Raw genomic sequence first — 144,179 nt, 5'->3', positions numbered from 1 at the left:
CCAGATTGTAGTCTAGTATCCTAATTCATTGATAAAGTCGCAATGAAGTGTTTTGGCTTCTCCTCATTGAAAATATTAGAGAAATTGATTTGTTCCTATAAAACATAGTTTCAATTAAACAGCATTTTTCATTGCAATAATTTTCAGGCAGCTCTATCTGTGACAAAAAATGTATGGATTACAGATGCTGCTGCTGGTCTGAATTTGCCTCCTATATAAACACATTTCTTGTGCGATGCTGCATTTGCAAATAAATCTTTTTTCCTAATATAAAATAAGGGAGAAAAAAATTCAGATTACGAGAGATGATTTTAATGTTAGAACTGTTAGAAAATAGATTGATGTGTTGTCAGAGTGAAAAAGAGACCCAGGGAGTGAAAGCTAGGGCTGAAAATGTCAGACTTAAAATAAATCTAGCCAGGCAAGTTGAATTTCAAACTGTTCCATAATGCTACAGTGACACTCTGAGCAATAATTAAGTTCTCTATTGTTTGCATTCAGTGAAGAATCTTTTAATATCCTGCAATTTATCATTCTAAAACTGAGTAGCAATATAATTCTCTCCATTCTAAATAGAGCTGTAATTGTTAAAGAAATGGTAAAATGCATTAGTAATTCACTCCGAACTGCTGGCATCATTATTCTTGGGACATAGTTTAGTAATTTGTTGATGAGATATTGAGATTACTTCATTAAGAGGCAAAATCTGAAGGATTACTAAACAGTGAGCAGAATGGAGACTCTCGGGCCTCCCAGTGAGGAGGTTTGGGGTCTCTGCCCCATCTCCTTTGGACATAGGGTGTTTCAGGATCAAGGTCTGCTCTCGGCCACGCCGGCAGATGACTGTGTTTATTTTAGTGGGGTTATCTCAAGTGCTCACTGGTGTAGATAGAGCAGAACTGGGCCTTTGCAGCAGCACACTGACTGGGTGCACGCCGCTCGCCGCTCGTGCTCTGTGCTGTTTGGATCCTGCTACCCAGACTGCGCAGGTGAGATCACTGACTCTCCATCATGCTGAGGCAGCTGGTGGGATGGAGTTGCCCCTACCCAACTTTAGACACCTAAAGTTTTAAGTTTTAAATTTTAAGTTTGCCCCACAGCTTACAACTTTCTCAGGTTTTAGGACTCCAACATAAAGCCACAGCACTTCTTCAAAGTAGATGCTCAGGTTGTTGACAATTCCTAATTCAGTTGTTTTGGACCAAGAGAGAAGGTCATCATCTCCAAGGCAAACCATTCTTTCACTGCTAAAATTGATTCTCTCTTAATGCATACAGATGAGGCATGTCATTTTAAGCTTCCTCAGAGGAGCAAGTCTCCTTTATCTCTCCTCTTACTGAGCTTCATCAGTTTCTGCTGCAGAGACCTCCTGGCAGATTTTGTGATTGATCACCATTGCATCAGGAGGCCCCTTTTAAGCTGTTCCTCTAGGATGCAGGTAGTCTAGATATGAAAACCTTTAAGCTGAGAACTAAACATGTCGTCTGTAGGACTGGCTGGTGGACAACCACATGATGACAAGTATCCCAGAACAAGGCAGGAAAAAAATGTGAGGATGTCAAAATCAAGGAGGAGCTGCTGCCTCCCAGATGTAAAAGATGCAGGCAATCCACTGATGCACGAGGCAGGGGCTCCTCCTGAGTTCCCACAGTGTTATTTCTCCCTCAGAAAGTTGTCCACCATCCCATTTCACACCCTGGAGAGATGAGCCAGAGGCTCTTCAAACACAGCCAAAAGCTGCAGGATCACTGTCCTCAGGAGGGCCCCCATTGTGACAGCTGCTGTCTGAACAGGCAGTGCATCAGTAAAGGGGGAGCCACAGTGCTGCCATCCCACAGCACATATGCACTGATCCTCTCCTGGCCGTGAAATGGTCTATAAGCAAACTTCTAATGAGCATCGCAAGAGACATGGCCTTCAGAAAGCACCTGAGTGTGGAGAGGTGGTGGAAGAGAAAAATCATGGAGCAATGAGTGGTGCAGGCAGCTGCCAAAACCTGGGATATGTAAACATGGACTCTGGAGACATTGTTAAGAAAAAACATAATCTTGTTTAGAACAGGGTTCATTGCATTGGAGACAAGGATCTCTTTGCTTTCCTCACTTGGGAAGGAGAACATAAAAGAACAAAACTTCTCACAACGAAGCAGCAAATAATTACTTTGCCTTATTACCCTGTCACCTTCCTCTCCCCCTCAGCCCTCATGAGTCATCACTCATCCAGTGTCAGTGATCTGACAGTGAAAATCATGTTCTGCTGTTGGAGCAAGCCCAGGGTGGTGGTCCTCAATGGACAAGACCTCTGAGCCAGGTAGGAAGAGCAGGGAATGAGCAAGCAGCTTCAGGCACCCCTGGCTCTCCTTTTCGCCCTGGTTTGGCATGAGGAAAGAAGCGAGCAATGTGCAGGCAGAGAAACCGAAGGCAGCACCTCTCCAGGGCGGCTGCAATGCCGGGGTGCAGGAACACCAAGGAAAGGCAGTTAACACTAAAGAAGCTGTATGAAGATGCAGTTTGTCTTTCCTCTAAATTCCCTGATATCCAGTCTCTTTGGACACTGCTTCCAAACTCAACCTCCTGTTTCTAAGCCATCTTACTTGTTTCTATGATTATTTTTTTTTTTTTTGGAAGGGAATCTGATATTGTAGGGGAAAAAAATGGACCTAGGATTTTGGGTTCTTTCTCTTTAATTCCACACAAGTTACCAGAGACATTAATTAATGAGACCAGGGACTCTAACCGTTACTATTCTTCTTTCTCATTATTGTGTCTTAAAATATGAAGTGCACTCATATTTATTATAAATCTTCAGCTGCTCCTGACTAACCATACAGTTTAAGGACACAAGCAGCACAGGTGGATAAGAAGCATTTCCCCTCGTATATTTGCAGTACCTCGGGTTTCTGAATCTCAGCGGTGTCGGAAAGCTAGCTATTCTACCAGTTTCAAAAGCTGATTTATTACTGTCGCAGAAAGAGACGCAGCATAGTTAAAAATGCACAGTAATTTGCTGCTCTTACGATCAATCAACCACAGCCAGCTCTGGCTGTTATAGCGACAGGATAAAAACAGGAGCCTGCCCGCTGCACCAGCTCCGGGATTGCTTGCTGCGATCTCATCAGCCTGGAGACAAGCGTGAACATTGCCAGCCCGCGTCCCCGTGGAGTTTGCAAAGATCCAGCTAAGGGTATCTGGTAACTCGGAGGCAAGCAGAGACATATTTAACACTTTCTTAATAACCTTCAGAGGTGCTCAGATGAACTGGAGGTTGAAACCTTGCAAAAAAGGGCAGCTGGGAACTGCTAAGATGAGAAGAAACTGACTTCAGAGGGACCAAGGGAAATGCCTTTGTTGAGAGTGATTTACAGAAGGTGCTGGGGAAAGGAGACGGCTTTTCTGCTGTTCTTGTTTATCCCAGGGGATGTGCGTTTAGACAGCACTGTGCAGCATTGCCCAGCCACCACCACTGGGAATCCATGATCCTCAGGGTCCAGAGACCATATTTCCCAATGCTTCTTCATTCCAATGGGATATCTGAATTAAGGGACAACCCTCATCATGGCTTTCTGAACACGAAGAAACTGAGTTGTGTTAGTGTGAAAAGTCACTCGGTGTCTAACGTAGGTCCCAAATGTTGTTAACCCTCTAGCCCAAACCATAGACTCAGATCACCTGAGATGCCCTCAGACATTAGGCTGAAACCATAAAGATACTTTTCATAGAATCATAGAATCGTCCAGGTTGGAAGAGACCCTTGGGATCATCGAGTCCAACCATCTACCCTACACTACAAAGTTCTCCCCTATATCATATCCCCCAACACCACATCTAAACACCTCTTAAACACATCCAGGGAAGGTGACTCAACCACCTCCCTGGGCAGCCTATTCCAATGCCCGACCACTCTTTCTGTGAAAAATTCTTTCCTAATGTTCAGTCTAAACCTACCCTGTTGGAGCTTGAAGCCATTCCCTCTTGTTCTGTCATTAGTTACCTGTGCGAAGAGACCAGCACCAACCTCTCTACAGTGTCCTTTCAAGTAGTTGAAGAGAGTGATGAGGTCTCCCCTCAGCCTCCTCTTCCTCATACTAAACAGTCCCAGCTCCTTCAACCGCTCTTTATAAGATTTATTTTCCAGGCCCTTCACCAGCTTCGTTGCCCTCCTCTGCACTCGCTCCAGCACCTTGATATCTCTCTTGTATTGAGGTGCCCAAAACTGGACACAATACTCGAGGTGTGGCCTCACCAGTGCTGAGTACAGGGGCACAATCACCTCCCTACTTCTGCTGGTCACGCTATTTCTAATACAAGCCAGGATGCCGTTGGCTTTCTTGGCCACCTGGGCACACTGCCGGCTCATATTCAGCCACTTGTCAATTAGAACCCCCAGGTCTCTTTCTTCCAGGCAGCTTTCTAGCCACACTTCCCCAAGCCTGTAGCGCTGCTTGGGGTTATTGTGGCCCAAGTGCAGAACCTGGCACTTGCCCTTGTTGAAACTCATACCATTGATTTTGGCCCAATGATCCAATCTATCTAGGTCTCTCTGTAGAGCTTCCCTATCCTCCTGGGAATCAACACTCCTGCTTAACTTGGTGTCATCTGCAAGCCATCTTTTAACCAAGACAGTCTGCCAACTGTCATATATGTGAAACAGCGCCAAGCTGTTTCATGGCTTTCTTCTCTAAACCTGCCTTCCCAACAAAGATGTAAAATCCCTTGCAAAATGGAGTCTGATTTCTTTGGCTTCATCTACATTGATGAACTAAATGCTAGAGCTCCTCTCTACCCCTAAGGTCAACAGACACAGTTGGCTGGCATCCTTATTATTAAATAAATGTTCTGTGACCCCATCCCAGTTGCCTACTGGGAGAAGTCCCTGGTTTAAGCTACTGTTCAGATCATCCCCAGGAATCCTTTGGGAAAGTTATAGTTGGCCCGGGATTAAATCATACCACGTTTTTCAGTGTAAACCCATAAACTATTAAGCTTAAGCGTCTGCACCTACTTAATTTAATAGTCCAGAGGTAGTCTGCTGTAAGCCAAAAGACAGTAACTTCATGCTCAGTGGGAGTTTTGGTACAAAAGTACTATGAACTACTCTGGTAAGAGATCATTTAGTGCTTTAGAAAGTTGCAATAAATCCAAAATATAGAATGTAAACTCCTCCTTTATACCTCATGTTTTCAGTGTGGGCCTCATCAAATCTGTAGCAGTTACCCTACCCTTTACTCTGAAATGAGTTTACTGTGAAACAATGGCCATGGAGTCATCTTTCTGTACAACGAGAAACAACTGAACACAAGGACCACTACTCACAAATGCTTAAAATTGTCTAATGAGTTGTCCCTACGCAGTCTAGGGACAATAGTCTCATATGGCAGCTTGGCTTCTCTTCCTCTCACCTTTGGGTCTTCCCAAAGGTCAGGAAAGAGAAAAAGGAACAGGAAAATTCAAATATTATTGTACATTCTCAAGGAAATTTTTAAATATAGAAAATTCAAGGGAGGCATACTGTTGATTTTTCATGGTTTAGTCTTTTGCTGGATTTATAATAGTTATTGGTTAATGCATAATATTCTCTGCAAAAGTACCAAAGTGCCACGGTGATGGCTGTGGCATAGGAGCTGAGATAAGGAAAATGAATTTGAGGCTGTGGCACACTGAAAGGTCTGTTAATCTGCAGGAAAATGATATCCTTGCTAAAATAAGTATTGTAACCATGACATCCTTGCTACAGAGAAAACATTATCCATCCTTCCATGAACCTGTAGGATAGTGAAAAACCTTCGGGGCAGACATACTTCTCTGTCCAGCTCCAGCTTTTAGAGTGTTTGTGAATAATAACTGAGTAGTTATAGGTGAAGTCTCAACAAAATACCTAATCAGTGTCACAACTGCATTTGTATTATCTCAGAACGATCTCCCCAAAAGCAGACATCCTCATTTACAAGTACAGGAGAAATTTCTCTAAACTGCAGTGACTTGAATGCATCATCTCATTCATCTCTGTATTCCTGATGAATTAAGTCTAGACTACCAGTCACGGGGTAGAGGAGAATCTGCCTCATGCAATTATCTGCATTTAAAAAGTGAGTGTAGACATTGGGACTAAACAGCAGGAAAAGGCTCTTAATCAGAATATGCAATAAAGGGCAATCATATTTATGATTTGAGTTTCTTGTCTCTAACTTCATGAGTCAGCTTTGCCATTACTATTACCACACAAACCAATGGAAATTTTTTGTTTAGAGCAGCTCACTTCTCCTTCACTTTATGCTGAACTGGACTCCCCCAAAAGATGTATGCTTAATTTGATTAGATACCAAATGAGGTTTCAGGGTTTGCCCATGCAAGTGGTATTAAAGCCAGCTGATTTTAACAAGTTTATAAGGGGCTTGACTCTTAACTCTGTTACGTTAGTATTAGCTAATGATGGATGTAGTTTTGTTGGCAGTGTTTAGATTTGCCACATGATCATTGCTTCAGATCCAGCCAGGCTCAATTTACAGACTCTGTTGTCCTTGGGAAAGCCATGCTTATTGTGCTGAGCAAGAGGTCTCAATATTCACAAGAGTTTCCCTGGGGTGTGAGTGAGGGGCTATTCGGCAGGTATGAAAGTGGCAGCCTGGGAGCCAAGGTCTGTAAAAGTTTTGAATCTAAATCTTCTCTCAAGCCTCTGATTTCCAGAGCTTTCACACACAGACACAAGTGAAAAATATTTTGCAAAGGAGTACAGGGGAAAAAAAAATCCTACCACAATGTTCAGGCTACTTTTATTAAGCAGAAGTGTTACCCTGCAAGGATTGGATTCTGCTGTCATCCTTTCCTGCTCTACCCCCACCCCCACCATGAAATACTGTGACTTCTGTGATGCTCTTCTTGACTTCTTTGATGATCTCCATGACTTATGTCCTAACCCAAGTCCCTCTGATTTCATAGGAATGTTTCCACTAACTTCAACGGAGCCATAGAGAGCATTGTAATCAGCAAAACTGAGGCTTCAAAGTCTGTATTTAATTTAGTGTCTTAATAACTTTACTTCGCTGTGGAAACTGAGGACAAAGATCTGTCTATTAAATAAAATCTTCCCCTAGCATTTCTATGCCAAATCAAAGCAAACAGGCCAGTTTAATCAATGAAAAGCAGACTGATGGGAATGGTTAAAACAAAGAACTTACAGTCATTCATCTCCCACAACTCAGAGAAACAGGAAAATGTATGGTAAGCATACAGGGAATGCTTTGGCAGATATTCTGGGAGGAGTGGAGACAGGAAAATGTGATACAAAACAAAGAAAATACCACATACAAATGTTTGATGTTGCACTTCATTTAGATTGGACCACCTCTTAAAACACAGCTCCTTGACATCAATTTTATTTGAAATTCTTTAGCACTTCCCATAACAGGTCTTTTTTTTTAATGCAGCTAAGTAACTATATTTCGTAAATCCCTAGGAGAGCTGAAAAATAGCAATGTCTCGGTCATTAAAATCATTTTATTGTCTGTGGCTGGTAATGCCTTTCTGCTGGCCTGAAACCCAAGGTATCTCAGCAGCTCAATCCCATCAGCTTTAAAGAACTTGTGTAAGCTGCTGCAAGCATCTTGGCTGTCCAGCAAAGAGCTACCATCAAAGGAATTTGTTCCTGAGGTACTTCAAGAGCTCACTGCACATGAGCTTAACTAAGGGTGCTAAAACCTGCTAGGATGTAAAACAAAATTCTTGTAGGCTCAGAGTAAATTGCACTGTCTGTGCACATGTCTATGTCTATACCAGGCAGATTGTACAATGTGTGTGATCCTCACAGCCAGATTGCTGCTGAAAACAGCACACAAGTGCTGGCAGCTGTGTAATGCCAGCACAAGGAATTAAGGAGGGAGAAGGCAGCTGGGCTTGTTTTTCCCTTCTCCCATGTTCTTGACGGTGCAGAAGGTGTCCCATGGCCAGAATGCCACGTTGCCTCACAAGATGGGAAAGCCACTTTTCTATGTGCCTTGGGAAAGAGGTGTTTGATCCAAGTGACTAGAGGGACATGTGTTCCTAAATCACTTCGGACACATCTAAGGTTCTCACATGCATGTTGGAGACATCTCATTCATGGGACAATCTGATAGAACTCAGCAATATGCTGCAAAACCCTTCAAAGAAACCATCACTACCAGCTCTCAAAAGAGTGTTTGTTTTCAGTCCCACCTCCGCCATCTCAGCTCCTGCAGGAGCCTGGTGTAATGGAAAAGGTGGCCAGGAGAAGTCCTGGCAGCCTACAAGTACTACTGGAGGGACCTCAGCTTAGGATGGAGAAGAAGCATTTTCACCATTTCTCTGCTTGCACAGCTGTGCAGGGATTGGTACATCTGGTCTAATGTCTTGGAGCAAACTTCTTGCTGTCTCATACGTCTTGCGTGGAAATCATTTGCTCAAATCCAAAGAAAAATATTTGGTCTTCTGTTTCTACGTATGTGCGAATAACAGAGGAGACCTATACACTGTTTGGTTTGCCCACTTCATATGTCATCCTACCACGCGGCTGGCTCAAAGACCTGGTCAGAAATAGAAGCGGAAAAAACCAGACAGGTATAAGACATCTCTAAATAAGTCACTCTGAGGCAGGGAACAGCAAGCGGACCATTGGTTAGAAAGATACTATTTTCAGCTGCCAGCTATAATTAAACAGCTCATTTTCCTAGGGCAGGAGATCACAAGCTTCCTGTACAGGAAAAGGTTTTGGTTTTTAATTAAGTTGCCAAGGAGCTGCTCTCACAGCCAAGCCTGAGAGATCTTGAGCTTGTGAGGTCAGTCTGAGGTGGTTAGATACGTCCACTTTTATGAGAAAAACTATAAACCTTAATGAAGACTTAAATGGGCAGCCTTTTAAATGTATAACCTCTTTTCTCTTCTTGCTTTTTATCTTTACACAAAAAAACCCCAGCATAGTTATCTGAGTTGCAATGCTTTGAATTACTGCGGTCTGCCGTGGTCACTCTCTCCCAGAGGGCATTCTCCCAGCAGTGAGGAGCTCACCAGGAGCACAGGCAAGGGGCAGGACCCCAAGGTGACCAAAAGGTACCTGGGAGGAAAGAGACAGCAGTCAAGAAGGAGCACAAGTCGAGGTCCATCCATGGGAAGGGCCTCTCAGCATCGCTCATCCTGCTGGGACCAGCTCTCCTCTGCAGCATCTCCCATCACTTGGGGAAGCAACCCTGCATCTCCCTGCCACCTCCTCTCTCCAAGGATCAGGAGCCCACGGACACCCCTGGACAAGCTATAACATAAAGCAGGGCCATACCCCCCACATCCTTTGGGCAGGATACCACAGGTGAACAGGGAGGGCAGAGGAAGAGACAGAGACAAAAGCAGCCGCACAAACCCAGTGTCACGGGTGTCTGCTGGTATTTTCTCTCCCTCTCCCTGCTCCTACCCTTCATTATTTACTCTGATTTTATTGTTCAGATCTCTAATTGTACTATTCTCCAAAGCATTTGTCTAATAGTCAGTGAGCTAAACAAAGCCGTGTTATTGCAGCGTAGTACTGCTGCCTCAAGCAGAGCTCCGCAGCAAGTTCAGAAAAGATAGGCTCTCTCATGCCCCAGCAATTCTTCCTTTTCCGGTAATGTTTAAAGTATATAATTATGTGCCAGATAACGAGTTACCTTACTTGACATTTGAGAAATGCCAGTGTTATGCTTCCTTGTGTGCTCTTGCAAGAAAGGCAGCATTTCTATGAAAGCAATATGCTGAAATGCAACTCGGTGCTTCTCCAGCCAAGGGGTGTTGTCGGGATCACCTCCAAACGCTGCTCCCCCATGGCATGGGGGGCTGAGTGAAAACTAGAAGCATGTTTTAGAGTTGTTGTGTAGGCTCTGGTTGGTGAGGGTCAGAGAGGAGAGTCTTTCCTACCTAGAGACTAGGTTTGTACAAGGTATGGAGAACATAACTAAATGAAACTGGAACATTTCTGTCTGGAATTACCAAAATTTCTTTGTTTTTCTAAATGCAGTGAACATACTGCAGTTCCTGTAAAGACAAAAATCTCTCCCCTAATTATTTCAAGAACACCCTCATTTTTCCAAGAAAGAAAACAACATTCCCTTAAGAAGTATACTGCCTTCCAAACCTGAAATAAACCTTTACCCTTTACTCGTAATCCAGTCAGTCCCCTTGCTTCACTTGGTATCCTTGTTTCCTCCTGTCTCCTGCCATGTGCCATGTCCCTTCCAGTACTACCATCTTACAGCTATTTTTTCCTGATAGCAATGGCAAGGCAATGAAAGTCACTAAAAGTGATGACAGCGGTCAATGCATCCAACAATCTATACGTGATAGAGGGAAAGGAGGGCTTTTTGGGTTCTTCTTACTTTAGGGACCCTAAGTATTTCATTGGGTCTGCCCATGGGGAGCTTTCTGATTCAAAACTTGGACCTTGCAGGAGAGACAAAATTATCAGGCTTTGTGCAATTTTGCTCATATTAGAAACTTAAAACTCCAGAGAGAACAGCACTTGTATCTCTTAATTTGTCTCCTCTTATGTCTTATCCCTGTATATATAGGTTTCCTTCTACGGCAGCAACATTAATCACCAGGAAAAAAATGCTGCAGAAAGAAAAGGCATTTATTTTCCTGTAAACCTTTTACACACAACTCTCTCCCCCTCAGCACTCTATTGGGAAGTGGGACAGCTTGAGTTATCTAACAACCCCTGTGTAGTTTGTGCGTTCCTTTGAGGTTGTGTCTTTCTAATACTTTCTATCTCTAAATAAAACACCAACGAAACTCAGCATATAAAGTGCATCCAGTCACCACCTTATTTTTAATGGTCCATTTCTGAAGACTCTTTTCTGCCACACAGATTTTTTTTAATAGTTGGTGTTGTGTGCCTGGAAAAAGAGATGGCTCAGTGACAGCTAAAACCTCTTAGGCAGTCATTTGCCTCCAGACACAGAAAGCTTGTGCAAAGCTTGCAAAGCATTGCCCTGCACCTATCAACTGTAAAAAGCCAGGGAATTAAGTGGGATTTCCCAACCAGGAGCTTACTTAGAAAGGAGGAAAACCAACTGCATTTAAATCCTTAAAAATGAGAGGACTACCTGGGTCAGATGTCCCTGTCATCCAGCAACTTGTCTCCAGACAGACGACGGGTGGACAGGATTGAGGGGTGTATTCATTTGATAATTCTCACAGAATCTGTCAGATAGATGCTTATGGACTTCCTGAGCCAGAGACTACATTCAGATGACCATGTTTAATAGTTCCTGATGGAGCCATCCTCCCCTAGTATGTATAATCCCTTTCTGAACCCATTTCCACTTGCTGTGCCCATGATGTGCTGCAGCAATGAGTTCCACAACTCTAACTGTGCTGCAGGAAGACACCTCTGCACAAGCCACCTGGAAACGTCACAGGAGTGTCCACTAATTCTTGTAGCATACCTCTCACCTCCCTTCACTTACATCTTTCCATTCTCTACTTCTGCTACATCTTGTGAGACTCGGGGAACATTCTACTCAGCTGGGTAACACCGGGTGCAGCCAGTGTTTGAGGTGTAGGAATACCACTGACTCCTACAGCACCAAAATGATCACCTCTGTTTAGTTCTCCGGGCTTTTTTTTTTTTAAGTAATTCCAAATGTTCCCTTTGCCTTTGAACCTGAATATTAGCTCTTTCCAAGCACTAATAGCTAAGTCAGGGTCCATCACTGTGTATCTCTTTAGTGAGGGCTATTTCCTCCCCTGTGCAGGCACTGACACAGAACTTCACCTCCCATTTTCCTACCAGGTCAGTCAGTATCATGAAGTCCTCAGTGCAAGAAGAACTCTAGACATCAAATCAAAAATTAAAGTTGAAAACAGACTCAATTTTTCAGCTGAAGTGGTGAAAATGAGAGAAATGGTAGGATGATTGCACACTGCTTTACAGTACCTCGTCTCTGAAGAAGCTGCTGTTCAGCTGCCTGCCTGGTAGCGTAATTTTCAAACCCCTTTTTCATACCAGAGATGAAATTTTCCACCCTGCAAAGGATCAATGTTTATACAGTTCTCAGGTTCTTAACACAGGCCTTAAGAGGGGCTTAAGTAGTGCTTAAATTTTATAGTGATCTCAAGAGAGGGAGCATTCAGTAAATCCATATTTGCTCAAGAAGATAGAGACTTCTGGAAGAAACGCCTTTGCTGTTCAAGACAGAGAGCACCAGCTCCGTGCAGGCTCTGGCTGACACCACAGAGGGTGCCCCATTGCTGTAAGCGATCTCCATACCTGCGACCTGGCAAATGGCTCGTGGAGGTGACATCCTGCCAAGGCTGTCACCGCAGGAGCTCTAGGAGCTTGGCATAACCCTCTGCTTCCAAAAAAGAGAAATAAATACAAAAGCAGATGCATTTCTGAGCCACCTTAGAAGGAATAATAGCCAGATGAATATATTTATGAAACCTAGTTAAATTATTTTTTAAAATGATACTGGAAGATATAACGCTATACATAGCAGAACCAGAAAGAAGAAAAAGAAAATGTTTCTGTGAGCAAGTATAAATCTCAGGAACTACAGACTCTGGCAGCTGTAATGGCAATAAATTTATAAGATGGCTTTAGAAGGTAGAGTCTCCACGTGTGGAAGTCAGGTTCTATTTAATTATTAAGGTCTCAGTAGAGTAATAAGAAAATGGAGAGATCAACCAGATATTTAGCAGTGTGCAGGCCCTGGGACATAAAACATATGCAATAAAATAAATTCAACCCTCTGTGTGTGTGTGCACGCACTTATAAGTACGCTCACATGCATTAGCAAGCCTATAAGCAGTGTACATTCACATCCTATAAAGACAGCATTTGCCTTTATAGCTTGTGCTGGCAACGTACTTCCCTATCGTTAGTGTTCAGCACTCAGGCACTTCTGGGCAAGGAAATTAATAGTGAAGAGATCACAGACCATTCCCAGGCATGTAAATAAGCCTTATGCTTTCCATATATAAGGAAACATTCGTTAGAGAAAAATGTACTTAGTCTGTGCCACAGGAATTTAACTACATTTGTATCTTGATGAGCACTGGTAAATGTTTTTTTTTTTTCTATATAGTTTGTAAAAGTATTAGGAATATTGATTAGATCTCAGAATAATATTTGGTAATTGATCTATGTTACAGCTTTAGAAGGCAATTTTGTGCACATAGTTAAAAATAAAAAGACGAAAACTATACTTTACTTAAAATATAGGATTCCATTTGCAGAGCTATTTATCTGTACTGTATGACTTTGTGTTTTACTTTTTAAGGTTGACAATGAAGGTTTCATTCTGGTCAGAGGTGAAGTGCTGTAATGCACTTCTTTCTGCTTTTCCACTGCTTTTTTTTCTATTCCTCTGAACTCAAACATTCTAAAATTTTTAATTTCATTATGATTAATTATATTACTGTAATTCTAAATAACATATAAATATATATACAGAAAATTTCAAAATGAGAATAAGCAAAAAGACTGCTTTTGTTTGGAATTTATTTGGTTTCTTTCTAGCAAAATAAATTGAAATTTTTTATTTTTCCTTTCTGTTTAGCTATTACTCATTTCAGACTTTGAAATTAAAAAACTGTAAGTTTAGCCCATTCTAGCTATTTTTTATTAAATTCTTTAACATACGCACTCATTTGACTAGATCTAAGTAACATGAATTAACTAAAAGACCAGAGATCTAAGGAGTTTGTTTCCCTGAATTTAATTAGACAGACAGGCTTCCTCTGGAGGTCTTCAGAGACATCCTCCTCTCTACTATGTATTTTCTGGAGTGACTTCACTACAATTCTATGTTGTAGGTGCAATTTAAATGACCAGATTATACAGGTCAAATATACAAAATATTTGTATTTTTACAATACACAATACTAAAGAAGAGGCCCAGCCTTAATAATGGGAAAGTAATTGGGCAGTAGTTATGTCTATAAAGAAATGTATTAAAAAATTTAGATAAACAATATTCACCTTTATTTCCGTTCATTTATATCCAGAAGTTGTTGCATCAGCTCAGCAGCAATAAGCTTTCGCTAATTACCTATGTCTCCTCCCTATTGCTATGAGAAGAAGATCACTGCACTTTCTGAATAAATGGGTTTCAGCCAGACCTTAAACTCTGGGCTTTACATCCAGGGTATGGTTCAATTTTCCTGTAGCATGATAGTCAGTTTCCATATTTTAAGAGTGTGGATTGTGTATATGCAAAGGTATTTAGATGTTTATTGGGACTTCCAAAAGCATCTAAGTGCTTGAATTGTCAGGAGTTTGTTCCTGGTACCCAACAACTCCTACACAACTTTCATGGCACCCAACTGCCTTGTTAAGCACTTAAATACTTGTTAAAAACTAGGCCCACAACTTTACTAAGAACAGGTTTGGCCCAGAACTTGTTTTTCAGCCATTCAGTTTAACATGTTTATTTCCCTAGTATTGGAAAAAACAGCTGATCCACCTTCCAAAGTACTGCTAGAGGTCAGAACCCATTCTTGTGGTTCCAGCCCGAACACTCGAAGTGATGGTGCAGCATTAACATATCTTCAAATGCCAGCCAGAAATAGCCCAAACCCATTTGTGTTGGGCTGACCCTAAAATTTCTCACTACTATTAAAATAGACTCTTGCCTCTTAAAGTGCACTGAGAGACAGAATTTACCAAGGACGTTTTGGTTTTTTTTTCCATTGCATGGGAGTTTTGCCCCACTGAGAGCACTGAGAGCTCTCTCAGCAGTGAGGCAGGAGCAAAGCATGAGGCTCTGACTCATATCTGCAGGTGGATTAGCCAGGATGGCTGAAAGAGTCACTGCCCTGCTGCTGTGAACACAGGCAGTTTAACGCAGCTGGAGCACGGGCAGGCAGGGATGCAACAGCTACCAGAATCCAGAGATATGGCTAAGAGGAAGTTTTTCAAAGCAGAATTCCTCAGAACAAGCAAAAAGTCCAGAACAGGAATGAGTCTTGCAAGTGGCGTGGACCAGTTCCCTCTCCCGCTGTCCGCTGTGATGGAAAGCTGGTGAGAAACAGCTGCCATCTGCACGCTGAATGGAGGATGGGGGACTCCGTGGCTGTGGCTGCATTAATAAGTTAAATAATGCCGGACACCAGTCTCTGGCCCCGAAACCATCTGGAACGGCATTGCAGTGTTCCCAGTGTTAAACTGGATCGGGGTCATGCTAACAATTTAACTGCATAGATGACTGGGTTGCAGTTGTCTGTGTTGCTGTCACTTGGATTTGTGCCACAGTGTTTTTTGATGTACTAGCAGGAACACGGTCCGTACATAATCCCATACTGATATTGCTCAACAGGCACTGGTTTGTGGGACATTTGCAGCTCCAAAATCCATTTTCCTCTTAGTTTGGGAACTGTCTCTATTGTTTGCTATTCTCATACCTTCCTGGATTTCCATGAATTTCTGCAGAAATTCAAACTCTAGGTGCTGGCACCCTATTGCTTCTGCTGCTGGTTAAAAAAAACCCCACAACAAACTACAACCCCCTCCACGCAGCAGGGCCTGTCATTATCTTGCTAATCAAAGCAAGCACTGTCAAAGGACCTGCTGAAAGGAGACTTACGTATATACGTCAAGCTTGCTCCAATTAAAAAATTGCTCATTGCCTAATCCATTAAACAGTAGGAAGCAGAAACGAAGCTTTAAATTTAGCAGAGATGCTACTGCTAATTATTAACCACAGTCTCTCGTTAAGCCATTGCCTGTCATTCTAATGAACAATATGAACAAAAGAGGATAAAATATAATCTACTAATCAAATTGTAATCTAATGATACCCAATCAAACAAGTATGTGGTCATTTTCTCAAAAGATCAACTGGTGGCTTTATCTTGCTATTGCTAATTAACTGGGGCCTGAAAATAACGTGGATTATTTCCATATTACATTCCTTACTGTCACAAATAAGGACAGAAGAGTACTCAGCACTTGAACAAGAAGCCCTGCTGCACGGCGTAACTCCGTTTGCTACCTTTGCACTCCTTTACGTGACAAGGGACAACTATCTTCACAGGACAAAGTCTCCCCACGTGACTCAGGTTTGACTCTTCTCACGGCCAAAGGAGTTGCTTTGTGTAGATGTTACACGATTTACTGCTCTACCTGACGGGTTCAAAAGCAAATTTGAACAACTGTTATCTGCCATATTCATCAAATACAAAAGGCAGATCGATACCCAATTGCTCTGTCCAGGTAGCGAGCTAGTCCTTTCAAAATCACCCTTCACAGTTTTGCTGAGGCCACTGTTTTCTCCCTGTGGATGATGAAATTGTTAAGGTAAATGCTGCCTTTATGAGCCTCAGGACAATAGCTGAAGGCTGTGTTTGCAGCTGGCATCCTTCCCAAGAAAATGTAGATCATAATGGCCCTTCTTTTTCTGTAAGACTCGGAACAACTTGAATCCAATGGACCAAAATTTTTTTTTCTGTGGCTTTTTCAGTTTTTCTACCTATATTTGCAAATATGAAGTGGCTACTAGAAAAAAGTTATGCTTTGTGATCTCTGTGAAATCCTGCCATTAACTCGGTTTAACTCACGGGATTCCTAGAAAAGGATATTCAAATTTGAGCTTGCATCTAAAAATACACTAATGACAAGCGTCTTCCTCTCAAACCCATTCCCCTGTCTCCTACCATTAAGGAAATCAATTATAGAGGATCCCAGTGTGACAAACCCAGCAAGGGTAAAAATTGTAGGATTTAACTGATGTAACTGTAGATGTTGGAAAGTTAGTTGTCTATGTGTCACCTGCTCAGCCACGGTCGCTTCAGAGTCAAGAGGCAATTGCAGAGGGCAATTCATTTGACCCATGTTGCAGCTATCTCAGCCTGAGAGAAACTGCCTCCTGGAAAAGCCTGGTTGTGTCCACTGACTACAAAGTGTCTCAGTTAATTAGCGTTGACTTAGCCACCTTTTCAACAGATAGTTAAGCGGAGATGAATGCCACCTTACATCTATCGTTCATGACATAAAGATAGTATTATGCATTGATATAATTCGCAGTATGTAAGAAATCACAGGTTTGGGTTTCAAGCCTTTATAAATATTTTCCAGGCTCTCTCTTTGATCAAGACCTCAGCACTTGACAGGAATGAACTTCACTCAATTCTCCTTTACTTTTCAGCACCACTGAAATGCACCAATATTTGAAACTGAGTTTCACAATATTTGGGGTTTTTAACAGGTAGCTTTAAAAAAACCCTATCCTGTACTGCTTTGTTTTGCAGTTCTGAGCACACCACAATTCAACACTTCCTGGAGCTAATTAAGGGTTATCATTTTTCTTTGCTCCAGAGGTTCATTTCAAGACAGATCTAAAAATGGCTAAAAGAGCACTTGAAGAGGCTCTTTTCTGAAACAGATTGTTAATTAACCTTCTTCTTTTCTGTGCTTGCTAAAACCTGCATTGCTCTTTTTGCTAATTCCTCATCTCTTAACCTGTCATTTAAGCCTGTGCCCTTGGCCTTCAGATCCAAACCTTCATCTTCCTTTGGCTTGCAGATGGGTCAAAGGGCTGGTCCTTTAGTCCTTTATATCCCACTCCCAGACTTGGCTACAAGGAAGATTGTGAAAGCTTCTGTAAACTGTCAGCGTTCTCCCTTGTTACTGCCCTTCTCCTTTATTATCAGTGAACTTCAAGGGTTTATTATTAGTGCAACAGGTAATTTGTATTAGATTTTGTGACTGTAATTAGCATTAGCAATTTAGTACAAAGCTATCCAAAAGGTTTACATTCATCTTGCCAGGACAGTTCCATGCAGTTAAAGGACTAAAAATTAAAGCATTTGTCTATAATTACCTATTATGGAAAGATTAGCTGATGTGGTGGATGCTGCATTCCCAAATCAAAATATTCCTACTTCTTTGCTCTAAGCGCTCGGGCAGTACGAAAGGCCGTCCTAGTCTTCACAGTTTGTTTTAATGTTTTCCTGGAATATGCTGGAAACAATGCAACCCAGCACCCACCAGAGCCTTTCCTGCAGCCTTCATCCTCCATATCCCTCTGCCGAGCACTCCTGTTTGCTCCCATTGCTGCCTGCAGTCTTCGTTTGGCACAGTTTAAGCTGCAACCAGTCTTGTTGCTGCTGATCTCACCACAGCCTGGTCTCATTAGCTTGTGATTGACTTCACCATGCTGCCTACGGCCTTGGGAAGTAGCTTATTGTTTCCGATGTCCCATACATAATGGGATATTTGATTGTGTTTTCCACTTAGCGTGAAAAGCCTACCACACTTTTTCAGCTCTTAATAACTTTGGAATGACACCCGATTCGGTTCTAGCCTGACCACATTTGCGAATAGCAGCATTCATATATTAGGACTGGAAAAAACATTAGTAAAAGACGTCAGTGGTAAGAAGACTGGACAGGTGGATTACAGAAACAAATGTGGGTATCAAAAAGTAGGACCTTTACCTTTTGAAGCGAGCAGGAGTCTCTTCATGGCTGTCAGCGCCTCCCTCTGCAGCAGGGACAAGATTCCAGCTTCACTTACACTCACACCGTGGTCCTGTCTTTCTCCTTGGCCTCGGTGGCCCTACTTAGAGTTTAACACTACAGCCGCCGGGCTTCTGCTCATCAAGGGAGGAATTTGTCTGGACCAATGCCGGTGGCCCTCCATCTGAATCGGTCGCCTGTGCTGCCTTTGTCAAAGGAGAGGCATGTAGAAGTTTTAGGCTGTGATTCATCTGATTTATTTTAGATGTCTACATTAAGATGACATGAATCACATCTTAAAACTGCCTGTTTCTCACCACAGAGCTGAGAGTGACAGTGATTTAAATGTACATTGTCGGCATCTACACTTGCTCAAACAGAACCCCCGCAGAGGTAACACCTATATTAATGCTGTAAGCAGCATCAGGGCCCCTTTTCTGGGCCTGAGGCCAGCTGGCAGGAGCAGGCCAGATAAATCATCTCCCAGCCTTCAAGGAGGGGTGGCGATGTGTGACCTGCCCACAGGGAAAAGTCCCTAGCCTGGGATCGCTCCTCAGTTCTTCGCAGAACCAGTTTGGGGGAGTGCTACTTGAATGAAACCAAAACCATGTCAACGACTTTTCTAGCGAGTTAACAGTGTGGACAATCAAGTTCCCAGTGCTTGATCCATGTCTTGGCACTCTTTATTTTACTTAATGTCTGTACCCAGGGTGTCATAGCTACTCTTTAACAGAATCCTACTATTACGGTTCTCCTTCAGCTTTAAGTGCTACAACCGGCGTACAATCAGGAAATTTTGGTAGATGTATTATTTCTCTCTTTTCTCAGGACATCTAGGAATTTCCAGAATCAACACCTTCTCACAGACTGTATTGCTTCATTGATCTGCTCTACTGTGAGACAAATGACAGTTTAACATCACATGCCATCACCCGGTAACTTAAAGGACTGCACATATCTCCATCTGTTATTAAATGTTTATTTATGCCTGGAGGGAATGAGCCACAGGCATTATTCTGTGATGCTGTTCCCATGCAAGACCAAATCATGGACAGAGCTCCCATCCACACCAGATACTAACTGTTCTCCAGGACTGGAACCAGACCTTCCCTACGTGCACTGACTTGCTGCCTGCTTATCCTGCCCACTTACCAATGAATCCTTCCAGCCTGCTGTAAAAAAAAAGGAACAGCTTTGACAGAAGGGGTTCAACACCCTTTCTTTTTCATCCAAAACCACATAGCTCAAAGTTTAGTTTCCCAACACGAGATGTAGATTTGAAGCTCCTCAAGCAAAGAAGATAACAGAATAAATAATCTCTCCATACCCTGTTTTATTGCATTTTGGTTGGACTGAGCTCTGCAGGGCATCCGTCAAACTGCAGAATTGCTGGGTCTTGGCAGGTCATGGGTATGAGAGAAACAACTCTGCACAGCCCTGTAGAAATGAAGGTTATTCTGGCATGTGCAGAAGGAGAAGTCCCAGCACCTGGTTATACTGTCATAGAGAACTGAGCTGCCTGTGAAGTTCAAGCATCTCTGGTAGCAACCACATGGGAGTTTTGAAGATTTAGGCCTTTGGCTCCCAAGATATAGTTTAAGTTGTTTTCATGCTCAAAGGTCTAGAAAGTGTCATTTCCTCATGGTGGTGTGTAAGGCCCACAGGGACACCCTGAACCTTAAAAATATATTTGTAACTGTGGGGTCTCTGCCTGCCAGCAACTTACTTGGCTGTGCCTTGAGAGTGGAGGTGATCTTGGGCCACTGGTTAGAAAGCCCCATGCTGGGGGGATGATTGTCTTTAAAGAAAAAGCATTGTCTTTACAATGATTTTTCAATTTGTATAGTTTGATGTTTGCAAACAAGGTAATTTGAACATACCAGATACCTTGGTGCAATGAAATATTTTATTTAAGGTTGAAAAAGAAATCAATGATCTTAATTCAAAACCATTCAACTTTCAAACCTTCCTACCCACACTGATACCTCTGGTTCTTGGCTCGGTTGCAAAGTATCAGTCACCAATACGTGTCCTGGCACTCTCTGAGCTCTGTATGCATAAAGTCATTGTGATGTTTTTTACTGGTGGCCTCTTCTTGGCTAAGGGTCTTTTTTTCCTTCTTCTGTATGCTTTGTACTTACCTTGTTGGTCAGTGCAAGTAGGATGTTATATGCTACAAAGAGGCTTTCCTATTCTCCTTTACACAAAGAAATTTCTACTTATGATGTATATTTGCCATGTGCAGTGCAGACATACTTTCCCCTCAATTGATGCTAAATCCTGAGTTCAGAGACAGTCAGTAAAGCTAATTCACTGCTGTAAGCCCTGGGCTCCAGGGGCTCAAGGAAAAGTCACTGTTGCATATGTGTTCCAGAGCAACACTGATGCAACCAAAATATTCATTGAAACCAGTCATGTAACCATGTACCATAATCTGGTTGCAGCTGAAAAAAAGAAGAGATATCTCTTATGCTTCAAAAAAATTTCTAGACTCTTTTGACATGAATCCAGATGCATTCTTCTCCTAATCGGGATGCTCAGTCAGTGCAGTGAAATATGGGAAAGCTGCCAGAGACATCAAATTCACCATCACCTTTGCACACAGTTTCTGCGGCTTCATTGTGTGTTTAAGAACAGAATCAACCAACCTGAAAGACATATTCTCCAGATCACAGTCAGGATGTGAAGCAGGGCTGGAAAAAGCTGTATTTCTCTCTGGTTTTACTGCTTTGCTTTGCCAACAAATGATGAACTCATATTAAATATCTTAAAATATGTTTCATTCTTGCTCAGAGTGGGTAAATCCTACCTGTGTTCAAATGGGCAGGGTACTCAATTTTTTACTCTGGTATGGTTGGGATTGTATTATAGCTATGTCATCTTCCAGATAACACAGTAATGTGTTACGAAGCAGCAGACAGCTGCCAAAGCCATCAGGTCTGGAACAGGAACTGACATGGTGATACCAGGATGCTCAATCCATTTATCCATGTGTTTGCTTGATGGCCAGGAGAGTATTCCTCCTCTCTCCCATCTTGGTCTCCCATAGAGACCAGCATGTTCCGGTCTGGTGTGACGTGGTCAGAGCAACATACCTAGTTTATTGTCCTGCTCCAGCTGTGGTGATAACACACTGGGCTGCCCATTGGGCAATCCCAGACAGCTCCGCTCACAAGATTTGTGTACCCTGTTATTCCTTTCCCCACTTCTGGGCACTCCTTTTCACCACCCTTGTACGTTCCTTTCTCCACCTCAGTCTTCTCTCAACAAAGCCATCCCTCAATGCTGTCTTCTCATTGTCCCCACTTTGCTGCATCTGCACCCAAAATTGGTATTTTGATACTATTGCTTAGGTCACCTTGGACTTACATAGTGCTGCTGACAGGCTTCTCTAGGCACTGCTGGACTTGCAAGTTTCTGCTCCCCAAGAGGTCCTAAATACTCCCCAAAACATCCCTCCAATTATCTGTGAAGCTCAGCCGTTTCTCACGCAGCAACCCATAACGACCTGTGAAATCCAGCCTTCCCTCACAGTGGGAGTGTAACTTTTGGCAGTCTCTCACACGGCCAGCGGCCATACGCAGCAATTTCTCATGTCACATCCCATAGGTTTCCACATCTCAGTCAGGCAGCCTCACCTCAGCTCAGCGTTCAGACGGTGACTGGCAGTCTTAACAAATTACATTACTCATAGAAAGGTAAGATCATCTTGGGCCAAGAGTAGCTGATAATTATTTATCACATTGTTTGGTATTTATTGCTGTTACTGTGACAAACCAAGGCTATCTCTTCTAGGAAATAGTAATTTTCCTCTCCAAATTATGTGAAGTCCTCTGTTAAATTAATAGATGTGCTTTGGCACTGGAAGAATGAACAGTGTCATGGCTGAGGATAAAGGAGCTGGTAGCAATGTCATAGCAGAGGTTTCACCGAAATTTGTAATTAAAGCAGAGATAAAATCCCTTTATTTCATATTTTTAAATTTTGTCTCTGCAACTCCTGCAGTAACTCTTCAGGGGACTATGAAATTATCTGTATCATATTTTTAGAAAAAACATTCCTCCAACTATTGCTAGGGAACAATTCAAATTTCTCCATCCTGGATTTTAGTCTCAGCTTCAAGGATTTCTTCTCATCATCTGCAGCACAGCCTACATGCATCCTTAGACCACTTCTTCAAAGACAGATCAGCTTTAAACTCACACAGAAGAATGACCTCTGTATGTTTACCTGACATGAATCCCAGACAAATTTTTCTCTACCAGGAAAAGCTCAGATTGGGGAATCATTCCCTTTTTAACAGAGCAGAGCCTGTCACAGCCTTTGCTATTCCAAGACCTCTCCTTTCACAGGAGCTGCCTTCCTGCTTGGCCTCAGGGGATTAAGGAGGGAAGAGTCAGGATTTATCCTCTGCCTCATTGGAAACAACTCCTTCTCCCACTTCTGTGGCTCATTCTGGGTGCAGCCGCAGCCTGTACCTGCACATGAGACTTGCACCGACCTGTTTTAGGAGGTACGAGCAAGGAACGGAAAACATAACTAGGGCAGGGGGATGGAGACAGCAGTTGCCGTGCTGACTCCCATGCCCAGCTCCTTTTGCCCACCTGTCCCGGCTGGAGAGCTCTCCTCCCCGGCTCCTCACAGCACGAACGGGATGAATTGGTTTTGAATAACAGCTCCTTATTTCCTTGTCTTTAGAGTCTGCATTAATGAGATATGCAGATTAGCAAACCAAAGTTAATTATTTTTTGACACAAACTAGGGGAGATGAATCACTGATGATTAAAGCAAGTTTAAGGTCTCTTTTTGCACGGCTTATGTAAAACACAGGAAAACAGCAGTCTCACATGGCTCTGGTGGTGCCTGTAACACCCCTGAGGAAGCAGGGGTAGTTGCTTCCACAAGCATGTTTCACAGCCACCCAAACCCTTTGGGTTTTGTTCAACAGGTTTCCAAAACAACTCAGGACTTTGTTATATATGAGGAAAGTGTCTGAAGGAGCTAATATTAGCCATAGTGGGCAGGAATCCACTTGCTCAGGTTTCATCTACCTGAAGGTTAGATATTGCATTCACCCATGTTCTTGGTACAATCCCTGGATAGAAATATGCAACTCACGTGACCTATCTAGATACCCATTTTTGTATGAAATTAGTAATTATCTCTCTTTACTACGAAGGCAGCCTAATATCCCTTCATCATCTCTGTAACTCTTTGACATGGAAGTCAAGTACGCGACTCCCATGCTAGATGCCTCTTTTTCTGCATTTGTCCCCTGGGCTTTTCTAATCAGAAAGAAACTCACTTTAACAAATGGCTTTAAAAATTACTTTAAAAATACGGATTATGTGTTTTTAGTAAAAAAGTTACTGGGTTTTGTGGAAGGAAATTTGCATCTTGTCTCTTCATGTAGAAACTATGCCTACTGTGAAAAAACAAGCTATGCTGAAACCTGTAAGACTATATTTGTACTAATAAACTAAGGCTAGAGGTGTAGGCTTGGACATCTGATTTTCTAGAGTGACTACATCATTAGACTAATCCATGGTATAATTTTGTCCCAGGCCAACCAGCACTTTCCTACAAAATCCTTGGGTACAGTTTTGGAGTTAATGCAAGCCAGGAATCAATCCAGATGCACACAGTATTTTTCAGAAGCTGAAGAGCTCCATGGCGTGGTACTGGCCAGACCAGGCCAATGGGCCTCAAGCCCAAAAACGGAAACAGATTTTGCTTAGTTTACCAGTGGCAGTATAACTGCAGTGTATCAACAATCCAAAGCAATAAAGCTAAAAGTTGTATTCTCCCCTCAGCAGATCTGCTGTAATTACATTGAACTTGATCAATTTGGTGGTAATAAACTTGCTTTATGTGTTTAAGGCTAAAAATATAACATAAAACTAATCATAAATTACTTCGTGAAATCTAGGCTCTGGATTTCACATTCACTGTTGATGTTACCGTTTTCATATACAGCAGTATAAGGAAAACACCTGGGGTTTTTGGAGGGGTTTAAATGAAATATCCTGAGCAGGTTACTGCAAGAGCAAAGAGCCAGGGTGCAACACCAGAGCTGCACGGGCTCAGAGGTTCAAACAATAGTGATACTTGCACAAATTATACTTCGCTTTCTAATAATGCGTACCTGCTTATTGACCTTTCCCTAGTCACACGGCCATGTGTGGCCAGCTGGTATGATCATACTGTTTATTTCTTACAAGGCACCTCCAGAGGCTAAGGACATAAATTTGAAACTCAGATGATACAAGGCAGACCTTTAAATCCATCATCTGTCTCCTGTATTGCTGCCCTGTCAGTGAGATTTCAGAAGAAGCTTTAGCTCTGCAAAACCAGGCCCCTCCTTCACGTTCTGAAGCCTTGGCACCTGAGCCACCCTGATCTGAGCACAGCAGATCTGGTGGCACCAAAAATCACAGTCAGCCTTTTATCCTCTGCCCTGTTGAAGGGCATCATATTGTTGGCTGCTCACCTGAGAGCCCAATGTAGTAGCTGCAAAGCTCTGTGAAGCCTGAGGGGGAATACATGCCAATATACACAAAATCAGCATTTTGTGAACAACTGTGGCACTTAGCTCTCAAATATTGAAACATCCTGCAAGTTTCCTTCAAGACCCATGCTTTAATCAGTATTGGGAAAAATCAGCTAAGTACATAAATACTGTCTTCGCATCTCACCCAAGTAACTCGTTAAGCGATGAAGAATGCTGTGTTCCTAAAATTTCACATTTCACAATGGGAAAACAGATCACAATGGACATGAACTTTGCCAAATGGGTAGTATTCCCTTTGAATAAAGCGAAAACGTTCTGAAGCAGGTGCTGACAAATACAATCCTCAGTTTCACAAGTCCTCCTTTTGAATCTCTTAGCATCGATACAAGACCATGCTTGTTAAATAAATGTCCTTCAGCATTCAAGAAACCACTTCCTCCACCTTTTAGCAATGTTGCAAGGACATGTTCTTGCATTCCCCTTCATTATCACATTGTCAGCCTCCTAAATTAACATTCAAGATTTTATTTCATTGTCATTGACTGAGCTGACAGGACAACTCACGGTTTTTAACTTGAAACATTGCCCTGTTCTCTACAATTAAGTTTATTTCTCTAAGTTGAGTGAGAAGGAAAATGCTTTACTCTGCTACGTCCATTTCCGTTATACCTGATGACTCTGCACCAACATTTGCCTGATATAAATGGAGTGCTCCTGTATGACAGTGGTGATATTAAGATTTGTAACAGAAACTTTAGGATGGTTCCCAGTGGAGAAAGAAGGGAAATGTCCAGATGTGGATGCAGCAGAACACATGGAAGAAGTGGAGGTTTAAGAACAGCATGTGTTCCTGGCACCTAGGTTAGCACGTCATCAAGAACACAGCATTATCTACCAACAGCTTCTGCATGCTTCACATCCAGGTTGGGGGAAAAAGAACCTAAATCAAAGGACAGCCTACATCAAGACTAAAACAAAGATTCAAGACATTACAAGATGATGGTCAGAAGATGAGGAACAGGAAATTCCATTTAAACATAAGAAAAAAAAAATTAATGGAAGGGGTGGTTAAAAATGGTAGTTGTGGAGTCTCCACTACTGGAAATATTCAAAACCCAACTTGACAAGGTCTTAAGCAACCTGCTTTGGTTAACCTTGCTTTGAGCAGGGGAACTGGACTGGACAATCTTCAGAGGTCCCTTCCAACCTTAACCATTCTGTGATTCTAACAGGGCTGGATCCTTAAAATCCCCTCATAAGGAGACAAAGACCATGAGTAAATTATAATGAGTGACACGCAATGGGATGGTGAAGCAAAAGATCAAAATCAGCATCAGCTTCTATAGGTGCAAAAGAGCTTATCCAAAACTATCAAATGGTCATCAGCCCAAGGAGAACTCAGGACACATGAGGTACTCAATAATCAGTATTCTTTGTATATTTTTTCACCATGTTTTCAGACCACCTTGTCCATCTGATCCACCAGATGCCTTCTAGATGCCTGAATGCTGGGCAGGCTACTTGGATACACATCTCTTGGTGTCTGAGATCATGCAGGTATGAGGATGGGAGAAACTGGCTTTTTTTGTAAATAAGATAACCTTTTTCTACATGTAACATCTGGCTTTGAGCTTTATAATATTGTTTCTACAGCAGTGCAGCATTATTTCCTACAATGATGTGAAACAATATGAGGCAATGTGAGCTTTTTCTTCTACAGAAACACTGTAAAATTCAGCGCACAAAATGTAATGCATCATTTCCTCAGCTGGGATAAATTAATACTGATTTAACTCTTGACCTTTGTTCATTTTTAAACTGCAGGTGTCTGCTTGTCTAAAAGATAGGGACTAGTTCACACCGGAATTAATCTGGGGAAGCCCAAGGACCTTTGTTTTAACCGAAGTCAGCCTAGACTAGTGGAATGAACCCTTCTTGAACCCTTCTAAAGTTGATGTCTATACCAACTTAAGAGTACTCAGTTAAAAAATATGAGTCAGTATGTTTAATTTTGCACATATGAGTTTCAATTTTGATGTTAGCAAACAATACAACATGTCACATTAATGCAGTAGCTCCAACTACTGTTATGTTTTCTTCAATCAATATCTTAAGGATTGTAAAACTCACCGCTGTTCACCACTTTTTACTCTTCTCCTTTTCCCTTGATCTCCATTCTGCAGCACACAGCACCTGTATGAATAAATGCTGTTTTGACAGAAAAACAGCACAATGATACAATATGCTGTATATCAAAGGTAAGCAGCACCATCTGCCAGCTCTTTAAGAGCACTGCAAGGAGCAGCAGGCTCAGACTGAACTTGAGCAATCTTGTGGTAGCAGTGGGTGAGAAAAAGAAAGATCATATTCCCCACACACTCCCCACTTCCCCATAATGTCCCATAGCAAAGATAACTGTTCATGTGCCATCGATTCAGTTCGTGACTCAAACTAATTAAGAATTTTTGAAATGCACCAAACTACAACATGTTTTTCAAAACGCTTTGATTTGTTGCAATAAAGAAAAGTATTCAAAGTAATATGTTAGTTTAATTTAAAGACTTTTGGGGAAAAGTTTTCTAAGGTCCAAGATGGATATCTGGTAAGAGAGACCTTGCCTCCACCTGACCACAGGCATTCATAGATAATCAATAACTTGGCCCAAATGATCCTCTCATTTGTCTCCCAGAGAGTCTCTGAAATAGAGCATAGGGGGTCTCCAGTCCATCCATTTCTATTCCTTCCTTCCCTCTCTTTGTCCAGACACATCCCCTTCCAGATGTGTATTTGAATGAACATGCCTCCCTGCACAGGCACAGCTGGATAAAGACATTCCAAATATTCTCTTTTTTGAAACTTTTGGGAAGTCATGCATTTTCTGGTATACACAAGGAAGTTAGTTAGGAGAACAGCCCCCAGAACTCCTCTGAGGACTTGATCCAAGTCATCCTCCCTGATAAAAAAAAAAAAAAGGAAAAATAAAAAAGGTAAAAATGAATCCTCTAGCTTCCAAAGAATAAACATGTCACAGCTCTGATCTGCCAGCAATACCCTTTCCTCAGCCTGCTCCTCTCTACAGTAGTGATAATTAGCTTTCTTACGGATGACATGTTTTAATTAGTGACAATGGCAGACTCAGTGAGAGGAAAAGAAGATAAGTTGGTCTCCAGACTTGTAAATTCTGACACAGAAAACGTGGCACAGCAAGAACTAGAATCCAGCAGGGCCCAAACATTAACAAGAGGAAAACACATGCCTTTTCAGATGCTTAATACAGATTTCACATACTTCTAAATGTCATCAGTTGAGTACCAGCTGGTGTCTGGAGATAAGGTGCTTTGATTTCTTGCTTGTCACTCGTTTGTCACTCAAATGAAAAACTGCAGAACTCACAAGACAACTGAACCAATATTTGAAAAATAAAGGGCATAACTCCAGGGAAAGCCTGGATTCCACCTGTGAAACCAACAAGTGTAGGCAGATGAGCAGCACTGAGCTAGGACCCTCGACGGTTCTAGTCATATAGCACACATCCAGTTATTGGAATACTAAATAAAACAAAGTAGCAAGAAATGCACATACGTATCTGGGATGATCAGCTTCTGGTTAATCACACCATCGGCCTGGCCAGGTTGGCCAGCTGCAAGACAAAAGGGACCCCTGTAGCTTTCATGGTGGTTCCCCATTCTGTTGCCACCTTGCTCATGCTCAGCCTCTCTTTCCACGGGCCTTCTGCAAATTGCAATGTTATTAACACCCAACTGACTGTATATAAACGCTTTGGTACTGGAAGGACTGAAGTGAAACCGGCTGCTGTTTCATTTCAGCATCTTTTCTGAGAGATACTGCATCTGTCACATCTTGTCTTTGTCACAGTTTCAAACGTACATGGAGCTGTCATACAGGCATGTGCCTTCACTGTAGCCCGCACTATCCATATGCTCACAAAAATGTGCATGTGACAAACAAGGCTAGGAGCAAAATGGAGTGCACGGGAGAAAGTCACAAGACCCTTTGCAAGATAAAAGCCATTTTTTTTCTGTTTTCCAATGTATAACATTTACATACTCTCACCTTAGTATTAGCTTGATGATGATAGCAGCTGTACTGTTTGGTTTTGGGCTGTTGGGTTTTTTGCAAGTTTGCTGAGTTTTGCAAATTCTCTGGCACTCAACAAACATGCGGACACCCACACAAGTCTATTACAATGTTTTCTTGTCATAGATCCATCAGCTACAGTGAATTAGAGGTGCTGATTTCATCCCCATATCTAAGAGGTCTTCAGCCAATGGCTCAGCCTAGTGTTGGGTGCTGAGAGACAGAGACAGACCAGAGCTGCAGCTGGGGTGGAGCTGGGAAGGGGCTGCCAAAGAAAGTTTGGGGCTGCAGAAAGATCTCTCCCATGGGGACTGTTTAGCCAGAGGAAAGGCTTGGGTACCTTCCCTAAGGTCTTCCCAAGGATTACAGTTCAGTTCAGAGCCAAGAGATAAACTCAAAGCACAGCTGTTATGGGGCCAGAAAGCATCTTTCCAAGTAAACTAAGGGCTGATGCCAGGAGTCACTTCAGTCAGTCCTGCTCCTGAAGCTCTGGGCTTTCTCTTTCTCTCAACCCAACAATGAAATAAACCATCAGTTTTACTAGAGCTCTTATCTGAGGAAAAATTAGTCATATTTAGCCCAGAGGAAGGTCTTAGCTTGAGGATAGCGTGGTCTATCCCCATCAGAACTTTCTAAACCTCACTAAAATCTGCTGATTTAACAGTAATTAAAAAGGTTGCATACAACAGCTTCTGCCACAACAGAAGCAACATGAAGCAATGTTAAAAAGATGACAATTTGTTGGAACACAGAAGAAGATACCCTCTATAATTTTTTTTACTAATGCTTAGGTGCATTACAGAGCTCTTGCGCGGTTGTAACCGTACTCAGTAGCCCCTGGTGAGGATTTCACTGGCTGTCCCCAAGCTCACAGACACGAGCATGTGACGTGCTCAGGCTGAGCACAAAGAAGAGCTTGCAGGGAAATGTTACAAACTTCTTATGAAGCAATGGCCACTGCTGCTTTCTATTGTAGAACAACTAATTTCTTTAGCATTGCCTCACTAGTGAATCCTGCTGTTTTCTATGACAGTGTTGTCATTAGTCTCTGTTGGGTTATATACACCCAAAACCACTCACACACATCTTCAAATGTTCTGCTGAGATCCCTGTCAGCTAAAAGCATCAGAGCTGTGACTGAAAGGAACATTTTCTGCCCTGGTCTGCAAAGGGCGTGTAGATTGAGAAATGGCACAGTGGCATCTAGCGGGTATTTGTTGCATTAGCAGATAACCAGCAATAATTCTTGATTCATTAGTGCTGAAAGAGAGGAATATGAAAAGGTTGACAGGGAAAGGGAAATACGGAGGTCTGCCCTTATGCCTCCAGCTCCAACACAGAGAAAACCCCTGGCATCAAGGGACCACCCCCTGGGCTCTGCTGTTCTCAGCAGTTCTTCCAACAAACAGCTTAAATGAATTTGTTCTTAATTTCTTCCCACCTCTCCCTCTTCTGCTTCCACATACTCTAGTAAAAAAAAATTCCTTTAACACCTGGATATTTGTACTATACAGATATTTGTCATCTTCTTCCATTTAGCTACTCAGTGTTTACACATTACTTAGGAAATAGGTCATTTCAGTTCATCTTTCCAAACCTTCATCACTTTGATGCCCTTCTCTAAAACAACTTCAATTTATTGTTTTAGGTTTTTTAGCAAAGCAGTTTCAATATTTTTGTCATGGTGCAAATAAACGCAGTCTTATATATTGTTCAGCTAATGAGGAAATTTTTGTTGCCCATTAGCAACAGGCTAAGAAATTACAAAAGAGCAAACAAGCTTGGTGGTAATTGCCCTACAGAAGCTTTTTCCAGCCCTATCCCCAAAATAATTTATGGGTTAATGAAAGACAGATAAGCATTTGACAACATGAAACAACAATATGAAAGCAGGCCAACAAGTCATCCCGCACTGTATCTTGGAAGAAGCTATCAACAACAAAAAACAGATACAGCCTCCCATCACAGCCTCAGCCCCCATCATTTTGTGGTTAAGGGAATTTCCAAGAGAGGGTTCATGGCTAACCAGTGGCTTTCCTTTCCATGACTTCGTCCAGTCACTTTTTTAATCCATTTAAATTTTTACCATTCAAAATATCCTGTATCAAGGAGTTCAATAGTTTAAATACTCATCTGCATTTTTTGTTTTAAGCCAAACACCTATTACTTTCATTTGTTGTTTCTTAATGACTAACTCTAGTTCTTGTATCAGGCAATAAGCAGCTGTTCCCCATCCACTGTCTCCCTGCTACCCACAAATTAACTCATTCACTTTTACTGTAAGTTAAAATAAAACTTCACAAGATCACACAGAACAGTTTATTACTACCACATTAATCTGTAAGGTATCAACGTGTTGCTAGCGAGGCAGTAAATTACAACTTTTAATCAATTATTCTTCATCTGACAGCATCTGGAGTCACATGGGAGCCAAAACTAGCTCAGCTTTTCTGCTCCATACAGTGCCTTTACCTTTGGTTTATATTTGCTGCTCACCAGAACTAAGCGAAAAAAATCCTTCCTCTATTGCAGCCAGAGGAACCTTGCCAGGGTTTGTAGTGGGGTGAGGATTATATCTCCAGGTATTTCTAGGCTTTGACAGTTCAGAGTGCCAGAGGTTCAAGCCAATCTCCAAGGCAGATTGGCCTGCAGCTCCCCAGACCCAATCTCACTGATCTCACTGATGGTTCCCTTAAGTCTTTGATCTACTTCTTTGTGTTTAGCAAATTCCAGAATAATGCTGCCTGTGGATCTCATTGATGCACTTTTCCCTTCAGTTTCTGATTCTGGTCCTAACCAGTTATATTTCTACTTTGTTGCGACCTTGCCTGTACTGTCAACAGCCCAATGACCAAAATTCAGGCTATGCTTTCGAAATGATATCTCACACAATTTAGTCCTGATAACAATTTTTGGGTCTGAGTTTCCCTTCACTGTCTTTTATCATTCTTTATAGTGTCCTATGTGCGTTCCTACCAGTTCAGTATATGAGCCACAGGGAAAAGCCTGTGCCTTCAGGACAAGATAAGGCAGGGCAGTCAATCACAGCAATCACGCAGTCTGCTGGCCAGCCCAAAATACAGCTCAGAAATACTCTGGTGGAGTGAGTGTACTACCAGCCTGGGCTGACCAAGGTGAAAGGAGAGGAGCAGGACGGGGCTGCAGCACCCTGCCCCGTCAGCCAGCACCCCCAGGGTCACAGGTAGCGCTGGAGCTGGCGGGGCGTGCAGGCTCCCCCTTCCAGCCAGACTGGGCTTCCACCTGCCCGACACAAACAAGCTAGTAGAGATCTATAGCTATAGAACCTCTGAAATGCCCCCCTTCACTGCTGCCTTTGGTATTCTTCCTTTCTTTTTACAGTTTCCCTTGGTGTACATAAACTGCTGTATTTTTCAGCTCCATCAACATCTGCCTTCTTTTAGTCTTGTTCCAGCCAATTCTTTACTCTCCTCAATTAACCTTTAAAATCAACACTTCCAAAAGCTCCACTATACCACAGGCAAAGCCAGGCCGGCCTTACGAGACATGTTTATCAGGGTTTAAGGCGAACTCTCCTGTTCAGGCATAGAAAAGAACCAGTATAGCCCAGAGGAGCTAGAGGAACAGGGTTTCTATATTCAGTGACTTATTAAGCAAGAAACCACAGAATGATACGGGGTTATTCTTGGGGGAGAGGGGGATCTGAGGTGGAGTCGTGAGCTTTACATGAGATGTCTGAGAACACAGATTTCTGCAGAAATACAAGTTTGCAGCAAGATTTATGTGGCTTCAGCTCTTAAGGGACAACTAGAAATCGCTTGATTTTGTTTAACTTATTTACATTCCCTCTAATAAAATCTGACAGGAGCTTTAACTCAGGTCTGTGGTGCCGGCTCTTTGCTTTTCAATGGGCTGATGCTTTGCCTTTATTGAGCAGAGATGTTAAGTGGCCATAGAGACGCTGTGCGTAGACATGCAGTGCTTGGCTAGCAGTTACAGTGATTAGATATGTAAAACCATGCACAGCTATTAAGCAAAAACCTTTGCGTGGTAAAGGCTTACCTCACCAGAAATCCTTGCACAGGAATACAGTCTGTCGTGCCAAAAAAAGCTTTAACCACGCTAGTAACGCTGTGTTCACTGCACAGGGCAGATGGCAGGGATCGGCCTTCTGAGAGTTAGTTAGGCCAACCGGAGGTGGTGGTTATTATTTCCTAAAAAAGGAAACATCTGGCACTGGAAAACACAATGACTTCTACTATGCATAAAGAATAAACCTTATATTGTTGCACCAGGTGATGTGGTGACAGGAAGCTACACGATCAGGTCAGACTCAGTGCTTCTCAAACTACTGGTTTTTCAATGCCATTTGGAGAGTCCAGAAGTGATTCTAAAATGGGTGTAGTAACAGGCTAACCCCAAATAAATTATGATTCAGAAAAGGGGAATGACAGGTCCTTTTGGGGATCTGAATGACCATGACAGTAAAGACTTCAGAGAGAAAAGCCTGGATCTGAATAGGTGAATGCTCCATTTAAGTAACGGAAGAGCAAAGGTGGCTGATTCCAGCTGTGGTGGGGATAAGGCTAAAACAATCCTATCTGGTTTAGGATAACGTTGAAGCCTAATAACTGAGTTCAGTCCCTGTGATGGCCCCACCCTGATCAAAGCCAATGGGATCCAAAGCTGACGATGTCTGTTGCACCTCTGAACAGCAGATGCTGGAGCCTGGAATATTTGTAGGGTTACAACTGCCAGTCAGTGAAAGCCCCTCAAAGTTTTTGCTGTCTCCAAGTCTTCTCCTCCTTCTTCAAACATGGTCAGTTCTGGTCATGTGTATCAAATGAGCCAGCAAAAGGCCTTTTCACAGCTTCCAAACCTTCACTCCTGTCTCATCCTAAACAGATAATAAGGCTCATTAAGCAAAGAATAGCTTTTCATAAGCTCCATCCATCGTCCCATCTGAGCCTGTGCAGCCAGCCACTGGCTCCCCTCTGCTAGAAACAAAGCCAGTTGTTCCAGGGAGCAGTCCTTACCCCCACCTCTTTTTGCTAGCTCTAAGGCTTCCCCTGTTTTTTCTGTCTCCAGTAAAAGCTTCTGTCCGCCGCTTTCTGGTAATTACAGGCCACTAAGATTAAATGCATGTTAATAACACAAATGAAAAATGCTCCTTCAGGCAAAGCTTGTTTTACTGTGAACTGCATTCCAGGAACACTCAGTTTTGGAGTTTGGAAGTACCCAGAACTTGTAAAGCCAGAATCCCTGTGCGTTATACTCCTACTCATCTGCCAAGACAGGAATGAGGCAAGACCCCTGGAATACAAGAATATTGCTCACACTTATAACATTAATCCTCTCGCTGTCTATTCCGTACAAATGTTCTTCACTGTACTTCCTTTCTGTGGTAACTAATTTCAGGTCTTGTATCAGCCGGGTCCCCTGCACCACCCTGCATGAGGTCTCACAGACTCAGATATGGAGCGATGTCTGCCATACCAGTGCGCTGACCTCGGAAATCTGCAAAGTCCTTTCTAATCCTGTCCCTGCAATTACCTATACATTTTTAAACACAGGCTCAATAACCTGAAAATCTGCAGGCAAAGTCTTTCCATTATTATGCTTTTTATGTAGCCATGAGTCATGTTAGGTTTTTTGCCTAACAGAAGTTCATGCTGCAGTGGAGAAACAGCATCTAAATCTCTTTCAGAGACTCCATTCAAGTACTGTCTTCACTGAGATAAGTAAAGTCCCATGCACGCTCATTAAAATCTTTAATGCATTTCGTCTGAAGGCAGCTCATTTGTCAAACACCCTGTATCGTTGCCCTGTTTAGTTATTTATCACTCTACTAATATTTGTGTTGGTGCAGGTTTTATCAGCGCTATCTTATGTACATTTCGAGAACACACATAGAAATGTTGAATAGCTCCAGGTGTAGAATTGCTTCCTGTAGGAAGGAGGAAACTCACTAGGAATGTACTGAGTCAGTAAAGATCTGTGTTAAAAGCTTCTTATTCAGCAAAAAGTACTTTAACATGTGTTTCTTGGTGCTATAGAAATGTTAAACACAGCCATTCAACTTCCTATTGCATGACAGTGACGAAAAATAAACTACACTACCTCTATGTAGTTCCTTCTATTAGCCTGTCCCCATCCCCCCAAATTATCAATTTTCTCTGCCAACTTACATGCCATAATACTATCCTTTAATTGTTTCTGGTCTTGAGGATTTTACCTGGAGCTGATGTCAGGAGTGCCCCGAGGTGTCACGTCTACTTTTTTCATCATACTGGTAGAATGTAAGAGAAACTTAAGAGACATACTCATTCCCTTAGGAAGGGTGGTCTGCAAAGCAACTCCTGTTTGCTTTAGGAGTCAGTAAAAGTAAGAGGTGAGGTATGGTTTATCTTAAGAATGAGGAATCACCACAAACTTGAAACTGCCTGATCAGCAAGCTGCCCTTTTATGGAGGGAAATGCAAAGATGTCAATATTTCGTAGCCGTTCTCATTAAACCTTTTATTTCATGCATCCCCGTTCCTCCATTTCTGAAACAACTGGTGTGTGAAAATGGCTGCCTGTCCTCACTACTATGTTAATAATTTCATACTCTTAAAAAGCAGGACTTAATAGCCCTGAAAAGTGCTGCTTGTGAGCATTAAGTAATGGGTGTGCAGATGGGGGGACAATTTGGACCACTTCAGATCTAGCCTTTGAAACTTGTTATTTCAACGGTACATTAAGTCCAGCTACTAGCACTACACTAAAACCTTCACAGCTCACTTAATCATTGAATCCTAGCTCTGCAAGCGCCTTTGCCTGGATGTGTGCCCACCGACAACATGGCCCCAGGCTCTACTACCCTCCTGTCACCTGTAAGCATTGTGGGGGGAGTGAAACAATCAGCTTTTTCAAAGTGGTTTCTGAAGCTTTTGAACTGGGATGCTGATTTTTCATATCCATATATGTATTGTCTCGCTGAACCCAAACTTTCCAAGTCCTTGTTGGATGCAGGCAGGTTATCCAGGTTTTAAGAGCCTGTAGGAGCATGCACCAGCCCTCCCTTTACCCTACTTTCATTTCCTTGGCCTACAGCAGATGCAGCTAGGTGAAGTTCTACTTTCACATGCAAGCTTGTGGCTTGTAGATTAAATTTTTCTCCAATCTAGATGCCAGTCCCGCTTTTCAGTGACACGATTTAGCCTGTCAAATCCTTAGACTCAGTTTGCACTTCCAGGTAATACAAAAGAAGCTCAGGCACGGAACAGGAGAGAACACTGGCCTACGTTCCTCCTCCTTAAAGGCCTGCGTGGGTTTCAGCCCAGGCCCCGACAGCCCCTAGCGCTGCAAGGCGGGGAGTGGCTGAGGGCGCTCCGGCTGTGACACGACCCCGGGAAGCTGCCAGAAGCGGGCAGAGAGCGCGTTTTCCGGAAGGGGCAGCCTGCTAACCACGCCGCCCAGACACCCCTCCGCCACACTCCTGCCCTCGCCAACCCCGGGACCCCGCTCCAGCCCAGCAGGCCAGGCCCCTCCACCCGCCTCTTCCTCCTCCGCCCCTCAGAGCCTCCTCCGCACAACCGCGCCCCGCAGCGACTGACGCGGCTGCCCCCCATTGGTTCTTACCAGTGCGCGAGCGCCGGCGCCGCCAATGGGCGGCGGCCACGGCGGGGAACGCGCGGCGCGTGGGCGGGGCGGGCCGGCTCTAGTAGCGGCGGCGGAGGGAGCAGGGGGTAGCCATGGGGGCGCGTGCCGCTGGCCGTCTGTGGTGGGGTAGGAGCGCTGAGGGGCCGAGGGGGTGGTGGCGGTGGTTTGTTGGGGGAGTGGGACGCCGCTTCCCCTTCCTGGCTCTCTGGGCCCCGCCGGGGGGTGTGGGGCCATGGCGGCGGGAGGGAGCTGGGCGGCGGGTGGCCGCTGGCGACAGGCTGGGAGCCGCCGCGGAGGGGTTAGAGCTCTAGTCCGTGCGGGTGGCCGGCGGCGGGGCTGGCGACTTGTGGGGTGGGGGCGAGGGTCGCAACCGCAGTCGCGTTGCGGCTGTTGCTGGCCCGAGTCGCTGCCCTGCTGGGGAGCGGGGGTGGGGACTGGAGGGGGAGGTTGAGGGGTGCCGCCGCCCCCCCCCCCCCCCCTCGGTTGCTCAGTGGGTTATCGGAGCGCAGGCAGGCGGCCTGAAGATCCCAGCAACAAAAAAAAAATTAAAGGAAACGGTTCTTGTCTCTCACCCTAATAAGTTTAAAAAAAAAAAAAAAGGCAGCTTTGATTTCCAGTTAGTGGTGTTGAGTTACTTGCCTGGCTGCCCTAAGCTGGGGTCTAGGGCTGTAAGAAAGTAATGACTGAAGGCAAAGGGAGGAGTCCGTGGGGAATTGTGCTTCCTCTTCCCCTCCCCCTGCTGCTGGGTCTCCTGTGCCCAGTAACTGGGTAACCCTGTGAAGCACTGCCACTCGAAGCCTGCAATAGCGATGCTGGAGGCGCAGGTAACGCTGCACAGGGCCGAAGGGGGAAGGCTCTTGCTCACCCGGGGCACATTTGTGAGTGTGAGAATGTGTGATCTTCAGCACACCCAGCTCCGCTGCAGAAGGTGCAGGTAATTTTAAGGAGGAGGTTCACAGAATCATCATCATTATCCTGTAGCAAAAGCTTTTCCTCACAGTTCTTCAGTTACAATTTGGTTTTTCAGTGAGGGCTAGTAATACCAGCATGGTGCTGCCTTCTTTGGTTTAACAATGCTCCAGTCTGTGTAATTCACTTACATTAGAAAGCAGCTTCTGAAATCAAATTATCTGAGAAATTTTTTTTTGCCTTAATATCAAGGACAGATTTGTATTTTCCTGGCTTAGATGCTTGTAGAAAAATGATGGTTTTATTTGCTAAAGATGAAATAAACCTTGAATGTTTCACTATAGAAATGAAAACTATGCCACCAGTTAATGAGTCATAATTTAAAAAAAAAAGTGCAGTGATACGTGACTAGGTGAATTTTGCCATGTGCTTTTTTTTGTGAGTTCTCTTTAGCAGGTGTTTTTGCATAAGCTAGAACTTCTCTATCTGAAGTGACAGAAATAGCTGAATGACTTCTGTTCAGCTTCTGAATGTATTCTGCCAGAGATACCTTTTTAGGTGATACTGAAATATGCTGATTTCAACTTAATGGTCTCATTCCATCTAGAGAAGGGTTTCTGACTAGAGAGTGGCTGTAACATTCAAGTAGCTTTTTTCATCCTTGTTTTCTTACTCTACCCCAGTGGCAGCTGCTACTGTAGGTCACCGTAACATGCTGTGACAGCCACAGATCACCCTGGAAGTCAGTTGATCAGTGCTGATGAAGTGTTGCTTGTGTGTGGGCCTACTGAAGGGAGAGAGCCAATCTAATGTGTAAATCTGGTGTGGAAACCAACTAGGATCACCTCAAAAGAAAGGGGTTGGGTCCTAGGGCTAGAAGAAGCCATTAGGTGGGGGAGTGGTGCAGTGTATAGAGTGCTTGGGTTGCTGGCTGTGGCAATTCCACCCAATCTCTGGTTGAGTAACCTGGAAGATGTTATTTCTGTCAGCTCTCACCTGTGGAATAGTTGTAATGAAACTGCCTTTCCTTGAGTGGGAATGATTAAGTGTCGGTGATGCTGTGTAGTCTGTGTACCATGTACTGTAGCTTCTGCATCACTGAGCTCTTATCTTCCTCTCATGTTCAGTCTTGAGAGAATGTGCAGCTTCCTATTAAAGTTATTAACCACTTGCAGCAAAGCTCACTATTTTTTTTGCCTATTTTTTGCCTATTATTATTATATTATATATATTTGCCTATATATATATTTTTTGCCTATTTCTAACTTATGTGTCTGAGCTTTTATTCCCCTCACTCTTTGGATTAAGAAAAGTATTCTGCTACGTGGTTTTTGTTACAGAGGTGCTTGTCATCTTTCATCAACTCACCTCTTAATCTCTCTGACTAGGTAGAAGGGAGGATTACGAGGTTTTACATGCAAAGTCTCAAGCAATAATAAGATCCAGAAGTGACCAGAAGCATGAAGTCTTTCTGAAGAGAAAGTGATTCCTTTGTACCTTTTAATGATTATTTTTGAGCACTCTAAGAGTGCTTGAGTTGTTAACCAGAAATTTAGCTGCTTTTCTGCAGTCTGCTGATTTGTCTCTAGACAAATCAATGGTAGATTAAGATCCTTATGAGATGCTCCTAACACTACTAGTGTATCAAGTGCTGGTCCCAAAATCAGTATAACTGTACCAAGATTACTTGAGACAGTCCTGTATTATGTGATCCTATGAGAGATGTGTTTGGGTACCTGCTCTGCAAGAGGTGTGGGCGATTGGATTAGGAGTTTCTGTGAGAAAGAACTAATAGGAAAACGTAGCTGATTGTGGGGATCCCTGTGGAAGCTCTGCTAGTCTGGTACCAGTAGTAGTTAGGGTTGCAGCTTGACAAAACGTTCTCTGGAAAGTCATAATGGGAGTGGCATAACTCCAGCTAGCTTTAGGCACAGAAAATATATTACATGATCCTGTAGAACCATGATTTAAGTGGGGAGAGAATACATAATGTTGCCTTAACTTCCTTTTTATAGCATCAATCCCTTTCCCTAGAATCCTTTTCCCTTTTTCTTTTTTTTGTGCTGATTTTTGGTGGGAAGGGACATAATTTAGCCACGGCAACAGGAGAGCCATAAATGTTCTGCAGGAGTTCTGATTACTTTGCTTTTTATTCTAGGAACAGTGAGCTGCACGTTATTCCTGGCAGTTAACGGTTTGTATTCTGCCAGTGATGATGTGATAGAGCTAACACCTACTAACTTCAACAAGGAGGTCATTCAGAGCGAGAGCCTGTGGCTTGTGGAGTTCTACGCCCCATGGTAAGAGTTACAGCTGTGTACTTGCTTGCTCTTATCTTGGAGGAGCAGCATAGGAATCTGCTGCCAATCAGTCCAGGGTTTCATTCAGTTGCTGGCAGTACAGCTGGTAGTTTGATGGCCTCATGACTAGCAAAATAGCTGTAGTTGGGATTCCAATTTTAAATGGCCTCATTGGGGAAAAAGGCTGGAATGTGTTTCAAGTTGGCAAATAGGATCTAACAACAAAACCTTATATACCATTTTACTATTTCAATTTTTCTACTGAAGTTGGTATTAAAAATGACTGATCAGAGTGCAATAAGTAAGTGAGAAGGCCCCTCACTTCTGTCTTTCAGAACCTGATTCAGATGTGAAAGCACAGATCTGAATTCACACTTAGTGTTTTCCAATAGAAATTGGAAATTCTTGCTTTATGTGTCTTAATTTCACACCTCTGTCTCCTGTTCTGCTCATGTCCAGAGCATGTACTCTCTTTATCTTCCATGTAAATTCTGGTGATGTATATTCCATTTTTGTGCAAATCCTCTGTACTGTTGCCATCCAAAATTCCATGTTCTGGAGGAAGGGGCCTTTCACTGCCGCGGCCTGACTGTGTCTGGACTGAGAGGTGTAGGGGGAAGCTCTTCAAGTGTTGTTGCAGCTTTACAGGCATGGGAGGCTTTACTGAACAATGGCAATAAAGTAAATTGGCAGCTCCTCTTTCCACACAGACTTGTGATGCTGTGGTTATACACTAGTTGCCAGTCAACTGTTGGTCTTCTCCCACAGATCCATCCAGGAGATTTTGTACCACAAATTCTTGCTAGTTAAGAAGTTACCTCTAGAATAAATTTTTACAGGCCTCATCATGGGTCCATTTTGGCTTTCAACAAGCAGACTAGTATACAAATCCAGATTTTGGTGCAGATGTTTCCCTCTGTTAGGAAAGCCAGGTAGCTTTTGAGAGGTGTGTGTGTATATGTATGTGGGTGCGTATGCTCTATATAATACATATGGAAGTTTTTCTTCAGAAGTCTGAGTGACGTGATGTTGTGGCATATCCTCTTCCCCTCTTCATGAATAGATCTTAAATCTCGCAGTTTGCTGTGAGCAGCTGTTCTGTAATTGCAAACCCAACAAGGCCAGTCTGTACTTTGTGAAATAGTTGTCAGATCTGAATGACAATTACTGTTTGGTTTTCATTTGTTTGGGTTTTTTTTCCGAAAAGGTGTGGTCATTGTCAAAGACTAACCCCTGAGTGGAAGAAAGCAGCAACAGCGTTAAAAGTAAGTAACATTTCAGATGTGCTTGTGGCAGAGGATTGAGGAAGGTTTGGCCGTTTGTCATCTGACTTGGGAACATGGAGGTGGGGTTTGGTCCCCAAAACCGTATCACTTTAATAATGCTTGTCCAGCCAGAGAAGTGGTCAGTCAGAGGCACTTAAAGTCAGGATTTTTGTGGATTTTTTCTTTTTTAAAAGAAGCCATTGAATTGTTTAGGAAGCAAGTAAATTCAGTCCCTGTGAGTTACATTACTGTTTTCCAGGGCTCCTTTGTCAACAGCACCAGAAGACATTAGAATCCAGCCATCCCCCAAAATAGCATGTTTCTCTTTTCTTCCTCACTATCCTGTCACCTGCCTCTGAAGTACAGGAACAGCATGAACTGAATATTTGATAACAGCTTTGTAAGCTGTTGGTGATGAATATTTTTTTTTAATTACAGAAAGCTTGGTCGTGTAGTGATTTGCTGAGCTCTTGCCTATGTAAAATATATTCCCCTTAAAAAAAATAAAATAAACCACAAAAAACCCAAACCAACAGAGACCAAATGAAAGAACCCCAAACCAGCCAAACAAAAAACCCCAAATAATTTTAAATTTAGTCAGGGTGAAGAAAAATAGATGTATATGGTGTTCTGCAGTTAAATGCTTTTTGGGGGATAACACTTCTCTTCTAGTGACTGTTTTCTTACCCTTTTAATAACTTTCTCTCTTTCTCCAGCATGCACAGAGTATAAAATGTGTTAAATCAATGTAGAAATCTTGTCTTACTACTTGGTTTTTATTTCTGCAGGGTGTAGTGAAAGTAGGTGCAGTAGATGCAGATAAGCATCAGTCCTTGGGTGGACAGTATGGAGTCAGAGGGTTTCCAACTATCAAGATATTTGGAGCCAACAAAAACAAAGCAGAGGATTATCAGGGTAAATGTGATGCTTTTTCATGTGTTGCACGTCTAAAAATTTTCCTGCATACAGTAATTATGGTAACTGTTAATGCTGTCTTGCATGGTGTTTCCTTCCTGTCAAGTGCTTGTAGTAACTGAGAGACAGATGGGTGGGACTTGTTTGGCCTAAGTTGATTATTCCTTTCTTCCTGTTTACTGGGAGCTTGCCATGGTCAACCCCATCAGATAAGGTGGTTAGTTAAAACATCAAGTCAATCCTGCTGCTTGTGTTAAGTCATTGATGTCCCACCACTAGTACCCTGTCATTCATAGCCCAGTCCTGCTGTTCCTGAAAAATCGTTAGGATGAGGGAGTATTAAGTCTGTAATTAAGTCAAGGGCCTACCTTAAACTGTCCTTGGTGCTTTAAACATTCATTTTGCTGTGTTGCAGGTGGCAGGACAAGTGATGCCATTGTTGATGCTGCTCTAAGTGCTCTTCGGTCCCTGGTGAAAGACCGTCTTAGTGGCAGAAGTGGAGGATATAGTTCTGGGAAACAGGTATTTAAGGGAATGTATGGGTTTGTTTTCAACTGGAGACTGTCCTGTACAGGACAATCAGAGCTTGTGCTCCTGACTGTTTGCAGGATAGTTGAAGTTGGAAGGGATTTCTGGAGGTTGCCTAGTCCAGCCCTCTGCCCAGTGCAGGGTCAGCTAGAGCAGATTGCTCAGGGCTGTGCCCTGTCAAGTTGTATCTCAAAGGACTGAGACTCCACACAGACTACCCTCTTTGGGGAACCTGTTCCAGTGTTTGACCACTCTCACAGTAGAAGTTTTCTCTTATGTTTAAATTAAAATCTTGTATTTCTGCTGATGCCCTTTTTGTCTTGTCACTGGGCATTGCAGAGGAGAGTCTGCCTCTGTTTTCTTTACTCCCCTCCACTTGCATATGTATGTACATGGGTAGGATCCACACTGAGCCTTCTCTCTTTCCAGCTTAGCAATCCCATCTTTCTCAACCTCTCATCATGTGTCAGATGCTCAAAGCCCTTAATCAGCTTTGACCCTTGGCTGGACTTGCTCCAGTGTGTACATGAGTCTTATACTGGGGGAGCCCAGAACTGGACCTAGCACTCCAGATGTTTCACACAGTGCTGAGCAGAGGTTAAGATCACCTCCCCAGACCTGCTGGCAGCTCTCTGGCCAAAGCAGCTCAGGAAGCTGTTGGCCACCTTTGCCACAGGGTTGCATTGCTGGCTTATGCTCAACTTGTCCACCAGGACCCGCTGGTCCCTCTCTGAAAAGCTGCTTTCCAGCTAGTCAGTCCCCAGTGTGTACTGGTGCATGGGGTTATTCTTCCCCAGGTGCAACATTTTGCATCCCCCTTTGAACTTTGAGATCTGTTAGCCTCGTTCTCCAGCTGGTTGAGGTACTGAGCTTCTGGCTGCCACTACTGTTTCTAAATCATGTAGCAAGTACACTCCGACATCCTCAGGTTGGCCAGATAGACCTGGGTGGACTGTACTCTGTAGTGTGTACTGCACTCACAGGTTTGTTTTGCCAAGAAACCAGGGCACAGGGGGGTGTGGGAGTTCGAGAGCACTTTGGTTTTGGACATATTGGAGCATGAAGAACTGGGGGAGTGTTCCCACATCTTCTTACTAGTCAGTTTGACCTGATTTCTTTTTCTATCTCTTTTGGGTTTTGTTTTTAAGAGAAGGTTCATTTGCTGGTTCTTGAAAGTGCTGTGGGAGTCAGCTGTGCGTATTGTTAGTTATAAAATGGGGAAGTTGTATGACCTAACACTGCCTGTTTTGTATCCCATTCAAATAACCATTTGGTACAACATGACACACAGGAGATGGCTTGTCTGGGAAACTAATTTTGGTTACTTATGTGAGGTCTGTTTGCTTCTTACAGAGTCGAGAGAGTGGAGGTGGAGATAAGAAGGATGTGATTGAGCTGACTGATGACAGCTTTGATAAGAACGTCATAAATAGTGACGACGTGTGGATGGTGGAGTTTTATGCCCCATGGTGTGGGCACTGCAAAAAGTAAACGAGCTTTTTCTTTGACAATTCAGTTCCCATTAGTGTTTGGTTTTATGCAATACTTTCCCCTTGAAGGGACCTTACACCTCTGGTATATCAGAAGTGGGGTTTTCTATAAGGTGTTTTAACACGACTGTGTGGGCTTCTCCTGCTCACCTTGGTGCTGCTCGGGCTGCACTCCTCCTGAGCAGCAAAATTCCCAGTTATGAATGGAAGTAAGATCTAGAAGTTACATTGATCCTTGCATTCCTTCAGATGCAGGACTTCAATCTAATTTAGAATAACCCTCCTAGTTATCATTCTCAGCAGAGAACTTATTCCTGAGTGGAGTATGCTATGTGATGTTTGCATGTGGTATACTTCTGCTAGCTCTAAGAAAACTTAGAGCATTCATACTCTCTTTTTCAGCCTGGAGCCAGAATGGGCAGCTGCTGCCACTGAGGTGAAGGAACAAACAAAGGGAAAAGTAAAGCTGGCTGCAGTAGATGCGACAGTCAATCAGATGCTGGCAAGCCGATATGGGGTGAGTGTGCTCTGCAGTAGTTAAAATTTCCTTTCCATCTCTTAAGTCAGATGTCCCTCTAACGCTTACTGAACTGTTCCTTAATCTGGTACCACTTAAATGTTCTGTGCTAAAAATAATGTTGTGACACATACCAATTTTCCAGAAATAGTTCATTCCTGAACGTCAGTAACAATATAAATAAATGGGGTGAGAGAAAAGGAATGAATGTGGATGTTGCTGGTGAAAAAGGCTGTTTATTTATGTAAGGTCTTGCATAGCTTTATCTGAAGCGAGAGGTCTTTCCTTTCAGACTGTTTGTACACTGGCTGGGTATCTCCAGAACACACATGTGTGCCTGTACATCTTGGAGCCAGTTGTCAGGGATCACTCAACAATATTAGCTGTCCAGATCAGCTATGCTGTGGGCCCAAAGTGAACTGATATTCTTTAATTTTTAATACAGTACAGGGAGTTTACAGGGAAACAAAGCAGCACACTGTAAGTGCACATGTCTGGCAATCAGCAGGAAGACTGAACAAGTTTTGCTGAAAGTGTAGCAGAAGGAGCTTAATGTCAGTTTGTTGTCATGTAGGCTCAGTGCTGTCTCCCCACAGATAAACAGGGGAAACTGATGTCTAAGAAATACAAAGAGTTAAGATAGACCTCTTGGTACTTAAACCTGCTTGGTGCATCTAAACTGAGTTGAAACTGTTGCTGATTCATCAAGCCTAAAACTTGAACAGTGTTCCAGTGTGTTACCTTTTTTTTTTTTTAATTGTTGCACAAGTAGGAAGCTAGAAGATTGTTCCAGTTCAGTCATAACGTGCTGTGAGACTTGATTCATCTAGATGTTAAATCTCTTTCCTTTCTCTTATCTAGAACACATCAGAGTAGCAGATAAGTTCTACCATAAATATTTTTTTTTAGCTGATGGCTTAAACTTATCTTGCAGATTCGTGGATTTCCCACAATTAAAATCTTCCAGAAAGGAGAAGACCCTGTTGATTATGATGGTGGCAGAACTAGATCTGATATCATTGCTCGTGCTCTGGATCTGTTCTCTGATAATGCACCTCCACCTGAGCTCCTGGAGGTACCTCTACATCACTTTCTCAAATTGCTTTTCCATCATGTTGATCAAATGTCCTCATCTTCAGCAAATGCTGCACCCTGCTGGCTCTCCTTATGCTAGCAGTATCAGGAATGAAACCTACAGGCATATGCATAGGTCTGGGTGTGCTGTTTCTAGCCCTGTTCCAAGGACAGTGAGTTTGAGCAAGAAGTGACATCTTCCTGTGCTCTTTGTAAGCCTTGTTTGGTACTGCTTGCTTTCTGTTGCTGCAAGTCTCAACAGAAGACTTTGTGAACTCTTTGTAATTAGCCTTGTGTTGAGGGACTAGTGAAGTAAGAGAGGCTTTTAAGCTTCTGTTGACAAGTTTCAATGCTTATTACCTTGTAGGATGGAGTTGATAGGCTGTTGGAGGAAAGTACAGTCACAGCCGGCTAACCAAGTCTTAATCCTATTGACTTTCTGCCACTTTCTTCTAGATAATTAGTGAAGATGTTCTGAAGAGCACCTGTGATGCTCATCAGCTCTGCATCATTTCTGTCCTGCCTCATATTCTTGACACAGGTAGATGTACAAGCAAGCATACTTCTGTATGAATTTGTTGCTTAAAGCATGTAGTTGTGGGCTTTTTTTAACTTACCCAATTCTGTCTAACACAGGAGCTTCAGGGCGGAATTCTTACCTGGATGTCATGTTAAAAATGGCTGAAAAATACAAAAAGAAAATGTGGGGGTAAGTGTCACTATAGACTGGTTTTCTTTAAAAAGATGTGAGCATTTTTAGAGGTAATGGACTAGAGTTTGTATGATAGTGATTTATCTGCAGATAAGAGTTGTTCCTTGTTCAGGACAGTGTATCGTGGTATTTCACTAACAGTACTGTGCAGAAGTTTTCTGTGGCTTTAGAATAAACTGCTCTTTTTCTTTTTCCTCTTCATCTACCTCTCAAATCCTGTGTTTACAAGTAATATCTAAGCATTAATGAGATTACATTTTGTATCTTTTACTCTTGTGCTGAATGCAAAAATATTTTAGGGCAGTATTTATCCAGTTTGTTTTAGTCTTTTGCTGGTGGGCAAGTCTGCCAGTATGACTGAATTCTCAAAAAAAAAAAAAAAAAAAAAAACAAAAAAAAAAAAACAAAAAAAACAAACGAGGAAATTGCAGTTCATTAACAAATTTTGTTTTTCAAAGAAGCAGGGCAGCAGGCTTTGCCTCTTCTCTTCCTCTCAAGTGGAGGTTAGGATCTCTCAGACTTCTGTGAGACGCAAGAGTTGTTCTGACACACTGCTGCAAAAAGGGGGCAAAATGGCATGAAAGCCTGGGGGGAAGTGCTGAGACTGACTGATTCCAGAGGTTCCTCAGGGGACTTGTTAAACTTTAAAGGAACCAAGAGCTGACCAGTGAGGAACTAATACTGAATGAAATACTGGTCTTGCAGTCGTTGGCCATAAATCTTCTGCAGTGGTATTTGGGCAGTACTTTTTTGTGTTTAAATCTGTGACTTGAGCCACTTAAAACCTTGCTTAACAAAGGCTAAAGTGCAGCAATTTGTTTGGATTTGTAACATAGTTCTTTCATGGCTGTTCTGATCCAGCTTTTGCTGGCTGTGAGCATGGGGCTGGCCTAGAGTCCTATTCAGGAGGGGTTTCTTCTGTTACATGGCTCAAGATTAGGACCCTGCTATTCCCTGCTGCCTTCGTTAACAAACTGGGATGGGTTGACACCCTCAAGGGCAGTTCAGAGCCCAGCTTCAACTCTGCAGGGTATGTGTGACTTCTAAACAATTGTAGTGCCTATCCTAACTATTCACTTTATATCTTCTCCTTAAGGTGGCTGTGGACAGAAGCAGGTGCTCAGTCAGATCTTGAGAGCTCTTTGGGGATTGGAGGCTTTGGGTATCCAGCAATGGCAGCTGTTAATGCTCGGAAGATGAAATTTGCCCTTCTGAAAGGATCATTCAGTGAGCAAGGGATTAATGAGTTTCTCAGGTATGGAATATTTTAAGTGACTTAAATCTTTCTGTAACTGGGGCTGTGACTCTTTAGCCCAAAACCAGGCTTTCTGGATCAGACAGGACTTGCACAGTTCAGAGAATTAAGATGATGAGCATTCATTGGAGTAAGGGAATAATAGTTCAGTGAGAACTAGCAGTGTTATTTCCATGTCCTTGCTTGGAGAATGGCAAAGGACAGTCAGAATTCCAAAAGGAAATACAGGTCTTTTCCCTGCCTCACCATTAATTGAACCCTGTTCCTGCAGGATTAATGGAAACAGTACTATATTCTCTTAGCTGTGTAAGGGATCAGACTTTCTTCTTAATGCCAAAAAGGGAAGGCTCTCAGAGCATTAAGTAAAAAAAAATACAGAGTTCAGATGCAAGAAGAGTAATACCAGACAGTCTGTACTAATAATGCCTGTGAGAGAAATGTCTGCCTTTCTCAGACATGGCAAGTTCTCTTAGTCTGTAAAATCCATATCAGTGAAGCCTTTCCTCGTGAGGGTGAATGGTGCTTTCAGGACACAACAGCTAAAGTAAACTGTAAACAGCTTACATGGCATTAGATAATTGGTTTGGTATTGTCTCACTACAGAGCAATACCTGCTGGAATAATCTCTTACTTGACACTTCCGCTCAGCTGTGCTGCCTAGAGAAAGCAGTACAATCCCAGCTGGTGTAGCTGGCTGTTAACTCAGCTTGCTGCATGCAGCTTTTGTAATCTAATAGGCAGTCTCAACAGTGTTAACCAAAAGTAAGGAAACAAACACTGAGAAGAGCATAAAAACTATAGACTCCACCTAGGGAGGATTGCTTATTCAGTCTTATTTGCCTCTGAAAGAATACAAAGGGATTAGCTCTCTAGGATTTTAATATTAAGTTTTTTGAGCAAGCCTAAGTAGCAAGTGCAAGATGGGGCGTCTCAAAGCAGAAGCTGTTAGTTAGCTTGTACCCATTGTAACCTGTGGAGACTTAGAGTTCACTAAAGAAGGTCGTTAGTGATTTCAAATAACAGTTGCAGGTGACTTCCAAAGCTAGAATTATAGACTCCTCTTGGAGTTGCCTCAAGTGATAAACAACGTACAGTTAAAGGGGCTGTGTTTATTCAGGAGTGTTACAAGGGGCACTACTGAAATAGGAAACAGTGTAGCTCACACAGTCTGTCTCTTTACATCCAACTGTAAATTCACAGTGCTGCTTTGAGGAGAAAATGAAGCCCTTAATTTGAAAAGGCTTTGCTTCCAGAGATGTGAGCAGTTTTCAAAGTTAACTTCCTTTTATCTGAAACAGACACTGTGCTAGGTGGATGGAGACTGGAGAAATTTCTTAAGTTTAACATTTACTTGGCTTTTTTTTCCTCAGGGAACTGTCTGTTGGTCGTGGCTCTACAGCACCAGTGGGTGGTGGAGCTTTCCCTAAAATTCATTCAGTTGAACCTTGGGATGGCAAAGATGGTGAGGTAAGAGGTGCTCCATCTCTAAAAGTGCTGATGCTTTGCTAGGTTCAGCAGTGACTGGATAGAGTAACTAAGAACTGGCAATGTGAAAATTCTTGTTCTTCAAAGATTGTGGCAAGTTGTGCTATTGGTTTCGTATTACCTAAATTCTGCCACCAGACCAAACACCAGATTCATCATCTGACACTGGACAGATGATACTCCTGCCTGGCTGTTAGGATGTAATCCAAAAGTTGAGTCCCTTGGGGCTGAAACTCGTTACTACCTATGCTGAGTAAGGGAGGTGGTAGCGGATGCATTCAAGATCTGAATGTTTGTGGAGACTTTGGTTCTGCAATATGCTGACCATACAAACTTCCTGACATTAAGAGTTTCATGGTAAGGTAAAGCCTGTGTAATTACACAGTGTTTGAGTATGTTCTTATGGTTCAACATTGCCATGAAAAATAGTTATTACAATCCTTTGATCTACTTGAGATGGAATTAAAATATAGAATATGGTAGTAGCTTTGTTACATCATTTATCTGTATTTGCCTTTATCTGGAGTATTTTTGTTAGTAGAAAACAACCTTCTAGTTTGAACTCTGATCACTTGTCCTGTGCTTAATACACCTCTTATGAATGAAAGAGATGACAGGCAGGAGCTTTACTCTCAGGATGAAGTAAACATCTCTGTCAGTGATGTCTCAGTGTTAAGCGCTTCTAAATGTGTGCTCAAAACCTTTCCTTTTTCACAGCTTCCAGTTGAAGATGATATTGATCTCAGTGATGTGGATCTGGATGACTGGGATAAAGATGAGCTGTGAGATCTTCAGGAAACTTTTTTTTTTCTTGGGAGAGTTTGCGCAGCAGTTTGCAGCCTGGTTCACAATCAGATGGATATTCCAGTGGCCTTTTTATGGAGAAATAGCATGTGACACACTATGCTATTTGATGCACTGCAGCAGTGAACTGTACGCATCTCAAGAAAACATTGCAGAAATTCTATGAATTGTCATAACCAGTAAACTTGATTGTATTCTGTGTAACAAATATTTTGAGGACATCTTGGATATTTCTTTGGAACATCTTGGGTTTTATTTTGTGGATAGTGTGCTGTTTGAGTGTACTGGAGGCTGTTAGTGTAACCAATTTTAAATGTGATATCTTTTTCATGGAGGTGGAACCTGATCAGCTTCCGTTTCAATTAAAGAATAAAACAAAATATTTTTGACACACAGTGTTAGTCTCGTAGAATAACAAAGGTGCACATGATAAAAGCTATTCCATTTTGGATGACTCTTGGGAAAAAATGAACTGTAGAATAGAGAGGCTGGTGCAGAGGGGAGTCCTGAGCCACTCCCTTGCTGTGAAAGATCTTGACTGTTTGATATTCTTGACTGTTTGATTAGATGGACAATCTTAGTTTCAATGCTTTTTAGTCTTCCTATTCCTTCTCAGGGGCTTTCTCTTTCTTTGTGCCAGACTTTGTAAGATCATTAATACAGTGGAAGTGGAGTTGCTGCTGCAGTGGGAGACACTGGGAGCTGTTGGTCTCTTCCCCGGGATGACAGTGAAGCTACTCCCCATATAGGGCATGAGCGTTTCCAGGTGCTAACAGGAAAACACCACGGTGCTGTCTCCAGCAATTGGATGATACTTTTTCACTTCCCATCTGGCATTGTCTTGATTTGAAATTGCTATTTCCTTGGAAGGGGAATCAGCACTGGGAATGAGGATGGAAACTGCTGCTTTTTTTAATAAAAATACTGTTATATTTTGTTGCTCTCAATGTCTTGTGTATCACTGTCCAGTGAAGTGACCCTCATGTGATCAGCTTGTTTATAAGTAAGGAATGAAAGACCTGAAAATTTCCCCTCCTTTCAAGGAAATAACATAATAAGGGTATTTGTCATCTAGTGCCTGTAAGAGCCCTATAAAAGGCGGGGTAAGAACCATGGGTAGCCAACAGGAGCTTGACTGCTGATTTTGGGCAGGAAGTGTGCTCCAGCTCTAAGTCATCCCAGCTGATGAGATCTAATGGAGCTGTTCCAACTGAAATGTCTCAGCAAAAACTAAACTTGTAAGTACTTGGGACTAGAAGTCCTACTACACTAAGTTCCACAGCAATTTTGAGGATCTCTTCTTCTTAAGCTTTTCTTTTTTTAAATTAAAAAAAAAAAATAATTGAGTTTTGCTCTGATGCTTTCCACTTTTTCTGTTTTGTTGGGTTTTTATTTGCTTTGTTAGAAGAACAGGACTGTACACACCTAGCAGATTCATTAGCCACCAGACTCTTTAAATTGTTTTATTTCAAATCCAATAGATACTTCATCTTTGTAACTTACCAAAAAAAAAATAAATACTATCATAGTACTTCCTGCCTCTGAAATACTTTTTTGTAAAACTATGAACAAGGGATATTTATACTGAAATCAATGTAAAAATTAGTGGAAGTGGTAGGAAGGTCTTAAGCAATTATCCTGCTAAAAGCATCTGCATTTTAATTTTACTTTCAGCAGCTAAAGATTGTTTTACTGTAACATTAGGGTCTTGAAAATTAATAGATGAAGCTTGAGCATTTTTTTAACTGCTGTCAAGAAGACTGAGGTCAATCTTGAAATAGACATAGGGATAGTATTCTTGATTACTCAGTTGTAAACCAGGGATGTCCATGCCAGGCTGCAAAAGGAAACAGTATGACTTTTTAGTACCAGTAAACAAACTGTTAACAGTTCAAAGCTACAGTGGATCGCTTTTGTGCTTGTATTTGCTGGGCTTAAGGTGGGGAATTCACTGAGAATCTGGTGTTCTCTTGGTGCTTTCAGGCTGCCTAAAGCAGTTTACATAGAGAATTCATGCTTGGCTGTTGCAAGTTTATGAACGTGTATTTTTGTGTTTCAGCTCTAGAGCAACTCCTTTCTTTCTCCTCCCTTCATGCACTGAGAATCTTGCTGGTTTCAGGCTCTTTTAATGCCTGTTGGTTTATCCTGAATTGTTTGTGCACTGAAGATATGGGGGGGAGAGAGCAAGTACTGCTGCTTGCTGAAGTTCTGGGTTGAGGCATTTAGGCAGTGACAGCCTTTCAGAGGGGATGGAGCCCTCGCACTCCTAGCACTTAGTTCTGAGTTAATTTTTCTTGCTCATGTTGACCTGAATGTTTATAGAAGACTTGAAGATTTTTTTACCTAGAGGAACTGATGTAATTGAGCAGACATATTTCAGTGCAGTAGCTGTAAACATCAGATGCTTCAACAGAAAATGTAAGCAATCTCTATACATCTTCATCATAATCTGAGCCTACCTGGTACCCTAACCCAATCTGTAACCACCAGGTGCTAGAGCTGCATCACGGGGTCCTGGCAGTGCAAGGTGTGAGGAGGGGCTTGCTCTAACCCCTGGACTGTGAACATGTTCATTTGGCTAAACTGAGACAAGCTGCAGCATGTGCAGTCTTGGACCAAATACATACATCCATTATACTTGCTGCTGCCACTTCATCCAGGTGTTTGAAGACCACGTTTAGGACATCTCTCAGGCGTTTGACAGACTTCCTGTTGGGCTGCAGCAGCATTGCTTGGAAATTCACTGGGAGGCCATACCTTGAAACACATCAATGTACGTGATCATCTGCTGGGAAGGGGCACGCTTTTCCACTCCTGCCCTTCTACCTCTTTGTTCTCCCAGCACGCTAGCTGATCCTGCACTTGCAGAAATAGTTCTCTGGGGTAGTGTGCTTATCTGAAAGCATTTTCTTTTTGAAGCCAAAAGTCAACTAACTAGCGCCTTTGTTTTTCACTTCCCAGTAAGTGCCCCCAAAGAACTATTTTTCATCAGCTTCCTATGTCACCTTTTTTGTGGTCACCTGTGTTGTCTCCTGTGAGCTTCTGGAGCAGGGTGTATCAGGGATGTTCCCTCCTGTGAAGGAACTGCCCCAGGAAGAGAGCTGTACGTTTTGACTTCTCCAGGAATCTCTGCCGGCACTGCATGTTTACCCACTTACCTCAGGACGGATTCAACAAAAACTCTCAAGGCTTTCACGTGAATCCAAGCCACAAATGCTTCACTGAAGTTCACTTTCAGCCAGCGCAGTAACGGGCCCTGTGAGAACAGACACAGCAGTATTGTGACCCCCTCGCTGCGTGCAGGGGCTCCATAGCTCACACCACTGAGGCCATCATGGGCTGCTGAGAGAATTCTCAGGCAGCCTGCTAGCGGCTCCCGGTTGTCGGAAACTCAAGTGACCTTGGGCAAATTGTGTTATCTACCCAGTGCCTCGGTTTTCTGGTCTAAGTGGAGCTCACAGGAGTCTGTTGGAACCATAAAGCCATTTCTGAGTGGGAGGTGCTTAGGCATGCCGGTAGCAATGGCTGTCATTACATGGATCATCAACTTGATGAGCTACTTACATATTGTTGTTTCTTATCAGAAGCTAATTTCATCAGCTCTTCCTTTTCACATTTCAGTTCCTTCTCATCAAAATAAAATTCTCGAACCATGAACCTACAATTGAATGACATTTGCTCTCAGAAACCATAGTCCAAGCAATATGTATGTATGCTCATTTCTTTTGCCTCTGAAGAAGCAGGTACAGAATGTTTCGAAGTCACTAGCCATTTAACTGGTTAAAGTAGGTGGAGGGTGGGAGTTAGGTCACCCCCAGAAAGCAAGCTTCCTGCTGTCAGTAGCATGAGAGCAGGAAGGACAATTCCAGGATCTGTAGTCTGGTGCTTAAATGATAGAATCACTGTATCTGCTGCCACAGCTCCTTCCCACCCTGCCTTCTCCATGGCTTTAGGGCCAGCAGCAGCCCAAGCAGTACAGAAGTCCTAAAAACCAGTGATGGATTCAGCTGTACTGCACACAGAACAAACCTCACCTTATCCTCACCATCTGCTCGCTGGCCTGCCCTGCCGAGCAATCAGTGCTCCTTACCTGTTCTCCCTGGCTTTAGCCTTGAAGTCGTCCATCACTTTTCTAAATAGGGTCACAGTGAAGAGTCCCCCCTCTGCATCCTCAGCAATCATCCTGCGGGAGGGAAATCCGCTGCTGTCATTTGACATGGCAAATCCCTCATGCCTTCTTTACCTTCCTCTTCTGCAGTTCTTTTTTTCTTTTGTGATACTGAACCAACACCCTGCTTTTCAAGAACTACTGTGACTGAAACAGGGAACAAAGACTTTACTAGGACCGACCACTCCCTGGAGTTAAGTTCCTGAACCCATCGTGGTACACGCGTGTTCTGCCTGCCCACTTTTTCTATGTTTCCCAGTAACGTTCCCCCACTGCCATGCACTTGTGTTTTTGAGACATGCAGTACCACACAGCTTTCTTCTTTCTCTGCGCTTTCCGCTTCTTCCGTTTCAGATAATAGCGCTGTCACCTCTTATGCCCTGGATTGGACCTCACGGTCTGTGGGAGCTGAACGGTGGAATATTTAATTCCCGGGAAGGCTTTTTTACTCCAGGTGAAAGGATAAGTTCATATGGCATTTGCTAATGGAAATGACTACAATGAATGATCCTATTCTACAGCAGGAAGCAATTAAAGATGCAAAGATAGTGTCTGATCTTTGTAAAAAGAGGTTTCTTTGCATGTGATTGCATGTGTCTGAATTATGCCTGGATTACTGTAACAAATTGTTTGCCTGTTTTACACGAAAAGCAATGGCCCTGGTTGAAAGTAGAAAGAACTGGATTACTGGAAAAGGGAACAAGCAGCTAATTGTAAAAAAGAAAGTGATTGATTTTTTTTTTTTTCCATCTGCACTTCCCTTCAACAGAGTAATTTCTGATTTCAGTTGAGAATGAGATTAGGCAAATCTATATGTTAACAAGGAGCCCCTGGAGCACCAGACAAGTGATTCCTTCCAGGATCCAGCAATTTGAGAGGCTGAAACAAACAGGGACCTTAATTTGGAATTTCACTTACTTGGTGGAGCGAGGCACTACCATATCGGAGAGGGATTCATAGGTCTTCTGCCACTGTACGTAGCTTGACCTTTGAGCAACACAAAACAAAGGACGGTAAATAAATACTATATACTAGAAAGCAAATGTATTGATAAATACAGTTAATTAAGCTAATAGCTTAGGGCAGAAGGGTTGGAGCTCTTCGTGCTGGGTTATGTGATAAAGATATATTAAGCCTCTCCTATCCTTTCCTCTCCTGGTCACCAGCTAGGGAGGTGTCTCCCTCAACGCTGCACCCTCAGTCCTAGCTTTGGGACTTGGCATGAGGAAAGGCCACCAGCAGGCAGCTGATGGTGGGAAGAATATGGCTTTTGTCACACAGTGTCCCATGCGGCAGGACCCCTGCCCAAGCTGCCCCTGACCCATGGGTAGGTGTGGTTCATCTGCTGTGTGCAATCCCAGGGCTGATCTGGTGCTACACTGGAAACATGGCAAGTGCCAGCACTGGGAGAAAGCGGTCAAGGGGATGGTAAGAGTTTGCAAAGCCAGAAGTCTGTTTATAGGGGGAATCTGAAAGAATGTGCAGATAATAAACTCAATGAACTTATCTCAGGTAGCTTTTTGTAACACGGTTTTCACAGAGAGAAAAGTGATGGTACTGTATGTGTGTGCTGGGACAGGGCTATCCAGAGAGGAAAGATTCTGTGTAGGCTTCTGAGAAGGACATCACGTAACTTCAGAACTGATGGAGATGGCAGTCATCCCATGTGCAGGCACTTACATGGCCAGCAGAGGCCTTGTGAGTTTGACAGGTCTCATTCCTCTTATAAAGTGGCCAAGCTCCAGCAAGAATCTGTTTTTCTGTTTCTTTTGACACATACTATTCCTAGCAGAAGGCTGTTTGAGAACCCACTCTGTAACCATTAAAAACCGACATCCCAATTCTGTCCTGCTCCGAGTTTGGAGCAGTCTTTGTCTCTTTCTTTTGTGCCAGCACCACCCTTGGCAGAAACTGTTCTTCCTCTTTGCTGCCATCTCCACCTGTGTCCCAGCCGCGGCACTGATGAGCTGCCCCAACCTGACCCAGTATCACCTGGATCTGGTGCTAAGGCCTGAAACTCAATGCCACACTGAGCGCGTGTCCACGCACTATTGCCTTACTTTGGCACCACGACGAGCAGCGTGATAAGGTACTCGGAATTCAGAACAAAGTCTTCTTTATGCACAATATCTGCTAGGGTCCGAGTCAGCAGATTTCCCCTATGGTAAAGAAGACACAGGAAAAATAACATCAGCAGCACACTGGAGGTATTGTGCTGTGGGTATAGTTGCTAGTAGTGTATACTGGGGTAGAAGGTGGCCAGGAAGGAGGTGAGTAAAGGACACGTCTACACTTCTAAAATGGCTATTAAGTTATTTTTACTGCAACTAAAAAGAATAAAAAAGCAACTAACACTAATGGCAGAACATTGGCGACTAGCACTAGGCTACTTTATGCCCTTTATGTGAAATTACAGCATTCTGCTGCTGTGGTTTCTACAGTAAGGGTGTAGACACTTGGGGAGTGCACACCTGAAGTTACCACCCCGCTTGTAGTCATTGCTGCATCTTGCAGGGGGCACCTGCCCTCTCCAGGCTGCCTGTTGAGCTGTCTGTGTGACCACGCTCCAGTCAGAGTAAGCAATGGACATAAAGGACATAAGCCATCAAAGCAATCCTGAACCTCCATGGACCAGTACACAGAGATGCCTCCAGCTGAAGGACAGTGGGAGCAGCAGTCTTGCATGCAGGTGGGATCTGCAGGAGAGGTCTCTTCAGAGTCTAGGCTCACCTGATCACCTTAAGTCCCACTGGTGCTGCACATCTAGGAAGTGTAGATGGCTGGAGCTGGCTGGGCATGGCTGGTAGGCACTGGGTGTGTATGGGAAGAGAGCAGCTATCCTCTCTTCACTGGGCAGGAGTGAAGAAGGACCTAAACCAGTAGGTTTTGGTTTGAGGTTTGCTGCGCCAGTCTAAACATTAACTGGCCAGTAACATCTTATTAGATTTTTGTTCAGCTCAAGCTAGCTGGCACTGGTAGACACCAGAGATGCCACCATTTAAGGGTGGATGGGATGGTGAGAGGAAGATAGGTCTGGACCATGAGGTCTCCGTTCTTCTCCCTCATCATCTTGCTGGAGGCCTGGCACTGCTTATGTTCCCCACACAGAGCTTCTGCCTCTCTCCAGGTACTTAAAGCTGATGTGGAAGCTGGAGAGATGCTGCAGGAGTGGGCTGGGAAATCGAACAGTGCCAAGAAAAGGGAAATGGGAGCTACTGTCCCCTTGTCCCTCCTGCTCATGATTATCCACATGCACACGGCCTGAGACAAATGTGTCTAACACTGTCTATACCAAGCTGGAAGCACAGGCCAGTGATACCAGCCGGAGGTCATGAGGCATGGACACAGGAACTCAGCAGACAGAGGGGGAGACATAACTATGACATGGCTCTGCTGACCCTCATGGGCACTGCAGTCCCCATGTTGAGCATGTCTCCACGAGGAATAGCGTTTTTTTGACAAATTAATTCTGAACCACCACCTGGAAGTATCTTTCCTGTGGTTTCTGGTTGGGTTCAGTGGCGTTGGTGCCAGGCATGCTCATTTTAGCTCCACATTCAGAACAAAACTCCAGCCACCCTGGGGTTTGCTTTGAGCCCCTGCAAGTATCTTCCTTGGGTAAAGGCTGGTTTCTAGGCAGGCTGCCAGCCTGGCTGGCTGGCTGCAGTGCCAGGAAGGCAAGGACTTGTGTCCTGTGCCCACAGCAAGGGGCCCAAGTAGGAAAGAGTGTTGGGTGAGGGCTGGCACAGCATTGTCTGAGTTTCTCTAAATGTATTACTTACTGGAATTTTCTATTCTCCCCAATGATACCCCATAGAAAATCCAGGTATCAGCACTGACACAGGTAAAGACCATAAGCAGCTGAAGAGAGGAGAGAGAACATTTGGGAAGCCCTCACAGATCACCACCTGGACTAACAGAATGAAACAAAGAAAAGAAAAATGTAAGTGGGATATGCTGGTGAGGTAGACACAGCGGGGAAGGAGAATAGATGCCTTTGCCTGGTATATTATAAAACCGACTTTCTGAACAGCGTTTGCAGAGCTCCCATAGGAAACAGCTCTGTCTTGCAAGGGAATCCACCAGTTGACCCAGCTGATCTAATTTCTGAGTCCCTGAAATCTCATCAGAACAATACAGTACATTTAGTTTTGACTCTTTCCCAAGACTGCCTGTCCAGACTGCCAATAAAATCCTATTAGGAACTGCAGCCTCCCAGAGCTGATTTTGAGACACGCCGATCGCACCAGCTCCCCCCCGCCCCGGCTTTTGCTGGGTCTGTAGATGCTCAGCGTGCCCCAAAGCCAGAAAAATTTGTTCCCACCAGAACACACATGGTCCCCAGCACAGCAGTGCGTGTGGGCATGCACTGCCCTCAGTTCAGCCGTGCAGCGTGCCAGATGTGAACATGTGTTATACTTACACAGTTTTTTTCTCCAGGCTTTGCAAATTCCCTTTAATGTTATTGTATGCAGCTGACCGGCTCTTTAGGTCTGTTTCTATTTGAGTCACTTGCTAAAACAAAGTAAAAAAAGGGAATCAACTCGGCGCTTGAGGTGTTGCCCTCACCCCCCTCCCACTCCCTCTGCACCTTAAGGCAAGGACACGGCTCTCAGCCCCTCGTAAGACCCCCTGAGCCTGGCCAAGGGGGAGCCGGTGTCCCAGCTCCCCTGAGGCAAAGGCCTCTGCAGAAAGTAGGATGGAGTGAGCTGCTGCTGTGGCTGTTACAGCTGTACCTAAGGGCAAGCCCACCGTTTCATTTGTTATCTACTTTGAACAACACATCACGCCTTCCTGACTGGACTGACTGTGTAAATAATTCATCCAGCCTGCAATGCGTTTGACTTAATGTCAGGCCAACGACTTTGCAAAAGAACTCTAAAATGGAGAACGATATGGCAGCATATAAAAACAATCAAATATTACAATGAAGGGGATTAAAGTGCAGAAAGCATGTCAATGTACTCTAATAAATCTGATAAACTGCCATATACTTACAGACTGGATAGGTTTAAACATATGTATTGTCGTTATTACAGTAGAAATTAAAACAGTATCAATGCTTCAGTACAGAATGAAGCCTGTTCCTGCCCAAACTGCCAGTCAGTGAGAGGAGGGACCAAAAACCTGCCAAAAACATGCTTCCCCATGCTGACATCTGCTTAAATTTGGAATACAATTTACCTTTGCTAATGCTTCTGATATATTCTTCAGTGGCTGCTTTATGGGATATTTGGCCATGTCCCACTCAAACCGTGTCAGGTAGCTAATTAGATCAACTGAAAATGCAGAGAGACGTGTTAAAGCAGACAGCTTACCAGACAGCAGGTGAAAATTTGGGTAGTGGATCCCAGCTATAGCCTAGGCATAGCTTTGATTAGCATTAGAGATGGGAGTGAACCAGAAGCCCACCTCCGAATCCTCAAAGAAATTTAATATAGGTCAAAACTGCACAGATCATATGCCCAATCTAATCATCTTTCTGATTCTAATTATAAATATTTATAATTATAATTAATCACCATCTTTACAGCAGAAACACCTTCATGTAACATCCCTCAGTCTTGATTATTTAACTTGAATTTAACCCCAGCAAGAGCTATCAGAAAAATACTTTGTGCTCAAGACACATGTAATATTCAGGATTATTGACAGTTTGATCAAAGATATTAAGAATATGGCTGATGTTACTTCTCTGTGATTCCGTCAAGCGCTCACTAGAAATCAAACCAATTCAGAGGCAATGAGGAATTCCTCACTGACTTTGTGCATAGAGCTCCCCATCTCACACAAAGCCATACGGTGTTTCTCTAAATGGATACATCCAGTCACAGCATCCAACAGCAGAAATCCACAGCAAGGCCCCGTGCATGCAGCCCCCCAAAAATAAGACACCCTCGGACCATGAGGAGCCCTGGCTTCTTCCCAGAATTGAGGGGATATGACACATATGGCACCCAGCTCCTAAAACAGGATCATGCTGTGGTACTCTGTTTGAAGAACAAGGCTCCTTAACATCAGAAAACATTAAGACTTGGTACATTATGGTACCAAATAAAGAATTCTCCTCTAGCAGCTCGTGAAATCAGACAGCTCTGTGCCTAAGCTGACTCCTGAGAATCCTTAGGGTGCCAAACACACTCCTACATAGTGTTCTTGAGCAACTTTATGGGATGGGATAAACTCACAACAAGCAGAGGGGCTGGGACTGTCCCCCTGCAGGTTAGGGGGGCTGGAGAAAGGCAGCAGGTAAGGTCGCCATGTCTAGATGAAGAAGCCAGAGGCGGTGTCACTTGTAGGGTGGGCTTTCTTCCAGACCAGGAAAATATCTGGGAAGTCGCCTGGGGGAGATGGGGAGCAAAACAAGCCCAAGGTGCCAAGTAAAAGAAGGAGGATGCTGGGGCCGTTCAGTGCTCTTCACTACCTTGTCCAGAGAGTTAATTCAGTCCCACAGTGAGGTTTGAGCACAATTTATTGTGGGCTGGACTTCCAGGGTGTGGGGAAAACTTTATGAACTGAGATGCATGAGCAGGAATGTGAAAAGTTGTGTAATTGCTGTACTACCAGGCTGAGGGTAGTACCCTGTCCCGTGTGATACCGAATACCCTTGGCAGGACAGCGCTATCCTTTCCACGGGCTTCTCTCACCCCACAACAGAGTCAGTTTACCCTATTAGATTTCTAAAGCATGGAAAGTCTTATGTCAGGAGGAAACAGGCTTCTGAGCAAGGGATAAACTGCCTGGGAGGCAGAGAGCACTGGCACGACAGTGTTCTCCCCCTCTTTCTAAAACCACAGCTGTGTAAACCTCCCCCACTCCCAATGGGCAGGAATCACGAGGCAAAGATCCAACCCTTCCTGCTAAGGTCTGATCAGGAATCAGCCAATTCTCCTGCACAGGGAAGTGTGTGGGAAGGGGGCAAAACTGCAGAGGGCAGGGAGAGCTATCACACAGCTCCCACTTGTGCAGTTCTCCAGCAGCGCTTGCTCGTGGTCCCTGGGGAAAAGGCAAGGAGGGCAAAAATACTTCAGCAACAAAAGTCACGGAGCGTTTTCAGCACAGGGTATGTGACACAAGGATTTCATCCTGCTGCCTCTCTTCCAAGCTTTCTTGCTTAGGCTTTGTTAAATTCAATGGGAATGAAACCTGCAAAGAGCATGGCATTGCTGGGCTGTGCGAAGGAACAGCGTATTCGCAGGCTCTGACCTATATATAGCTGAGGAGACATGAAAGTTCCCTGTAGACCTATACACGCCCCTTCTATCCTCACATTCCTTGAATCTCAGTGGAATAAAAATGTTAGGCAGTTAAGTACAGCATGAGTTCTCAGCCCATTTCACAAGTTCCCTCCTGAGCAGTGCCCTGGCATGGGTGCAGTTTAGTTGAGCAGCCTGGTCTTGGGGATGGAACAAACTACTGTGAACACATTAGCAGAACTGAGCTTAAAATGCCAAGCAGTCCAAGCACCTCGACGCTCCTGGAATGGCACCCCCCATTTATGGAACCTGTCAAGTCACTTTCAAAAGACTTCACATCACTGCCCATCCAGGAAAGATGCTTCTTAGCTACCCCAGAGCACCCAGAGCTGCCCAGGAACCCCACAGCCTGAATCTCTCGTAACTCTGATGTACTCACCCAGCTCTAAGAGGCAACATTAAATACTTCCCTTCAAAACACTTAATTCTTCAAAATAGTTATGCTTCCCATTCTGCTGATTTAAGCTCATTATAAAGACTGGAGTTATTCCACCACTTAACAAATTTTAAAATTCATTTGAGTTTAATATTACTATAAATGGAAGAGAATTTGGACTGAATCTTTGAAGAAAAGCTGTTACTTACATTTCACATTTTTTATTCTCTCATAAGCAAGAAAGCATTTCCTGCTGTTGTGATATGCTAACATTCCCTTTGGTACACAGACACACGTTTTCCTTCTATGAGAGACACCTCCACATGGCTGCTTTCAACCATTGCCCACTGGAAAGTAGTGTGTGTTCACTCAACTAAAAGTGCTGTATTTTCTAGTACTTTGCATTTTTCTTCACACAAATCTAACCAAACAATTGTTAGACGCACAGCCACCACCTTCATTTGTTTGTGGACCAAACTGCTGTCAGGATTATATACAACTGAGCCAAAATCAGAAAACTTGTATAGTGTAACTTGAAACAAAATCTGAGTTGGGGTGGTCTGATAGTCTGAAACAGGACCATGCGGCAAGAAGTCGTGTCTTCTAATTTTGTTTCTGATTTCACGACCTCGAGGAAGTCTTCAGCTTTAGGATTCTTTTGCTAACCAGAAAGGGGAGGAAGAAGAATTCGTACAGCGAAGTTGCTGCTGCGTATGAAGAATGACACTGGAATGTACCAGGGGAATCCTCATATACTGAAGCTGACTCAGTCTTTTAAGATGCAGTCAATAATCTTGGAAAGGTTAATGTCTTAGTTTAATATGGTTTGTTTGGATGACCAAATCCAAACAGAGGAGAGAAATTAGTAACACATCCAAGTAATTTCCACATCCTTCTATTACAACACGTGCAGAGCTGATAGGAAAGGAAAATGGTATAAAAAGAAGAAACAAAGGAATTAAGTGAAACCTGTTGTTTCTCAAGTCATAGAGATATCGTGATCAAGCTACGAGGTTGTTACTTGAGAAATCCATCGTAACCTGATCACTGTATCTCTACAACCAGACCAAGACTTGTCTCTAGCACTAATACACACAAATGCATGCTCGTAACATCACTGCAATCATCAGTCCTCAACATACTTTTGAGGCATTTCATTTTATCCTTTAGCCCTGAAACACAATAAGTGGGATTATTGTACTTGTCACGCAGTTGCACTCATCAAATGTCAGTCTTATGTCATGCAAGGAGAACACTTCTAAAAGAACATCCCCCCCCATCCTTTACTCGCACAGATCTGAAGTACAACACTGCAGGCAGTCGAAGTGTGACGGAGTGTGTGCTCTCAGTTTATTTACAAGCGTCGTTCTACAAGCCTGTAATTAGCATGTTGTAACACATTCAATTTTGTTGTACTTCTCTAGGATAGCTGGGAATCTGCTCTGAAACACAATCAGGATTTAACAAAACATGCGGAGATCTAGGAGCCACCAGTTTCTAAATGTTAATTTTGTCCTTGACACAGGCTCCCTTTAGGGCTTTGAGTACCATACTAGACAATACAGGGGGAAAACTAGCTCATGGAGGTTATAAAAACACCTTATTGAGTATTTAGAGACTATGTAGGGGAGAGCATACAGTAAGGTAGCGGGCTCCCATGGCCCTCTGGCATGTCAGAAGTGTCCCTGCCTTCTCTGCTTGCTCTTTTCTGCTGCACAGCTGCTGCCAGCCAGGGCAGGACACCACTGAAGGGCATTTTCTCCTAACAGGAGCAGCACATGCACATCCTGGCAGCACCTGGCACAACCTTGTGAGTGCAGCCCCGGCTCCATGGTTTGGAGCTGTTGCCTCACACATCCACCTGTGATCCATGGTTAACAACGTGATGTATCCCAGCACCGTAGGAGGGAAGGCAGATCACTACCAGATGTCATGCAGCCATATAGAATGAGATTTAGCTGCCTGTAAGAGATCAGGTCCATATAAGGCACAGAAAGGTGCTAGGTCATTTAAGGAGGGAAGAAGGATGTCCCCTGCTTTCCTCTTCACTCCTCAGCTCTGGTGTTAGAAACTAGTTCAGTCAGAAACTAGTACTAGATACTGAACACTCTCCTGGAAGCAAAGTTGGTGCCGGATAAAGCTTCTGCTAACTGAGAAAAATGGGAGCAGGCTAGATGTGCTCTTAGAAAATGTTGCTGACAGTTGTCCTTTCTAATGTATGAGTGTTTCAGTTCCACATGTTCATATTCTGAAGCAAATAAAAGCAGCATCCAATGCATTAAAAAAAACCCACCACATTCACAGCACCTACCTCCATTGGCCAGAAGATTTTCCTGGACTTTATCTTTTGAGTCCTCCATAACTTCTCCTATGTACTGGGCTATTTTCTTTATTACGCTTAGGTGTAACAAGAGAAGCTTTGTTAGTGAAGAAACAAAATGAGTATAAAACAGTTGCCACAATGATCTGATAAACATGGAGATGCCAAAACAAAACACTTCTGAAGCAAGGCAGGTTAATTTTCAATTCAAATTATGATAAACAACCCATGGCATATTGCCTTATTTCTGATTACACTGATCTGTGCAAATACATAGGTAATATCATCTCCCCAGTGCTCTAAACTTCCAGAAGACCAAGATTCAGTCTTTTGTACACTCATGGTATGCATAACAGAAACCAGAGGCAAGAAACCCGTATTTAAACTCTAAAGGGGACGGAGGAAGAAGAGGCTACATACAGACTAACACTGGCTGAAAATCTGTTCCACGGGATATTAAATAAACTCTTGGGGCTTGCTGAGGTAAGGTTCTTACAAAGAACTCAAGGGAAAATTACAATGTTCTCTTGTTTGACAGGGCGAATTTCCTTCTATTTCCTCTTCTTTAGGGGACTCTTCCTCTCTTCTTTTTAGCACGGTGGACCAGACACTCCTTTAAGGTGTGGAAGAACTAGATTAAAATCCTCCTTCTGCCCTTTTCAGAGCAGTGATTTGAATAGAGCCCCTCCTGGAAAACATTGTCTCCACACAATTACTTATTTTTTGCTTATTTAAAAAATGGATTCATCTACTCCCTCCAGCAGTATATTCCCCTGGCTCCAGTCAAAGTACCTATCTGATAGAGGCCAAGAGTCTTTCTGGTTTTTCTAGTATCCTTCTGTACTCAGAAATATTCACAGAATTTGGCCTTCAGTTCCCTAGCAGTTCCAGGTTGACTACATCTTGGAAAAAAAGCAACAGCTAAAAAGTAACTGCCTCATCATGAAATTGGCAGAGACATGAAGTGGACATAATCCTTGGCGTGCTGACATAAGAGTAGAGCATAATGATAGGCTTCTCCCTTTCCTTACGGAGGGGAAACTACTACAGCTGCAGATGAGCTGGAGACTGAAAGGGCACCTGCAGTGTTTGGACAATGCATCTTGTGACATCCTGTGGCTTTCAAGAGTTCAGGAAAGGGACTTCAGGCTAGGTACAGGTATCATGAGAGCATCAGGGAAAAGGATTTTCTTTGATGTGGTGCAAAGCAGATTTATGGGCCATTTAAAAGCAGTAATTCATAGAGGCAAAGATTCCCTCTCTCTTCATTTCTGTGAAGAAACTCAGTCTTTGGCCTATGCAGTCTTTGGAAAGGTTTTCCAGTCCTGTGATAGGGAGGAAAAATCTGAGATTGCTGATGCTGCCAAGAATGCAGTAGGCAGAAATCCTGCTGTTTGGGCTCATTCAGCCTGGAGAAGAGAAGACTTTATTGTGGCCTTTCAATATATAAAGGGGGCTTATAAGAAAGATGGAGAGAGACTTTTTGCCAGCACCTGTAGTGACAAGACAAGAGGCAACAGTTTTAAACTGAAAGAGGGGAGATTTAGATTAGATATTAGGAAGAAATTCTTTACTGTGAGGGTGGTGAGGCACTGGAACAGGTTGCCCAGGGAAGTTGTGGCTGCCCCATCCCTGGAGGTGTTTAAGGCCAGGCTGGATGGGGCTTTGAGCAACCTGGTCTAGTGGGAGGTGTCCCTGACCACGCAGGGGGGTTGGACTCGATGATTTTTAAGGTCTCTTCCAACCCAAACCATTCTTTCCAAAATCCTGGACAGGTGCAGTTCAGAGTGCCTGTAGGAGGAATCTACATCATCATATTCTAGTTCATAGACGTCTCAGGGCTGCCGCAGTTTTCCACCATCTGGCTGCAGCCACTTAGGGACCCAGCTGAGAATTGCTGGAGAACACTGTGTGTCGCCCACACTCGGACTGTGGGGAGGGTGCAGGGATCCATACAGCGGTTCCCTGTCAGCTGGGACCTTGCCAAGTGCTTCTGCAATTTTCTGCTGGTAGATGCAGCTGGTTTTCAGCCCTTTCCTGATGTCCAGGGAACCCAAAGGAGCTTGGAACAAGACAGGACTCCAGCCCAGTTGATAAGAGCAGTATAGTAGGAGGCTAAAGGCGTAACAGAGAAAGCAGCCAACAGGAAAGTGTATAAACCAGTAGCTTTTCAAGGAGCCTGAACTGCTTTTGTTGCTATTGAGTGCAGCTGGGGGCTAACCTGATGTCTGGGAGACAGTTAGCTCTGGTCTCCTTAGGCACAGATGGTGGGACAGGTGTGTGCTCTCATGCACCCGGCAGTCCTTTCTGCCCAGGCGAGGCATGGTTGCCTTCCAGCCCACACGCCCCAAGGTTCCTGCAGCAGCATCTGGCCAGAATGCATGTACATGCTGGACCGGAGAAATGTTCTCCGGTCCCGGCTTTGTCTCTGTGCCTTGCCTTGCATCCTGTGAAATGCAAGCGGGATTTACTCATCCAATACATTCCTCAGGCAAAGACAGAACACGCACCCTGTGCACCACTGAAATCTGAGGCAAGCGAGAGGAATCAGACCCCCAGAGGAGCCCAATCAACTATAGTGACATCCAACAGCCAGCAGCATCTACAACCAACCCTTAAACCTCCGCCTTTAGATGAGATGAATCCCACCTTGAGCAAGCATCATGCTGAAATGATGTGTTACAAAAGGACAGGGTTTCAGCTAAACTGACTCAAAAATTAGTAATAAAAACCTGTAAAGAGAATAACTCCATTTAGCCTATTATTGTGGCTTGGAAAACTTTTACATTTTGCTTCTGAAATTGCTGCTATGTCATTACTTTAAAAAGAAAAGTAATAGTCTAACACTCTTTAATGATAGTGCATATTAAAGGGTGCTACCAGCTAGGCCTCCAAAATGCTGCAGGGAGCAGAAGCCCTGCAATCTGAGGCCACTGCAGAATGCTCCACAGACCAAGGACTCAGGAGAACCCTTGGGTGAGAGTGACTGGGGGATCGCCAGCTTGAGAGCACTCCCTGCTACCATAGGGTGACATGGAAAAACACTCTGCCTCCCTGCGTAAATAAATAATAAAAGTATGTGGAAACAATAGATCCTGCAAACTCTTGCCCCTTCTCTGCTGTCCTGGCAGGAGGCGGCGCTGACAGGTTTGTGCTGCCTGGCTTTACTGGCAGTTTTGTTTATCTAGCAACAGTTCAGCAGGTACCTGTTTCAGAGGAGCAGGAACATAAATGCTCCGGTCATTTGAAGAGCCTTGTAACCCTCTGGATGCCATTTACTTAAAGGAAGTGTGAGTGCTTGGCATTTTAACCCCTGAATCACAATTTAGACTCAAAACCATGAGCATCTATTTAATGCAAAATGCTTTTGTATGTCCTTGTGGGACTTGATCTGTGTCGATTATTTTCTGCTATTACTCCACTCTAATGCATTTTTCTTATTTTTTAACACATTTTTCTTATGGTTAAATCTCATTGATCCTTCTTGATTACCTAGCTGTAAAGGCAAACAAGATAAATAGCATGAGTCCTTACCGCTGTAGCTTTTGGTGGAAGGGCCTTGCTGACCCCTTTGCTCGGTGCCTATAGCATGTCATACAATAAGTGTCATTACTGGCATTAAAGGCACAATTAGTGGAGTAAAGTGGCATTCAGCTTGAACAAGGAGCTGTACCACGTTGCCAAGTTAAGACAAAGGTCACAGAAAGAGACGGTGAGCCTAGGAAGCTCATACTGACAACTCACTTAGAATTCCCCTCCGTGGTCTTACACAGCTCTTACGGATGACTTTTCAGAAGTCCTAATTCTTCACAAAGCTGGGAATTAGCTAAGCCCTTCTGAAAAGCAGTTCTGTATGATTTTTGGCAGCACTCAAATCCAGATCACACAGTTGCTCACCTATCTGGTGCCCTGACTAGTGACATCTCCCAATAGAACAAATAGCAGGTATTGGCACTGTCTCTCCCCAAATTTGCCCCCATCATCACTTCATGAAGAATCTCTGCAGTATGAATCAGAGGCCTGAACATGTTTACAAAGAATTTGGGGCAGTTTATTTGGCAGGGTCACAATGGAAAAGGTTTTCTTGATGAATTAAGTTGTTTTGTCCTGCTAAAAATCCTGAAAAAAGCAATATGGTTTAGTTTCAGGTAGTTGTATGAGGAGCAGGGAGCTGGACTCGATTCTTATGGATCCCTTCCAACTTGAGATATGCTATGAATCTATGATTCTAAAAAGATCAATGTTGTCTGCAACCCAGCATGATCAAACATAACCATCCTAATACAGCCCTGCTGTAGCACCAGTAAAGTAGTAAAAAAAAACATAATCCTACAAAGAAGTGCATTCTGGCAGATTTATCTTCACCCAAACTGCCTAGCATAGATGTAAACAGTTTATATTAGTGTTTCTCTATGTGTTTGCAACTGCCAGACAAAATCTTTGAAAGTATCAGGTATACCTAGAAAAGCAAATCCTTACCTCTGGCTGGGGGAAAAAAGGCAAAAAGCCCCAGAGCTAACACATGCCTCTGTGACCAAGACCACAACTCTACGTGAGATATGCTTCCAAAGCAAAAAAGAAAACCCCCCAAAAAACCCAACAACTTGTACTTCCATTGCCTCAACAACAAAGCTGACTTTGTGCCATGAAGTATCTTAAAACCTGGCATTTTCTCAGCTTGCTGTACTATATTATTCTTTGTACGCTCAGGTCAGTTTGGCCCAAAAGGCAATCTGGGCAATGATCAGCAAGGAGATCATGTGAGTTTTTGCATAAGTAGGTTTGATGCAATGTAAGTCAATATTCTAGTTTTCAAGAAGTTTAAAAGCCTGGAGAGAGGAGATCTCCAGATTTCATTCAGAAGAACTTGTTCATTAGAACTCCTATATCTTGTTGAAAAGGGGCAGAACGCTCAAGAGAAATATTCTGGGAAGATAATGGTTGCACTCAAAGAGTTGCAGTGAACGACAAAATGTCCAAGCGGAGACAAGTGATGAGTGGCGTTCCTCAGGGGTCAGTACTGGGACCAGCGCTATTCAATGTCTTTGTTGGTGACATGGACAGTGGGATTGAGTGCACCCTCAGCAAGTTTGATGCCGCCGCCAAGCTGTGTTGGACGGTCGACATGCTGGAAGGAAGGGATGCCATCCAGAGGGACCTGGACAGGCTTGAGAGGTGCACCCATGTGAACATCCTGAAGTTCAACCAGGCCAAGTGCAAAGTCCTGCATGTGGGTCAGGGCAATCCCAGGCACAAATACAGGTTGGGTGGAGAATGGATTGAGAGTAGCCCTGAGGAGAAGGACTTGGGGGTGCTGGTGGATGAGAAGGTCAACATGAGCTGTCAATGTGCACTTGCAGCACAGAAAGCCAGCTGCATCCTGGGCTGCATCAAGAGAAGTGTGGCCAGCAGGTTGAAGGAGGCGATTCTGCCCCTCTACTCTGCTGAGCCTCTACCTGGAGTACTGCATCCAGATCTGGAGTCCTCAAAACTGGAAGGACATGGACCAGTTAGAACGGGTCCAGTAGAGGGCCACAAAGATGGTCAGAGGGCTGGAGCACTTCTGCTGTGAAGACAGATTGAGAGAGTTGGGGTTGTTCAGCCTGAAGAAGAGAAGGCTCTGGGGAGACCTTAAAGCCCCTTCCAGTACCTAAAGGGGGCCTACAGGAGAGATGGGGAGGGACTCTTTATCAGGGAGTGAAGTGATATGATGAGGGGTAACGGTTTTAAAATGAAAGAGGGGAGATTTAGATTAGATATTAGGAAGAAATTCTTTACTGTGAGGGTGGTGAGGCACTGGAACAGGTTGCCCAGGGAAGTTGTGGATGCCCCATCCCTGGAAGTGTTCAAGACCAGGCTGGATGGGGCTTTGAGCAACCTGGTCTAATGGGAGGTGTCCCTGCCCACGGCAGGAGGGTTGGAACTCGATGATCTTTAAGGTCGCTTCCAACCCGAACCATTCTATGATTCTGTGATAAGATCAGGGAGGGCTTCATATTCTCTAAATGCTGTTTATTAATTTAAATTTCTGGATAGGGTGGGAGGATGTTCTTTTTTTAAAAAAGAACCCTTTTAAGCAGTTTCCTTTTGAGAAATAGCTTCCCTAACACTGCCACTCAAATGGATTGCTGCACAGACAAAACTATCACGGACTTAACTTGCCTAAATTTTAAGGAATAATCCTTTCTTTGTAACAACTCCAAGGCAATCAACACAAGGGTTAAACAAAGACTATCCACTTTAGTCCAGTTGTAGTCCGGGCTGAACTGAGTCAGACTGAGGTGAACACAAGGACATACCGTCCCATAAAAACAATGTCTGTTTCTCATTTGTATGTAGTAAATAAGATCTATTTTACCTTTCAGCAAAGCTATCAAGTTTTCCCAACTCATCTGACAGACCAACAAGAGCATCCAGTGTCCCCACCTGCGCAAGAGATGAGAAGTAGGTGAAAGATGCACAAGTCTGTCTAAGGCTTCTCTTGGCAGAGTCTTAGGCACACCGATTTGTGTTTAGCACTTGTGAATTCAATAGTTTGGTGGAACTTCATTTACTTAGTGGAAAATAGTAACAATTCCTTTACCCAAGTCCCAGGGCATAAAAAGTCTTTTCCAATAATGGAAAAAACAAATGTGTAGTCTCAAGATTACACATCAGTGTCTTCCTTCCTGTTTTCATTCCTGTATCATCAAGTAGCATAGACTGGTCTTTTACATGATAAAATAGTGACTAGAAACGCACACAATATACATACAAACAAATCTGATGTATTGAGTGAACCAAGGGAAGCAGCACTTATTCAAAAGGGGGGCTCTACCTGCGTTCTTTGCTTATCAAAGACTGAGGCTCTCACAAAGCCATTTCCTTCAAGACCAACATCTGCTTTTTTGTATGACTCTGTCACAGTCATACTCTTATGTTTATGGTATTACAATATATTGCCAAACCTTTCCTTGTAACGTTGCCAGCTCAACACTATGAAGGGTCAAGCTGAAGGAAAAGAAACAAATTTTACTTAGATCAGAATATTAATGGGCTAGTTGCACCTTCAGATACTGCAAATACTTTATTTCCTATGACATTAGCAGACACACCAACACTGGCTGGGCAAGACCCATAGATGGTAAAAACCATACCAATCTCAGGAGCACATGCAAAAAGCAACATTCCCAGTCCGAAACCTTCACGTGACAATTCAGGAGGTTATTACTACCTACTAACTGGCCACGCTCCCCTTTTACTTGCATCCTCATGTAACTGGGATAGCTCAAGTTATAACAGTTAACAATCTTTTTGGATTAAAGCCGGATCCTGGAAGCACTAAGAGTAGCTCCGTTAAGTGATGGATTATGGCAACTCCCCAAGGAACCAAATTCTACATCTGTGGCAGCTCCACTGATTTTGGCAGCATATTTGGATTTATCATAGCCACAACTGAAATAAAAATAAGGTGCAGATCTTATAAAATAAGGATTAAACAATACAAAGACATATTTAAAAAAGCATGGATTAATACTCTTCCTATTTATATCGTGATACGAAGCTGGGTAATGTAGCTGGATGTGCGCGTATATTCATCTCCCAAGGAGTAATGTACATTATAGCACAGTTTTCTCTGTCAGCAGTCTTATTGGCATGGTTCTAGATACCGGGCTACTCCCTTTGCATTAGCGATCCGAGATGTACAATGCTGTATGACTTTCGTGACTGGGAGAAAATGGTACATCGAGAGCAACAGATTCGTTATTTAACTCATCTCACTCATCTTCACTCCTTGTACATAACATCCTTCCAACGTGAAGGTCAGCTTCAGGCACAATGACTTCTTTTCTCTTTGATCAGTTTTCAGTTGGCTGAACACAATTGAGTCCCTGTCTGCAATCTTCTTCCACTCTCTGAGTATTATCCCAAAAGATAAATCCCGCATTTACCCCAAAGTCTTTAGTCTTGGCTAATGCTGCAGTATCACCCAAACCCCAACCCCTTATTTACCTTTAGGTCTGGAATATGGAATTTGCTGTTGCTGGACAGGTTGGATTTAGACGTCACCGTGTTCATTCTCTCCCATGCCTGAAGATTTGTTTTATCTCCCGGGGCAGAAATTAGCCAGAACTCCGACATGATCTAATATTTTCTCTTCACTCCTGGTCACTGTAGAAACACAAAGCAGGTTAAGTGGCCACAAGAGCAGCACACGAAACAGGCTTTCCCCCAAGAACAGAAAAATTTAGAACAGATTAATGATTATTTTTTCAGAAACACAAGGAGAGTGAGTCAGTCCTGTGTCTTCGGCTGAAATGGAACACGACCTTCTACAGAATGTCACGGAAAGACTGCTGCGGTTCCTTCTTAGGGTTGTTTCACCCAGTTTCTCAATGAAGAAACGAAGCTTCCTCCTCCCCTTTTCCCTCCCAGCCTGCTCCATTTGCCTTGCCCTGTAAGTCCAGTCTTCATTGTGGAGTCTGGGGACTTCATTAAACCACTCAAACATAATTAAAGATTTCTGCTTGACAAATACTGTCTCTCAAATCTTTGGACACTTGTAGGCAAAGCTGAAAACAAGATGCAAAAAGACCTCTGCTCAACCTATAGGCTGCAAAAGATGCCACTGGCAAGATGGAATATTACTTTCCCCTGTTTTTTTTCTTCCCAGGTTGGATAGGAAGGAGCTGGAAGAAGGCACGTCGCGACATACAGAGACGATACGAGCAGAAACAACACAAGGACGAGAGTCGCGAGAATCCACGGGGGACAGCTACAGGGGTGTCCACCTAGCAGACCGGAGCAGGACAGCGAGGAGCAGAAGCGAGCCCTGGCGAACGGGAAGAGGGGATGTGTGTGTGATGCTGTTGTGGGGTGTGTATCCCTGCCCGCTGCCTTACCTGCGCGAGCTGCCGCTCCCCGCCCGCCCGCTGCCAGCCCGGCGGCTCCCGGCGGCTCCCGGCGGCTGCCGGCGGGGCGGGCGCGGACATGCTCGGTGAAGCGGGCGGGGCAGGGCCGGGGAGGAGCGGAGCGGAGCGGAGCGGAGCGGAGCGGGGCGGGGCGGGGGGAGGCCGGGCAGGCGGGAGGGCAGCCCCCGGAGCCACGCCGAAGGGGAGCCGGGTGGGTGCGAGGGGGTCGGGGAGGGCAGGGAGGGCTGTGCCGCTGGGTGAGACGAGCCCTTGGAAGTCGGCGACAGCTCCGACTCTGCAGCTTCCCATCTTTTAAACTCGCAAAAAGAATGCAGAGGCCGTTTCTTCTCGTTAAACGCTGACTGGCTTTAGCAAGTCTGAAGGTTTTGGAATAAATGAAGAAACTTCTAGGAAACTTCTGTTTCTGGGACTTCCCTGGGTGTTTTATTTAAGAAAAAATCATGGGGTGCAGGAGTCTGCAGAGATGCTGCCTCCCTTGGCGATGCTTCTTCCTTGGTAGAATATAGCTGTGGCTTTTCGTCCATACTGAGTCTTGAATTTGCTTTAAGTAGCCTTAAGCTCACTTAAGATATTGGGAGTGTGTTGTAGTTCGTACGCAGTAATGTTCTGCAGAGCCTCCTAAACCAGACAGACTCTGAAGTAAACAAGACTCTTAAAATACTTCCAGAACCTGCCTTTGAGGGGCATCTCTGCAAGCGGGAATTCAACCCCCTCACAGAGAGTACATGGTGCATCCAGTTCTCATTTTCATAGTCTAATCATTATACTGTCATACAGCACTTAGGCAATCTCTCCTCTTACTGGTGTTTTATTTTCTTCAAAAGCCTAGCAAGAAATTAAACAAAAGGATGCTCTTGGTTTTCCACATGATCTGTCCTAAACCGAGAGCGTTTGAGTTGCTTGGGCCAGGCAGGTCTGGTCATGCACAGAAACCGAGCTCTTGACACCTCCAAGAATTTTAAATGAAATTAAGTACTAGGTAGAAGCAGCTGACGGAAGACATCCTGAATCCTGAATCATAGTCTTGGACTTGGACTGTTCCATCTAAATCAAGCTTTAGGTAGCTAACGTGCAGGTCAAGGTCTTAGACTCTATAGACTCTTCAGATGAGCTGAGGATTCGTCTTCCTTTGCTTCTCTTCTCCTCTCTTGCTTCGCTTCTTTGCTTCTCTTACCACATGCCATGGGGTATGGAGAGTGTGCTGCACGCTCTGGTGGTAACACAGCTATGACAGCTCATGTCTTCCCTGCCATTTCCCTGGCTGGTACTGTGTGTTGTGCCATGTGATCTCAAAGCTAATTCCCTCATGATCATCATGTGTCTTCCTGCTCCCTTGGATCCATCAATGCAGTGAACCTTTCTGTGACTCTGCCTCTCTGTTTATGAGTACTTCTTCAGATGTCACACTAAGGAGCAAAACTCTGCCTCCAAAAAGTCATTAAGAGCGCTGAAATACCCTACTTGAATGTCTTCCAAGGCAAATTTCTCTAACAGGTAGCCAAAATTAATTACCTAGATAATTATGACATTGATACTAATGGGAAAGCTTATGTTTTAAGCTTGCAAAACAGCAACCACAGAGCTGTAGATCTCTATAAAACAATTTATACATCTATTACGTGCATTACCTGTTTAGTCTTCTAGTAATGTGGGGGGGGAGTGTCCCATCTGCTTAAAAATAATAATCTTTAAAAATCCTATTTCCTAGTCCCGTGAGTGTTTTATTATTATTGTAGCAATGTATTTAAATGATAGTCTAAAATATTCCAGTGAAGGAACTCTTAAATAACTTGATAATACATAAAAGAATATTATTTAAATGAAAGCATTTTTCTGTATACTTTTAAGATTAGTGTGCAAACACTTATCATAATTCCTTAGCTTTGTATCTATTTTTTAATTATGTTAAAGAATATTATTCACTCTCTCTGTACTGTGAATTGCAGCAGAAGCTTCCTGATGAATTGCTTTTATACACCGAACGTGAAATGTTTTTTCAGTGTGAAAATACATGAAAACTTACACTTAACATAATCATATGGATGTACATACTGAAGGGGCACTGTCTAGTTATCATTAAAATCAGCAAAGGTTACATTCAGTTTGCTTATCACCACGTAGTTTCAGTACGCTGCATCCTGTTTGTCACCAGGCTCAGATTTATCAACTTCGTCTGAGAACTGAATTTGACTGAAAAGAAAAAAAACTTAATTTCAAACAACTTGAAGTACAATGCTGCTTCCTGTTGTGCAGGCAGGACCTCTGGGTTCTACCCCTCTTCTTTTGCACTGTGGCCAGTTAGATGCATCTGGAGAATGGACGAGAGGGTCAGGAATCCTTGGGCAGTCGCACCTGAAGAAAGTCACATAGTTCTCCAGGCTGTAAGAAACTCCAGTATTTTATACCTCTAGGAACTCTTCGTGGGTTCAGTCCTCCTAACCCTGCCTAAGGCCTTTCGAGCTGCCCTGGAGGATCCTTGACTGGCCTTCAGCTGCAGTTCCAGGATGGCACTGGTCTTCTGCACATCTTGAGTCACACCAATGAACCCCTGCAGATGTCTGGAATTCCTTAGGGCATCCCGAATGGCACAAGACCTCTGTATGTGGACAAGTGAATTCAGCCTTAAAAGTCAATTCATATGTAGCTTGTGGTTGTCTAAGTAATTAGACAGTGGAACCTATTAATGATTAAGCTCACCCCGAAGAAGACACCTAGTGGCTACGGTGCCACATTGCTCCTCAGGCTTCATTAACGGCTTTTACTAGGGATGAGATTCAGCTGCCTGAGCTTCTACTGCCACTTGAGATGACCTTGCACATCCTGCCTGAACTCCAGCTCATGCTGTAGATGGGTTTTCCATAGGTCTTGTATCAGCCCCATCTACATGTTCTGGATACCATACGGCATCTCAAATGCCACCAGGCAGCCTACATTTAAGCAAGTGAAGACTTAACTCTCTGAAACGGGAGCTATATTTAGGTGTATTGATCTCCCACAAATCTCAGCTTTAACGCCCTCTAATATGAACGAGAATGGAGTCCTTTCTAGCCATGGTATTGGTAACATCATTGTTGAGATACATCATCCAGGGAATACCATACATAAGATTTATTTGAAACAGCTTCAGCGTACTTGTACCAGAGTTATGCATTGTTACGATAAGAATTTAGTTGGGATTTTCATTGTTTCTTGAAGATGTATATAGATCTGATATACATTATTTCAGTCCTTGTTGTTGCCGCTATAAATTAGAATAGGAACGGTCAGAATTTTCATGTCCATTCTTGTTTAAATGGTAATGCTACAAAGCAATAAAAATGGGTCTTTTTACATTTGCTGGCAAGGTTCTGCCCAACCAAATCCTGGACTGATTGTTTTCCGTAGGTAACGGACACGGTTTGCTGGAGCGTGAGAAAATTAACCTCCTTCATCAAGTCTGCAAAAGTAACTCCTGCCATCCTGATGTAACCTTAAGGCCACCCAGAATGGCACCGCTGCCTGGCAGTCTGGACGTTTCAAGATGGGGTTTTGTCTACCAAGGAAGGAGAGCTGGAGACTCCATGTGGCACACACAGCTGTCCCTGTTACCTGCCATCTCCAAAAATCACGACACCTGGCAGCTTCTTGCACAGGTGCTTTTGAACATTAGAAATTAACGTTTGGGGAAACTGGTAGCAGCAAGTTGGTTTACTATGACTGATGGCATCAGCAAAGCTTGTTTTTTCTCATGGATTTGCATCCTTCGCTACGAGAAGGATTTGCTTCTAGCAAGCTGTGTGGTGTGGTCGACATGCTGAAGGGAAGGGATGCCACCCAGAAGGACCTGGACAGACCAGAGAGGTAGGCCCATGCAAACCTCATGAAGTTCAGCCAGGCTAAGTGAAGGGTCTTGCATGTGGGTGACAGCAATCTCAAGCATAATTACAGGCTGGAAGGGATCTTTGGAGATCTAGTCCAACCGTCTTGCCAAAGCAGGTTCACCAAAGGACATGGACCTGTTGGAGCAGGCTCAGAGGGCCACAAAGGTTATCAAAGGGCTGGAGCACCTCTCCTATGAAGACAGTCTGAGAGTTGGGGTTGTTCAGCCTGGAGAAGAGAAGGCTCTGGGGAGACCTTATAGCAGCCTTCCAACACCTAAAGGGGGCCTACAGGAGAGATGGGGAGGGACTCTTTATCAGGGAGTGGAGGGATAGGATGAACGGTAATGGTTTTAAACTGAAAGAGGGGAGATTTAAACTAGATATTAAGAAGAAATTCCTCACTCTGACGGTGGTGAGGCACTGGAACAGCTTGCCCAGAGAAGCTGTGGATGCCCCATCCCTGGAAGTGTTCAAGGCCAGGCTGGATGGGGCTTTGAGCAACCTGCTCTAGTGGAGGTGTCCCTGCCCACGGCAGGGGGGTTAGAACTCAATGATCTTTAAAGTCCCTTCCCACCCAAACCTTTCCATGATTCTTCCCTATGAGAGGGAGGGGGCGAGACTCGCCCTCACCCGGACAGCCCCCAGCCTCCGCACAGGAGCCCGCTCCCGCCGCACCACCGTCCCCCTCCCGGCCCGGCCTCTGCCGGGCGGAAGCGGCGCCGGGCCGGAAGCAGGGAGCCGCCTTCCGCTTCCTCTCCCCCCCGGAAGAGGCGGGCAGGGCCGCGGCCATGCAGGTCTCCAGCCTCAACGAGGTGAAGATCTACAGCCTCAGCGCCGGCAGGAGCCTCCCGGAGGTGAGTGAGTGGGGCGAGGGGACGCGCCGCCGCCGCTGTTGTCCCGGCCCGGCCCGGCTCGGCTCGGCCTGGCCTTTCCCGCGGTCGGGCCGCGGGCCACCGCTGGCTCCTGCAACAGGAGGCTTTAAAAACGTGCTGTAGGGTTCGGGCCTGAGCCCGGGCCAGGGCCGCTCGCCCGGCTGCCCCTTCTCCTTCTGGTGCCGAGGGCGGGGATGGTTAACTAAATCCAGCTATCGGTGTTTCTTAAACTAAAAATGCAGTTTGAACGTGTGCATCCCTCACTGTTGGTGTGTCATTTTATAGACCCTCAAAAAACAGGACTTTGTAAGTTTTCTGGGTGTGGTGGGATTGTTAAGTTTTGCCAGTAGAAGTTTTAAAATAATCAAGAAATGAAAGAATTATCGGCCTGAATGTCTTACGCTCCCAGACTGGGTAAACTTTAAGCAATTGTCTTTATGGATAATGAGCTGAAGACTGATTTATATATTTTCTTACAGTGGCTTTCAGACAGGAAGAAAAGAGCTTTACAGAAGAAAGATGTGGGTGAGTGTTGCTGGCATGGGGTCCTCATTAATACCTGGCTGCACAGACACGACATGCATGTCTCGAAGGAGAGACTTTACTATCTGATAGAAGGATGTTATGCATAGCTTATATTTTTACAACTACAAAATTAAAGCTATAAATAGTTACTTCAACTCCCTGTATAGGTTTATGTTAACAGAATATTACCAATGTTGTTTTAAATTTCAGACATTAAATATTGGGGCAGTGGATTGTACAGAAACATCATGGATGAATTCCACGTGTGGTTTATGATAAAGTCCAACTATAAACTTCTCTATGGTATGATGCTAATCGTAGAGTGCAGGAATATCATCATGTTAGCCTGAACTTGTTATACAAAATAAAAATGGCTATTTACATACCAGAGGAAGTGGTGTATAAGAAACTCAACCAACAAAAAAATACAGAGTTAACAGGAGGATGGAATACATCTTAGTTGTGTAAAATGTGTGATAAATATTTTCAACCACATTATATAATGATTTGTTACATAGTCACCTCAGAATAGACATCTATTTTGCATGGAGATCACCCGCTTCTCAGGGTTAACAGGCTGTATGAATTTGCTTATAAGGTATTAATTATACTTAAAAGATCTTTATACTTCAAAAGATCTTAAAAGACATTCCCTATATTTAACTCAACATCCTTCTGTAAGAAACCATTACAGTTTTTTGGACTGATACAGTAGTGCTACCTTTATATTTATTTTTCTTTCTTTATAGATATCCGTAGAAGAATTGAACTTATTCAAGACTTTGAAATGCCCACGGTTAGCACAAAGATTAAGGTGTCAAGAGATGGACAGTATATTATGGCAGTTGGTGAGTTAACAAAGTGTCTCTCTGCAGCAGAGGTCAAAAGTGCTAGAAACTGTTGTTTGCGGAATGACTTGGTATTTCAGGTAGAATTGAAGGGAGTTCATTTTCAAATGTAGCATTGAAGTTTGGAAGGCTTTTGGAAGCTTACTGTTAAGGTGTGATAGATGTGGCTGTCTTGGTAGTGGTACTGTATTCTACTTGGTAGAATACAGATGTTCTTAGAATCATAGAATGGTTTGGGTTGGAAGGGACCTTTGAAGATCATCTAGTCCAGCCCCCCTGCCACTGGGGGGTTTTAATGCGATTAAAAACTAAACTGTTTATAATACATTTCAAAACCAAGTTCTTAATTATTTTTATTGTATGTATGTAAATTTGCTTTAGATAACTTCTGAACATTGTTGTTTTGAGTGTGGAGGATAACGCTACATTTTGTATCTGTAAAAGCAGGATCCAAACACAAGTGCTTTAGTAGGCATTAATAGCATGAGGAGACTTGGTCTTTCAGACTTAGTGGGAGGCATTAATAAATTCTATATGATGTATTTATTAATTAGAAGAACCTACATACAAGCAGGGTGCTTTCAGGCACCAAAGACAAAAAACGGGCCATAAGGTTATGTTACTAAGAGGCATGTTTTTCCAGTCATAGAGATTCTGATACTATCAGAATATTTACAGTTGAAATGTTGTAAAATCTGTATATGTAAGACATTATAATTAAAAACCAAACCAAAACAAACCAAAAAAAGCTTTAATAATATCTTTTTGTTTATGTTTTTATTAATGATTAAATTGTTCTTTCAGGAACTTACAAGCCAAGGATCCGCTGTTTTGATACCTATCAGTTATCCCAAAAATTTGAAAGATGCTTAGATTCTGAAGGTTAGTATAAGCTATAGCTGTTAGTACTAGGTATCTTTCCTGTTTAATTCAGGTTGGACTCAAGTAGAAGTTTCCCTCCCTCTGCTGGGCGGGCAGAATGTACTTTGGAGGAACACAAGAATGTAGAGTAAAACATTAAGTTGTGTTTATCGCTGTAGTTTTCCCTTCTCCTCCTTCTTGAAAGTTCTTTGCTCTCCTGGAGCAGTGTGAAGTGTGTAGGATTTACCTTGAGCCCTGCGCTTACTGGATCAGAGAGTGAACGTGGCTGAAGGCTGTGCTCTGTTTGGGGAATGCAACGGGGGTACGATGGCTGGGTAGTGGTCAGTTCTCCCTTCTTTCCACTTCTGTGAAGCAGTATAGTTGGTGAAGGCACAGTGGTTGCACCATCGTTACTGAAATGAGTTCTTACTGTTTTTCCTCTGGATCCCAAGCTCAGTAGGTGAGTTACAGGGTAAAGAGAATTCCATGAGAGTGAGTTTGGTTTTTGTTTTCTTGGAAGCAAGATGCTTAGGGATAGATGGTAGCATGGTCAAGGTCCTAATTATATGTTGTTTGCTACAAATTTGGAGGGAGGACAACGATGCCGAGGAAAACAAGGAGCCGTCTAGACAATGGGAAAGGGGGAATCTGCTGGCAGTTAGACTAGGGGAGGAGGTCAGAACTGCTGGGGCTCTGAGTTCTAGGGTGTATGGATTTGGGAAATGGTGGTTTTAGTGGCTTTTTTAGTTTGTTTTTTGTTAGAATACTGGGATGTTAGAAGACTGATGGCTGAAAACTGGGATACAGGGATGACCAAAGCAATGAGGGGATGAGCACAGAGGGGCAGAAGTGCTAAATCACTACAGAAGAATGAAACTGGTCTAACTGTAATGTCTGTGAAAGTGTTGTGAAAAATAAAAATTGAGAACTACTGAAATAGGTCAGGAGAAGGGGAGTAGCTCATGGTGGTGTTTCTTTACCCTGTGCCTCAGGGACTACAGGGAGTCATGTAGGGTGAAGGGACAGTGCTACAGTATAGTAAGAGGAAAGGTGGTGGGGGCAGAGAGGCTGGGGAGAGGAAGGTATGGCAAGAGTGAGACCCACTTTGAAAGAATAACAGTAGGAGTCATTTTAATAGTAAGTGCTTGCTGGTAATTAGAGCTTAAAGTATTTTTTTTTTTTTTTTTCTGAACTGGCATCTTGCTAGACTGCAGAAGTATGTTTAATTTGAAACGTAGCATAGAGTCACTTCAGGTAACTTTAAATGAGCTGCCTCATTTAAATGGAACCAGTTTAGCTGAAACAGCTACTCCCTGATGTTCCCAGCCCCTCTCATTTAAAACTAGGCAAAGTTCAATACATTGCAGTGTTCAGCATGGATGGTAGCTTTCAAATTTGTGATTTCTTTTTTTTTGGGGGCCTTAAAACTTTTTCTGTGGAAGCACTGACCCCTTAGAAGGATTGCATGTGCAGGACTGTACATAGTATGTCCGAATTCATGTCATTTTTTATCATCTTTGACGGTTTACCAAAGATTCACGGACCACACACTCACTAAAAACTATTTGATTAGACCTTCTCTGAGACAATAAATACATGGTTGAGCATTGTGTTGAGGAACGTGTCAAGTATACAAGAACGATAAAAAGATTACAAGATGCTTCATATGTTTCTAAAGTTTTAGAAAACTACTTCTATTTTGCAAATAAAGTTACATAATTAAAGATTTTATCACAATGCCTGCATTATGCATTGACACCTGTGGGGAGTACTTATATGACTAAAGGTTAGCATGAGTGTAAATGTTTTCAGGATTTATGCCAATGTTTGCAAATGTTTGCTTACTTAGTTGACTTTTAAAATTCTCTTGCTCTCTCCTCTAGTGGTTACGTTTGAGATTTTATCAGATGATTACTCCAAGGTATGTTTAATGTTTTCAATGTATAAATGAAAAAATCATTTAATATGTATATTAAAATGCATTTTCATATATAGTAAAGGCAGTCAATCAAAGCAACTTTTGGAACAGAAAAGTTTTTTTAAAGAATCAGGATAAACATTTTTTGTACCTTCAAAATGTTGTTTGTTTTCTTTGTCTCTCTGTGTTATAATTTGCCTTACCACTTTTAAAGTCTTTTGTCTGGAGTAGAGAAAAACAGATAATGGTCTATCCTACAAACAAAATAATGTGGAAAATGGAATAAGTTATTCTTTCTAGGATAACATTTCATCACAATCCCTTGTGACAAGTGATACACAGATACCTATAGCTATCCCTCTCAAAAATGGTGTAAGTTAATAGCCTGATTGTCAGTGTTGTTGTAGCCATGATGATTCTGAGGCAAAAATTGTGAGAGAAGTAACATCTTGGAGGTGGTGTGTTTTGTTTTTTTTTTTCCTCCTTATGAAGTGGTGTTCCTGGAGGAAACAGTTGAATTCTTGGGACCACCAGCCCTTTTCCAGTCCCAATACAGTTACTGCTTCTAATTCTATTTAACACCTGGCTGTTTGCTTCAGCTGCAGCAGCTGATGTAATAAAAGATGTTACCTCTTGCTGTAAACTTTGCTTTGCTGATTCATCAAGTGTTAAATATGACATTTAAGCATACAGTTTTGCTGATTTCATTAGGACAAGCCTTGGTTGTTGGTTGGTGGGTTTTTTTTTTTTAGTTAAATGTTTATTTTAATACTTTTTTTTTTTTTCTGAGAAGAGACCTTAGCATTTCTAGTACAGGTTTGTTTTAATAAATACTTCTATTCGATCATGCACAGGCATTGGGGCACTGTAAAACTTCCAACTGGTATCATTTAGCCTTCCAGCTTTAGTATTTTCAAAATTTTTCCCCTGCGAGATTTCTGAGAATATGTACGAGTCAAATCACACCAGAAGGTGACTGATACAGTACAGTACCCTCCCACTTGTCTGTCTGTGGGAGAATGTTCCTGGTTGTACAGATCAAATGGTTATTTGGGAGACTGACAAACAAATTGCGTTCGCAAATAAATTTCTGACTGGTTATGAGCAGTAAGGCTTGTGTGTGTTTTCAGCTGAAATTGCTCCTGTATTTCAGACCGAAGCCCTACTTTCACAACTTAATATAACCTTATTTTCAATTTTATTTTCCTAAAAATTACCAAATCACTAGAAAGAAAATGAATTTCAGATAGCTGTCATAATGTTTTGAACATGTTAGAAAGGGGAAACAATATTTGAGAAATGACACTTGAAGTGCTTAGCATCATAAAAATATTGATTGGAAGGGGACGTTCAGACATCATTTAATGCTTGAACAGGACTATCAAAAACTGCAAGCATGGAGGTTCCACAAATTCACTGAATAAATTGTTGCAATGCTGCACTGCCTCGTCATAAAGAATTCTTCCTTCCTATCCCACCTGCCCAGGAAAATCTGAAATTTTCATTGTTGCTACTGCAAAGAGTTTGACTCTTGTGACTTCTGTAACTGCACTTAGTTGCTGGCTGCTATTAGGTTGTTCAGTGGCGTGCTCTTTGCCTGACTATAGAAGCTGAGATTCACCCAATCTTTCTTCATACGTTTTGTGTTCTGCGTCTTGTCTGTCTTGGTAGCTCACTTGATGCTTTCCACATCCCTCTTGAATTGGGGGACCCAGCGCTAGACACACTGCCTCACGTTTTAGTAGCGCAGGGAAAATAGCTTCTCCCCGGTCTGCTCCCTTTATCCTCTAAAGGTCGCCTTCTGAGGCTTATTTGCATTTTCACAGTGAGAACACGCTGTTGGCTTTCATTTGTATTTGTATCCGTAAGGCCAGTTACACTTCTGAGCTCTCCTAAGTTTTAGACTTAGGAGAGAGTGATCTTTTTTTTTCACAGCCTTTTGCAGAGACACGTGTATTTCTGTTTAGTATTTTTGCCACACACCAGTGGCTATGCCTTTGCTATCCTGAAGCTGTAGTTTTCTGGTAGTGATCAAACTTGATTTAGTATGAAGGAAAGACAAACATGATTTACAGGCAGTTGTATCCACTGCTAATGAAAGAGAACACAAATATCTTCCAAGTCCAATATTGCAGAAATGTATCTTAAAGTAGAAAATTTATTAGAGGTAAGGCAATTATTAGCAGAATATTTTGTTGCTTTTGGCAACTATCAAAAACTTTCTAAAATCTTTTTGGAGGTAGAGCAGGTGAGAAGAAATTCACTTTTCTCATTGAAAGCAAACTGCATCTTCTGTATTCCTGGTAACAGGTTTTTGATGGCTTACTGGAAGTGAACTAAGAGAATGGGATACTGACATTTTAAATATGGTTTAATTTTGTGTTCTCATAGTTTATGTAGCTTCTTTACTGCATGAAGATGCAGACATTCTTTTACAATGATGATAGAGAAAAGATTTGATCTGGGCATTGTTTCAAACAGACTAGTAAAAAGCTTTCTTGTTGTAAACCTCCAGTTGAAGGCATAAAGGCATTGGGCACACGAAGGATTGATTGGGATGTGTATGAAAAACATTATTCTATAATGTGAAGTGTGCAGTTGCATCTGTAATCTTGGATAAAATTGTAGTTACACCTCTGAAAGACATTATTCTACTTGGACCAAGATGAGCAAGTCCCTGAATAAAAGTTGAAACAGAGGCTTCTGATATCAGAAAAAGCATAATTAAGGGAGGACTTAATGATAAATAGTCATAAAGTACTAGCCCAGGTCAGTACTTTCTCCATGACTCGTAAGGGAAGAATATACAGATAAATAAAGATGACAGATTCAAAATAATTGTTGTACCTCTCCTTTTCTGAGCTTCTCATCCTTATTTTCATGGCTAATGATGTAGTCCAGCAGTAGGAAATTTAAAATCGTCATGATCTGCTACTTTTAGAAGATGCATGGACTATACATACTCTAAACTAAACTAGCACTTTTCTAATCTAAGCAAGATAGGGATGAGGCTCAGAGTCAAGGGTTAGCCTGTTATTATGCATCTTGTTTAATTGTTGGCATGCATCGTGGCATGAATTTGGGCCAGGCCAACTGTTCCTCCATCCCACAGTGCCCGGGTGCGGTTTGAGGTACAGCACGAATGTAACGGATGGCGTGGATGATACTGTCTCTGAAATGGGGAGAATTTCTTCATATGGATGTGAGTTGTGCCATTTTAACTTGCCATCAGGACTATAGGGTTAGGTTCTGGCTGATTTTATTTACTAGACTAGATCTAGCCTTCTAGTAATGCCTCCCTGTGGGCTCTTCCGGGACTGGGATGTTTGTCTAAGTCTCAGAGAGAAACAATGTGCTGCTTCAGTTGGCAAACAACAAAAAAATGCACAAAGGTTGTTGGTGTCATTTATTGGAACGCTGCTGTGCATCGGTATGTATAGTTCATGTACTTGGTACCTACAAACATACTGCTGTCTGCATGGCATTGTACCCGGAAGAAATCGTTAATTCTGGTGTCTGAAGGAAGTACAGATGTTCATTTTGGTGCAGCATAACACTGAGGTGACAATACTGCTTCTGGTTGCAGAGTCGCTTCCAGGGGATCGCATATACTCTTGTGAATACACATTTAATCTTTATTAATGAAGCTTTTTGCTGTGGCTAGTGAGAATGATGAAGCACTAGTTGAGTCTATCATTTTAACAGAAATGGCTTAAATAAGTTGTGATAAACCTGTGTGTGAGCTTGACAAAAAAAATCATTGGAGTTTGTGCTATAAGACAAGGACAAGTTGAGGAGATTGTCATCTGCTTTTGTATATTTCAGTGCTTTCTATTTTATTTTCAGATTGTCTTCTTGCAGTGTGGCAGGTTTGTGGAGTTTCATTCGCAACACGGTCATTACTACAAGACAAGAATACCAAAATTTGGTAGAGATTTCTCTTACCACTATCCATCGTGTGACCTGTATTTTGTAGGAGCAAGGTATTGATTAAGTGGTTTATATTGTTTCACATTTGTCAGCAATGTTTTCCAAAAATAAAATTAACGTAAAAATACCAGAAAAGTTAAAAATAGGAAGAAGTGGCAATTCCTTACAAGTTAATAATGTAGACTGTGAAGAGTGGAAAATGTGGGAAGACTAAGATAAATTCAATTTCTTGTACTGTTTTAAGACTACTTCTTCCTTTATTCTAAAACCAGGTGCACAATATATTTTTGCACATTTGTTATAAAAATTGCAATTGAGTGTACTGTTTTAAAAAGTGATTAGCATCTAAGGAAGGAAAATTAATTTTTTCTATCCTGGTTGATGTTCTGTTGCTGTCAAAGTGTGAGTCAAATTGCATAAAATAATTAAGTTTGTGAGAAGACAGTGAAAATAAAATGGGGTCTTTAGGGTTTCAAGTAAAATAAGTAGCAATTCAAGATGTGATGTAAATCGTAAAAAGTTAAAAGGTTTTAACAAAGGAATTAATGCATCTTTTCCCTGGAAGCAGAATAATTGGTAAGATATTGCAGTGTAATAAATATCTTTGGTGAACATGCACATTTTTCTCAGTATTTTTAACACTGAAGGATAGGTGTGTCTTATACTTTAGAATGTGAAGGCTGAAAATTTTGTATGTGGTAAAATTAGGCTGTCAGCAAGAATCTTTATAACTCCTCCTAACTTACCATAGTGTTTTTCAGTATTCGTAAGAGAAAGGAGTAATTTTGGATTTTTTCCTTTGTAGTTCTGAAGTATACAGGCTAAATCTGGAGCAAGGAAGGTTTCTCAACTCCCTGCAGACTGATGCTTCGTAAGTTATCTGTAATGCGTGACGTCTATCTGTCTTCTTTCCACCAGGTGGAAGCAAACTCCTAGCATGTTCACCATCAGTCCTGTATCTGAATACTGCCCAAACACATCGTAGTCTGAGACAGATGCTGAGTCTGAGCCTCATTTTATTTTATATTCTGTAATTCTTTGTTCTAGTTTTTAGGTTTTAATTGAGTCTTCTTTTGTGGATATTTTAAAATTACTTAATGTAGACTTGTAATAGGTATTATATAACTTGATCTTAAGAGCATTTCATTAAAACTTTGCCATTATTGCTCAATTTAGCCATCATATAGAGATCTACCCACAGGGTATGTACTTTCCCAGACATGTCTTTGTCCTTCTGCTCTTGGAGTAGCCCAAAGAGAATTTTTGTATCTGCAGCATGTCTGATTCCTTTGAAAACCCTACCGGAGCAGGAGCTGGGCTTCTTTCATGTGGGGAGAGGCAGATGAGAAGAACAGACTTGACTGGATAAAGTGGGTAGTTGGTGGGCAACAGCTGGTGTTCAGTGGGTAGGAGAGCTTAATGGGCAAAGCAATATTTGGGAAGGCAAAATACAGAAAGTGAGCAGCAGACAAAAAAGGGGGAAATGCTGGAGTAGGAGAGCTAAGGGTGTAGTGTAAAATCTGAATTAGAGAGATGAGACTTGAAGTTGTGGGAAGGTTGTGAGGTTGGGGAGTTGGATGACTTACAGAATTACAGGTGGAGGGGTTTGAATGGAAGAAGCTGGAACGTGCCAGGATGAGTAATGTAAAGGGAAATTTTTGTACTTTGGAAGTGTTGTTGGAGAATTACAGGGCTCTTGAGTGCCCAGTTGAGAAATAGGGTACTTGGGTGAGGGAAAGGAAGACAGGCCATTCATCAGAGTATGCTAGAGATGTAAGCTTCAGAATGTAAGTCAGGAAGACCTTTTGGCATAATTGAGTGGTTTAAGAATACAGTAGAGCAGAGGGATATGGCAAGACTTGGTGGTAGGTGGTGGGTATGGGCAGAGAACCACAGAATCATTCAGGCTGGAAAGAACAGCAGAGCCCAGCCTCCTGCTCAAGGCATGGTCACACTGAATTCAGGTGAATTTTCCCTGGGAGCCTTAAAAACTCCAAGGATGGAGATTCCACAGCCTCTGTGGGCAAACCATTCCAGTGGTTAATTATCTGCATGGTGTGAAAATATTATCCTTGCATCCAGTTGGAACCTTACCTGTTTCGAGTAATCAGTGCTGTCTCTGATGACTCCAAATTCTTGATAAGCTCCTCTTAAGTATAGGAAGCCGTTATTAGTTGGCTATCCATCACGCCAGCTTTTGCTTTTCCAAGCTGAACAATAGCGTGCATGCTTACAGAAATCTTTTTAGTTGTTCATGTGTTAAATTATTCTGAGGTCATTAAACTTGCTCCTGTTTCTGTTTTAGAGAGAGTAATGCCTGTGACATAAATCCTGTACACTTCTTGTTTGCTATGGGAACAGCTGAGGTAAATGTTTGCATTCCTTTTATAAAAAGGGCAGTAGTGTTTCTTTCTTTTTTATATTAGTTTGCATGAGGATAAGAAGAAATCATGACAGGAACCTAATTAATTAACTTGATCTCGTTTGCTATGTTAAGTATAGATCTGTTAAAATTATTTTTTTAGAGCATAGTGCAGATACAATTTCTGAGCTGCCTTGGTTGGATGGGAGAGAAAATAATGTTATCTTGCTTTACAGTATAGCCATCTGTAGAAATTAACTAGCATGTGTACCCTATTAATCTTCAGAAAATTCATGTTAATGATTTTGATTCAGATGTTTTTTAAAAATATAAATGAAACGTGAAGTTTGTATGCCATTATTAGAACAACTCATGTCAACCTAGGAAATTTATTCATAGATTAAGTAATTCATAATTGTATTTAAACACTTCCAGGATACCAGACTTCTGTTGCATAAGCTTGAAATATATTTTCTAAACTGTTTAGGGTAAAGTGGAATGCTGGGATCCTAGAACTAGAAATCGAGTTGGACTGTTGGACTGTGCTTTAAGCAGCGTAACAGCAGACACAGAGTGAGTAAAGGCTGCCTTTTCAAAGTGTGGTGTTCTGTCTTTTTTTCAGAAGTTTTGATTTTAGAAACAAATCCCACTTAGTGTTTAAATGATCTGCCCATGGTCTTCTCTTCTCATTGCTAGTGTGAATAAAGGGTTTTGTTAGTCTTAAAGGGAGTCTCTTAGTTACTGCTCTGCGCAGTAGTGGCTAATTTTCTATACAAGCATAAGTTGTGAATGTAAATAGGGCTTTTTGAAGTAGAATTTCTGAGTCATATCTGTAAATTAATTTACATTAATTATCTTAGCTATTTTTAACATGGAAAAAATATTTGCAGCCTTTATTGATATCTAACTATAAGCATTGTGCTTTGCAGGATAGAGGGTTTACCATCCGTTTCAGCACTGAAATTTGATGGAGCTTTGAATATGGCTGTTGGAACATCTACTGGGCAGGTAGACTTAATTGCATCTACAGCAGTTCTTAGGAGATCCTGTTCTTGCAGTTGCCAGTGTCCAGGTCTATCATACATTGAGTGCACTTACTGTAATCTAAATGTATATTAATAAAAGTATTCATAAGAACATAAATTACATGTATAGATTTAAATGGCAAATTAATTTTGTGAAATGGTCTTGGTCTTCAGAATACTGTAGGGACCACTTAAAATCATCACAACCTACATACTGTATAACTTCAAATTCTGTAGTTTTCTTATAAGAAAATCACAAGAACGTGGGGAATTTGTTGCTTTTTGAGACTTTATCAGTGCTATCTCAATGTGACCTATATGCTGTCCCTTATCTTGATGGTGGCTAACGAAGCAGAAGTGATTGTCTCTCAACTATTGTTTTTACTGCGTTATCTTTCTATAAAGAATCATTTAGATTCATTTATTCATTGTTACCATCATATTTGTAAAGTGGAGTGTGGGGACTTTTTTCTGCCTTGGTCAGTCTTGTTGGCTTTAGAAAACTGTAGCTTGTTCAAGAGCAGATAGGTACGTTAGAGTTACATTTGTGATAATATTATTATGTATATCAGGCAAGTTTTATTAGAGATTATATTTTTTATTAAACAAACTGATAATCTTTTTTCCCTGAAAATTATTAGTATCCACACTTTGCTTGTGAAAGATTTAAGGTCCTTTTCAAGTTCCATAGGAGACTTTAGAGACAAAAATGCAGGTTTCTGGAAGACAGGGCCTGTACTTACTACTTTCCTTAAAATCAAAAATTATGTTCTGTGGTGTTTCACTGAGTGAAAGTGATACTGACTGCATGTGGAAGGGAGTCTGAAAATTTAAGTCTTGCAAGAATCTGGAAGTGAAATATTAGTAATTAAATAATACTAAAGTCCTTGAAAATGGTTGTTTTTTTCAATAGAAATTAAAAAGACTTTAGAAGGATGGTGAGCTCTTAATTTTTCTAGACTGAAGCATTCTGAGGTTAAAATATATTGTCAGAATAAACTGGGCTCACTTAATAAGCTGTTTTCAGAACGTAAAATGATTTCTTTTATGTAAATCTTGCCTGTGTACTTAGGTAAAAAATCTCAAGTTTAGTAAAGATCTGTTGTGTGTGACTTCCTTGTGATCTTACAATATTGTAAGTTTAATCTGTCTCTTATTCTTCAAGGTTTTATTATATGATCTCCGGTCTAGTAATCCATTAATAGTCAAAGATCACCACTATGGCTTGCCTATTAAGTCAATTCAGTTTCAGCATCAGTTGGATTTAATTATCTCTGCAGATTCTCGAATCATAAAAATGTGGAACAAAGATACAGTAAGTGTTTTTATGTTGCTGCCTTCAAAATTTATTTATTTTTTTCATGCAGCTTGACTAACAAAGCTGAAATTGAGTGTAGGAAGTTGGGGTTTTAATGTATCCTAATTTACACAGCATTTTGTCCTGTCTGACTAAATAAACCAACGTCTGGGAAGGTATTCAACAACCTGTCAGGTATAAAAATATAGTTTCAGGTATTTTTTAGCTGTTTGTACATGTCTGCCTAAGACGCTTCTTTCAGTAGAAAGATTTAAACTAAAAAATAATATCTTAGCCATTGCCCTGCTTTGTGTATTTCTCACAGTGTGCTTGAACACATCCAGTTACGATTTTTCATGAGAGAAAACATGGTCATTCCATTTCCTTGCCCAAAGAAGGGCTAACTTCAAAGGTAGAACAGTTAGTTTATGATGCACTAAAATCAGGTCCTGCTTATTTTCACAGAAGCCTATTTGGATACTGAAGCAGGTACTATGCCCAGATCCAAATAACAATGTGTATGATGCTGTATTAATTATGTTGCAATAGGCAGCATCTTTATTCCTGCCTTTTGCATTTGAAGTTGGAATCTCTAATTTTCATAAGACTTTCTTTTGTTGTATTATGCAGTTCTTTTTCTTATCTTTCCGTTATTGCAGTTTGCGCAAAATATGTTACCCCATATTCAAAGTAATACTACTGTAACTTGGTTCGGTTGGAGGGACTAATGTTTAGTCATTGTATTCCTTCTAAAAAACATGCTCCATCTATGCTTTGTTAGCTTTAGAATAAAACATATCAAGAGCCGTTACAGTAGTTTAGAGGCACTTTTTTCTGACTATTTTGGGCAGTCGTTTCTCTATTGTTGTGCTTCTTTATGAACTTTCAACAGCCTCTTTTATTTTTTTCTGTGATTGCAAGCAGTTTTTTGGAAGGTCCTCTGCAGTTACTTTTTATTGTTTAAAAGAGCAAATAAATTATTGGTTATTATTTAAAACATCTGCAGTGGCCTCTCTCCATTTTTCCTAGGTATATATATTTCCCTCATTGAGAATGAAACTCTGTAAGGTTTGTCAGGTGGCCTCCGCAGTGGGAAAAGGGAGGGTTTCTTACTGCTGGAAGGCAAAGATAGCTTTGGACTCTTTCCTAGAGTATGTTCCAGCTGGCTCCACCTCTCCCAGATGTTGGTTCCTGACTATCTCTGGCTGGGAACCAACTGCAGAGGCAGACTGTGGGGTGGAGAGCATATGGCTTTGATACCAGAGTAGCCCCATGCTGAGACGTGCCTTGGGGTGGGGAGCATGAGGCTTTTGTCTGCTAAGACCGGGGTGGGGGAGGACTCCCATTAATCATCGGGGAGAGACCAGAGGTGGGTGGGGTAACAGCATGTAACTGGGAGGGAAAGGAAGGGGCCAGAAAGGTAGGTGGGATTGCTGCAGGGAAAGAAAAAAGAGGAATAGGATCAAAATTTGCTCTGTTCCTGTCCCTCATTTAGAACCGAGTAGGCATGTACTCTCATGCTTCAGATTCTGTGGCCCAGTTCTTAGAGACTCTTCCTTTACTGGCTGTCTTGTGTGTTGGCTTATAAGAGCACCTGTATTTTGTCTGGGTTTTTCAGACTCTGTTCCAATTCTTGGTTTTTTTGGAGAATGTTGTTTCTTGCTTTTACCTTTTTCTTAAATAACCTTTATAACTTCAAATCTGATCTAAACTAGATACCACTGGATACTTTTACTACTTATATTTTGTATTTCGACCTCTTTTTGTTACAGAGTTTATAAATTACAAATAAAGTGCTGAGCTATAGTTCATTTTATGTAGACATGAGCAGGGTGGAGGAACCAAGCCCCGCAATCGAATTCCTCTCCCAAGTCCGTCATTTCAGCTAATGATACTTATTAAAATAAAATTATTTAAAACGACCCCATTCAGGCTTGAACAAAAGGAGGGTTACATTGGCAATGTGCCAGGAATTTAAGGCCCTCACCCCCCCCACCTTTTGCTTAAAACAAAATAAAGCAGATCTGACACACACATTTTCAATACAAAAGTGGGAGCTGAGAAATTAAAATGCCACTGTACGTTGCTGTGTCTTCCATAATGAGTAGCCTACTCTTCCTTGTAAGGGTTTGGATCAGAGAAAAAATACAATACTGAGTTCCTTGTGTTATGTTCAGATACTTCAATAACATTTTATTGTTCTGCAAAATCTGTTCCATCTTTATTCTGTCATATTTCTTAGTTTCTGTAATGGCTATTCTTAATATTTAGACTTCCTAAATTTAATTATATTGTTTGGAGATCTTTATAATATATTTTCTTCTACAATTTCAGGGGAAGATATTTACTTCAATGGAGCCGGAATATGGTATCAATGATGTCTGCCTGTATCCAAATTCAGGTACGTTAGATACATTAATGTCTTTTTAAGTTCAAAAGGGAATGCCTATGTTAACCCAAGCTGTGGTGTTTTTCTCTGGGTTATACGAATTAAGTCCATTTTATTCCTTACGATAGAATTAGGAAAAATGGTCAGTTGTCAGTTAGTGTCATTGTTTCCTCTGCGTCTGTATTAAATCGGAGCCTCTTTGCAGTTAGGAGCTACTGTGCTGTTTTTTGAGTGACTGACCTCTTTTGCCCTTTAAATAGCTGAAGTGTTTCGTTTCATAAGAATAGGAATTTTGGCCTTTTATCTCGGTGAAGTCCCAGATAAGTTAAGAGTTTGCTTTCTAGAACTAGGAAAAATCTCTTTACAGCAACTTTACGAATTTTGACAAGTGTTTACAACTATTTGATCTTTCGTCTTTTTAGATACGTCGCTAATTGTGCCCTCCCTGAGAATGATTACTTTGGTTTTAAGTATAGATTCCTAAGTGCATAGATTTACATGCTTTTTGTGACTGTTTTCAGAATTGCTGTGTCTCATAACATTATGTTTAGAGGTCAAAACTGAGGTTCACTTTTAACCAAAGTTTCCAGATCCTACCTTGTGAGTAAAAATATTTTACAAAATGCTGAACATATGTGCACATGTGCTTTGGTTGTACCACAGATTCCAACTGGCCTTAATTTTCCTTGCTTGATCTGAGTTGCTTAGTTCTTATCTACTATGTGACACCTACCAATTTAGAAAGCAGTACTGAAAAAGATGAAATAAAAATTAGGGCCACAAGGATGGCATAGGACAAAATTCTTGATCCAGAGAATGCCTGTGTTGCAAACTGTGCTATTACCTTAATTTTAGAGAGAGGTAGCAGCAAAGACAGAGTGACTTGGACTTTGATTCGTACTGGCAGCTCAAATTCAAGATTGTAGATAAGTGAGTTTGAGATTTCTAACGAGTTAAAACTTATCTTGTCTTTTCTGCCAACTTCAGTTAAGAATGTGTCTTCATTATTTTTTTTTTTTTTTTTTTTGGTGTAACCCGAGCACTTAAATACTGATCCCTGCTGAGATGGTGGGCATTTTTGACCTTACTCAGCAACAAATCTATAATGGTCTGCAGGACATTGCTGATGAAAATAGAACTCACTTCCATGCTGACCAGGTTTAGCCCCCTCTGAAAGAGACTGGTGTTTCACTACTTAGGAATTGGGTTAGGTTTTTCTGAGCCCTCAAAAAGGCATCAATATAATTTTTATTTGTGTTCCATGTATTTGTTTTTCCCAGATCAAAGTGCTAGAAATAATGTAAACAAATAATTGAAGCCTGCCAAAACAAGGACTTTATGGCATGGTGCTGAGGGTACATCTCCTGTGCCTTGTTGTATGTACGAGTTCATTTGGGTGTATTTGAGAATAACTGTGTGGTATAAGTGTGGACTCGGCAACATGGAAATAGACAAACCTGATCTTCTCTCACCCATAGTGGCTACAGAGAGAGGTCATTGGAGTGAATGATCTTTAGCATTTCATCTAGGTTTCACCTTTGAGTTTACTGATCTTGTCCAAAACAGAACACAGGAGTGAATTAACATCCATGCAGGATTCATAATGAAGGGCTCATGACAGGGAGTAAAACAGAAGTAAGTTATTTGATAGCGTAGAATCTTAGTGTAGTTTAGGTCTCCTCTTGGGGGTCATGTATTTCCTGCTCAAAGCAGGAAACCTCAAGTTAGATCCAACTTCAAAGTTTGACCAGGTGTCACATCTCATAACCAGTCAAGTTTGACTATCTACAGGGGTGGACATTACTGAACTGTGGACGCTCTGTAGCCTCTGTGGTATGTAGACATGCCTCAAGAGCTTTTGCAGAAATAACTTTAATGAGATTCTGCAGGAAGAATTTTGTAGAACAAAGAATTGAATGCATGTATCTCCTTAACATTGCATATTGGACATTACTTTTTCATGTGTCTGTGATCTAGATCTAGATCAGTGATCTAGATTGTGCGTTCCAGTCCTGTGTCCCATGCCTCTTCCTTAAGTCAGTTCTGCTTTTCTTACTGTTCTTGCTTCGACCGTGTCTGTTGGGGGGCAGGTTGATGTCTTTTGGTAAGAACTGTTGTGGATGAAAACTAGGTTGTATTTTATTATCATATGGAGACAGAGTGGGGGAAAACTAGAACTTGTTGCAATGAAAATGAAGAGACTCAAGGTAAGAGGCGGTGCATTGCATGTTTGTCATAAATACTGTTGCTCCAGAATTTAGGATGCCTAGCACCACCTCACGCTCATTCAGAATTTAAAGAATAATAACAATTGAACATCTGAAAATAAAGAAATACTTTCAGTGATATGAACTTGCAGTTGTGGAAAACTGGAAATACAGTATCATTTAAGTACCTGTGTGGTTACAGCTCAGTGCTCTTATTGGTGCCCCATCATTCTCAGAGCACCGCTGGGTGTTCGTGGAGCCAGGGTGGCTCTGGAAGCCCAAGAGAGATTTGCCTAAAACATATTTCCATGTTTTATTTCACTCGTGTGGGTAAAAATTCAGAATGTTTCATAAGAAACACTTACATGTTTTGTTTCAAACTGAAGAGAACAATTTCAGAAATGCCATGAACCAGAAGTAATTTAATCTATATATAGAATGCTTTTGTTTTTGGAAAATTGATGTCTAGTATATCTAGACATTTTACTTTTCCATTTTATATTTATAATTTTATTATAATAGTTGTAATAAGTCAGATTTTTTTAAATCACAGAAGGTACTGCTACTTTGTATTAGTTGCAGCCCTTTTTTACATCAAAATGCCTGCTACATGTGCAGTAATGAAATATTGTGACAATACAGTGTTAAAACAAAAAAAAAAGATTAAAAAAGAATTGGAAAGCGAAACTACATTGTAACGAAACATTCTGAAATATTTATGGTAAACTGTGGATTAGTACAATGTGAATTATTCTTTTTCAATAGTATTGCAGGAGTTTTGTTGTAGTTGGGCTTTTTTGATTTAATTATTTTATCAACGAGCTTCAGAACTACTGCCTTTAGTGGGAAGCAAACCCTTGTGTATCTTTTACCAAAGTGCATGATGATAAACTTTAGTGGCTCTCTTAAACTAGTTATGAATCTCTCTTTTTTGGATCACACATGCACAGAATGGGGCGAGGGGAAAAAGGGTTTACCGCTTACTGAATAGCCTTGACTCAGTTTCAGTTAAGCTGAAGAATATAAGTGAAACATAACAGCATCTTCAGTGTATAGGAATCTGTGCCTCGTTTATTGCAATTATTGTAAAAAAATTTTTGGAGTTACAAGTTTGCATTTTCTGAAGTGGCTGTTCCCATTTACTGCCGATTCACGCTCGTGTTTTCACTCCTTTAAATTGATGATATTGTGTTGCAGACCACTTTGCAAAGATGGTCTTATTAAAACTTCTCTGAAAAAAAAGAGTTCTCATTTATTTCCCTTTTAAAGTGATCAAACTAGGCTGCTGTGTAGTTTGTTAGGGTGTGGTCTGTCTTCTCATAAAAATTGGTTAAAAATAACAGGCTGAAACAATGAAAATGTGTGCAGTAGCCTTCTCTTTTCACAGTTGCTCCTTTTTTTTTATTCTTTTATTTCCCCTCTAGTATATGCCCATGTACTGTTCTGAAGACTGTTTTTCCCTCCTTTAATTATTGGTGGAAAACTCTCAAAGAGGAGGTTTTTCCTTTACTGTCATCTTGGTAGCACCTGCAGAATTAATTTCTATCCTTTTATCTCTAGTGATTCATATTCAGTCAACGGAGAAAAGCTTTGTCTCCTGAAATAGTAGTGAGCATGCCGATAAATTATGGGAGCATGTAATCTATATACTATAGTATATACATATAGTACAAGAGATTGTGTATGTGTGTATATATATATTTATACGCTATAAATTCTTGCTTTTTCCTTAAACTGCCTGCAAACCTTTCCAGTTTTGGTTTTTAACCTCAATTTGCTGACTAAGCTTTCACAAATTTCTTGCTTTGCCAGGAAAGCAAGCCCCCTTTTTTTCTGACATTATAAACTGTATTGTGTATTTTTAAGAAAAGGATTAGGTAGGAAGAATTACTCCACCCATGTTAATTGCGTTCCTCTAGTTGGGTGTAAATTATATTTCTACCCTCTGGGCGTGTAGTAATTGACCCAGTTATTCATAGTCCCAGTGGCATATGTTACAATACTTTTAGATCAGAATGTTATCTAACATGATTGCTCTTTTCTTCATATTCCATCTCTTGTATTACCTGGTGATCAGCTATGTTGGAAGACAAAATTGAGATAAATGTAAAAGTATATGCCTAATCTTATAACTCTGTTATGTAAAAGGAAATTGATAGTATTTTTGATTTTGAACTTACGTGGTCTTGTGACAGTTGAAGATTTTCCATGGCTTTTAACGTTTCTGCAATAGTGTTTTATATTCAGAATATTTGCAACCATTATTCATGCTGTTTCTTAGGTATATTCGTAGATATTTCAAATTTTACATTTGCCCCGGTTGGCTAATATCACTAATATTACTCCATTTGAAGCCACAATATCCTGTTTCTCGTTTTGTGTTGACAAGCTACTGTTGCGTTGATTTCGCAAGATGAAATATGAATAAAGGTGTAAACCATGTCATGATTTATGACTATGTTTAGGCTATAGATGTGTGTTTAGAAACAAAACAAAAAACCAGCCCCCTCTTGTATTAATAATACAAGTTTACAGCCAAGGTAGTTTTTAAGTGCAATACTAACTGGATTTGTTCTAAGTATTATTATGGGATGAACTATTTAAATTTGTTATGAAAATTGGCAGCCCGCAGTTGTCAGGACTTAGTGTTGCTTGAAGTGGTGCTGAACAGTTGTTAAGAGAGAGAACAAAGGGGATGAATATGTAGGAAATGAAGCTTCGTTAACTCTGCTGCTATCAGACCTTTCTTTCCTTAGCGTTTTACGCAACCATTTATTGTGGGTCCCAGTTAGCTGTTCCATTGCAGGCTCAGAATAAGTAGTGTATGAGCTGCAGGTAATGTGATTTTACCCCTCCTCCCCTAACCCATGAAGGGTTCTTTTGCTACAAATACTCAAATTGCCATTTTAATTTTTTCTGTTTTTTTGGTGCCAGCGAATTTTGCTTTTTTTCCATTTCTTTCCCTGGAAAGGTATTTTAAGTCCTCTGTACAGATCTGCTTCATGTGAATTAAATGCCTCAAGTATATGTATTTCTTTATGAAAAAAGTGGTGTTATCCTCTTGTGACCGATATTTTTTAATGCGGAAATCTCTTTTTAGGAATGCTAATGACTGCCAACGAAGCCCCTAAAATGAATATCTATTATATACCAGTAAGTAATACAAATTGCTGCTGATACTGCTCTTTTAAAAGTCAGTTGTTTGGTCCCATTCAGGTATTCATGTTGGAGAATTACTTCTGCAAATTCATGTCTACATTCTCTGAGAAAGTAAACTTAAGCTAGCTATATAATTTATTCATCTAACATATTGAGTTACTGAAAAAAACAGCCTATAATTTGCCTTTTGCTACCAGTGGCTAGTGGCAGTAGGAGATTCAAGTGGAGCTTTGCCAGAAAAAGTGTTTTTTCATAGCTATTCAGAAAAGAATTCCTAAATAGAGACTGTACAGCTTACTTTCAAGATAATAATTTTTCTTTGTTGTGAAATATTTCATTACTGTCTTTAATATGTGGTGTATAGTGACACAGTCATGGCAGTAAATATTATTCTCTGTTCTGACAAAGAGATGTTATTGTGTGGCTTCGAGTATGACTCGTGGCTGTAGCTTCTGCTCAATGCCCTGCTTGAATTGCAGCTTTTCACTTAAGAAGCTCTTCACTTGAAAGGCATAACTGTGGGTTAACTATATATTATATCTCTGAAGGTTGGTTTTAGGGAGACTTAACAGCAAGCCTTCTGGTGTTAGGGAATGGTACAGAAAACTACACTTGAATTTCATTCTTGGTTTTGATTCTATGGAGCAAGCACTAGGGTTTTTTGGCATGGTAGCAGATAAATAGTAGGATATATATGTGAATGTTACAAGCAGAATAGCTGACTAGACTATAAATCTTAATTCATATTCTGGACAAACTATAACGTTTGTTATGTTTGAAATGTATTTTTAACTGTTTTTTAGGTCATCCAAGAAGTCTTCATTCAGATAATCAGTTTTAACATAATTCTAATTTAATTTTCTTCAGTTTATTTCTGGACCATCTCCCTCCCTCCCTATATGGTCTTGATTACATTAAGACAGAGATTCACCAGTTGATGTTTTACTTTGTGGAATAGATACTATATAGCTGTTGCATGTATATGTCTAAACACAACAGTATACCCCTCTAAACAATTCTATAGGCTGGTTATATTTGCTTTTATTACTAGATTTTTCATTTAAAGAAAGGTAAAATTTTATTACATGAGTTCTTTGTGTGTCATTTATGTCAGGCTGTTCTTCGGATGTAAATTATCTATTTCTCTAATACAGCTCTAACCCACTTATTTTGTTAACTGGAGCTGTTCCATGCTTTGGATAACAAAGGGCGGTGGGGGGGGGGCGAATACTTGTGTATTGAAGACACAGTATTAGCTGTAGTTAGAACTGGAACGCTTTGTTTCTATTTATCTTGTCCTTTGTAAGGTTTAGAGAGTAGCTCTCCAAGCATTTTTTTTATCTATCGTCTTTTTAATTAATGGATTGGGGAAGACAGACTCCCATATTTTCAAAGTCTGAGTTTTTAAAACTTGAATGGACTGGTTACTCAGTTTAAGTAATTCAGATGGAAAAAACATTCCTTCTGTCACTAAGGGTAAGGTTCAGCTTCTCTCTGAAAATTGTGCACTGAGATTTTTTTTTTAAGCAGGTGTGCATGATATATGAACTTTACAGTTACAGTACATTAGAGGTGCATATCCAACATTGCCATTTAGCCAAAAAATAATTTCATTGCCTTGATTGTCACCAGCAATGAATGTTTGTTAGAACTTGTCCTAGACAGGATTATTTTGAGTATTCTTGCACATACTGTAAATTAAAATGAAAAATACTTACTTTTTACTCTCTCTGAAGTCTCGCTCTCGTAGAATCCTCTGTGAATACTGAATTCCTGTTTCTGAAGTCAGATAAGTAATTTTTAGTTAAGAAATGTAAGCACTCTATATTATATTAGATCTCAGATCATACTTAACAGACATTATCGCAAACCTAAATATTGACTAATACTATCCAATATTTTTGCAGTATGCAGGCTATTCCAATGAAAATCAACACAAATCTTTCCTTAAACCATCCTCCTTTGTCACCGTTGTCTGATTATTGGTACCCAAGTCTGCCTGAGCTTGTTTGGATCATACCTTTTTATGGGTTTTACATTCACAGTGACACATGAGTATATATAAATGGACCCAAATGATGAATGTTAACACATAAAACCAAATACGAGTTCTATTATTGAAATACAGTTACATATAAGAAAACTTACAATTTTATTCCAAGGCCACTGCCCAGATTAAATTTGCTTTTTGAATAAGCTAAACTTTTCCAGTTTGTGTCAATGGCTTCAAGCTTGAAGGCTGCCGAAGATATCTTAAATACTGGCACAACTTTTTTTTTTTAGCCAAAAATCTCTAGGTCATTGCAGAACGTAGAATGCTTGTTTTAGGCAATAGAAAAGTTAAAGGTAGTGAGAAGTTGCATTGAAATAGAGACAGGGACTCTTACACTCCAGTAACTGGCTTTTTTTACCCTGTCTGACTTTTCATGAGCAAGACTGAAGGAGCTGGCGCAGATACTGTTGAATAGTTTAAGGGTTTCTTACTGCATTTCCTAAAAATCAAGTATTGCAGGTCAGTAAATCTGTTTTGGTTGGCTGCTCTGAGATTTTTTTTTTTTAAATGAAGAAAATATAAAATGGAGAAGTTGTGTCAGCCTTAAGGTGCCCCAGGGCATTTGTTATTAAGGAAAACTCAATGTTATTAATGTGTGCATGTTACAGTTTTGTTCCTTGATCTTTTGGGCTAGTTATTTGAGCTCAGAGATGCACACCTGTCCTTTGGTTTCTATGTCAGTAAATTATTGAGACATAGTTTTTTCCATCCTTGGAACGCTGAGTAATTTCCTTGCACAGGCAAAGATGAGTTTGGTTGCACATGTGCTTGGAGCAAAACTTTAAAGAATTAGTGATTTGCTGTATTACCTGATCTCTTTTCAGAGTCTAGTTTTCTGGCTTTTTCCAGGAACTAGGGTTCACTGTTTTCTCAAGTGAACAGCTTAATTCTCTATTTGTTTGTTTACTTTTAGATAGACATGAATACTACTTTAAATGTGTCATCTGTTTTTTGAGATGTTGACAAGAACTGAGTTATAATTTTTGATTTCCACAACAGAATAAATGCCTGGGGGAAATGCTCCTTCTATAAAGGACAGTTGTGTTTCAGAGCTCTTGGAAGTACTTTTCTGTAAATAGAATCTATTCGATTGCCCTCTCCCCCTCATTGCCCTGCAGTGCTAGTGATTATTCTCCCTTTTTTTTTTTTTTTTTAAGTCTTTATTGGAACAGCTACAAGGAATTACCATGGTTATGGTCAAGGAGGATGCTTAAAAAGTCAAATGTGTGGGTGCTGTGCTCTAGCCTTCTAGTTTCCAATATAAGAAAAAAAAAAATCTTCAGAAGAAGAGATGCTCAGGAGTCGGAGTCCTGCAGAGCAGGAGGGCATGTGTACGTGGATGGGTGCAGACAGACGCAGCATCCTCTGTCCTTGATTGAAGTTGGCCAGACAGTGTAGGATTGTGCCCAGCCCAATATGCCCTGCCTCTCAGCAGGTTTTATTAGCGTGGGCACAGCGCTGAGCTAACGCAGTTCCATCAGTTGTGAACCAGAGCTGGCTCCTCTCCGGCCAGCCTGGAGTACGGTCTGACTGAGCTCATGTCTGACTGAATTATCTGTCTACATGTGCCCATTCTCTCCATTGTTAATGCCAAAGCTAAATTTCCACTGCAAAACAAAAAAAAAAAATTACTGTCTCTTGAACTTGAACATTATAAAAGAGTTGACAACGGGTATCATAATATTGTCTGTAAATGAAATGGCATGCATCAGCTTTTCCTGCAGAATTTTCAACAATATAGCTGACATTTGAGACTAGGAATGTCTGAGAGAACTATGCTTTTCTTAAAAAATAAAAAAATAATCGCTGCATTTATTTCTTTTCTGTCCAAAGCTGTTAGCAGAGGGAAAAGAAGATGATTTTTGGTTTAATAGAAAGGACAGGCAGGTTTGCTTTTAAATGGCAAGAAGATGCCTTATATAGGTACACAGTGCGGGGAGGGAGTAAAAGCCAAACCGAATCTGACCATTAAAATGAAATGTTTGTTTTACATAGGTAACATCTAGCTTAGAGACTTTAGTTTTGTTTTATTTTGTTGGGCTTTAATGAGGGCGAGTGCCTCTGACTGGAATTGGGCTGTTTGCCAATAATTTAATAGTTAACTTGCAGTTTATGCCAACGTTTGGAACCTGCTTCTTGCCAGCTGGCTTTCTGGTCCATCACTTTGATGTGTGCCTCGGGAAGGTTGAAATGAAAGCTGTGTGTGCCTTGGGACACTTTTTAGACTACTGACTCAGAAACATAAGTTGAGTCAATGGTGCAATCAGGTCCTGGCCAAGTGAAGAGAGGAAGAAGCTCTACCAGCACATGGTGGTCCACTGGCCTGGGATCTAAGATGAGCTGAGCTCTCTTAAGTTTAATTGAGGCTGTCAGCTTCCATGATACATACCGTTCTCTTTTCAGGTTGTACAGAAAAAAACCCTGCGTGTTAGCTCCTGGATGCTCTGGGTGGAAGACAAGGGGCATGGGTGTTATTTATTCTGAGTGTTTACTACTGGTTAAATGAACATGTCTGATCTTAGCACAGACGTTTCAAATCAGTCCTGTCTCCTTTATTGGACTTGAAACTTTGGGCTAGATGTGCACACTGAAACTGAAACTTGCTCTGTTCATTAGGCTATTAAAAGAAGAGAGCAATTAAGCATGTAATTAATTGAGTGTAATATTCTGTGTTCTGGATTTTTTTTTTTTTTTTTTTTACTTTCCTGCAGTGTTGGCAGAAAACTCCGTGTTGAGGCTAGAAGCAATGTACTTTTGGTGTAGAGAAGATATTAAGCTCTTTAAGAAAAAATAAATCCTGGAGCGTCTCTGGCTTCTTTTCAGGTGGTTTTGGAAAATCATTTGATATCCTAGCACTCTCCTAGTTCAGGGTTGTTGGAGTTATAAACTGGAAATGTTTCAAGGACAAGTATTTCTTGCCTACTCAATGATTCAGTTTCTCCAAGAATATCTTTACAATGGGTCTGGTTTCTAATACAATACCCGCTTTGGATATGTGGATCTTTTTATTGCTAGAAATATTTATTAATTTTGTCCTCTTCAAATTGGGTGGCTTTTCAACTAAACCAGCCATTGTTGGTACTTCTTTCCTTTCATACATGCTATTTTAAACTATGTCGTTTCTCCTTTTTTTAGGTCTTCTACTTGCCTGGTTCAATTATTCTTTATCATTACCTTTTTGTTTTGAATATGCCTTGAAAATGCTCATTCTTAAGAAAAGCTTTTTCCTTAGATTTAGAAAAAGAAGTGTTAGAAAAACTGTAGGAAAAGCTTAGTATTTAACCCTGAAATGGCATAATCGCAGGCTAAGCCACCAAGTTCTGCTAGCTTATATGTTTTTATGTAATGCACTGAATATTTGATGAAACAAATCTGAAAAGGGAACTTGTACTGAAGGAAATACAAGTGAAAGCAGTTTTTTAATACCATAGTTTACAACTTTTTTTTTTTGATACTAGTTTGGAATGGTTCTGGATTGTAAATTAAGGATGAACGTGCTTTGGTTTGATTGTAGGTTTCCAGATTAGCTGCTTCTAAACCTATTTGTGACTGAATTGACTGATGAACTGTGTTCGGTTCACTCACCCACAGAAAAAGCATTTATCTGAAATAGGTTAGTATTTTCTGTCAGTCTGGTGACAGAGTGCTCTCACTAGTTCTGCAAAGGGGTTATAATCTTCAGATATCTCTCCTTCCAGTCTGTCATTTTTCACTTTAAAAGATGTGGCAGGTTTCTCATGTGTAGCATGCTCCACACTTAACTCTTATGGTCATAGCCTTCAAGAACAATTTTATTACTCTAAGACTTGCGTGCTCATCCTTTCATTATTGTGGGGTCTACTTGCTGTTTTTTTTTTTTTCCTCTCTTGGGCCTTTATATGGTGGGAATACAATTAGAGAAAAACACATATCCACACCTTGTGCTTCACGCAACGTTCTGTGTAGTCAGTTGAGTTGTTGTTAAAGTGGTTTGTGGGTGCTGTTAGAGTTACAGCAAGAACTGAACTGATTTTTGGCTTCTGTACAGTAAAAGCTATGGAGCAAATGATGCAATTCTTTTTATATTTGTGACACTAATAGAACAGATTAGGACTAGAGTGGGAGATTTTGATTTCTTTTAGGATGTTTTCATGTCTCCTGGTTTCATGTCTTAGGTAATTCTGGTTTAATGCTGCCTCAACTGTCTTGAAGATTTTATGATGAGGCTGTATATTTTAGAAGATAGTTGTTCATCTCCTTCAATACAACCCTTACCTAAGAAGTTTTAGGTAAAGTGGAAAGCGGCTGCGAAACTCAATTGTGCTAAGGGATTTTTTCTATCCTGAAACAATAAATAGCGTAGAAAAACATTTCATTCCCTGGGAAAAAATGTTGTAAAATAAAAATACAGTGGTTATGACGTAGAATGAGAAATGTTGGTCTTAACCTTAGTTTGCTCATTTTGAGAACAGTGAAATGACTGGGAAGCAGGGTTGTTATAAAGTAGCATATTACAGTTGTGCTTTGGGGCTGCCAAATGTTAAAAGAAAAAACTTTTCATTAATAAAAAGACACTTGAGTGCGTCTTTGGCCTTTAAGCTAATTCTGAGTTTTGGTATATCATTCTTTTAGAGCTGTGTTTTCCATCCAGAACAGTATAATCCTTTACATAAAAAATTGTGCAAACAATATAAAAAGAATGTCTAGCAAATGATACATTATCTATCTTGCAATATTTACAAGCATAGGAAAAATGTTGTTTATCTTCACAAACAGAAATGTGAGCTTCCTACTTCTAACCTAAACACTTTCAAACTGAAAAATAACATGCTGGGCTTATTCCCAACAAAGGATATCCTCCATTTCCCATGCACTGCTGGCTGAGAGACACTGTACCACTTATCACACGTATATAGAAGGAAAACACCAACGTGCGATAATCAGGAAGCAATTTCTGATCTTCCTGTAAAACTTTTTAGATGTTTTTCTGGTGGTGATGAAGTAGTAGTTAAACACCATGTATGGATTTTGAAGGTGTATGATCCCTGCATACTGCTGTTGTGAATGATAGTCTGATAGGTAGCACTTCTTCGTTATTTTTTTAGTAGATAGCAGCATGCTGACTGTTAAGTCCATACTTCCTTACAGTTTACATCATACCCTTAATAGAGCAATGGAGAAAACTCTTAGAAGCAGAAGTTTTACTGAATTATACCAGGTGATTGCTCTGCCAGTTGGTAGACTCACATGTATTTTAACGTTGTGACTGTTTCTTAAGCAATTGGTATTATGGGACCCTCTGTTCTTGAGTTCCTGTTTTAAGAAAACAGGTTTTGAGGGGCGAGTGTGCTCCCTTTTTTAACTGGTAGAAAATGTAAGTCTTAAGTGTCGGAAAGAAATTTTTTATTTCTTAAGTTGCGCTTGCTCCTGGTTTCTGGAAAGTTAGAGATGTTCAGCTTCAGTCTTCTTCATTGAAGAGGGAAGCAGTCGCAGATAATGAAAAGGTGTAATTGCTGAAAGGAGGGCTTGTACTATACTGTGGTCTATCAGCATGTAGTAAGAATTAGTGTCTTTTTTAGCTTTTGGATCAGAAAAGACAAAGCACGTGAGAATTTTCTCTATGGGATAATTTCAACTGAGTCTTTATTTCATTATATTTGGAAGCAGAGGCAAGTGGCTCTTGTGGCTTACCTGTATTGTCATCTTTTGTGCTGCACTTAGTAGTTAACCAGACATGTTGTGAGTTATGACTATTTTATACAAAAATAGTAACACAGTTGTGAAGATTTAAGATTTGTCACACAAACCTGAGAGATAAATAAAACCATCAAATATGTCAAAGCTTTCAAATATGTATTTGAAAGATGTTTCCTACTTAAAGTTATTTCATAAGTTACATAAAATTTCTTCTCCCTAGCATTACGCTCTGTAAAGAGTGGGTTGGTTTATGCTGAGGTTATCTTCATTATCTGTCTGGAGGAGTTGCACGTTCCCAACAGGTAGTTGCCTTTCCTTCCCTTTGTGTTGCCTGGCAGTAGTTGTATAAACTGACAGAGCAGTCTTCCTTCCAGGTTTGCAAAGAGCAATTAAGCTGCCATGGTAGGGAGTTATTAGAAGCTCACACTTTCCTAGATTTCCAGTAGTTTGTCAGTTATGTAAGGTGGACGTACAGCTGGATTTGCCATTACCTTTATATCTGTAGCATCCCTCAGATTTCCCTAAAATGCAGGTTGTGCTTTCAACACCAGTACACTAAGCTTTGTTTTCATGATTGTGAAGGTATTTGTGCTGTAACATTCCTTGACATCTGGCTTGTACTGCGAGAGCCCTGTTGTTCCCGGCCACTTAAAAGCACGAGAGGCAAATCCCTACACTGTGACTGTTGGGAATTTTCCTGTCCTATCAGAGAAATGGAGAAGGAGACTTGCTGAGACTTTGCATTTCTGGCTTGTTCTTGGTTCTTCTTACTTGTTTATTTAGATGGCAATCACAGGCTATTATGTATATACCAAAATCAATGCACATGTTACTCTCATCTCTATTAGTAGTAGAAGTTTTGTCTGTTGATGGCCCATGCCCTTAGCGTTGCAAGAAATGCTATATTTTGAGAAGCAGATTTCTGACTGTGTTGGAACAGGTAGAAGCTGTGCAGAAGTTCTCTCCTTGTGTAACTAAAAGACCCAGGCAGTTACCAAGTCTCTGACTTGCCATTGCCTTGTCTGCCTCCCCTGCAGTCACAATTGCAAATGCAGGGGGAGAGCATTGTGAGGGATTTATTCTTCAGAGAGTATTATGATAGGGTGGTTTGGGTTCTTTTGGTTAGACTTCATAGAAAATGTGGTAGTGTTGTATTTGGGGGGGGATTGTGCTGGGGGTTCTGCTCAACTGACATTGAGTCACTCAACAGTAAATTGGCTTCCTGAAGGGTCTAATGAATCCCAGAACCTATGCAAAGGAATTGGTAAGAGTCAATAGTCAGAAGTGGTAGGGAATGGGAAGCGTGGATGGCCAGAGTACAACGTGGTTGCTGCCTTTCATTGTCAGCAGGGCACTAGAACAGCTGATCATACCTGATCTGCACCTTTTTTTTTTTTTTTTTATGGAAAAAGAAACAGAACATCAGCAGATGTTCACAGGTAAATAAATCTTGTGAAGTGAGTCTCAGCTGAACTTACTGCACAGTGTTAAGTAACTTGCCTAAGTGCCTCTATTATTACAGGAGATATGCTATAGAAGCTGCAATATTAGAGTAAGAACAGACTTTGAGAACTTTTAATTCATTTCCAGCTGATATTTATGGGAGAGTGCTTGAAGCAGGTTCTCTCAGGCTTCTCTCTTCTTACCTCTTTTGATGAAATGATTTAATGTGAAAGTAGCATGTTCTTGTACTTTGACTTTCTGCCTATTTTTCTGACCTCAAATTGTCTGAGCTCTGATTGTCTGAAGACCTTCTCCCAAGTTACAGATGATAGGACCAGGGGTAATGGCCTCAAGTTACGCCAGGGGAAGTTCAGGTTAGATATTAGGAAATACTTCTTTACTGAAAGGGTTATCAGGCATTGGAATGGGCTGCCCAGGGAGATGGTTGAGGCACCATCCCTGGAGGTATTCAAGAGAGGAGTTGACATGGTGCTCGGGGATATGGATTAGTGTTGGGTGGTGTGGTGGTGTGTGTGTGGGTTGTGTATGGTGTGTTGTGTGTGTGTGGTGGTGGGTTTTTTTTGTTTGTTTTTTTTTTTCATTGGTTGGACTAGATGATCTTAAAGGGTCCCTTCCAACCTAGGTGATTCTGTGATTCTGTGACCTAAAATGTGTAGTAAGTGGTAAATAAAAAGATCCATAGCAATAGTGATGAGGGTTTATCTTTTATCTATGTTAGCATGTCAGAATGAGGGACATTGTTGAAAGCATTAGACTCCTTATTCTTAATGCTCACGGCTAGTAAGTTACAGATGTCTTGTGAGAAGTATCCCTTTTTATTCCTGTCTTGTGAGGAAGAGAACTATTCTGCTAATCTTATTTACAATTTTAAAGAGTAACTTTCTTTGAAAAATTAGTTGCTGTTCCTGTCTTGAAGGGCATTTTTTTTTCCCCAACATTATGAGCAAGAGAACCGTTGCCTCCTTCAAAAGATGGTGGCTTCACCAAGAAGGCGATCCCAGTGAGAGCAGACCCCCGTGGCTGGTTAACTGACTGTAATACCTGTCAGATCAGAGAATATGAGATTTTAAAAAAAGAAACCACACTATAAAGCCAAACTGCTTAGGATTAGAGAAAGAAGTACCTACTATCTGATAACTACCAGAGCAGAAAGATTTAGTATCTCATTCCTAGAAGATGTGTGCAAGTTCCTGCAGCAGTTTTTGTTTAACACTGGGAAGATCTTAAAAGCAACATTTCCTTTAACATGCTCTCTAAGGAGTAAAACCTCCAAATTGTTGATTTGGCAGCTTCCATAGCATAGTGAAAGGTAGGAAAACCAACCTCTCTGATTAGTGAATCTGCCAAAAATGTCTGGATGTGCTGGAGTTAGGATAAGAGAGCCAATTCGTTGTATAGTTCAGTGAAATTTATGAGTGTGTGGGCTTAAAACCAAACACAAGGCTGCTGTCAGTAGTATGCCGAAAAGGAAAAATGTGCTGTTCAGTCTCTGTTGGTCATAACTGTGCTCCAGTGAGCTTTGATGTCTGTAAAAGCGTAAAATCTACACCATATAATGTAGGGTGAATGAAAGCATGAAATGAGGAAAAATGAAAATATGTGGGAGATTTGTTTCAAGTTTGTTCCTAAAACCCTTTTAATTTAGGGAATTAAAGAATTTTATTCAGTACATTGGATGGAATTACTCCTGAGACGAACAGGGCACAACTGGAGTTGATTGTAGAGCATTCATAGGGAGAAAGATGAGAGAGGAACGGCAGAATAAAACTCATTGGGAGCATGTTGGTACTAAGGGAAACACAGTATATGGAAACGTAGTAGATAGAAACATAATAAGGTAAGGTGATCCCAATGCTCCTTTCTAACCTGAGCTAATCTCCTGGGCTCTCTGAAGTTCTTGGGCTGGGTATGACTGAGGCCCAAAAGCACAGAAACAAGAATGCAGTGGCACAGCTTTTCATGTCTACAACCTAGAAATAATCCATCTGGTTTTTGAGAGTTACCAATTGCAATTGATTGTATCCTTGCCCGTTAACGAGGTACAACAAGGTGTTCTTTCTTCTCTTGCCTTTTCAATGCATATAGGTGGAAACTTTTCAAAGTTATTACATATTGAGATCTGTCTAATTCTTAAAATTAGAGAACAAAACATTGAAAACAGTACTCTTAAAATGGATAGTAATTAATTACTCATGTAATTGCATTAATTAAACTTGGCTATGCAATTAGGGAGCTAATTATGTTTAAAATGCAATTGCACATTTCAATCACTGCCCACACCCTGGGGATCACCTTTTTTTTTCTCCTCTCTCATTAGACCTTCTGTAATCTCTTTCTCCTGTTAAATGGCCTGACTGAAGTTGAGAATATGCATGCATAGATGTTCATTTGCTTTCTCCAGTAAATGTGTCTTGTCAAAAGTTTAAAATTGTACCTTTTTTTTTTTTTAAAAGCCCAAACACCAAAATTAAGATTTTGTTATTCTTTTTCTCCCCTAAAGAGTTATTTTTGTCTCCTTCCAGGTAAATATGTATGTGAAGTCATTGAGTTATATGTGTAAAATTTATCTAATTTAAAGAAATTCTAGTCTAGAAAAGAATCTCTAACTTGTTAAAGTGCTTTAAGTTTGGGTTGGTCTTTTTTAAATGAGAAGAGAGGAATGGAGGAGTTTCCTTGAATCATGGAGTCCAGTCCTGTTTTATCAGATTGTATAATCTTTTCCATGAATATGTCAGATTTAATCTGAAAACTAGTTGTTTGTTTCTTCCTCATTATCTCCATTAAAAGGCTGTTCAAGAGTCACATTCCTCTGATGCTTAGCTAACTTTTCTAATTTATAGTGTCACTGTGACAACTTTGCATGTATTTATTCTGCAAGCATTATTGTTTCAGAAATCATCCTAGCAGCCTTTCACTGTACTTGCTACAGTTTGCTTTCTCGTATCCTGAACATTATTGCCTGGAGGAGTTCAAGAGGTCTCCACTTAGTCATTATTCCTATCCTATACTAGTACAGTGATCTTATATGATTGTTTCATTGTCTTGTGATCAGTTGGTATAATTTTTTCCTTTTCTGTTCTTCACAGCTGATAGTGATTTGGCTACATATGGGGAGGTTTAGATTGGATATTAGGAAAAATTTCTTCATTGAAAGGACTGTCAAGGGTTGGAACAGGCTGTCCAGGGAAGTGGTGGAGTCACCATCCCTGGAGGTATCTAAAAGACATGTAGATGTGGTTTAGGGACATGGTTTAGCGGTGAACTTGGCAGTGCTGGTTTAATGGTTGGACTCAATCATCTTAAAGGTCTTTTCCAACCTAAATGATTCTATGATTCCACAGTTCATCCAATTTCCATCACCTTAGTTATCAAGGTAGCTTTTTTCCCCTGAGATGTTTTGACCCTTCTTGAGTGACAGCTTGTCATCAGCAGATTTTATTGGCATTATCCTACTATATGTGGTAGTCATTACTGAAAATATTTAATAGGCTAGTCCTTGGAGCTTCACTTGTAACCTACTTTCTGTGCAGTAACACCCCTTTCAGTATAAACTGTTTCTCGTTAGCCAGTTCCTATCTTGCCTTACAGTTATTAAAATTCTTATCTTAGTAATTTTACACAATACACTGTACCCAGAGCTCTGAAGGTGTTAAAATATGCTATTTTTGTTGTAATCGACATTCAAATTGTATGGCAGTGAATGATTTAACTAGTACATTGTTGCTGCCTGGTGAAGGTCTTGCAGTCCAAATTAAAATCCATAGAAGGTACTGCCACAAACAACTTCAAGATTTTTGAAGGAAAGTTTTACTTCTAAAACATGTTATGAAAGAGCAGTGATATGATGTATTTTCATACTTATTTGTTATTAACTGTATTCGTATGGTATGATACAGCATTACAGTGCTAATTTTTGGGAAACTGTGAAGTTTCTGTGAAACTGCACGTTGGTGTCTTGTGCAGCCACGGCAGCTAACGCTTCTGCTTTCCAAAGCCTCTGGAAATGTTTTGTTGAATGATGGCCATGTACATTAAGTTAGGCTTCTAGAGGGAATTCAGGCAGTGTAAACTTTGCAAATTCTAGTTAATTATTTTCAAACCTGACTTATGCTGTCTGAAGATTTTGCGTATTTCTGATTGCTAAAATACATCAGTGAAAGTTGGGAGGAGTTTCTGCTGGTTGAGTCTTAATATATATTTTGACATCTTATTTACAGCTGAAGAGTTTATCACTCCCTTGTATGAAATCTTCCAGGGGCTTGCTATTTAACATCTTGAAAAATAGATTTTGGAACCTGCTTTGACTCCCTGACAAGAAAAGAGCAACTGTTCAGTTGACTCGTGTGGAACTGGTCCCTGAAACCTTCAAACAGATACTAAACAATACTCATCTGTATGTGCGTTCAAAGCCTTCTAACTTAAATCTCGTGACATCTGACTCTGGAAGCTGCTACACATCCTGGGCTTCTTTTAAGTTGTTGAGCATGTTTAATACTAGTTAGGATTAGACCCAGTTTTTCTGTTGCTCCAAGAGCTCTTCAGAGCTGGCTGTCAGACTGTTGAGTGGCATTTAAAAGTGTACAAGTGCTGTCTGGTGTTCCAGATTGAAGATAAGGAACATCTGTTGTGGGTTGGGAATAATACCTGCTCTGTCCTAGAGTTCATTAATTTCAGGGGAATTACAGACTGATGACAGGGTGGTATTTTCAACAGAAATGCTCAGGAATTAGCATGGCTGTAAGTACAGGGCATTGTAGAGCTGTACCACAGAAGATTTGTGGCGCTACAAAACTATTGTTAAACATCCTGTAAAATAGAATACAAAGAAGTGTGTTTTTTGAAGTTATTCTACAAGTTTTTAAAAATATCTTTCTGTCAACGTTTTTCTCTTCCTTTTCTTGAACAGTTTGGCCTTGTGCTTGTCTCTGCTCAGTTGCATGCTGAGCTCATGAAATTTTGTGTTTTCTGTGTCTAAAGTTTTTTTTTTTTTTTTTAAAAAAAAGACATTCTAATGTCTACAGAAAAAAATTTTATATCGGATGGCACAATACTAATAATTATAAAGCCCACGTCTTTGCTGCTTGTGGCTTGGTATGAGACACGAAGGGCAGTGGCGAGATGTCTGTGTTACCCATGTATTGCAGTGGGAAGCCCCCCATGTAAGTCCGTCCGTCTGGCTCGGCCATGGGGAGGAGAGGGCTGCTCCCCTTGTCCCCTGCCTGGCATGACCCAGCTACCACTCAGCCTTGCAGCGTGGTGGTGGGACACAATGTGGGATAAAATGTGCATTTTGGTCACCTCCTGGCTGCTATTCCCAGCCGGTTAAGGAGGGGAGCAGCCCACCCAGTTTGCTGCCAGCAGGGCCCAGCCTGCAGGGGAGGCTCCTCTGTTGATGGGCAAAAATAATTTCAAAGAATCTTCTTGACATTCACCAGCAATTGGCAGAAATTGTCTGAAGAAGTGGTTATCCTACTGAAAATCGAATAGTAATGAAAATAGCAAAGATATTAGTTTAATCCCTGTTGTTGATGATGCCTGTTTTTCCTATCCTAAGAAATATTTGAGTAATGCCAAGTGTAGATGTGCTCATGTTTAATAACAATTTTCCCATTAGCTGTGTGCAGCTTTTCTAAAACTTGCGGAGAAGCCTATTTGCTATATTATAAATATTGTAAAAATGAGAGCTGTCAGTTAAGTTGCATGAGATTACCTACCTCGATAATATTTTCTTATTCTTTCTGTGAATTCCAGTGCATTTTTCTCGCTTTGATATGACAGAATCGGACATTCCCGATCTAAATTGATAATTATACTAATTAGTCTACCCAAACTCCACAGCTTCGTGGATGGTTGACTGGGTTTGGCAGGGACTGCATACCAGGCTGCAGTGGTGACAGGAGCTCCAAAGGGTTCCCACTGTCCTGCTGCACACCTGCTGTATGGAGACCTGTGAACTTGGGGGACAGATGGGTTTCATCCTTGGTGGCCCAGTGCAGACCAGCCCTCTGATCTGTTGCATTTGTAGCTGGGCGTAGGAATGGTAGAGCTTGCCCTTTCAGAGTGTTCTTGGCATCATCCCGGCACATCTGATGGTTGACAGTGGATTACAGCAGAGCATTAAGCTCTGCAGTGGCAATTGAATTCTGTGAAGAATTACTATTGCAGGAGAAGGACACTTCTTGTTTATGTTTTTGTCATTGTGGCTTGTGTTGTTTGCCTTTTCTATTTTTAATTTTCTTCCTAAGCTTTAAAAAATGTTCCATTTTAATATAGAAAACAAAGCTCCTAAGGTGTCCTAGAATAGGTAGGCAAGTGGTTTCGTTAGGGTGGGAGAGAGGGAAATAAGATAATAAAACATATGCAGACCTCTCTGTAGGGTTTTCCTTTTTGTCAGATTACATGTGAAATAATGGTTGGACTTTCTATTTTTTCCTGGTATTTTGCCACTCTTTTTTTCCGTTAATTATCTCATTTCCTCTCCCTTGTTTTCTGTGATCTGATCATCCAATTGGGTCCCCAGATTATAACAAATAATCAGGTCTTTTGGTTTTATGTACTTCACGGCACAGATTACGTGCCATGAAAGGTTTTACTCTTAATATCAGGGTTTGAGTACAGGGATACTTGGAACAGCGAGTGGAGCTACAGCTGAAGAGCAAACTGTTTACCCTTATTTGTGAGATTTCTGCTTTAGTTATTTGTTCAAAGTCCCATCAGGGGATTACCTTAACTGCTTGGAGTGGCCTGAGTTCTAAATGAGCAACATGCGCTCATGTAAGGCTTGAGCAGATGGTGTCATAGACATGGAAGTGATGAAAAAGGTTTATTGAAGTGATAGAGATCTTTACATGATGAGTCAGCGAAATGGAATGAAGGGGAACTTTTAATAGGAATGGATGTGAGTCAAGGATTCTGTAATCTCGTTCTTAATAATCTCCAGCAGAGAAACTTGCACTTAACTAAACTTCTCTTGTAATAAAATTTTAGTTAGTAAGCAACTTGTTTTTTATAAGAAGGACAGATGGTTTCATCCAAAACAAAACTATAGGTAAACTTTAGAGAAGATTCCTCCACCTCAGTCATGCTTTGATGGTCTGGTAATGAAGCACAGATAACCGATTTCTTGAATGGCATGGAAACCAGTGGTATGTTTAATATATCTAGACTGCTTTCTTATTAATATAAAAGCTTGGCATTTAGATTTGAAGAAGTGGGTTTGGGGGAAATAACTGAAAAAATTAAAATCTGGATGAAGATAAGATGGAGACAAAACCTTCTTCAACGTTGGCAGGAAATCAATCTGAAGGTTGTACAGTGTTTAAGCTGAGTATTACTGGAGCAGACACAGGGATTTGGTTAATTCATTAAGTAGGTAAAGTTTTTCCTGTTAGTGACATCTTAGGTCTTCCCTTGGACGCTCTTACTAATTGGAATAAAATACACAGCATTGTAAAAAAAGTGAAATTTTTCATTTGGCATGTTATGATTCTCAGCTAGGGCTGGAGTATTGGAAGATAAATCATACTTGATACAGAGACAGCACTGGTCTAGAATACAGTATTGTCTGGAGCGTTACAGTCTGGAATATTAGTAGAATATTATGGTCTAGGATACAATTTTACAATGTTTTATGTATAGTTGTCTTCAAAAGAAGACTTAGTAACACATTTCTCTTTAAATGAACAGCATTATCTCATACTGTTACCACACTATCATGTTAATGCAAACTATATGTATTTTATATATAATAAAATCACTTCTACTTGTTTCCATAATTGAATAGGATCTTAAAATGTTGTTGAATCACATGGTTATGTTGGCTGCAAAGTTTTTAACATAAATTTTTAGCAAACAAATCAGAAGCCTCATCAGAAGTCCCACTCTAGGAGTTAATTGGCCGCTTTGCGTTCTAAAATGTCAGCTGATTTGCTTTAGAGAGAAAAATATAGTGTTGAATTTTTCCATTCGGCTAACTCACCTACTAAAATAATAGTACTGGAACAGTTGAGTATGGCTGCATGCATCAGTATAGAGAGGAATTTCAATCAGAACAGCGGGAGGGAAAAGTGAAGGGAGTTAATTGTTAACTTGGGAAATTGGAGGAAGCTTGTATGGAAAAGTACAATGATAGTGCAACGTAATATTGTTCAAATAAATCCTGTCCTCATGGTGGAAATATGCAAGTTTTTAAATATTTCCCATTATCTGTTCATACAGTCTGGGTTTATCCTTGAATAAAAATACATTAAATATACCTATGGTGTTTTAATTAAAATAAATAGGGCAGAGCAGGATTTAACATGATTGCGTAGTGAGCCCAATGAGTTCAGGATCCAGCAGTGTGTTAGAGATTAGTTGCTATCTAGTGCCATTGGTTCATAATTTAGTCTATAATGTTCAGCTCTGAGCTTTTAATAAATTAATCAGACTGGAACAACTTGAAACAGTTAAACTTGAAACCTGTAGATTGTTGCTCTGAAATAAATGGTGTAAATTAAAATAATGCTTACATAATCTATAGTACTCCTTATTGGTAATGCAAGCAGTAATTTTAATTTACTGTTGTTGCTCTTAAAGTCTGTTTGATTTCAAAGGAATTCATTTGTCATTCCATTACAGCACAGTAGCTGAGAGCCTAACTGTAGGGTTGTGGGTTTTTTTTGTGAAAATATATAATGTTATAACTTTCTATAATATCCACAGGTTTTAGGACCTGCCCCAAAATGGTGTTCCTTCTTGGACAACTTGACTGAAGAACTAGAAGAGAATCCAGAGAGCACAGTTTATGATGATTACAAATTTGTTACCAGACAAGACCTTGAAAATTTAGGTAAAAACAGTTGAATATCCTCTTTAGCTGACTCTCTGTTCAGTTTTTGATCATTTACACATGTAAGTTTTGTAATTCTGATGTGATGTATGAGGACTGATAGAAATTCACTGGCAGTGGTTTCTTCCAGTCTTCTTGGTTATTAATATACCAGACTGATGGCTTTATGTTCTTTGGTTCCCAACCAGTGCAACACTGGATATTTGTATTTCTCAGATTTTTATCCCAGGAAGATGATGGATATTTGCTGATTTAATATGTCTAGGAATCTGTTTTGTGTGCTTTCAGACACTAAATGGAAGACACAGGAAGAGAAGTTTGTTTAGTTTTCAAAATATTTTTCATGTGCTCAAACAGTATGTTGGAACTTCAGCAGGGGAGTTGGACTAGATGATCTATACGGTCCCTTCCAACTCTAAAAAAATTCAGTGAAATTCAGTGAAACTTAGAGCAAAATCTGCTAAAGGCTACCCTATTTGAATGTAGTAATTTCCAGAAAATACAAATCATTCTAGGGCTAATAGAAACACAGTTTCAAGGAATTGGAATGCTAAAAATTATGTATGAAAGAAGGTGTAAGCATGCTCCTCTCATGGTAGTTAGTCTTTTTCCTGTCTGTTATGTGTTTTAATTGCAATGTTTTGCTCCAGTTTAGTTAATTTACCTCTGAATCACAGAATGATATGGGGTTGGAAGGGACCTCTGGAGATCATCTAGTCCAACCCCTCTGACAGTGCAGGTCCACCCGAGCAGGTTGCACAGGAACGTGTCCGGGCGGGTTTTGAATGTCTCCGGAGACGGAGACTCCACCACCTCTCTGGGCAGCCTGTTCCAGTGCTCTGCCACTCTCAAAGTAAAGAAGTTCCTCCTCATGTTTAGATGGACCTTCCTATGTTCAAGTTTGTGCCAATTTCCTCTTGTCCTGTCACTGGGCACTGTTGAAAAAAGACTGGCCCCATCCTTTAAGTATTTATAGGCGTTGATCAGATCCCCCCTCAGTCTTCTCTTCTTTAGACTAAAAAGACCCAAGTCCCTCCTCCTTTCCTCATAAGAGAAATATGGAATATAGAAGTTGGTTTTGGCCTGGCAGGATGCTATACAAGGAGGAGTTTATCCAAAGCACCTGCATCTTCAGCGTTAGAGTTCTAGCATAGATGGTCTGAAGGTAACCTGCAGACCCTTATCCCAATTGTAAGGGAATAAGCCAATGTAATGTCATCTACACAGAGATTTGTCTGGGAATAGTTATTTCACTTTAAATTCACTAGAACTTAGTAAAATTTGTTTCCCCATAAATGCAAGCTTTCAAATGAAGAACCAGCTTAGGGGGTATTTTGTATTTCATTTGTCCAAGTTTCTTTGTATTACTAGCCATTAGCTGGAGTACTCTCATTTTGGAATACGCAGGAAGATTGTTTCCTGGAAACAGTTAAAAAAATTTTTAGAGACAACTTTGCTTCCTGGGATGCACAGCGGTTGCTCACTTCTTTTTTTTTTTTTGCACCGTTTAGTTCTAGAGGTTTGTTAGTTCTTAATTTCTAAAGATTTGGGGGTCTGTAGAGGGTATTTTGCTATAAAAAGCTTTTCCTTTTCTCAGTCTTGGAATTTTGTGAAGATACATGGAAGGAAAATCAGAGAACTCTAAGTATTTTAATTTTTACTTAGGTTAGGGCCCAGGGTGACAGTTTTATGACCTGATGTGTGGTACTGTATTTTTTTTCAACATGTTGATTCTTCAAAGATAGTGACCCCAGGCAAAACTCTTTAATTAAAAACATCTCTACACCACACTAAAAAAGTGATGGTCAAACATCTATGGACTTTAGAAAAAATACCCTCTTGAATTTTTCTTAGTAAACTTTTATGGAGCGTAGTGCTTGTGGGCATTTTTAAAAAATGCACAGGAACATATATTATGACAAGAAAAATGGATTTTGTTGCTCTGAAGCTCTTATTTTTTTTTTGCGGTTTTACTTAGTCTTGATGTAATGGATGTGACTCTTAGATTGATGTGTTGTGTTGGCAGTGCTTGTTTGTCTTGAACTGGGTAAGTGAAGTGGCCCGCTTGGAATAGGAGTTCTTTATATATGAAAGCTCTTTGAAATCCTCTGTAATTTTTTTCCCAGGCCTTGCTCATCTCATTGGATCATCGTTGCTCAGAGCATATATGCATGGCTTTTTCATGGACATAAGACTTTATCATAAGGTAAATAAGCTTAATCCTTGTCAATTTTTAATCTTGCGTGTTGGGTTTTTTGCTGTGTTTTGTGTTTTGGGGTTGTTTTTCTTCCCCTCCAAATAACAGGCTATGTCCTGTATTAATGTTGTTTTCCTTTTACTTCTTCGTGCTTGTTCAAAGGCAAAAATGATGGCCAACCCCTTTGCCTATGAAGAATACAGAAGAGAGAAAATAAGGCAGAAGATAGAAGAAACACGTGCACAGAGAGTTCAACTAAAGGTAAACCCTGTAAACAATGAATATACTTCTGGGAGAACTGTTCATAAAGAGTAATATATTCTTAAGTGTATCTCAGAGATGTAGTGACTTAAGATTTGATTCTGTTTATTGTCAGAGACACAAAGTCATTTATAGAACTTTTTGAATGGAACCAAAAAATTCCCATGTGTATGATTCCCACAGAAGAGAGACTGATACCAAACTGTAAAAGAGCAGCTCTCATTGCATTTGCCACTTGAGCGGGTAACCCACTGGTAAAACTTGTGGTTTCTATGACTTAAGCCATTAAAAAATAATACTATGAAAAGAGATATATAAAAATAGTATTGTGTTTGTCGCTGGTAGCATTGTAGATTGAATTTTCTCAACTTACAAGGAGAGATAATTGCTTTTAGAGTACTAAAGCTGATGCATTGCAAGGAAGAAACGATACAAAAATTCTGCTTAAATTTTCTCCAAGTCCTGTAGCTTTACTAGAACCTAGAAATATTTGGAACCATTCAAGGAGCTTTTCAGCAAAAGTTATAAGAGTGAATAAGAGTTCTGTCTTCATGCTTACAAATATAAAGTATGTAAATTTTTGCATGTGTAAAAGAGTAATTTGCTGATTAATTGCTTTCCTCTCTTTAGAAACTTCCAAAAGTCAATAAAGAGCTTGCACTCAAATTGATTGAAGAAGAAGGAGAAGAGCAACAGGTTACTAGAAAAAGGAAACAGAAGGTGAGCTTTGGTTTTGGAGACTAACTGGAAGTGAAGAAATAGTAATGCTTACAGTATTGATTTTTATTTTTTTTTTGTGGGTGTGGTTATTTTGTTATCTGGCCAAACGGATTCAAAATTCCATTGCTTTTGTTTCTCATAAATAACTTTTTAGAAAAAGTGGCTTTAAGGTGAACTTCGCTGTAGCTGCAGCACCAAAAAGGACATGTAGTAACTTAGAGCTTAAAATGATGAAATGCTCACTGTCAAGATGATATGGGCTTCATAAGACTCCAGAAGCTAGTTAAATGCAGAGTCAATGCCGAAGTTGTTCGAAAAAGACCTGTTGTTTGCATTTGTTAGTATTTTGGTGGTGACCATGACAAGATAGATCTTTCTGTAAAACTGAAGACAATTTCCTTTCTTTGTGTATACACTTAACTACATTTTATAAAATAGCCAAAATGGTTTGCTCTTATCCAACAGGAATTCTTCCTGATGTTGAAAATTACCCTTTTTTATCCTAAGTGGAGTCTAAAGGAAAAAAATGAGTTAATGTTTAGTATCTGGTAGGAGGTGGGGCTGTCTATAGGTAGCACTTCATAGGTGCTCATTCTCACAGGAATGCAGCATTCATGAGAGGCCGGAATTAGCTTCATGTGGCATCTAATGACATCCTGTGTGTTACAGTTAGGATCCTACAGTTACCGTAGGAAGCATGAACTATTGAAAAAGTAGGTCTTGGCAAAACCTTAAATGCAGACTGTCTAAACCGGTGTTACAATGGAAATGTGAGCTCAATAAGTGAGTGCTTACTTGTCTAGGAGTACATATAGATTGTGTTAGGAAGTGGACTAAAATGAGCATACATGAAATGCATGTTCTGGTTATTTTCCTGAAATGGCATTAGTGTCTTATGAAGAACAATATATTTTAGGCTTTGGGGTTTAGTTTTTTGCTGTGTGACTGCAAGTCATACATTTGCAACAGTTTCTGTGTTTGAAATTTACATTTGTTGTTTTCCGTATTATTTTTTTTTTCCCCACTTCTTCAGTAACAATGAAAATTTAATGCTGAAGTGGTCTGAATATGCTGGTATAAGTTTGGCAATGTTGAAAGATCTGCTTTTTATAATTAAAAGCTATGTATTTATTAATTTTAAAGTCATGGCAACAGATACTCACATAAGCTGAAACTGTAGCTTGAACTGTTCCTAATTCAACAGTAGCATAATTTACACAGAGTTCATTTTACTTTGGCATGAATGAAACTGCCTTTTCCATTCTGTGTGCGTGGGCAGTGAAGAAAAGGTGTTATAAGATGTATAGAAACACGCTTATGTATTTACAGTAAAACAGTAGAAGCATTGCATAAAGACATGTTTACCCTGATAATTTGTTGTACATGTTGTAGAATCATCCCCGTCAGACAGGGTATTTGCCTTGGAGGTACTGCTGATTAGTCAATAGATATCAACACATTTCCAGACTAGCTGGCTGAATGTATGAGAAATAATTCAAAAATACTAGTAACTGTGTATTTAAGGTGTCTATAGTGTGCATAAAAAAAAAAAATCCTGTCTTGCTTACAGGTAGCTTAGAATGATACTTATTTGATCTTTGTGAAAGTAATAAAATATAATAAGCATAAATCTTGATTTTTATATAACCTGGAAGGGTAAAGCAACTGGCATTTCACATCCTGGTTTTGAGTTTTGTTTAATTAAAAATTTGTTACTTACTTTACCAATGTCTGTTTCAGAATTTTATAACTCACTCACGCTTTGCTTCTTTTCCAGAATCTGCCTAGCCTTCTCAAAGATGATCGGTTTAAGGTCATGTTTGAGAATCCAGATTTCCAGGTGGATGAGCAGAGTGAAGAGTTTAGGCTACTTAACCCACTTGTTTCTAAAATAAGTGAGAAAAGAAAGAGGAAACTAAAGCTCTTAGAGGAACTGGAAGAACAAGAACAGGTAAAATATTTTGCATTTGGATAAAGAAAAATCCTTAGATTTTTTTTTTTTTTTGTGTTTCAAGCATTCAGAATTTTCACCCTAGAAAGAAGGGAAGATGGGGGCAATGCAAAAATGTCTTACCAGCTACAGTAATTAAGTGTAATTTATAATGTTATCCTAGTTTTTCAGATGTGAACGGTATTGTGTCTACATGAATATAGGTTTGAAAAACATAAAATATGTAGGTGGAAACCATTTTGTAATATATCTTCTGCTTCATTTGCTGTTACTGCTTTTGTTCAAATTTTAGTTCTCTTCAACTGTATCTGTGTTAAAGCTGTCACATACTCCAATTGCAGGAATGGTTTGAAAAGAAAATTAGTTGATCGTTTCTTATTTTTATACTATTTTTGTCTGCAGGAAGAGGAGGAAGAACCAGAAGGAAAAGCAAGTGATGCAGAAAGTTCTGAGAGCTCAGATGATGAAAAAGGCTGGGTTGAAGAGGTCAGGAAACAGCGCAAGCTTTTGCGCCAAGAGGAAAAAGTAAAGCGGCAGGAAAGGTTCAAGGAGGATCAGCAAACATCACTGAAACCTCAGTTTTTTGAGATTAAAGAAGGGGAGGAATTCAGAAGCTTCAAAGACTCTGCCAAAAAACAAAAATTAATGAAGTAAGACTAATGTTCCTATTTTAATAGCTGGGGGTGGTTGATTCTCAAGTATTTCTCTTACAGTACAGGCCAGTGGCATTTTGGCTTGGAAGCACTTATTAGTAAAGCCACATCTGGCGATTCAAGAATATAACTTAAAGTGACATAATTGTTGAAAGCTTTGTTTTGTAGTTAAACAAATACAATGTTTAGAGTATGGCAGAGAGACAACACAAATGAGATGAGTAAGAGATTAATATTCTAAGTGAGATCTGGGCATCCATTACTCAAGTGTTGGTGAACTGCTGCTTTCACAAATAACAGCACTGATGCCTGTGAGACTGGTTGTATTTCTCCATCAGTGTCAGCATGAGGTTGACAGTCTGGATGTTTTTCATCTTACCTTCTAAAAGGATGTAAAATACTGCATGACAAGTCACTATTGTGGGGGTAGGATCAAGGTGGTAAACAAAATTTCTTTTATCTGGGTATTTTTATGGCATCCAGAAACTTGAAAAAAAAACTATGCTGTCCTTATGTTGTCAGGTCTCACTACTTCTGTTTTTCTTTTTGCAATACAAAAATTCAGTCTTTTTTTTAAATGTGGATTTCCTTAAATTGATGATCAGCTGGGGTAATTGGGTACTGTCTAAGGAGCACGTCAAACCAAAGGACTTGGCTTTGAGGTGCTTAATACCTGCAAATCTCATTGGTACTATTTTCTTCAGAGGTGAGTTAAGCCCTTCAGAAGATGAGATTTAATAGCCTTTTATTATTTGGAGCGGAGACACTAATATTAAAACTTTGACAGACAATAGCTTCAAAGTTCTTGCAGCACGCTGGTTGCAGAGCAACATTTTGACTAATGTTGGAAACAGTTGCTGGGCTAGATGGATCTTGTAATAGCCATTATGTTTTTACTTAGAATGAAATGATACAGTCAAAGAGAAGGAAGTGAATAATATGGATAATGGGACTGTTTCTTTGTCTCAGTAATGACTGACTCTACAACCTAGTTAGTTCATGATGGAAGTTCGCTGGTGGTGTGTCAAGAAACATTTGATAAAGATTCAGCCTGTCCATCATGTAAAATGGTCTTTAAGTATTACTGAGTGTTTCTACAGTACTCTGGTAGTCTATGATTTCCATGTTGTGCCTGTCAGACCTCTTTAAGTAGAAGTAGTAGTTTTTATAAATTGGGGTTTATAGCAGTTCTGCAGAACTGATTCCCATGTTTTCCTTAACTGTTTTTTATCAGCAAGTGTGTTCACATGGTGATTTTAATTTGTTCTTTATATTGAATATACCCACTCATTCTAGACTAACATTCTTAGAGTCCATCAGCTTTCTTCTGATTATTTTTTTCTTTCTTCCAGAAGATGAAGCGACTTTTTACTTCTGTCAGATTTCTTTTTTCTTTGTCAGGAGAAAATCCACTCTGGACACTCTGACAGAGTATTGTAGGTTAAGGATTTTTTTTTACATTGTACTTGGATTTATAGTCATGTTAGCAAGTGACTTGAAAAGGAGCCTGAGACAGTGGTCAAATGGCACTGTATTCTCATTGAAATACTTCCCTAAAAGGCAGCAATGGCTGCAGCCCACTCGCATACTGTTCTTTTACGCAAGTTTAGCTGCTGACCTCTAAAGGAAATTCTCAAGGACATTCAATTTGAAGTATTAAGGTTTCGTTTCATTCAAAACATTGGAGGCTTAAATGTGAACAAGGATACTGAAAGTTAAGTAAATAAGCCAAGACAGGTGTAAGGAAGAGAAACATTTAGAAAAATTTAGTACAGTGTGACGCAGGACAAAATAAATTCTTTCATCTGGTTTACAGAGGGAGAAAAATTATTGCTTCAGCTTGAGAAAAATGAAAGCAAATACCACAGATCTGTCCAGTGGATGGAGGAATATCAGTGATGACATAAACCATGGAACAACTTCTAAAAGACTAGTTTTAGGGAAGAGAGAGTCTGTCTTAAGATTCGCTGCAAATTCTCTGCAGAATATAATGCATGGTGTGGTGGATAATTAGGGTGTCTTAGGTTAGATACTCTCCGTGTGGTAAATGCACAGATGGGATGTAATGTAAAATGTTTGAAAAATGAAAAGGAGAGAAAATTGAGGATAGAATAGGAAGACAAAAAAAATGGATGTGACAGCATTACATCCTTCATGTTTTTCTGGGTTGCTGTCATTGAATTGTCTTTCCATTATTTTTGTTTATTTTTGTCTAACCCATTACCTCTATTCTCACTGATCCAATTTGTGCTCATTCAAGTGTTGTTCTGAGTACGAAGTTTGATATTTCTCAAATTCTTAAAGGGAATTTAAAAATTAACAGTTGGTATCCGTTTCTTGTAATGTATAGCTGACGTGATTTTGTAACGATAATGACTTAGTCTGTGTGTGAGCTAACGTGTTTGGTTAATAAGCATTTTTACATACTAGAATTTTATGAAGAACATACCTAAATATGTCTTTTGCTGGCTTTATTCAGTGATAAGTAGTCAGCATAAAAATAATTAATTGAAGTAGCGTACTGAAAATTGGAAAGACTGTAGTGGCATGTACAATCTGGTGAGGCTGGCGTGTTTGTCTTTGATTTCATTTATCCAAGTTATGGAATGATGGTCTGTGACCAATATAATTAAGTACCTTAATACCTTCACTATGCATTTAATGGTTAGGTGTTCTTTTTTTCCTCTAATCGTATAATGTTCTACCTGAGGAAACAGTTTATGGCTTATATAAAACTGGGTGTTTCTTTCGACGTGTTCCTGACTCAGCACGGCTCCAAGCCCAACTTCTAAAGCAGCGGTGCATACTATAAATTTCCTCATAGACCAACAGTCTACGCATTTCTTTGCTCAGGAAAGCTGCAAAATTTACTCATGGTTGAAAAAAAAAAAAACAACCCACCTTGTCTCAAATCTGTACATTTCATGTTCCCCTTTTGCACTCTTAGGCTTACACATGAAAACCTGCTGAACGTAGTAGCAAAGATGCAAAACTTTGCTTTGTTTCCTTACTGCGTAAGTTCTTTACATCGTAGCTGAAAAGGATCCATAAAAGGAAAGGGTTTTTATCAGTGTGCCAAGAGCTCTTTTGATTTTTGTGATGTCCCTTTAAAAGGGTTGTTATGGAAGTTAGAGCATGTCAGCATTAAAAACTACAGTAGTCATGCTTTATAAAGTATTACAGTCAATGTATGTATCTTCAGAGATGGCCAAGAAAGTCAAAAAAAGCTAACAAAAGCATAGTTGACATTCCTAGGTATTGCTAAAGTAAAACAGCAGGAAAAGTCCTGAAAAACTGTTCTCTTTGAGGCAAAAAGAAGTGCTGGGGCAATTTTTTGTTTGTTTGTTTTTTACTGTAGGGCAGGAGAAGTTGCTTTTAATAACATTGTTAATGTATCCCTTGAATCAATTTGTTGAGGATGATTTTTTTTAAAAAAAGAAAAACAAACAACCCAGCTGTTGTGTTTGTGTATCAGTGTGTGCAATTCACTATCATCTGAGGTCTGCACGTGTTCAGATATATACAGCCATACCTGCAATTATTCCATAAAATTGCAACCCCACAGCGTTTTGCTAATATCTCCTCATTTTAATTTTTTTCCTGACTGAAGCTGCATCTGGGCAGTCATGCTAAATAATTGCTGGGTAGTAGCCATATTTCTCCAGTTCACTTTCAAAGGGGAGAAAAATGGGACTTGACTTGAATGTAGAAATCCCACCACAATGTCGGTGACTGATCTTCTGCCATAGTTAGCTCTAAGGCTTAGCTTGTCTTCCTGATTCGCACAGATGGAACAAGTTTTTACATGTACTCAATGAAAAATATACTACAGAAAAAAAAATACAATCAAAGTACCTAGTCATGAGAAATAAAGTAATTCTTGACAGTAATTTTTCATTGTTAACCTGAAAAGTCTTTGTTACATAAAATGGCTCCTTAACCAAAATTCAGCAGACTTCAGATACTTCATGCATAGGCCACAATCCACGAGCCCTTCATCCATAGAAATGCCATTGACTTTTGGTGTCTGCTAATCGTCTGTATTTTTATGTTGACATGCTTTAAAACTTGCACAAAAAATGTCTCTTGGCCTTCTTCAGAGAGATGTAATAAGACACTAGCAAGAGCAGCATCTTGAATTGCAGCAACTAATTTCATACAGTCAGGCAAATGTTTTCTAAGTGCGTGGCAGAGTGAGTTTGATCATACATGTGTTATTCTGGAGTGGCTGAAGCCAGCCCCATCCCTGCCTGTCGCCCCCCTGTGCTGGAGGCTGTGCGGGGACAAGCTGTATTGCCACTCCTCAGCTGTCCCAGTTTACAGCCCCACTTACTGAAGCCAGCAAGGGGGATATTAAATATCAGCTCGCAACCAGGAGCAACTGGGCCACGTCCACGTGTCTTACTTGTGTAGGGGCACTGACTTCCAGTGGGGGAGAGCTGGAAGCAGTATCGGTTTCAACCACAACAGCTCCCTCCTCTGTAGAAATGCTGGAGCTCGGTGCCCAGGGGAGAGGCTCTACACCAGCTTGCTCACAGATACTACCCGATGAGCACCGTGCGATTGAAGGCGTATGCTCACATGGAGCTCCTCTCTGGGGCCGGGGCCTGTCTTATTTATTACATTTGCTCATTTGCATTGTTCTTTTATGTAGAAAACTGTTTACATTAGACTGTTACGGGCTCAGTGTCCGAACGGTCGTTTGTATTTGGATTAAGTAGCTTGTCTCTATCAGTGAAGTGGTTCATTTGGTGATGAGTTCGTTCTGATGTATAGTCAAGATTATTTCCTTCCCTCAAAAGTCTTTCCAATCCACAAATTGCAAGATTTCAAGAAGGCTGCATGTATCCAGCCTTACTGGTTTTTTTTTTTCATTTGTGTATGTATCTATTACTGCAACTGAATATTTCTGACTTTTTCTGACATTTCATAGAAAACTATAGCAATAGAAGGGTGTGGTTTCTCTCTCAACGAGAGTCCTGTTGCAATGAACTTTACATAAATTTAAAGTGTCTCTACTGAAAGCAATATCTGGAGGGAATAATTTGAACTTGTCTTTTCTGTTTACTGAATGTTTATTTTTTAGACTTTTGGCATTTCAGGGTTTCAGAGAAATTGAGATTAGTTTTGACTGCATTATCAGCCTTTATTATAGTAAAAAGATGGCAAGAATGTGGACTAATGTTAATTATTCTCTGCAGGAAAACTCTTGGAGATCGTTTAAAGCTTGAAGAAAAGCTTGGCACGCTCAATGTGTCTGATACCACAGTAGGCAGCAAACAGGCAACATTCAAATTAAAGAAGGTGAGCTATATATATAATTTTTTAAGATAATACACAAGTAACTTTAGTTTTTGCATGAAAGAACAGGAACTTTAAAACCGTCAAACAAATGTCCCTCTTCATTTCTTTATAAGCTGCCAACTCTTCTGCTTCTTGCCAAGAGAATGAAAGCCTCCGGTAGTACACTGTGTGTTTATACCCTTATAACTCAGACAGCACTCATAAAATCTTACATTCCGGTGGAAAATACTGCCTTCCATCTTTTGATAGTTTACTTGCAGACATATCATCAGAAGCTTGTGACCTTACCTGACTCCAGTGCCAGGACTGAGCAGATCTTGGTCTGCAAGTCAGGATGCTGTACATGACTCTTGGTTGATAGTGTCACTAGGTCTCAGCATGATGAAAACAGAGCTTTCCACCTTTGTCATCAAACATGTGTAGCACAGATCACAGGAGTGAGCTCTGGTCCTGTTCTACTTGCCAAATTCCATTCGAAATGTGTAGTTAACTGCTGCCTATCTAACTTTCCCAAAGGGTGTTGATTTCCCATCCTAAGGAAATTTGTAGATTGCAGACAGGTGATTACTTTCTAGTGCGGGCAGAACTAAATGCATGTGTGCATCTGCTACTGCAGTAGAACACTTGATTTTTTTTTTATTTTTTTTTTTGCTACAAAATTACTTGAGAACTGGGGAAAGGACACATTATAAAAGCTGAAGACCCATATTAATTGAAACTTGAGCTGACAAAATGTACTTCAGTTAGAACTGGTTTTCCTCAGTAAGCCTCTTTGCTATAATACATATTTCCTTACCAGTGGTCAAATATTATTCTCACCTGTAAACTGCTGTCACACGAATGGCAAAGTCCTTATTTGATTGTCACATTAGGCATGCCTTAAAAAAAAAATTAAATAACCAAATTTATGGGACTATTTCTACCTTACTTGTTTTACCTGATTATTTTCTGTTTGCAGATGCCCTTTTTCATCTGTTTTTGATTGCTGTATTGCTGGAATTTAAAATGTGTTGACTGTAGAATAAGTCGCAGATTCCTCTGCAGCACTGTGCAGGGAGTTGTTCTGGGGATTTTACCAACTACTGTAACTGATATGTTTAGTGTCTTGCAGCTATTTAAATGGACTCTGCAGGGCTTCCAAAGCACGGTCTTTTTTATAGTAGCTTTAAATTAGAAAGTGCAAACCCACAAGGTACCTTGCAATTGGTGATGAGCGATGAACGATCACCTTTTACTAACAGTTTTGTGAAGATTTGGGAGTAAAGGGGTAGAAGACACATACATCAATGTCTGCTTGATTCTATCAGATATGCTATAGCTTTATTTTTTTTAATTATGTTGGTACTAACTGTTAACTGATGTTGCTTTATTGAAATACGTACATTGTGCTCGTTGCATTAAAAAGATATTTGAAAGTCTAATTAAAAGAAAAAATAAAGCATCTATAGAGGAGATCTTTTCTCCTGTCAACACAGTAGCAAAATAAGACTTGCAAGTCTTCTCTCCAATAAACAGACCCCGTGTATATATTATGAAGTCCCAGGGAATGGAGCAGAGACAGCTAGGAAGAGGTCACATTATGCAGTATGCTGTGTCTTGGCTCTCCTTTTCAGAGGATGAAGAGATGAAGTTGGCAAGCCAAAAAAGGGATTTTAGTGTTACTCTGATCATCAGCTTCTGCTTTGTGATGCCCTTCCCTTAAAGTGCAGTTTACTTAAGAGTAGGTAGGAAGATTTAGTGGGAGAGAGAATTGTGCTTCTGTAGGATGGGTATCACTCGACATTATAAATCAGTGGAATTGAGACTGAACTTTGCTGCTACAGTTGTGATATGTTAGCAGCCTCCCAAATGCCCAGCAAGCAATGACAGATCCAGCCATGGAATTGTTTGTCATTGATATGTCACAGTTTAGTTTTCAGGGGATTTTAGTATGGTTCCCACAGTGTGACATCCTGTTTTTCAATTTCAGCATGCTTTATGATAGCAAATAGATACGACAAAATAGCAGGGTTTCTAAAATACCTAAGTACTTAACACTACTAGGGAGGTATAGAGGACTTCTAAAAAAACCAAAAAAACAAACAAAAAAAAAAACCCAAAAAACAAACCAACAACAACAAAGCTTCGGAAGCAAATCAAGAATTTAGTTTCACTGCACTAGCAGTAACGGTCAACATTACATTAAGTAAGATTTCTCAAGACTGTTTCAGACGAAGTCTGGAGACAGAAACTACTTACATTTTCACATAGTAGGTTTCTTGTTTCCCTACCTGCAGTGGAAACAGGAGTCGTAAATTTAAGCAACGTCTCAAGACCACCAGCTTTTATTACCATGATGCTGGTACAGGCTTATTGCTACATTTGGTAAATTGGTTCATATCGCACCTCAGCCAAAATGATGTCTGTGCATGCAAATTGCCAGCTCAGGTTTAAAAGATACTTCAGTGGGACATTCAGGGAGAGATGGGTTGACATATGAGTGTTGCTGGTTATAAATCTAGATGCAGGGGGGATGCAGCTGTGTGACCAGTATTTCTGTCACGCTGTTAATGCACTTATCCTGTGCTGCTGTTGAAATTGCTCTAATTTTATTTAGAGTATATTATAGCATATTTAGAGTATTTTATAGCATGGACTGTTGCCTGAGCTTGGCTAGTTCCAGTCTGCTAGTTCAAATTTATGCTTAGTTTGAAGACAAGCCTTAGTCTTCCAACGAAAATAGTAGTTTATGGCTGTAAGAGTCATTCATCTATGTGGTATGTAAATGAAACCCTTTCAGCATGTTTTTGATGAAGAGGAAAAACATTAATAGAGCATGTGGCACAGGAGCAGAGATTTTAAATTATTTTCATGTGGAAAGTCTTTCTAAAATTGCATACAGCATATCAAACACTTTCAAGAACTTGTGAGAACACTTTTTAGAGAACCTATATGTTTCAACAAATTTAACAAATTGTTCTGTCTTTTAAAATGCGTTTGTGCAAATACTAAATGTGGTAATACTAGTTAACCAAAGTAGATACTAAATAGCCTCAAATTGCGCTCTACCTTCTTAAGGGCATTAAAACATAAATTCTCGAGTGTAATTTTGCAGTCTGTTTTTAGACATCGGTTTTCATCTGAAATGCATGATTTTTTTCACTGTTTTTTGATAACTTTGTCTTAAATGTTTGCTCTGAATTACTTGGAATGATAATGCCTAGAGATACCCGGAATCAAGAGGTACAGTATAAGACAAGATTGCATGAGACCATTTACAGTAACACTTCCAGATTTCCTAAACAGAATTCTGACTTGATATATACATACTTGAACAATGAGGTGATGTGTAAGTTTACAACAATCTGAGTCTATTTTTGTTTTAATATTCCAGTCAGAGCAGCAAAAGAAACAGCAGGAAGCTGAGAAACAACATCGTCAAGAGAGGAAAACTCTTAGGCGTTCTGCTAGTCATCTCAAGAGCAAACGAGGAAGAGGACGACTGTTCCATTGATTTATTATATGTTATTTTTTTAAGAAATTTCTTTTATCTCACTTTTCATTTGAAAAAGGGACTTTTTCAAATTGGGACACAGTACCTATGTATTTGTATGTTGATTAATTGATGAACACAAAACCCAGAACTTGCTAAAGCCTGCGTTAATTACTGAAGAGTTTATGAAAGTAGAAGTATTGACCAAAGGACACTACAAGTATGATGTGTTATAAACTCCAGTGTGAGCTGTATTTGTGCAGCAAATGGTTATTGCAACTGGTTATTGTGTAACCCTGGATGTCTTTTATATAAGAATTTATGTATACAACAAGGCTGCCTGTCTTTTATTTAACTTAAGAGCTGTGGGTTTTTGCTTTCTGAAATCTTTGTGACTGTTTAGATAGAAAATCAAGGGTAAGTTATTTTGGCTAAAAACTTATCTTTACAAGGGCACAACAAATTTTTCTTTCATGGTTCTTGAAGGATGATACACAATTGTGTTCCTCAAAACTGACTTTGGCTTTGTGTTCTTGGGTTGCCTTAGTAGCCAGGAGGAGGACAAATGGTTGTCATGAGGGAAAGTGAGAATGCCTCAATTTAGAAATTTTGGTTCCTCTAAGTCACTCTGTAAGGAAACCTCTCGTGCCACACCGATGTACGAAGGGGTCAAGTAGCTGCCAAATCTCTGCATTGCCCGCAAGCTTCTCATGCTTTCTATTTAACACAAAACTATCCAGTATTCCCGTGTCAGTCTCACCCATGCTGTATATCAAGAAGTACCGTTATTACTTCTCTCTAGCCACTGAGAAAATGTGATACAGTTGCGGTTGCTCCAGGGTATGTCCCTCTTTTTGTGAGTCTTGTCTTTTGATAACATTCAGGCCTTTGAAATCCAAGTGCAATGACAAGTTGAAGTTTTTACTAGTGTGACATCTTTCCCCTGGAGCATTATATTATCTCTTGGAATTTGTCTGCTTGCAGCTCAGGTGTGTTCACTTCATGTCCATGGCTGGCCTGAATGTGGAAAGATTAATGGTGGAAACTTGCCACCGTTATGGTTGATACGTGGAGAATTGGGGATTAAGTGGACAGAACTGGTGCTGTAAGAACAGGAATTCAGAGGACTTTGTTCCTTCTCATGGTAGGCCTACATCCCATTATGTTTGATCAAGGGCTAGAGGTGCATTTATGGTTTAAGGCATCTTATTTCAGCAATGATTTTATTGTCTGTCAAGAGCAGTAAAAAAAAAAAAAGGGCCAATTGATTTGCAGAGTGGTAGTGAAAACGGTCAACTTTCAGCTTAAAAAAACCCAAAACCAACAAAAAACCTGAACCAAAAACCAGAAAACTGTATTTTTTTGTGTTTTGAGTTTCTCCTTACTGACACTGGTTTAGGCCAGTGTATGTTTTGGTTTTTGTGCATGTACAGAGTGCCTCATGATAATATTGATTGTATTTAGGTTGGAGCCTGTATGATTAAAAGAACATACTTCATACTGTTAGAGAAAAGGCACATGCAAACTTTGCTTAACACACCATTTATTTCACATAAAGGGTATTTGGGATACACTTTAAACGCTGTTTAAATATACTAGGTATAACCAGTGAGATGCCTGCAAAGATAGGACTGTGGCTGTGATTTGAATATTATAAAAAGCTAACGTGGAAACTGGAAGACAAGCTTGATGCACTTTTAGTAGCTTCTGTTGTTTAGCAGATGCTCTACAGTGGACCCTACTGCTTGGGGTTTCCAAAGCACTGCCTGTAAATGTGCTGTATTTTTAGGTGCAATGTATAAACTCTGCATATAATCTTGCTATAATATATAGCAAGCTATATATTGCTATATATATATATATATAGCTATAATCTTTCTAATTAAAGATAGAAGTGTGAATAATAGGTATCAGCTATTCTGGAGAACAATCCTAGAAAGTTGGAGGTCACAGATAGCATTTGTGAATGAGAACATTGGAGTTGGCTCAAGAATCTGAATGTTCGTGAACGGCAGATGTAACGGCCGGTTGTGATGTGCCCCTCCAAGGAGGAAGACTCTACTGCCTTGTAAATTCGTCTGCTTGTCCTTGCCCAGGAACCCTGTGGACATTTCTTCATTCAACAGTTTCTTTGTTTGTGCGCTGGGCTTGCGTGAGAATGTGGTGGTGGAACAGGGCGTTCGTGGAAGGGGAAGAAGCAGGAAAGCTCTGTGCAGTCTCCATCTCGGCTGTGACTGAGTTCATGCTCTGTTAGATAGCTAGTGGCCTGTGTAGATTTTGAAAGACCAGAGAGAATTAACCAAAACCAGGTCTGTAGTCCCAAAGGTGTTTTCCTGCTGTAACCTTACTCCTGAAGGAAGGACACATCATTCTAATACAGGCAGAGGGATACCCAGCGTGTCTCTAAAGATAGCATATAATTTTAAAATTCATAAACTAATTGAACTAATAATTGATCTCATGCTGCTTTTTCCATGAACCAGCAGCTGGTTAGAATCGGTGTTACCCAGAGAAGTGGATTTCCTATACTTGATATGACTATTAAAAGTTTGAAAGAGGGTGGTGTTCTTTTAGATGTTGCTCACATTGGTCAGGAGAAGTGTGCGATGTTTGCATTTTACTAACAGTGGGACATGGCTCTTTAGGGTGCCCAGTGCTGGAGCTCTGGAACGCAGGTGAGCTACAGCTGGTAGGCTGCGCCGAGCTGCCTGGCACACGTTCAAGCCCAAGAGCTTTTCGGGGAAATAGGGATTGGAGGTTCCTCACAAGCCTTGCTTTTGAGGTATCAGGGAGCACCAAGAGTGGGCAGCTCTATGAGGGAAGGCAGGCTGGGACCTCAGGGTGACCAGGCAGGGGCAGTGACCTCCCTGAGAGGAGGTGCAGTCCTGCAATTATCAAACGAGAAGAACAGTAGGGTGACAGCAGTGAGGTTCAATCAACAGACCAGAGAGACAAGGCAGGTCCAAGGTCAAGTGAGCGGGTCAGGATCCATGAGGCACTTGGGCAGGCACGGGCACACCTGCAGCATTGCTTAGGCGAGGACTAAGGGTGATGTGGCTCCCGAGCAAAGCAGGGGCAGGTCTCTGGCAGGGCTGTTCAGAGGTCTTTCTCCCACTTCTCATTAGCAGTCTGGTCCCCAGCTGTCTGGCCATACTGTTACCAGAGCTGGCCTGCAGTACAGAGAGCCAAACCCTTGGCAAGGTGAGGGAGAGGTAGCAGAGCCTTAAGGTCCCACGCAGGGACCTGGAATGAAGCATGTTTTGATTCTTGAGGTTGATAAAGCAGGTTAATGCCCTTGAACAGCTAGCTGGGGGAAGATTTGAGAGTTTCAGTAGAAGCTGACATGTTAACACAACATCATTGCAACCAATTGACTTCATAATGGAACCAAAGCAGGCATTTCTTGGCTATCAGCCTGACTACATCAACCTTTTTTCATTCAACAGTACTTCATTTTCCATACTGCAGGAATCAGGATTGATCCAGTATTGCCATTGCTATAAGCTGAGAGGCTGCTGAGATCCTTTCTGACATTTAAGGCTCATACCCTAAGGTAAGAGCGATCGGATGCTGTAGCCTCATGGAAACCCTGATTGTTTCATATGCATGAGAATTTAGTGGTCAGAATCAGTTTAAAAACTCCATGTAAATAAACTGACAGGTAATGGTTAGATGTGAGTGAAATACTAGTGAGATAAAAGAAAAGACCTGGATCTGATGAGTCACCTACACTTCAGTATTTTCTTATTCCACAAGTAGTATAGTTTACTTCAGATAGGCTATTAGTCATTGAACAATCACTGAACCAAAACTATTTGTGTAATGTTCTTTCCAAAATGCTGTTGCCAAGCCAAGAAGCATGCTGTGCTCCTGTGGCTGGTGTAATTGTCTGAAATGGAGAACATCCATCAGTTTATACAAAACAATGAAAGAAGTTACTGTACCACACTGCTGGTGCTTAATATCTGAACAGAGTAGTGAAGTGTAATTTAAAATATTCCCCAGCATAAATAGTAAGTGTGTGGAAAAATACATACACACATTTTTATACTCACGGGGTTCGTTTATATATGGAGCTTGAAGCAGGTGTGATTTGAGATTCCCAGCCTCAGGAAGAGTTGTGAGGGAGGGTGTAACAAGTTTTCATGTTACTCCATCTTGCTTTGCAGCAGCCTTTTATATTCATATTCTCCATGTTTCCAGGTGGGAAAACGAGTAATAGACTTGAATTCTAGGAAGAAAGGACCAATTTCCAGTTGCAGAAGGGACAGTGAAGCAGTACAGCAGCTTACCTGGGGAGGTTGTGCAATGTCCACCAAAAGGCTTCTGATGTGAGATTAAACATCTGCAGGAACCCTTCAGGTATAGTGGAGCCTGTCTCGAGGAGCAGGGGTGGATTAATGAACTTTAGAGGACCTCTCCAGCCCAGTGACTCTATGAATGGTTGTAGGGCATAAGGAAGAGGCAGCGTTAATTGACTGCAGTCGTTTTCCCCATTTGTCCCATCCTTCAACTGAATCACTCACTAGTTTTATCTTTTTATCTCTTTCATAAAGATTAAATACTTTTTTTGGCTTGTTTCCATAGCTAATATATTTTGTCTGATCTTGGGAAGTACGGGATTTTTAAACTGAATGAAAGCACATAAATCTATTAATAAACTTCAGCTCTTGATCATTATCTCTGTGTTTCAAAGCCGATTTTACTCAACAACTGACTCTTTGTGATGAATGTGAAGAAGTAGTCCTATCACCAAAATGAACAATTTATAGCACAGCCTGCAGAAAATAACCAGATATAGCAGAGTTTGTAGTTTACACGACTGGAGGAAAAAGAATTCCTGCATTTCAGAGACTGTCTAGATGGAACCTCACGACACGGTTCGTAAGTCATTCTGTCTGTAAAACTGAGTATTGCGAATTTCCACACCCATTCCCCCACCTATAATTTAGGCATTCTCTCTCTCTCCCCTGTTCCTCTCTCTGATGACTCTGCTTGAGTTAACTGCATTTTAGTATCGCTTCCTTCCTCCTTTTTTTTTATTTGGCTCATGTCCTTGATCCACACGGGGCCCAGTGGCAAGTTTCTACGGATCATGTGTCACACGTCGCCCTGCGTTTGTACTGTAAGTGGCATTTCTGCACAAAATACTTGGGAGCATCCTGTGGTATAGACTAGTTTGCACACACACACATCAGCTGAGGTAAACGAAACTGATTTCTGTGCAAATGGATGAAAAGGGCAATGACTGTGAATCATCCATACTAGTATAAATTCAGAAATGTCTGTCTGTCGCTGACTGTGATTTTCAGGGTCTCATCTTCTGTTCTTTGTTTGCTTAGAGTTTGAGAATGTGGTGCGGGTGCAAGGAGTGAAGATCAACCCCGAGCATGTTCAGAAAGGAGTAATTTTTCTCATACTGTTTGAAAGAAATAATTGCAGAGATAAGTGCTGCATTTCCTTTGACAGCTACATTCAAGTAGACTTTTAAGTACAATAATTTTACAGCAAGACCAGGTGTGAGTGTAAAACACTACTGTTCCCAGTGTGGTCATGCTTTACAAGTGACATTTGGGTCAGCTTACCTATGAAGGCAAGTCCTTGTTCCCGTTTAATTCATTTAGTGGGGCAAAAGTGAAAATCCCATTTCCTCATTAAAAAGAAAACTAGGCAGTTGAAGTGGGAAATACCAGCCCAGCCCTAATCAAAATTTATACTCCCAATTCCTGGAACCACCCTTCCCTTCCCTACAGCGGTTTCTGCCAAAGCTGCTCTGTCTCCTTATTATCTCTTGTTTTAACATCTGGCTATTTCTTGTGGAATGCCTATCCTTACACTCCAGTTTTTCTATTAATATCAGGATCTATAGTACAAATTTGTACAGATACAGCACAGATTTGAGAATGAGCACTGAAATGGTAATTGTAGACGGGTTGTGTATAGGCACGTCTTGAGCAGAATGGGTTTGTACAAACTTGGAGATGTGGGGAGCTGTGACATCAAAGTCACGGTATAGGGGGAAGGGGGGGTTCAGAGGGCATGTCCTTGGAGATCAGCAGAGGGGCATGTTGCTTTAACCCCCAAAAATTCCACTCTTGCTGCTCTGTGTGCATCTCTACCCTGTGCTAGCTCTGCTTCAGTAAGAGTCTGGGTGGTTTGGGTAGGGTTGTTGTGGTTTATAATTTTTTCAAGACTTACTACTGCATTAGTACAATTGCAATATACAATTATATACATGCACGATTACATTGCATTATATACAATTGCACAAAAGGTTCAACATTCAAAAGCATTCAAAGTATATATCATCTGACTTCAGTAATGAATATTATGTCCATTCCATTTACCAATATTTATTCTGTAAATGTATTTTTTTTATGTAATTTAACCTTTGTAATATTGCAGCTTTATATCACCAGTGAAGTACATACAGTAGGGGTCATAAAAGACCACATGTTTAGAATCATAGAATGGTTTGGGTTGGAAGGGATTTTTACAGGTCATCTGATCCAACCCCCCTGCAATGAGCAGGGACATCTTCAACTAGACCAGGTTGCTCAGAGCCCCATCAAACCTGACCTGGAATGTTTCCAGGGATGGGGCATCTACCACCTCTCTGGGCAACCTGTGACAGTGTCTCACCACCCTCATTGTAAAAAAAATTTCTTCCTAATATCTAATCTAAATCTACACTCTCTCAGTTTAAAACCATTACCCCTTGTCCTATCGCAACAGCCCTACTAAAAAGTTTGTCCCCATATTTCCTGTTGGCCCCCTTTAAGTACGGGAAGGGCTGCAATAAGGTCTCCCTGGAACCTTTTCCAGGCTGAACAACCCCAACTCTCTCAGCCTGTCCTCACAGGAGAGGTGCTCCAGCACTCTGATCATCTTCATGGCCCTCCTCTGGATGCACTCCAACAGGCCCATGTCCTCCTTATGTTGAGGACTCCAGAGCTGGACACAGTACTCCAGGTGGAGTCTCAGGAGAGCCGAGTAGAGGGTCAGAATCACCTCCCTCGACCTGCTGGCCATGCTCCTTTTGATGCAGCCCAGGGTACAGTTGGCTTACCTGTAAGGACTTAATCATCTTATGCAAATGAGAATGTAGTGAAAAGTTATTATCTTGTCTATTAGGATTTTGCTGATATTCTTGTAAACCGAATCAAAAAGGAAGTTTGCAACACTCCCATCATAGCTACTGTGTTTTTCTCCTTTCCCAGATGAAAACAGGAGATTGCGCAATGGGACTATGACACTGTTGCACTGAAAACATGAGGCAATATTTTAAACGCATCTCCACAGCAAATATATATCCTCTATCTGAAATATTTTAGACAGGTTACAACAAGGCACTTTTGCACAATGCTATGGTAACTGCATTGCTGCAATTTAAATATTAGTAGAAGCAGAGCATAGATAATCATGCTCCAGCGCTTAGGACAGGGTCTGACATGGTTGGGTTTACGAGTATAGACATAGGAAAGAACATCAAGTGCAGTACCCACATATGCATGTTGCTGGGGACTAGTATCACTAAATTAACTGTAGTTTGCCAGTTAAGGGACAAAATTAGAAGTATTGTGACGTTTAGAGAAAGTTACTTTAGGAGAATTCGAAAGAGATGATCCTTTATTTTCATGGTGAGTCTCTCAAACCATGAGAAGTTCCAGTCAAAACTGGAAGAAGACGGAAACTTCTTCAGAGCGGAGATGAGGCATGAGGCTATTTCAGGTATTTAAGAAACACTTGACCTCCCTAGAATGGTGGGAATGAAAGCTGACTTCAGCGGTGGCATTTTGGATAGATGTGAGGGTAGGGCTGTGGTGGATATTTAATGTGACCAAAGCAAGGGAGATTTTACACTCAAGTGGAAAGACCACTGCGCCTCAGGGTATGGGACTATGGAATAACCAAACAGTCGAGGCAGGCACTATGGAATAACCAAACAGTCGAGGCAGGCAGCTCCTTCTCTCCAGTGTTTTTCCAGAGGATCTCTCTTAGCTTCCCTTGTTATATGATGTGTACATGATGTCTACTGAAGCAATTTCTAGAAATTCATTCCCTGACTTGGCCTCTAGTGGTGTTTTCATGGTTCCTCTTAATCACAGAACAGTAATTGACCTTTCTTGTCAGTTAAGACATCTTATTTCCCTTTGCCTCTGAAGATTTGGGGAAGAAGAGCTCCGTCCTTCAAAGAGGCCACCACGCCCCATGAAATTAAAGGAATTTCTCATAGAAAGATATAATTTGGAAAAAGAGGAACTAATAAGGCAGTCAATAAAGCTGCTGGGAAGGAAGGGAGAGATGAGACGTGGAAAATCATTTGAGATCTGGCCAAATGTTTCTCTTAAAACACATTCTAACCAAGAAAAGAGCTTATCAATGTAAAGGTCAAATTTCCAAGAGCTGAAAACTCTCGTTTGGGGTTTTCAGTGGAGACTTTCTAGTTTCTAATTTTACCATTGTTTTCTCCTAGAGGTACAATCCTATCTTGAGCTGCTCTGGTTTCTTGCACTTCAGTGTCTTTTAAAAACTGAATTCCTCCAGCCAGCACGGCAAGAAAGGTAGAAATAGTAATGCAAATTCATTCAGACCTTTTTTTCCGGCATGTCATTCCCCCTCCAACATCTGGAGTTATTGGGGGTTAGATAATAGGGCACTATCTAATCACAAGGCCTGAGTCGGTGAGTGCCCCTGTGGAGCAGCAGCCTGAAGCGCCTGCAGCTTGTGACTGCTGTAAGTGCTGAGCTGTCTGAGCCCCTTCTGTCTTCCCTTCCTCCTGGATAGCCATGTTTTGCCACTGACAGCATCAAGACAGTGACCCACAGCAGCTGTCAGCAACAGGTTTCCCAGCTTCCTTTCAGCTGCTGGAAAATGTTTTTAGCGAGTACTCTTCAGAGGACGAAACAGTTGCAGGAAGTTTGACAGACAACCTCTTCATTTCTTCAAGATGTCTTTAGCACTAAGTGGGAATAGTGGGAATGAAAATTATTATCAGTGTTGATTTTTTTTGTTTTTTCCTAGTGTGACAACTAACTGATAGGAGCTAAGTGGAAATAATTTCTTAATCACAGGAAGCTTTGGAGCTTCTGACTTTGAGACAGCCCTACTTCTGGCTTACTTCATGTGTCACTTCATCTGTTTCACCACACTGAGTAACGCATTTTAGGGCATCTAAACCAATAAGTCAAGATACAAACCAAGCTGAAGAACCAGATGGGCTTAAGAATCTGTCATTGTGTCAGGTACTTGTATGGCCAACCAACTTCTACGTTACTAGATGGTGCAATTCCCATAGGTCAAAATTTCTGCCTCTTGGCTAAGACAAGAATTTGGACTGGCTTCCAGGCTTGCTCAGAGTTCAAAGGTGCTTGACTCTAAGAACATAGGCCTATCCCTGCTTTGACCACAGCTTGGAAGTCTTCAGCATAAGGCTGTCCTGAGAGCTTGGCAACAGCCATGCTTCTAGCCTTCCCTCTACCGTGCATTCTCTGAGCAATACCATCCTGCTTTTTCCTGAAAGCCTTCAGTATGTCAGTGCGTTTTGAGGCCGATAGAAATATCTTCAGCCTTTCAGAAAGGTCCCACAAGCTCCCCGAGGAGCCTAGGCAATGCTCCTCACCACCAAGCTGAAAAGCAATAGAACCAAAGCTGTCCATAGTAGATTTTATTTTCCTCCATAAATATTAAGGGTCTTTAAAAGTAAAGCAAATCTGGTCACTGGGTTCAGAGAGAGGAGGACTAATCCCTAAGGCAGAAGAGCAGAAATAAACAAGGGACAATAAAAATTCTGAGGCATTTCAGTGTCTCAAAGCATCTGATGCAAATGCCTCAAAATAAAGCAAGAGATTTGAAAGCTACTCAAACAGTTTTCTTTGAACACCCTTTTGCATGTGGATTTCAAGCACTGAAAGAGGGAAATTCTGTCCTATCAATGGGATCTCTTGTGTTTTTACTAGAGAAGCAATGATACCGTAAACAGCTAGCTATGGTGACCATGCTCCAAATCCCTCAACAACAGATCTGTAGCGTGGGTGGACTAGCATGTGATTGTTGAGAAAGACTTTATTTTTCTCTCAATTAGAAGTTCTTTCTTTGGTACATAAGTAAAGCAGCCCAAAGGCAGAGAGTTAATTTGAACGACTGGTACTTAATTTGTATTGGCTCTCATGGACGCTGCTTACATTAATTACAGGGAATCCATTGCACAGGATGAACTATTACTGAATCATTTCTTAGATTTATTAAGCATAAGCCGGCTTTCATCCCACATGCAGGCCTTTGAACTGTTACTGAATACTTTCTCAATCCATTTTCTTCAGGCTTTTATTCCACCTGCAGGTCTTGTCTTTTCCGCCTACACAGCCTCCAAAACAACAGGGTCAGTCTTGCTGCTTTGACGCAAGCGACGCTCTCACTGACATCAAAGGAGCTTGGCCTGTGTTGAGGTGGTGCTGGCCACGTGTTTACTGTGATAATTGCAAGGTACCGTCTGCCTTACTGGTTGCCTGTTGGTTTGGGTTGCTCTGGGGGTGGAGCTGAGGAGAAGGAGTACGTCGTGGTGGGGTAAGGGAAAACGGCTCTTTAGGTGGGATGAGTTCAGTAGCTCTAGCGGCTGCTGCCCTGAGCCCTAACGATGGCCGTGCTGGGTGACTCCCACTCTGCAGCAGAGGCCAAGGGCAAGTCGTGCACAAGTCTAGCAGGGTGCCCTGCTCGGGGCGTCAGGCCTGACGTATGCTTTGCGTAGCCCCAGTTTCCTGGGTGCCAAATAATTTCCCAAAGTGGAAAGAGGATGGAGGAAAACACTGGAAGCTCTGTAGGATTTCTGCTGCTCCCTCACTTCACACCCATTCCCAATGTATGTGCTATGGTGGGTCCCAGAATGGGAAGGGGTAAGAGGAGGAACGTGTCTCGGAAGAGCAAGGTGAAAGTTTCTGCATCCACTGAGTGGTTCTGTCAGAGCATTGTCTTAGCAGGCATGGGAAGGAGCTGAAGTTTCGGTCTGCTCTGATGGGCAAGACCTTTTACAGCTTTGCTTTGATTTCCTGGCAGCATGGCACATCGTCCCCTGGGAAGGTGGTTAAATGCAAATGGGTTGTACCTTATGTGGAAGGCAGGAAAAAAAAAAGGTGCATTCCCTATTCTGAAATCGGAGACAGTGTTTGTCAAAACATCTCTGTGCCCCAGTTGCTGTTGCTAAGGATTTAAACCAAAGACACACTTTTCTCTGAGAAGATACAGTTTGAGCTGATACATCAGCTTCTGTGTACTCCTCCAGCTTCCCCTTGAAGCCTGCAGATGTTAGCATCCACAACATCTACTGCCACTGCGTGGTGAGACTCTTCCTGTTGCTAGTGCTGGCCCCAGCCCCGTGGCTTCACTTGAGCTTCATTCCAGTTCTTGGTTTTGAGGAAACAGTGAGAGAGCTGTTCCCTGTCCGTCCTCCTTGTGACAACACTCTTGATGTTGTAGACTTCTTTCCTGACCCTTTAGAGTCATGTCTTTTCCAGACTCAAGTCCTGAACTATTTGGTCACTCCTTGTACAGAAGCTGCCCTGTGTTTGGGATATCCACAAGCAATTCAGTGCACTTGGCTTTCTGAAATGCTATTAATAATGTATTTTGCCTTTTGCTTGGAAATTTGGTTTCTGTCAGTTGTCATGGGGTAAGAGGGAGAGGTCCTCCTGTGGGTTAATAAGTTGTTATAGATAGGAAAGAAAGGGTGACAGTAAATGGGCAGTTTCCCTGACAGAAGGAGGGTAGCAGTGGGGTTTCCCAGGGACCTGTGTGGAGCCCTGTGCTCTTCCACGTATTTGTAAGTGATTGGGAAAGATAAATCATCACCCAGGAAAGTAAAAAACAAAGGCGGCTGCAAAGAGCTGTAGGAGATTTCAGTAAACATGGGTAGAAAACAAAGCGACAGCTGTCACTGTGTCCTGCTGCGACGTGGCAGTGGCATTCAGCTGCGCAAAGTAATAGAGATAAGCAGGAAAATCTAGGTCAGGATCACAGGTCAGCAGGAGAACACCTGGAGTGCAGCACACAGGAATTCCAGCCACTCCAGCCAGTAAATCAGCTTCATCAGGGGGCCAACTTAAATGCCTGTACGCAAAGGCATGTAGCATGGGCAATAAATAAGAGGTAGTTAGATACGAGTACACGCCTGCAGGGCTGTGATCTTACTGGCATCAGAGAGACACGGTGGGATGGCTCCTATGACTGGAGTGTTAGAATGGAAGGATACAGACTCTTCAAGAAGGACAGGCTGGGGAGACAAGGAGCGCGTGTCGCCCTCTGTGTCAAGGACCAGCTGGAGTGCATGGAGCTTCTCCTGGGGATGGATGAGGAGCCAACTGAGAGCTTATGTGTCCAGCTCTGGGGCCCGTAACATAAGAAGGACATGGATCTGTTGGAGTGGTCCAGAGGAGGGCCACGAGATGATCAGAGGGCTGGAGCACTTCTGCTGTGAAGACAGGCTGAGAGAGTTGGGGATTGTTCAGCCTAGAGAAGAGAAGGCTCCAGGGAGACCTTATAGCAGCCTTCCAACACCTAAAGGGGGCCTACAGGAGAGATGGGGAGGGACTCTTTATCAGGGAGTGCAGCAATAGGATGAGGGGTAATGGTTTTAAACTTAAAGAGGGGAGATTTAGATTAGATATTAGGAAGAAATTCTTTACTGTGAGGGTGGTGAGACACTGGAACAGGTTGCCCAGAGAAGCTGTGGCTGCCCCATCCCTGGAGGTGTTCGAGGCCAGGCTGGATGGGGCTTTGAGCAACCTGGCCCATGGCGGGGGGTTTGGAACTAGATGCCCTTTAAGGTCGCTTCCAACCAAAACAGTTCTATGACACAACTGTGAGCTCTTAACAAAAATATTGGTATTGAGGAAAGATAACGTCATGGGAGAAAGTTCCCTGAAAGTATTGATTCAGTGTTCAGTGATAGTCAAATGTTATTGGAAATGAGAGGAGAGAAAAAATATTAAATATCTGTGCTATACATAAATCCCCTGAGCTCCTGTACCTTGGGTTTTATGTTTAGTTCTGACCACCTCACTTTAAGAAAAGGTGTGGTATAACTGTGCACTGAAGAGAAACAGCATTTTTTTATAAGAGGCTTGAAGAGCTTCCTTGCAAATAAAGATTAAATCATGTGGGACTTTTTGGCTTGGAAATAAAGACAGCTGAGCAGCCATGTGATAGAAACCTATAAAATAGTTGGAATGATGTATAGAGGAAGGCTGCAAAACTACTATTAAATAATCTTCATATTGTAATATCCAGGTGCCATCAAATGAAATTACCAGGTAGCAGGTTTAAGGCAAACATATGGAGTATTTATGTATATGATGTATAGGTACATTATCAAGCTAGTCATCTTAGGCTATTATGGAGGT

The 144,179-nt window shown here is 41.2% G+C and overlaps 3 protein-coding genes across 6 annotated transcripts; 2 read left to right on the top strand and 1 right to left on the bottom strand.

Annotated features, from left to right (window-relative positions):
- Window positions 1-36,709: 36,709 nt before the first annotated feature.
- Window positions 36,710-51,449, top strand: PDIA6 (protein disulfide isomerase family A member 6). The gene is made up of 13 exons (XM_074154136.1): window positions 36,710-36,791; window positions 39,733-39,874; window positions 41,082-41,139; window positions 41,928-42,054; window positions 42,470-42,576; window positions 43,936-44,069; window positions 44,475-44,589; window positions 45,524-45,664; window positions 46,120-46,204; window positions 46,300-46,372; window positions 47,472-47,630; window positions 49,001-49,097; window positions 49,833-51,449. The coding sequence occupies exons 1-13, from the start codon at window positions 36,758-36,760 to the stop codon at window positions 49,899-49,901; spliced, it is 1,341 nt and encodes a 446-aa protein (XP_074010237.1). The 5' UTR covers window positions 36,710-36,757; the 3' UTR covers window positions 49,902-51,449.
- ATP6V1C2 (ATPase H+ transporting V1 subunit C2) lies at window positions 51,367-72,160 on the bottom strand. 2 transcript variants are annotated; one of them, XM_074154137.1, is made up of 13 exons: window positions 72,032-72,160; window positions 70,398-70,465; window positions 64,031-64,116; window positions 62,862-62,891; window positions 59,272-59,366; window positions 58,511-58,602; window positions 56,148-56,246; window positions 55,006-55,074; window positions 54,010-54,102; window positions 53,484-53,577; window positions 53,078-53,175; window positions 52,547-52,676; window positions 51,367-51,756 (listed from the first exon to the last, which is right to left on the bottom strand). In XM_074154137.1, the coding sequence occupies exons 1-13, from the start codon at window positions 72,158-72,160 to the stop codon at window positions 51,661-51,663; spliced, it is 1,179 nt and encodes a 392-aa protein (XP_074010238.1). In that variant the 3' UTR covers window positions 51,367-51,660. The 2 variants fall into 2 exon arrangements, with proteins under 2 accessions (XP_074010238.1, XP_074010239.1); XM_074154138.1 differs by lacking the exon at window positions 62,862-62,891.
- A 5,429-nt stretch (window positions 72,161-77,589) lies between these two features.
- NOL10 (nucleolar protein 10) lies at window positions 77,590-131,301 on the top strand. Of its 3 annotated transcripts, XM_074153112.1 has the most exons (21): window positions 77,590-77,665; window positions 78,163-78,208; window positions 78,958-79,056; window positions 79,861-79,938; window positions 81,801-81,838; window positions 85,682-85,818; window positions 86,571-86,636; window positions 88,071-88,131; window positions 88,615-88,700; window positions 89,057-89,135; window positions 90,318-90,467; window positions 92,784-92,850; window positions 98,146-98,198; window positions 116,101-116,227; window positions 118,354-118,433; window positions 118,587-118,685; window positions 119,316-119,405; window positions 121,183-121,356; window positions 121,759-122,006; window positions 127,211-127,313; window positions 130,687-131,301. In XM_074153112.1, exons 1-21 carry the CDS (start codon window positions 77,600-77,602, stop codon window positions 130,804-130,806), a joined length of 2,067 nt encoding a protein of 688 aa, XP_074009213.1. In that variant the 5' UTR covers window positions 77,590-77,599; the 3' UTR covers window positions 130,807-131,301. The 3 variants fall into 3 exon arrangements, with proteins under 3 accessions (XP_074009213.1, XP_074009214.1, XP_074009215.1); XM_074153113.1 differs by lacking the exon at window positions 79,861-79,938 and having other exon boundaries at window positions 77,600-77,665; window positions 130,687-131,114; XM_074153114.1 differs by lacking the exon at window positions 90,318-90,467 and having other exon boundaries at window positions 77,600-77,665; window positions 130,687-131,114.
- Window positions 131,302-144,179: the final 12,878 nt, after the last annotated feature.

Source organism: Numenius arquata, chromosome 9 (genome assembly GCF_964106895.1).
Source record: "Numenius arquata chromosome 9, bNumArq3.hap1.1, whole genome shotgun sequence".
Classification (NCBI taxonomy): Eukaryota; Metazoa; Chordata; class Aves; order Charadriiformes; family Scolopacidae; genus Numenius; species Numenius arquata.
This window is presented reverse-complemented; position numbering and strand designations above follow the sequence as displayed.

Coding starts and splice junctions, on each gene's coding strand:
- ATP6V1C2 (XM_074154137.1), bottom strand. CDS start 72,160: ATGTCGGAGTTCTGGCTAATTTCTGCCCCGGGAGATAAAACAAATCTT. Junction 58,603..59,271: donor TATCAGAAGCATTAGCAAAG/GTAAATTGTATT, acceptor ACTTTGTTTTAG/CAAGTGACTCAAATAGAAAC. Junction 53,176..53,483: donor CTGATAAGAAACAACAATAT/GTAAGTAGCTCA, acceptor CTGTTCTCACAG/GGCCCGTTACTGCGCTGGCT.
- PDIA6 (XM_074154136.1), top strand. CDS start 36,758: ATGGGGGCGCGTGCCGCTGGCCGTCTGTGGTGGG. Junction 41,140..41,927: donor AAGCAGCAACAGCGTTAAAA/GTAAGTAACATT, acceptor TTATTTCTGCAG/GGTGTAGTGAAAGTAGGTGC. Junction 49,098..49,832: donor GGGATGGCAAAGATGGTGAG/GTAAGAGGTGCT, acceptor CCTTTTTCACAG/CTTCCAGTTGAAGATGATAT.
- NOL10 (XM_074153112.1), top strand. CDS start 77,600: ATGCAGGTCTCCAGCCTCAACGAGGTGAAGATCTACAGCCTCAGCGCC. Junction 81,839..85,681: donor TATCAGATGATTACTCCAAG/GTATGTTTAATG, acceptor TTTTATTTTCAG/ATTGTCTTCTTGCAGTGTGG. Junction 89,136..90,317: donor TTGGAACATCTACTGGGCAG/GTAGACTTAATT, acceptor TTATTCTTCAAG/GTTTTATTATATGATCTCCG.